Raw genomic sequence first — 144,179 nt, 5'->3', positions numbered from 1 at the left:
CCCTTCTCCAATACTTCCATAGAAGGAGCATGTTATCCACTTACAAATGCAGTGTAATGGCGTAATCTGTGTTGAGAGTATACTGTTACATATTTTCCTAGTGTATTGAACCCTTTGAATTTCTGTGTTTTTCCACGCTCATTAATCTTGAATTGAATAATTATTGCTTAAGTTCATTATTAGGTCCCCCATTCTAGTTTGTTAGCAGTACTGATGTGTGTCATTTCTTTCTATTCAACAGTACCACCATCGATTCCAAAGTGTAAGGTGATTGGAAAACCATACATAGGAAACAATGTTACATTGTCCTGCAGCTCGACAGTGGGTCGCCCTGCACCCCTGTACAAATGGTCAGAGGTCAGTTCTGCCACTGCAACATCTTCACCAAGGATCACAGTAAAAGGTATCCCTGATGGTACTTCTCCTTGAGCATTTATTGAGAATCTCAAAGCCCTTGAAGTTGATCAAGTTGCAAGTGCAGAAGTGCACCTACTAGGTCTGTAGTTCCCTGTGTCTATTATGCAACTCGTTTTGAACTGAGGTAGGCGAGTCACAAGAAACTGCAGATGCTGGGATCTGGAGCAAAAGCAAATGGCTGGAGGAATTCAGTGGGTCGAACATTATATGTGGAGGAAAAGAAAACAACTATTTCTCCCCCACCCCCCCACAGTTGCTGCTTGGCCCATTGAGTTCCTCCAGTAGTTTGTTTGGAACTTAGACATACTAGTCTATTCAGCAATATCTAATGAATTTCTCATAATAGCTGTAGGTGCCTATCTTCCAGTGACTCTGACCAAATGGCTGTTTTTTCCTGTTCATAAATTTGTTCCGTTCCCTTTCACGATTAGTATAATTTGGCTTGTTGGGCACATCTAATACCATTTGCTACATTAACTAATTTAGTCTCACCTGACTAGAGATACTCCTTTTCAACATCTATCCTCCACCAACTTCCCTTGCTATTAAAATTTAACTTGCTTTTTTCTCTTTCCCTGAAATGCTGACTGTTTTTCCTTCTACAAATGCTACCTGACCTGCTGAGAGTTTCTAGAACTTTCTGCTTTTATTTCAGATATGCTGCATCTAAGTTTCTTTGACTTTTGCACAAATGGATAAATATATTGTTCAAAGAGAAAATAAAAACCCTGCTTGCCTTGGCTGGCACAAAACATAGAACCACTGTTGCGATTCACCAGATATCTGGGTTCAACCCTGACCTTGGGCGTTTGTGTGTAGTTTGCACTTCTCCCTGTGACTGGATTACTTCTAGATGCCCTGGTTTCCTTCCACATCCCAAAGACATGAGTGTCAATATGCTAACTGCCCCTAGTATGGGGTAAGTGGTGGAGTCTGTGGAGACCTAATGGAATATAGAGAAAATGGGATTAGCATAGGATTCGTGTAAATGAATGGTTGATTGTCGATGGACTTGGTAGCTGAGTTTTCTGCACTGTATCTCTTTATTAGCCAACTCAAAGGAAGCCCTAACTACTTCTACTGATCTATTGGTCACTTAGCAAGTTCATCCATACTACTTCAGGTAGCTGAGGACAGCATCTCTGGTCACCTGATGCCCAAGGTTAATTTGACTGTGTTGCATAGTCATTGTTTTTATTCACCCTGGATACCGGCTAAAAGGTGACTTATTGGTAGCCCAGACAGTTGATAACGTCGAGTGATATGGTCTTTATAACTTAGGTTGTGAGGTACAGAGGATATTTGCTTGTACTAAGAGGGGAGAAAAATAAATATATAATTCCCTGAAGGAAAAGCCAATAACTGAAAGCTCACTGATGGGCTAGGTTAAAATTACACTACATTACTCTCCCATAAAGTTCCCTGGCTCACCCCATTCCCAATTCCTGCCTGTTCATTTGGATGATATCTGGCTTTTTCTTAAGACATAAAAGCAGAGCTTTACTTGTAAATATAGGATCCAGTCAGTGCAGCACTTTGTAAATACATTATTGTCTGAGTTTTTGATTCTGATAAAGCATTTTATCATATATTTCTTTTTAGTTAGTCATATTTATGAACAGCCAAATGTAAAGCACAAGTGTTATCACTGCACCTGTCACACCCTCCTTCAGTATGCATAGTCATTTGATCACAGCATATGATTCATGTTGAATTAACTGAATATCCTAGTTGGTTTCAGCAACCATTAAGCAAGTAGGCAAGGTATTGTGTACATAGGTTGTTCATAGCCACGATAATAAATAATGGTATCAGAAGTTTGAACAATAGAGCTATAGAACAATTTTGTTTCATTTTTTAGAGAGGGAGAACATGATGCTATGGGTAGCGTAGTGGTTAGTGCAATGCTATTACAGCTTGGGGCGTCGGAGTTTAGAGTTCAATTCCGGCGTCCTCTTTAAGGGGTTTCTACATCCTCCCTGTGGAATACGTGGGTTTTCTCCGGGTGCTCTGGTTTCCTCCCACAGTCCAAAGACACACCAGTTGGTAGGTTAATTGGTCATTGTAAATTATCCCATGATTAGGTTAGGAAGTTGGGGGTTGCTTGGTGATGTGGCTTGAAGTGCCCATTCTGTGCTGTATCTCAACAAATAAATAAAATAAGCAAAAGGAGCTGGTTTGAAGGTTATAACAGACTTTCTTAGCAAAAGTCAAAGGAACTTGTTGGCAAAATTTACTACACACTTTTTTCCAGTGCATGACCCTAGGATAGGAATCAAGTTTACTAACACTGAATTTGTCATATGATTTGTTGATTTGTGGCAGAAATACAGTGTAATACATAAAATAGACTGTAAAATTTAATAAGAAATATGTATAAATAAAGAACTAATAATTAGTGCAAATAATTAGTCCATTGATCTAACATAGGTGTTATTAACCTTCTGGAGAGCAGTGGTGGTACTCTATGCACCACATGGCAAGGTAGCTTAATTATCTGACAAATTATCCATTGATCTAACAACATTCAAAGATAGCCAGAACTAAAAAAGGCAGGCAGTTCAACAGAAATAATTGCATCCAAAGTCACTTAACTGAACTACATCCTAGCAGGGATCAAAGCCTTCAGAAGACAGAGAAACTAGAGTTTTAATGTTTGGTCTCTGGCATGAATGTGAATGCTATTCCTGTTTTCATTGATGCTGCCCGACCTTTTGAGTGCTTCCAGCATCTTGTTTTATTCAGACTTCAAAAACATCAATAGTTTTTGATTTTCATTAATATTACAGTGTTCATCACACCTGCAAGTAAAATGGAGTCACAGGGGTTAATTTACCTATAAACAACAATAATATTTATTTCTTTAACTAATCTTCCCTTCATATTCCAGTCAGACTACAATGCATGCTTGGAGATCATACGATTGATTGTTGAAACTATTGAACTCAATTAACAATGGTTTACTGATTTACTTCATATGATTGCTTCTTGATTGGAAATATCTTAAATTTGATTTCAATCTTCCTTTCTAGCTGTAGATTCCAAAAAGGGCACATTGATTCTGAAGAACCTTACAATGGAGGATTCAGGAGTCTACAAATGTGTGTCATCGAACATCCTTGGAGAACAATCATGCCAGCTGGTACTGTCAGTAACAGGTAACAAGACAAATCTTTTCTCCAGTTTAGACACTTAAACTTTCACTAGAAGCAGACCTTATTATAGATATGAGCAAACACCAACAGAGGGCATTAAGCTATACTTATTTACAACATTATTTTCCTGGTTTGTTTTGAAAAACTTTGCTTCACTGCCCTGTGGCATCTTGTGAATGATGTGTGTGGCATTCAGTAACAATGTAGCAGGATTATAGGAAATTGATTTTAGTAATTAAAATAAATAAATCAACAGAGAATGATCCAGAAATCAAATTGTACTTGCTTTTTTGATTGATAAAACATCATTGTGTTTAACATTAGTGCATCTGAGGTCTCCTCAAAATCTTGCAGCTGGTTTAGCTTTCCTATCTTCATCATCAGTCCCTCAGGATTGAGGATGACTTAGTTCATTTGTGTAGGAATTACAAACTCTTCCACACATTGGGCAAGTGGAACGTGACTGGGTGGTGAAAGGGCAGACTGTGATGTGGTGCACTCTTTCCGCCACGAATACTGAGTTTCTGTGAGCTCCCAATGAATGGATTCAGATTCTCAATGCCATCTACTTGCTGAGGAGACTGATGAGAGGTGGACAATCCACATCTATACTCACGTCATTCTACAGATACACTGTAGAGAGCATCCTAACATGCTGCATCACTCCATGATACGGAAACTGCATTGCAGCTGACAGGAAGCCTTTACAATGGGTAGTCAAAACCACCCAGTGCATCAGTGGCACCAGCCTACCAGCCATCAAGGGCATATATACAGAAAGGTGCCGAAAAAGGCCAGCAATATCATAAAGGATCTTATCCACCCTGATCATGAACTGTTTGTCCCACTCCCATCAGGGAGGCAAACTATGGTTCTGGTGTGTAGCTGCTGTGGATTAAACCATTTCTCAATAGTTCTGACAACTAGCTATTGTGAAAGTGAGGTACGTAATTGTGAAAAAGACCAAGAAAAATGTTGGGCTATGACACAGCCTTAGTTGACACTGATCTTCACAGAGACCAGTTCTGTTATAGACCCACTGATTGCACCATGGACTGCAAATTGCCATGAAATGGATGCAAAGTAGAGATGAATTTAGAGCTGAATTTGAAGAGGATTTTTCAGAGTCTGCCTTGATCAATGATGTCAAAGCTTCAATGAAGTTAAGACTAGAAGAGCTATACATTAAGGTGCTGTCTTAGAAAAGATACCATTGTGAGGTCCTTGAGATCTTCAACATTGATCTTCTTACAGAAATGTGTCTGTTGATGTTGATACCTTGGTCCCATGTTGATGAGATAATAGAGCAGATTGGATGGTAGTTAGTCCACTAGTTAAGGCCTTGCAGTAGGGTAATGCTAGTCAGTTTCTAGAGTAGGTTACATGGTTGGCACAACATTGTGGGCTGAAGGGCCTGTAATGTGCTGTAGATTTCTATGATTCTATGAAGGCATTGCTGGTTTTGGACATCTTTCCCTTGCTTGGCCAATTATAGAGCCAACAGGTACTAGGGTTGACATGAGGTCTTCCAATTGTTGTTCTCATTATCAGGATTTCCCTTATGACAAGTTCTAAGCATTTTGTCAGAAGATCGCTTTGGAGTTAGTTGTTCCTATCTCTTTCCACACCAGTCATGCATTGATGAAGGTCAAAGGCAAGAATGCAGTACCAGAATCTTAATAGGTTACCTATGTGGTTCCTGATGGAACCAGGCTGAACTTTATGCAGTTGCCAATATTTTGCTAGTCTGTTTTAGAGAACAATAGCCCTTGAAGATAGCCAAACAGTGGCATAATCTAATATAGCTGCTAGGGAGGAGAGACGAGCTGCAGAGGAGAGGGAGAGAGATTTAGGACTTACACAAAATACTCATATAAATACCAGGAGGAAGGTCCAGAATTTCTACAAGGCCAACATCAAAATATCCTGGCTGCAGGTAGTGGCTCAAGTTTCCCTCCAAGAGTGGGAAGGCATGCATGAAGGAGCAAAGTAGTTTATGTCATGACACACAGGGTGAGTTATAAGCCACCAGAAATACTACTTTTTATATAGAAATTTTAATTAGGTTGAGGATGACATCAACAAAAATGTGAACAGAAAATTAGAGGGAAAGAAAGTGAGAGAAGGAATGAGAGGATGAGAGAGAGAAAGAGGGGAGAGAAAGTTTGCCTCTACTTGGGGTAAGCCATCAATGATGGCAAATCCTAATGCCTGGGAGACCAACTGAAAGCAGATATAGGATGAAATCATTCCTTCCTGATCAAAGAAACTTGGCCAGAAGCATCAATAGATGTATGTACACAGCTTACACCGTGACAACCACGAAAAGAGTGGTGACGACTGGAGAGTCAGTGACAGCCCGGACAGATGGCACCCGGGGCAGAACGGGCTAGCAACCCAATCTGCGTCCTCTGAGAGGAGAACCCACACAAAAGCTACAAAGAATCTAAGGAAAAGATACCCCCAGGGGTGCCCGAGGGGGGGGGGGGAGGATGAGCACCCCAGTCGGATGGACACAACGACATCAGACCCAGGCAATGAACAAACGACGATGAGGAAGCAGTGTGCATGTGGCAAAATCTGCAAGAACGATCGCGGCTTGAAGATCCACCAAGCGAGGATGAAGTGTTTGGCGGGAGCAGGAGCAGCACAGCGCGCAGGTGTCCAGCCTGGTGAGACGAAGGAGGGGCCAGGCCCGGAGTCACCCCATAGTGCCCGGAACCTCCAAGTGTTGCAAACTAATCCCTCTAACATAAAGTCTAACAGGAGGCGGATCAAATGTCCTGCAGCTAACATGACTTCACTGTGGAAGCAGTTTGATGAAGATGTTAACCAAATTCTGGAGGCAACGGCGAAGGGAGGGGTTGATAAGAAGCTGCAAGCCATGACAACAATTATTGTCAGTATTGCAGCTGAACGGTTCGGAGAAGAGGAGAAGGAAAGCTCCAAAACATCTTACTCGAAGAACCAAAGAGCATCGAGGATCCACAACGTCAGGCAGGAGATGAAAGCGCTGAAGTCCCAATACAAGGAGGCAAGAAAAGAGGAGCGCATTGGCTTGGCCCAGCTGATGTGCATACTACGAAAGAAGATCAGGATCCTCCGCCGGGCAGAGTGGCATCGGAGACGTCATCGTGAAAGGGCCTGAAAACGTGCTGCCTTTATCGCCAACCCCTTCAAGTTCACCAAGGAGTTACTGGGGGAGAAGCGCAGTGGGAAACTGGCCTGTTCGCAGGAAGACATAGACCAACATCTGAAGAAGATATATAATGATCCTGAAAGAGAGCAGGATTTGGGAGAGTGCGACATCCTAATAGACCCACCTGAAACAGATGTGCAGTTCGACATGTCAGAGCTGCAGCTAAAGGAAGTCAGAGAGGTCGTCCACAAAGCAAGGGCAAGCTCGGCTCCAGGACCAAGCAACACCTCGTACAAAGTGTACAAGAACTGCCCCAAACTCCTGTTGCGTCTGTGGAAGATCCTGAGAATCTTCTGGAGAAGGGGGAAAATCCCAGAACAGTGGAGAGTGGCTGAAGGGGTGTGGATCCCGAAGGAGGAAAATGCCACCCAGATAGATCAGTTTTGCATTATCTCCCTGCTGTGTGTCGAGATGAAGATCTTCTTCAGTGCAGTTTCCAACCGGTTGTGCACCTACCTAGCAAAGAACACCTATATTGATACATCAGTCCAGAAGGGTGGCATTTCAACGATGCCGGGCTGTCTGGAGCGCATCGGTGTGGTGACACAGCTCATCAGGGAGGCCAGAGAGAACAAGGGCAACCTGTCAGTGTTGTGGCTCTACCTGGCAAACGCATATGGCTCCATTCCGCACAAGCTGGTCAGGCTCATACTGACCAAATATCACGTCCCCAGCAGAATCAGAGACCTTATTGCTGATTATTACAGCAACTTCAGGATGAGGGTCTCTTCAGGAGCAATTACATCAACCTGGCACAAGGCAGAGATCGGCATCATCACAGGGTGCACTATCTCAGTGACACTGTTCTCCCTAGCCATGAACATGCTCACTCAGTCTGCTGAACCAGAGTACAGAGGGCCCAGAATGAATTCTGCTCAACGGCAACCACCTATCAGGGCATTCATGGATGACCTCACAGTCACCACAGAATCAGTCCCAGGCTGCCGGAAGATTCTGCAAGGGCTCGAAAAGCTGGTGGAGTGGGCCCGGAAGCGTTTCAAACCTGCCAAATCAAGATCGATGGTGCTGAGGAAAGGGAAGGTGGAGAACAAGTTCCGGTTCAGCATCGCAGGCACAGCCATCCCAACCATCACAGAAAAGCCAGTCAAGAGCTTAGGCAAAGTTTTTGACAGCTCTTTGAGGGACACAACATCCATTCAGGCAACCTGCACCGAGTTGGATGGCTGGCTGAAATCTGTGGACAAGTCTGGTCTACCTGGGAAGTTTAAAAGCCTGGGTGTATCAGCATGGCATTCTTCCCAGAATCCTGTGGCCCTTCCTCGTCTATACAGTTCCTATCTTGACAGTCAAAACCTTAGAGAGGAGGGTTAGCAACCACCTCAGGAGATGGCTGGGGCTGCCAAAGAGCCTGAGCAGCATCACACTCTATGGACACCACAACAAACTGCAACTGCCCTTCAAATCCTTGGAGGAAGAATTGAAGGTAACAAGAGCCAGAGAAGTGCTACAGTATAGGGACTCAAGTGACCCGAAGGTGGCTAGAGCAGGGATCCAAGTAAGTACTGGCAGGAAGTGGAGGGCAGAGGAAGCTGTTCAGGAGGCAGAGGCGAGGCTGTGTCACAGGAGGCTGGTGGGAGTGGTCACACGAGGCTGAGCTGGGCTAGGATTGTTTCCAACTCCCCAGATGGACACCAGAGGGGAGGAAAGGCATCATCTAGTTCAGGAGGAGGTGAGAGCAGTAGTGGAGGAGATGAGAGTCTGCAAGGCGGTGGGAATGAAGCAACAGGGAGCTTGGACAAGATGGGAGAATGCGGTTGAGAGGAAAGTGACCTGGGCTGATCTTTGGAAAGCTGAATCACACCGCATCCAATTTCTCATCCTGGCAGTGTACGATGTGCTTCCAAGCCCATCAAACCTGCACACATGGGGCAAGGCAGAGTCATCTGTGTGCCCACTCTGCTCCAAGCGAGGAACCCTGGAGCGCATCCTCAGCGGCTGCGCAAGGGCACTTGGTGAGGTACAGTACAGGTGGAGGCATGATCAGGTCCTGAAGACCATCGCTGAAGCCATCAGCACAGGAGTTGAGTGGGCGAAGCGGTCCCAACCCTCCAAGCAGACCATTGCCTTTGTCAGAGCTGGGGAGCAGCCAATACCTGCCAAAAGAACATCTGCAGGCATTCTGACCTCTGCAAGAGACTGGCAGCTGTTGGTGGACCTTGAAGGGCAGCTGAAGTTCCCCAATCATATCACAGCCACCACCCTGCGACCAGACATTGTCCTAGTGTCTGAATCTACTAAGCCAGTGGTGCTGCTGGAGCTGACAGTCCCATGGGAAGATTGCTTGGAAGAGGCCTTTGAAAGGAAGCTCTCCAAGTACGCAGGACTGGTCAGCAACTGTCAGCAGGCTGGATGGAGAGCAAGGTGTCTCCCAGTGGAGGTTGGTTGTAGGGGATTCATAGCCCATTCTTTAGTTAGAGCCTTCAGCATTTTGGGCATCGAGGGAGAGAGGAAGAGGAGAGCCATCCGCAGTATCACTGATGTGGCAGAGAGGGCCTCAAGATGGCTGTGGCTCAAAAGAGGGGAGCCATGGAGTCATAAGTAGCTAGCCATCTGGACACAAGCTGGGGTCTGATCAGCCCCGGCTGGGTCACCTGGAGGAGGTTGTATGATGTTGAAAGACCCGAAACACCCGATGATTCCAGGAACATCACTGAAGATGTGTCCAGAAGCATCAATAGACGTATGTACACAGGTAACCCTCAGATACTGAGAAAATAGAGCGTAAGTGAGCTTCAACTGCCTGGAGTGATCCAGTGAGCAGGAACGTGATGAAACACTGTGATCTCAACTTCCATGGAGAGGTCAATCCAAGCACGAGAATATGATGGAATTTCTTCTGCACAAAGTCATGTATACTGTGTGATGAGGGACTTGGAAATCTGAGTCTATGAAGGCATTGCTCATCAGTTAGCCCAGGTACAATATAGTGTACGTATATAAAGACCCATTTAGAATAGTTTCATCGGAGACAGGCGTGCCATTGCCCCAAAGTTCTAGACCTTCTTGGGTAGCCTGTTATACCTTCCCCAAAACATTATGTAACAGAGCTCTGAGGCCTATCACACAGAGGCAACAACTGCATGAATTGCCCAGAAGTTAAATACCTGAATGAAATTCTTCCTGTTAGTTGTATTATTCTTTGTGCCTTTGGGAGGTGTTTGAACAGTCCACAGTCAAAGTTAGAAAGTTCAAAGTAAATGTATTATCAAAGTACATATCCAATATGTTATGTCACCATATACAACCCCAAGATACATTTTTTGTGGGCAATTACAGTAAATACAACAATAGAATCAATGAAAGGCCACATCCAACAGGACAAACAACCAATATGCCAAAAAACAACAGACTGTGCAAATACAAAAAGAAAGAAAAAAGAAATAATAATAATAAAAATTGTATTGATAAAAACTGATTCATGTATCTTTCCACAGAGGTTGCCCGAATTTTGAAACTAGCACCATAACTGCTCATAGTCAATAATAGTCCAAGCATTGATGGAACACAGATAACTAAACCTTTCCTGACAATCACACACAAAATGCTGGAGGAACTCAGCAAACCAGGCAGCGTCGGCTGTACTGTTCTCCATTGATGCTGCCTGGTTTGCTGAGCTCCTTCAGCATGTTGTGTGTGTTGCTTGGATTTCCAGCTTCCGCAGATGTTCTCTTGTTTGTTTCTTTCCTGAGAATCTCTTCTATGTCTGAACTACTTCAGAAATACAACAAATAATGCGTCATAAAACTGACTATAATTTTCCAATATTGCTTTACTTGTTTGGCATTGAAGTCCTCTTTTATTACACTCCTCCACATTGCTCTTAGCCTTTGACAATAGCAAGCAAAGTCTTCTGTGAAGCAAAACGGGTTTTAACAGCACATTTCCTCATAATAGTTGGGTGTTTTCAATGCAAAGCTATCAGTAGGCAGAAATTACATAAATTTATAATTTTTATGTTCTTCCTGCTTCTTCCTAAAATCTACTTATTTGACCATTTAACATTTTCAATTAGCATTTATTTTCATCGAATTGCACCTCTTGGGGACATTTTAAAGCAATAAAATGTTATATTGTTCAATTTGGAGAAGAGGCATTTGACAGGTGATTGTGCCCATATATAGTTGACAGAATTTAGGTGAAGAAAAAGCTAATCTAGAAATTCATTATTATTTAATCTACAGGATACAAATTTAAACTAAAGATAGAGAATTTGGGGATTGATATCAGGTGGTACCTTTTCTATCTATGACCAAATGTCTTTAAAAAATATAATTGTAGCTGCCACTACCCCCTTCTTTGCTGCTCATTCCGTATACTCACCAACCTCTGTGTGAAAAACTTGTATCTGAGAACTCCTTTCAATCTTTCCTATCTCACCTTAAATCTATGTGCTCTCATTTTAGAACCCCCCCCACTACCCCATGAAAAAAAGCTTGGATTATCTACCTCATCAATGCTCTTCATAATTTTATGAACTTCTCTAAGGTCACCCCTCATCCTCCTTTGCCTCAGAGAAATCAGTCTCAGCCTGTCCAAACTCCTTATAAATCAAGTGCTCCAGTCCAGGCAACATGCCTGTGAATCTTTTCTGTGCCCTCTCTACCTTAAATACTTCCTTCCTGTGGTGCTGTAACGATTTATATAATTGTGTCAGACCATCCCCTACACTTAATGCTACGGCTGAGTGCATATCATTCACCATTCTGTCTACCCGTGTTGCTACTTTCAAAGAACCATGTACTTGAAGTCCAAATTTCCATTGTTCAATAAAACCTGACATCCTTGCCATTCACTGTATATACTACACTGGTTTAACTTCCCAAAATGCATCACTTTGCACTTGCCCGAGTTAAATTCCATCAACCATCCTCTTGCCATCCTATTTGATCTAGATCTGGTTGTAACTTTGTACAACCTTTACTGAATGACATCACCAATTTTGGTGTCACCTGTAAACGTACAAATCATGCTAACTACTTTTCATCCTCCTGCACCCTTGATCATATCCTCATTAGGACAAGCTGATATGGTTAATGTTTCTCAGTCTCCATTCATGAATGCTTCCATCATTAGCCCTCTGTAAATATCCCGCATGTTTCATCCATATCTTGTAAACTTTTAATCGGCTCCAGACTTTCCACTCTAAAGTTAGTTCTGGAATGTATTGAAGCCTCCCAAATTTCAGAGCTCCTTAGTCAATGCCCTCCATTTAAGTTTACACTCCAGTCACATTGACAGAAGAAGAGCTTTTACAAATGGCAGATTATGTGGCTATGATAAAGGTGAACTATCCCCTTTACTTCTACATCCATCATCAGCTTCTGTCTTTAATTAATAACACCATCCTGCTCCAGCCTTCTCCCATCATTATCCCGCTACACAAGTGGAATTCCAAGGTCAATTTCAGGACACACTTTGAATCTTGTCTCCGGTGCCCCCCAGTGGTTAATTTTTCTACTGCAGGTCAGTGGGACTAGGCAGAAAATGGTTCAGCACAGCCAAGAAGGGCCAAAAGGCCTGATTCTGTGCTGTAGTTTTTCTATGGTTTCTATGGTTTCTAAGCAACTGATCAGTAACAGCATTGAAATCTACAGTATCAGTCTCCACAAGATTTATTCAAAGTCAAAGTAAATTTATTATCAAAGTACATATATGTTACCATATACTACCCTGAGATTCATTTTCTTGCAGGCATTTACAGGAAAATTTAGAATTTTTGAAAACTACGCATAAGCAAAGACTGACAAACAACCAATGGGTAAAAGTAGGCAAATTGTGTAAATAAATAAATAATGCTGAGAACATGAGCTGTAGGGTCCTTCATAGTGAGTCTGTAAGTTGAAGTGAGTTCAGTGTTGAGGTGAGTGACAGTATCCACGCTGGTTCAGGAGACTGATGGTTGTAGGGTAATAACTATTCCTGAACCTGGTGGTGTGTGGCCTAAGGCTCCTGTACCTTCTGCCCAATGGTAGTAGCGAGAAGGGAACATGGCCTGGATGGTGGGGGTCCTTAACGATGGATGCTGCTTTCTTGTGGCAACGTTCCTTGTAAGTGTGCTGTATAATGGGAAGGGCTTTGCCTGTGATGGGCTGTATCTACCACTTTCTTCAATTGTTGACATGTTGCTTAATGCCACCCCCTCCCCCTCAACCCCACCACTCCACTCCGGATAGGCAGAGTCTTTAAACAATGAAACAGCCTGTACTGGATGAGGAGATATTTGCTGCTAAATAGTGGGAGGGTCAGCCTTGGTGTCAGGTCCAAGGCTCTAATTGTTGACTAGACATATATTACTGTCAACTACAAAGAGTGAACAATATTCAAATTGTCATATCCAACTCTGAACACATGCATGTGCCATCACTCCGGACCTGTTCCCAACTGTGTAACTTTTATCCTAATCTGCTGTATCTCTGTCTCTACTCACATGCACCTGAAACCTGTCTTCGTTACTTCCCTTGTTCTACTCCCCACTGCCCACATCTTGTCAGACAATACAACATAGAACATAGAACACAACAGATGATATTGCACCAGCCTTTTAACCTACTCCAAGATCTTTCTAATGTTTCCATCCTACATAGCCCTCAATTTTTCTTTCATCTATGTCCCTATCTAAGAGTCTTTTAAATCTCCCTAATGTATTTGTCTCTGCCTGGTAGTATGTTCCACACACTCACCAGTCTCTGTAAAAAAAAAACCTCCCTCTACATCCCTCCTATATTTTTCCCTAATCACTTAAAATTATGCTCCTCTCACATTAGCCATTTCCACCCTGGGAAAAAGGCACTGGCTGTCCACTCAGTCTAACAGTCTAAGCCTCCTATCATCTTATACACCTCTATCAAATCACCTCTCATCCTCCTTCGTTTGAAAGCAAAAAGCCCTAGCCTTTCCCTTAATCCAGGCAAATTCCCAATAAATCTCCTCTGCACCCTCTCTAAAGCTTCTACATCCTTCCGATGATGAGGTGACAAGAACTGCACACAATACTCCAATTATGGTCTAACCAGAGTTTTATGTATCTGCAACATTACCTTGAACACAATCCACCAACTAATGAAGGCCAACACATCATATGCCTTCTTGACCACGCTATCAACTTGCTAGGCAACTTTGACAGGTCTACTTACATGGATCCCAAGATCTCTCTGTTCCTCCATGCTGCTCTGCAGAATCCTGTTATTAACCCTGTTCTCTGCTTTCAAGTCCTGCTCGCCATCATCATGCATTTACTGAAGCAATAAAACAGTCCTATTTTCAAAACACTTCATGACCTTAACTCCACCCAGCTTTGACACGTTTTTAGCCCCTTAACCCTTTGAGATGCCTGTGCACATTCAATTTTGGCCTCTTGACTATCAGTGAATTTAATCCTCCACCATTTGTCCAAGCCTTTAGCTGTGAAGGGCTGAAGACCTAGAGTTTCTTCCCCAATCACCTCTGCTCATCTTCCTTTCTTTCCTTCTTTAAATTACCTCTTGCAGATGGCATATTTGAACAAATTTGTGATTATATACTCCAAAATCTCCCAATCTGATTTGTTGCCAGTCTTTGATATTGCTCTTCTGAACTTCCTTTGGTTTTTCTGACACATGAGGGATAGTAGAACAATGCATATTGTTGTTGAAACTCTGATATACAGCATTACGTGAGGGTTGATCTGGGTGGCTGCATTAAAGTGGCTGAATGATTGCCTTCTGCTGTAAGTAGATTGTGATCTTTTGAGAAGCTGAAAATGAACTATCCCACCAGCTGTGAGAAAAGAGACTGGGATCTGATCAAACAGAGATGAACCTGAACCATATATGTTGTTGTGGGTAACATGCCATCTGATCTACCTCACTGAGCAATGATTACTTTTCCTTACAGTGAACAATGAGGTTGGAGTGATTGTTGGAGCCCTGTTTGGTACTCTTATGGCTCTCATTCTGATTGCCATCGTTGCATACCACTTACTTCGTCGTCGGAAGAAGTCCAAGGAGTTACACGTTGGACACGAGTTGAGGTTTGGATATGTATGTTTGGTCTCAGTAGTTCTGGCTAAGGAAGGGGAGAGGAGCCACTCTGCTCTTGGCCAAAATGGGTATTGCTGCAGCAAGGCATCTTGTGACGTACTCCTTAAAAATAAGTTGGCCATTCATTCCCCTTGAGTCTGTTCTACCATTGAATAAAACCAAGACAGATCTTCCACTCCAGTATCACTTATCTGCACCAACTTCAATTCCCTTAATATCTAAACATGCATTGATCTATCTCTTGAATGCACTCCATGACTGAGAATCCTCTCATAGAAACTTTGAAGTATTCACCAATTATTTGGGTGAAGAAACTTTTTACTTTTGCTCTGAATGGCTGATTCCTATTTTGAGACAGTGACCTCTGGTTCTAGATAACATAGCCAGGAGAAACATCATCTCCACATCTAGTCCATCAGTCTAGGACCTTAGAGAGTTACAGAACTAAAAGTCTTATGCATAAAAAAGAAGCAGGCTGAATTAAATTCAAGTTAGATTCAAAAGAAGATATACAAAAAGTGAAAGAATGAAAGGATAAGGAACTAAAAAGTGGAAGAAAGGAAATTAAATAGTAACATTAAAAATATGTTATGTCTAGAAATGCAGCTGTGTAGTTTAAATTATTTTCTTTATAGCTTTCTGATGTTCTAAATTTTATATTGTTCAGTTCTCACTTTATTTAGCATCAGCCCTAAATCTCTGCAGGAAGTTTACCTTGTGCTTTTTGGTGCAAAGCCAGCAACTTCTTCAAACGCACTAGGAAACCTTGTGTTGTGAGGATAACAGCAAGGTGCCACCAATCATTGTATAAATTGTACTGACGCACAACTCACAGACTTACTCTTGCCTGCCAGACACTTTACACAGCACCATTTTAACTCAGTGTTATTGTGCCAGCAAATTTGGCCCACTGAAAGATTTACATTAATTCTTTTCTGGAGTAATTTACACAACCACTCATTTGATATGGAGTAAAGCAGGTGAATTGTTTGAAACTGACAGAGACTTTAAAATGATACTTGATGGATTTATGTTGAATGAAAATTAAGTGTTTTTATTGATATCCAGAACAAGTTTGGGGAACTAATTTGAACAATAATGATCACTCTTTATGCTCACTATCTCAACCAACATGAAGAAGACCAAATTCAATGAAATATCAAGAGTTGTAGTTTTTTTTTGATTTCTTATATTAAAAAATAAAGGTTTTGATATAATTATGAAAAAAAACATCGGTGGAATCAGTAGAAGTGCTAGTAACTAGAGGGTCCAGATACAAAATATTATTTTAAAGATGCTGAGTTATTTTTAATGTTATGAGCTGAGTGACGTATTGACAGTTAGCAGAACTGCTGCCTCATGGACCAGTGAGATGAGCTCTATCCTAATCTCTGGTGTTTTCTTTGTAGAATTTGCACAAACTCCCTTTGGGCACATAGATTTCTTCCAGGTGCACTGGTTTCCTCCCATTTGCCAATGTTAATCGGTCACAGTATATTACCCTGGAGTGAAGGTGAATGGTAACATCTGAGGAGAAATGATGGGAATGTGGAGAGAATAAAATCGATCAGAATAGGCTTGGGGTAAGGATCAGTGCTTGATGATTGGTGCACACTCATCTGGAAGAAGGTCCTGTTTCTGTCCTGTATCTCCCTACACTCTGAGCTGTTGCGATCTGAAATGCAATGTCTGAAAAACAGATTTAATCCCAGCCTTCAAAAGATAACTGACACTGTCATGCGAACATAGAGAAAACAGAGGTATGAGACTAACTGCATGGCTGCTGGAAGGGATTGGCCAAGGTATAACGATATACATGAACTTCTACTGTGAAGTGTGATATTCCATCATAAATGCCATATGTTAATACTAATACAAAAAATGCTGGTGAACGCAGCAGGCCAGGCAGCATCTCTAGGAAGAGGTACAGTTGACGTTTCGGGCTGAGACCCTTTGTCAGGACTAACTGAAAGAAGAGATAGTAAGAGATTTGAAAGTGGGAGGGGGAAGGGGAGATCCAAAATGATAGGAGAAGACAGGAGGGGGAGGGATGGAGCCAAGAGCTGGAAAGTTGATTGGCACAAGGGATCCATTTCCGGTCAATTTCCAACACCCTCCCTCCCCTTTCTTGATCTTTCTGTCTTTATCTCTGGAGACATCTACTGATGTCTACTATAAGCCTATGGACTCTCACAGCTACCTGGACTATCCCTCTTCCCACCCTGTCTCTTGCAAAAATGCCACCCCCTTCTCGCAATTCCTCCGTCTCCGCCGCATCTACTCTTAGGATGAAGCTTTTCATTCCAGGATGAAGGAGATGGCTTCCTTTTTTAAAGAAAGGGGCTTCCCTTCCTCCACCATCAACACTGCTCTCAAACACATCTCTCCCATTTCACGCACATCTGCTCTCACCCCATCCTCTCACCACCCCACTAGGAATAGGGTTCCCCTTGTCCTCACCTACCACCCCACCAGCCTCCGGGTCCAATATATAATTCTCTGTAACTTCTGACACCTCCAACGGGATCCCACCACTAAGCACATCTTTCTCTACCCCGCTCTTTCTGTTTTCCGCAGGGATCGCTCCCTACGCAACTCCCTTGTCTATTCGTTCCCCCCATCCCTCCGCACTGATCTCCCTCCTGGCACTTATCCTTGTAAGCAGAACAAGTGCTACACATGCCCTTACACTTCCTCCCTCACCACCATTCAGGGCCCCAAACAGTCCTTCCAGGTGAGGCGACACTTCACCTGTGAGTCGGCTGGGGTGAAATACTGCGTACGGTGCTCCCGATGTGCCCTTCTATATATTGGCGAGACCCGACGCAGGCTGGGAGATCGTTTCGCTGAACACTTACACTCTGTCCGCCAGAGAAAGCAGGATCTCCTAGTGGCCACACATTTTAATTCCACGTCCCATTCGCATTCTGATATGTCTATCCACGGCCTCCTCTACTGTCAAGATGAAGCCACACTCAGGTTGGAGGAACAACACCTTATATTCCGTCTGGGTAGCCTCCAACCAGATGGCATGAACATTGATTTCTCTAACTTCCGTTAATGCCCCACCTCCCCTTCGTACCCCATCCCTTATTTATTTATTTATTTACTCCTTTTTTTCTCCCTCTGTCCCTCTCACTATAACTCCTTGCCCATCCTCTGGGCTCCCCTCCCCCTTTCTTTCTCCCTAGGTTTCCCGTCGCATGATCCTCTCCCTTTTCCAGCCTCATATACTTTACTTTACTTCATACGTTATTGTTGCCAAACAGTTGGTACTAGAACGTACAATCATCTCAGCGATATTTGATTCTGCGCTCCTCACTCCCTGGATTACAAATATTAAATATTAAAAATATAAAAACAGTTAAAATTAGTAAATATTAAAAATTTAAATTATAAATCATAAATAGAAAATAGAAAAATGGAAAGTAAGGTAGTGCAAAAAACCGTGAGGCAGGTCCAGATATTTGGAGGGTACGGCCCAGATCCGGGTCAGGATCCGTTCAGCAGTCTTATCACAGTTGGAAAGAAGCTGTTCCCAAATCTGGCCGTACGAGTCTTCAAGCTCCTGAACCTTCTCCCAGTGGGAAGAGGGACGAAAAGTGTGTTGGCTGGGTGGGTCGTGTCCTTGATTATCCTGGCAGCACTGCTCCGACAGCGTGCGGTGTAAAGTGAGTCCAAGGACGGAAGATTGGTTTGTGTGATGTGCTGCGCCCTGTTCACGATTTTCTGCAGCTTCTTCCGGTCTTGGACAGGACAACTTCCATACCAGGTTGTGATGCACCCTAGAAGAATGCTTTCTACGGTGCATCTATAAAAATTAGTGAGGGTTTTAGGGGACAGGCCAAATTTCTTTAGTTTTCTCAGGAAGTAAAGGTGCTGGTGGGCCTTCTTGGCAGTGAACTCTGCTTGGTTGGACCAAGTCAGGTCATTTTTGGTGTTGATGCCGAGGAACTTAAAGCTTTTGACCTGTTCCACTTGTGCACCACCGATGTAAATTGGGTCGTGCGGTCCGCTACTCCTTCTGAAGTCAACAACCAATTCCTTCGTCCTGCTGATGTTGAGGGATAGGTTATTGTCTTCGCACCATGCCACCAGGTTCTTAATTTCCTCTCTGTACTCAAACTCATCATTACCCGAGATACGGCCTACAATTGTTGTGTAATCAGCAAACTTATATATTGAGTTTGATGGAAACTTTGCTACACAATATCCCTTTTGCCAATCCTTTCCAGTTCTTAGCTCCATCCCTCCCCCTCCTGTCTTCTCCTACCATTTCGGATCTCCCCTCCCCCTCCCACTTTCAAATCTCTTATTAGCTCTTCTTTCAGTTAGTCCTGACGAAGGGTCTCGGCCCGAAACGTCGACTGTACCTCTTCCTAGAGATGCTGCCTGGCCTGTTGCATCCACCAGCATTTTTTGTTTGTATTGCTTGAATTTCCATCATCTGCAGATTTCCTTGTGTTTGTGTTAATACTAATACTTTATTTGTGGACAAGGCAGTGCAAAGGTTGGTTGTCAAAGCAACACAGCTTTAGGCCTCTGCCAATGGATTCATTTATTTTATTTAACTGATGGCAGACAGCTTAGCTGTATGGCAATAAAATCTATAAACTATTCTTGTATGACTGAACCCAGTAAATGAAACTGTTTCAGCAGAAACAAACCTTAGCATCACTCTAAAACATTTACATTACAATATAAATTACACCATTTAATGAATTATACAAGAAAGAACACAATTATATATAAAACACACAAAGCCCTTGTAGTACAAAGTGTTTTTTACTGAGGCAGTGATTAGGGTTGTGCATGTTGGCTCAAGAACTGAATGGCAGAAAGGAAGTAACTGCTCTTGAACCTGGTGGTGTGGAATTTCAGGCCTCTGTTCTTCCTGCCGATGATAGCTGTGAGAAACAGCACACACAAATTGCTGGAGGAACTCAGCAGGCCAGGTGGTGTCTATGGGAAAAAGTAAACAGTTGACGTTTTGGGGCCGAGACCGTTTATCAGGACTGGAAAGAAAGAGGGGAAGTCAGAATAAGAAGGTGGGGGGGGGGGGGTGGGAGGGGAGGAAGTAATACAAGGTGATAGTTGAAACTGGTAGAGGGGGAGGAGTGAAGTAAAGAGCTGGGAAATTGATTAATGAAAGAGATAAAGGACTGGAAAAGGGGGAATCTGATAGGAGGGGACAGAAGGCCATGGAAGAAAGGGATGGAGAGGAACGCTAGTGGGAAGTGATGAGCAGGTAACGAGATACGTGTGAGGGGGAAACAGGAATGGGGCATGGTGAAGGAGAGGATGGAGGGGCAATTATCAGAAGTTAGAGGAACCGATGTTCATGCCATCAGGTTGGAGGCTACCCAGACGGAATATAAGGTGTTGCTCCTCCAACCTGAGTATGGCCTCATCGCAGCAGTAGAGGAGGCCGTGGTCTGACATGTGAGAAATAGAATTGTAGAATGGGAAATAGAATTGAAATGGTGGCCACTGGGAGATCCCGCTTTTTCTGGCAGATGAAGCATAAGTGCTTGGATAAGTGGTCTCCCAATCTACGTCAGGTCTCGCTGATATACAGGAGGCCACACTGGGAGCACTGGATACAGTAGATGACCCCAACATTCTTGCTGTGAGAATAGGTGTGAGAAGATGCCAGAGCCTGGGTGGTGGGAATCTTTGATGGAGGATCTTGCCTTTTTGGGGAGTGCCTCATGTAAATACTGCTGATGGTGGAGAGGTCCACCACTCTCTATACAGTTTCTTGTCTTCCTGTGCGTTCAAAGAGCCATAGCAGACCATGATGCAACCAGGCAGGATATGTTTAATAGTACACCTGTGGAAGTTAGTGCAAAATAACAGGGGAAACCTCCTTAACCTTGTAAGAAGGTAAAGACTCTCCTTGTGATTTCATCTTTGTGTAGTGCCCAGGACAAAACATCCACGTAACAACTTGCTTTAGACTACTGAATCTTGAGTTTTTTTTGAGGTTTGAATGCATTGAGCATTATCGTGAATTAGTTTGGTCCTGTAACAATCATTGCAGCAACTTGTTGCAGAATGTTTAGTGTCTGTTTGGGAACAATACCAGACAGAAAAAAAAGGGAATGGCACATTATGTAAAGAATAGGGTCAGGCATTTCCTGAACTTGACACTTTTGATGGCTGTACAAATTTTCATTTGTGTTGTGTATTTATAATAAATTTTAGGTACGCATAGAAACAACCCACACTGTGCACTGTTGTTCCTTAACAGAAGCACAACTGAAGAGCTGACAGTTTCCCAGAAGGAGTATCATTCACCAGAAGCGTAACTGAGGAGCTGACAGCAGACATCAGTATATCAAACTATATGCCTTTCTTTCTAACAGCTGGAAGATGAGGCAGTTCAGCACATTAAGTGCCTTGAGCTATGCTTGCTATCTTCCAGTCACCACCATATTCTTCCATCAAATGGAAGAATTTTAAAAGTTATGGTCTAATAAACAATGGGAAGAAACTATTCATCCTTTAAGTCCTCTCTCTCCAAGAGAAAGGAATCTAATACGAGAGGAGAGTGGGCCATGGGAGAAAGGGAAGGATGAGGGGACCCAGGGGGAGGTGATAGGCAGGTGAGAAGAGGTAAGGGGCTCAAGTGGGGAATAGAAGAAGAGGGGAGGGGGAGGGAATTTTTTTAACTGGAAGGAGAAATCGATATTCATGCCATCAGGTTGGAATTTGCATTCAAAGTTGATTATTCTGTGGATATTTGTTCATACTCCTCCTTAAGCCATGCTTCCTAATAAACAGTACTCTTTCCCATCTCAGATCCTTTTTGTTCAAACTTTGCAAATGACAAAACACTCGGTAATGTATTTAAAAATGAGGGTAATGGAATGGTGAAATAATAAGGTGAAATGCAATGCAGAGAAATGAAAGACCATAACACATAGGAATAGAATTAGGCCATTCAGCCTGTCGAGTCCTCTCCACCATTCCATCATGGCTGATTTATTTTCCCTCTCAACCCCATTCTCCTGCCTCCCTGTAACCTTATACACCATTACTAACCAAGAACCTAAAAACCTCTGCTTTAAATATACCCAGTGACTTGGACCCCACAGCCATCCATGACAATGAATTCCACACATTCACCATCCTTTGGCTAAAGAAATTGCTCTTCATCTCTGTTCCAAAGGGAGATCCTTGTATTCTGAGGCTGTGCCCCCCACCTAATCTTTGACTGCCCAACTATTGGAAATATCCTCTCCACGTTCATTCTATCTAGGCATTTCAATATCCTATAGGTTTCAATGAGATTCCCCCCCCCCGCCTTTTATCTAAACTCCAGCAGGTATAGGTCCAGAGCTATCAATCGATCCTCATATGTTAACCCTTCCATTTCCAGGATCATTCTCATGAACCTCCTCTGGACCCTCTCCAATACCAATACAGGTAATATATTTAGGTAGCAGAATGAGCAGAACCTATCTGAACAATGGTACATTCTAAAGGTATACAGGAACAGATAGACATGCACACAAGTGTTTGAAGGTAGCAGAAAGCTGGAGCAGTAAATGGAATCTATGGCTTTGTTGACAGAGTATAGATTATAAAAGCAGGAAGCTCTGTGGAATCATTACAGAAAATAATCAACAAACATCATTTGGAATGTTACATTCAATTCACCTTACTAAGAATGTCATTGTCTTCACAAGATATTGGTAGGCATGCACAAGGGCTCTATCAAAATGAGGGGCTTCACCTCAGTGACTGAAGGACTGCATTTGCTGCATAGACCAAAGAATGTTAGAGGGATTTCATTCAAAATTAATAATGGTTCTGATAAGAGTCAATAAGAGAGGTCAAATTGAAAACAAGATTTAAAGGATAGCCAAAAGAAATAGAGGATTTTAGATTTAATCAGCAAATCTTCAGCATATTTATTACTTTTATTTTTGACTAATGCAACAAATTCCTAGTTGGATTCTCTTTTCTTACCCGATTAGTCTCATTCCCATTTTACGTCTTTATAAACCTTTCCCCCTCACATGCCCAACAGCTCCACTTGGATTCATTAACCACCCCCTAAACTAGGGGCAATTTGCAGTAACCTGTTAACTAACAGCTTTGGGAGGAAACAGAGAGAACATGCAAACCACACACAGACAACACCAGGACTCTAGTGTGAGTGTGGCCGGCAGCAAACCTTCTTCAAAATTGTGAAATATTCGTACTTGTTGTAAGTATGTGGTCCTTGCACCTTCTTTCAGTAGTTGAATCTTTTGTTGTTTTCAGAGAGGATGCGGTGGCTCCAGGTAAAGAAACAAACACCCATTTACTGGCATCGTCTGCACCAAATGAAGGAACCGGGCCAAACAGCATGAACTCAAAGTACAATATTGTTGTATGACTTCTCTCAGAATTCCAGCACCGTACTTCACAAAACTGAGAAATGAAGGTGCTGAAATTTTTAAGAATATCTTATTGCCTTTTTATATTTGTTTTTGCACCACAAAATGTCTTCATATACATAGGTGCTCTTGTTATAAAACTGATTTTTGACTCCAATTTTAACAATTGTTCAATTATTTAAATATACGTTGCTTAAGGAATGAAGGCCAGAAATCACCTATCTGTGAAGTCATCCTTTGTTTTGCCTCCTACTGCACAAATCTGCATGTGTTCAGCTTTAGTAAACATCATTCTCTTCAGGTCATGAAGGTAAATCTCAGCTCATTATTGTTATACAGGATGGAGCATTTTGAAGGAGGTTAGAGTTAGCAAATATTTTATTTAATTAGTCTACTTCTGTAATAAAATATAACCTACCAAAACTTCTGGAAATGAAGTTTATGGTGAGGTTTTGGAGATAGCATTCATCTCTGAGCCCTAACTCTACCTGTGTAGGAATATATTCACTAATCAATAATCAATACCATTGAATAATCAATTCCATTCACTTCAGTCAATGGCACTGAGTGTGAAAGGGAAGACATGGGTGGACAACACTCCAGCTCATAGCTCCCGTTCTATAGGACAAACTGATAGCAACATCTGCATTTCTTTGCTTTCTTCCTGCATTTCATCTCTCTTGGCCTTCTGTTGGCTAAACATTCCTTGAGAAGAGGGAAAATGTCCCGACAATTGCAAAAAAGGGAAAAGGAACAGCATCCTTCAAGGATTGTGGGAAAGGAAAGATAAGTACAATACTTCATCCTGTCATGCTTACCTGTACAAAACAACAACTAATCCCTATCATGCTTCAGATCTTTCGTCTCTGTAACACCATTAGATCCTCCAGCCACGCTCATCACTATACTGCCCCTGGTGCTTCTCTCAGGAACTCCATCAGCCTGCTCTGTGATCTTCACCTCTCTGCTCTCCTTAGTCCAAGCAAGTGGATTAGAAATATCAGGGCAAAACTTCCTGCCTTATTGCACAGCCATTTTAATGAGAAAGCTTTGTCATCCATAGGGCCCTTTTGCTTTGTCCACAAATGGTTCAGTAGTTTCCGTGTGTGCCTGCATTAGTTTAGGAGGTATGATTCATGAAATGATTTATGAAGCCTGCGGTTTCAATTAATAAATCTTCCTTGTTTATAAACACACACTCTTCACAGTACTGACTAGAGTTCATTGAAATAGCATTAACCGATGTGCTCTTGGAACTTTGTATGTTTTAATATCTCAATAAACCACATTTTTATGTTGCACTTGTGCATTTTATTTTAACTCTGATATAAAGATATTATGAAAATGCACCAGGCTGGAAGAAGAGATGAGAGCAGTGATTCCACACCTTTCTGGGTGAAAGCCTCAGTTTTCAGACCTAGTAATATACCCAACCCATTTCCACATAAGTGTCTGATGACATCATGGGTTGCTTCTTTCGAAGAGTGGTTGTCCTGGGGGTACTAAGGGACTGATCAGGTCCACTTTTGGGAGTTAGTATTTAGATATAGTCCTTCTGTGAATGTTAGAACTAAATTACCACAAAATCAGAAAACCATTAGCCATCAGGTACCTGTCTGTACTAATTCCATTTTCCAACAGTGGGCTGGCGCCTTTTATTCCATGGTTTTCCTGCTGCATAATTTTGTATACTTCAGTCATGTCTTCCCTCCACCTTCTTTTCTCCAAGAAAAGAAACAAAACTAGCCCATCCATTCCCTCTTCATATCAGAAGTGTTCCATCTCAGCCAACATCCTTGTGAATCTCCTCTGCAATTTCTCCAGTTAATCAGATCTTTCCCATAATGTGGTGATCAGAATGTCACACAGTTCTCCCATCTCTTTTATTTTATATCCTGGCCTCTGAGCAGAAGTATATTGCATACATTCTGAAGCAGCTTCTCTATTTTGCTGGTTGGTTCTAATTGAAAACCATAAATAAGAAAAGGGAGATAGAAAATTGTAGCTGTAACTCACTACTCCATACTCCCTGAAGTTTTCCCCTGTGTTTACATTCGAAATTGATCTTAAACATGACCAAGTTATGACTATATCAGTCATTTAATATACACCACATGTTGTAAATGTGCTGTTCACCTGGGCACAGTAAGAAGTGACCATTCATTTGTTTAAAAGCAGAGCCTTGTGTTCATTGTAGGCGATGTGGGTGGGAGAGATATTTTACCACAGACTGAGCTACACATATTTTTGACTTTGACGCATCATTGCTGTAGCACCAGGAACCAATTTAGAGATCTTCAGTAATAGAACGATGGGGAAATGTATATGGACTCCAAAGGGAATAAAGACCAGTTTTGCTGTCAACGCACCTACTGAGAAAGAAGAGATTAAAAAAGAAAATGCTCTTGAATCATCTGCCTTCAGCTATTTCATGAATGGGCGTCATCCTTTTATATGGTGAGAGGAAGGTCAATAGCTGATAGTTTCAGAGCTCTCAGCTCCATTCTTGACTCATAAAATAATGGAACACACTATCAGTTGACAAGCCAGTCTATGCATAGATTGACAAGTGGTTTATATAATTTGTCCCAGGTAACTACAGGTTAATCAACGGTTCAAATACTAAGAAGTACAGGTACTTACACTTCCTTTCAGTGGTACTGCTATTGTACTGAACCTGCCATCAAGATCCTGATTCTGCCCTGGCTGGCAGATATCAGCCTCAAACAAAGTTTGGACAGGTGAAGTCTTCTGCTTTTGTCAATTGTCAACAACTACTGAGAGATGGAACACATATTTTATGCACAAAGTAGAGTAATATAGCATGTGGAAGTTAATAACAAATTGATCACAAGGGCCAAAAGGGAACTGGATGCCTGCCTATCAAAGAGTGACAAAGAATAAAATCATTCGCTCAAACAAGATAAAGATATGCCTGTTGCTTGTCTGTGAGATGTTTTGACCACTACTGTATTTACGTGCATTTCTTTCACCTAAATATTTCCTTTTATTGTTTAGCTGGGCCTAAAATGAGAATAAATAATTAACTCTATCACTGTGTCATTAATGCCAACATGAAGTACAGCAAGACAGTATACATTATAATGTAGTAAAATGAAAATGTGAGAGTGGCTGGGAAAAGTTCAGCAAATTAAGACAGTGAACGTCCTTAAGTTATGACAAGGAAGAGAAATGGACCAGTCTATTCTGAGCTAATGCTTATCTTTATTTATCCTTTTGTCTCTAAAAGGAACACTATAAGCTTGAGAAAATTATATAATTTCATGAATGACAAGAAAAAAAACTATATAAAACATCCACAAAAGTGCATTGTGCAATATTTCCTATATTTAATTTCTTTTAATGCTTGTGTGCTTGCATCTTGTGGTGGTGGCATCCGCTAGTCTCGCGAGACCATGCATCTGCACCTGGAAAGTCTTGCTTCAACCAGCAGACTGCTGCTTTCTGTGTTGTGCAGTCGCAGTGGGGCGACGCTGGAGCGTCCTCTCCAGGGCGCAGGCCTGGGCAAGGTTGTATGGAAGACCAGCAGTTGCCCATGCAGCAAGTCTCCCCTCTCCATGACACCGATGTTGTCCAAGGGAAGGACAAGGGCCGATACAGCTTGGCACCAGTGTCATCGCAGGAGTTGCCAGAACGCGTTTGAAGGCAACGTCAGACTGCCTTAGGGACTCCAGCTCTGGATTTGTCCTCAGGGTTTACTCCCGAAGCCTCTCCCAGGAGTGGGTATGGCCGCAAGGCAGCGGAGGTTTGAAATCAGAGTTTTCCCTCTCTTAGATGGACTGCCTTCCCAGGCTGACAAGCTCCATCTACCTGAAGCACTGGTTTTAAGGCGCCAGGACCCGCCTTCGCCCCTTTTCCTGTCAGTAGAAACAGTTTTTTAAAATTTCAAAATATACTTCATTCAAAAATAAAATTATATATGTACAATAATCCACTCAATAACTTTCCATCCTTTCCATACACTTCCATTATGGTCTGTACATATCCATACTTATGGCCACCCACGTGGCACTCCAGTTGTTCACCTTACCACACCATTGTTGAGGGGTATACTCCCCGCCCCCCGACCCCTCCCACTCCCACGGGTGGAGAAACCTATACTGTGGTCCTTCCCCACCGGGCCCTTGCGATGGCTGCACCGAGTCTCAGTGCGTCCCTCAGCACGTACTCCTGCAGCCGAGAATGTGCCAGTCAGCAGAATTCTCCCACAGACATCTCCATGTGCTGGTAGATCATCAAGTTTCGGGCCGACCAAAGAGCGTCTTTGGTCTGCCAGCAGCACCGGATGTTGGTCTCCGTGTGCGTCCCCGGGAACAGCCCGTAGATCAGAGAGTCCTCTGTTACGCAGCTGCTGGGGATGAAACGTGTTAGTAGGGAAGTGGTGTTAGGTAAATTGAAGGGATTGAAGGCAGATAAATCCCCAGGGCCAGATGGTCTGCATCCCAGAGTGCTTAAGGAAGTAGCCCAAGAAATAATGGATGCATTAGTGATAATTTTTCAAAACGCTTTAGATTCTGGATTAGTTCCTGAGGATTGGAGGGTGGCTAATGTAACCGTGCTTTTTAAAAAAGGTGGGAGAGAGAAACTGGGGGATTATAGACCGGTTAGCCTGACATCGGTGGTGGGGAAAATGCTAGAGTCAGTTATCAAGGATGTGATAACAGCACATTTGGAAAGCGGTGAAATCATCGGACAAAGTCAGCATGGATTTGTGAAAGGAAAATCGTGTCTGACGAATCTCATAGAATTTTTTGAGGATGTAACTGGTAGTGTGGATAGGGGAGAACCAGTGGATGTGGTATATTTGGATTTTCAAAAGGCTTTTGACAAGGTCCCACACAGGAGATTAGTATGCAAACTTAAAGCACATGGTATTGGGGGTAAGGTATTGATGTGGATAGAGAATTGGTTGGCAGACAGGAAGCAAAGAGTGGGAATAAACAGGACCTTTTCAGAATGGCAGGCAGTGACTAATGGGGTACTGCAAGGCTCAGTGCTGGGACCCCAGTTTACAATATATATTAATGACTTAGAGGAGGGAATTAAATGCAGCATCTCCAAGTTTGCGGATGACACGAAGCTGGGTGGCAGTGTTAGCAGTGAGGAGGATGCTAAGAGGATGCAGGGTGACTTGGATAGGTTAGGGGAGTGGGCAAGTTCATGGCAGATGCAATTTAATGTGGATAAATGTGAGGTTATCCACTTTGGTGGCAAGATCAAGAAAACAGATTATTATCTGAATGGTGGCCAATCAGGAAAAGGGGAGGTGCAACGAGACCTGGGTGTCATTGTACACCAGTCATTGAAAGTTGGCATGCAGGTACGGCAGGTGGTGAAAAAGGCGAATGGTTTGCTGGCATTCATAGCAAGTGGATTCGAGTACAGGAGCAGGGAGGTACTACTGCAGTTGTACAAGACCTTGGTGAGACCACACCTGGAGTATTGTGTGCAGTTTTGGTCCCCTAATCTGAAGAAAGACATTCTTACCATAGAGGGAGTACAAAGAAGGTTCACCAGATTGATTCCTGGGATGGCAGGACATTCATATGATGAAAGACTGGATCGACTAGGCTTATACTCTCTGGAATTTAGAAGATTGAGGGGGGATCTGATTGAAATGTGTAAAATTCTAAAGGGATTGGACAGGCTAGATGCAGGAAGATTGTTCCCGATGTTGGGGAAGTCCAGAACAAGGGGTCACAGTTTGAAGATAAAGGGGAAGCCTTTTAGGACCGAGATGAGGAAAAACTTCTTCACACAGAGAGTGGTGAATTTGTGGAATTCTCTGCCACAGGAAACAGTTGAGGCCAGTTCATTGGCTATATTTAAGAGGGAGTTAGATATGGCCCTTGTGGCTAAAGGGATCAGGGGGTATGGAGAGAAGGCAGGTACAGTATAGGGTTCTGAGTTGGATGATCAGCCATGATCGAAATGAATGGCAGTGCAGGCTTGAAGGGCCAAAACGCCTACTCCTGAACCTATTTTCTATGTTTCTATGTTTCTATGTGACACTAGCCCGTCCATCCTCCTCCACACCCTCTCTGTGAACTGACAGTGTGCAAAGAGGTGGATCACAGACTCCTCCTCACTGCAGTCCTCCTGTGAGCAGTGGGGTGTGGAGACGACGTTCCGGGCATACAGGAGGGATCTGACTGGGAGGGCCCCTCTCACTGCCAGCCAAGTGAGGTCTTGGTGCCTGTTGGTGAGATCTGGCGATGAGGCATTTTGCCAGATGAACTGGACGGTCTGCTCAGTGAACCACCCCACTGTGTCCATCACGTCCTTCTCCTGCAGTGCCTGCAGGATGTTACGTGCCGACCACTGTCTAATGGCCCTGTGGTCAAAGGCGTTCTCCTGGAAGAACTTTTCTATGAAGGACAGGTATGGCGGCAACGACCAGCTGACTGGGGCATTGCGCAGGAGTGGGGCCAGACCCATCCTTCGTAGCCAGGGCGGCAGGTAGAACCTGGGCACATAGTGGTACTTGGTGCCCACATACCTGGGCTCTACACACAACCTGGTGCAGCCACACACGAAGCTGGTCATCAGGGTGAGGGCGATATTGGGGACGTTCTTGCCCCCATTGTCCAGGGACTTGTGCATGATGGTCCGTCTGACCCGCTCCATCTTGGATCCCCAGATGAATCTGAAGACAGCTTGGGTGATTTCCGAGCTGCAGGAGCGGGGGACGGGCCACACCTGCGCCAAGTACAGCAGCCCTGAGAGCACCTCACACCGGATGACCAGGTTTTTGCCGGTTATCGACAGGGAGCGCCCTCCCCACAGTCCCAGTTTCTGTTTCACCTTGGCAGTCCGCTCCTGCCAGTTCTTGTTGCACGCCTCGGCCCCTCCGAACCAGATCCTCCGTAGAAACAGTTCCGCTGGGCATAGAGGCTAAGCCACGCAAGAAGGCCAGGAGTTGGACTTGGTTGTCAGAGGTTATTTGAGGCGCATGCCGTGAGGAGCACTTTTAGGTAGTGGGAGCTTGTCCCCACTACCACTCCTTGGCTGATTTGCTTCCATGTACATTGTCCACACACAAAGAGCTGAGTAACAAAGTAATTGATTCAATCAAAATAGATGCCTGTTCCCTTGGCAGAAGGCTAGTGTTTATTTTTTTTAATGGACTCACATGTTTATCTTTTCCCAAAACATCTGTTTTGTTTTATTTTTCAGCTAGTTCTAAATGAAGAAGATATAATATATTATTAAAGACAGTTGCATCATGAATGCCGACATGAAGCATGAAAGAGCAGCGTATATCATAAGCTAGTGATATTGGAGGTCACATAGCCTGTTGAGCCCACTTTGGCTTTCAATAAGTTGATGACTTGCTGGCCGGTGGTGTAGTGGCACCCACAACAGATTTCGAGGCAAGTGGTCTCGGGTTCGAATCCGGCCGGCTCCTTAAACGTTTTCCATCCGGACTGGGTTGAGCATCGAGCTAGCAACTCGGCCTCATAAAAAAACACAGACAAAAAGTACTAAAGAAATGGCCACCTGAAAGGAACAACAATAAGATGATGACTGAACTTCTATACCATTCACTTTGATGGTCAAATCCATAACCTTTGATTCTCATAGGTATTCAAATGAAATAACGATGAGGTAGGTTCAGAGGACAGAGGAGCTGCTGTCTCAAAGCTCCAGGGACTCCAGTTCAACTCTAACTTTGGGAGCCATCTGTATGCAATTTGCATGTTCTCTCTATGACTGTGTTCATTTCCTCTCGGTCGTTCGTTACGTGCTGCATCGCATGACGTAGACGATCATGGTCTTTCCATGACCATAATTGTCCTTAGCAAATTTTTCAGACCAAACCACAGAAGTGGTTTGCTATTGCCTTCTTCTGGGCAGCGTCTTTACAAGATGGGTGACCCAAGCCATTATCAATTATGTGTCAGTGGTTGCATAACCAGGACTTGTGATATGCACCATTTGCTCATGCTGGTCCCATGGCTTTGCGTGACCCTAATCAGGGGGCTAAGCAGGTGCCACACCTTGCCCAAGAGTGACCTGCAGGTTAGCAGAGGGAAGGAGCTAAACACCTTCTTTGGTAGATACGTATCTCCACCCTGCCACCCTGTTCATTTTCTCTAGGTCCTCTTATTTCCTCCCATATCCCCAATCCCTTTAGACTAACTGGCTACTGTAAAATTACCTGTAGATTACCCCCAGTGTATGTGGGTGATAACTGGGGAGAGGAAGAGTTGATGGGCATATGAGAGAGAGCAGGTCACTGGAAAAGAGGAATTGATTGGATTGCTCTGACTGTTGGATAGATTTGATGGTCTAACTGTTACCTTTCTTAGAAGTGAGGAAAATGTGAAAGCTCTTGATGATGACACAGGGTGGTGATCAAGCTAACAAAAGCAAATGTGCAACAGGAAGGAACAAACATGCAAACGTCAACATGTACCTAAAGGGAATAAACTGCACAAGGCCAAATTTTAAGGGATTATTATCTGATTGCATGGAACTTTCATAATGAGGCAAATGAATTAATGCCACAAATGGAAGTAAATTGGTATGGGGTCTTCGGGCATTTACAGAAAAGTGAGGGAAGGTGACCAAGACTAGGAACTGCATATTCTTGTCGATATATTTTTTAGATTATGAAGACACGCAGTCATCTTTTATTGTCATTTAGTAATGCATGCATTAAGAAATAATACATTATTTCCTCCGGTGTGATATCACAAAACACAGGACAGACCAAGACTGAAAAAACTGACAAAACCACATAATTATAACATATAGTTACAGCAGTGCAACAATACCATAACTTGATGAAGAAGTCCATGAGCACAGTAAAGTTCAAAGTTTCTCAAATGTCCCACATCTCACGCAGACGGGAGAAGGAAGAAAAACTCTCCCTGTGCCATGCCAAACACAATCCGACTCTGAGTCATCCGAAAACTTCGAGCTCTGATCAGCTCTCTGACACCGAGTACTGAGCGCCATCTCTGTCCGAACGATTTGACCTCCTTCTCAGTCGCCAAAAGCAGGCAAGGCCAGGGATTTTGAGGCCTACCCTCTGAAAGATTCCCAACCACACAGTAACGACAGCAGCGAACGGGCATTTTCAGAAATTTCTTTAGATTTTCCTCTGTACTTTCACGTCCATTCTCCATCAAATCAGAATTGTCCACGGCCCCTATTTAACAAATACGATATTATTTTTCACTGGAGGGCTGCGCACACGCAGGCGCGTCGCCATCTTCTCCTCCCGCCTCTCCTTTCAGAAGAAGAGACAGAATGTAAAAGTATGTGTTACTAAAGAATAAATTCAGTACAGTGGTGAGAAATGATCTCGGCTTGAAAGATCAGATGCAGCATCAAATTCGCTATGAAGCACAAATAGAACGGGAAAGAATTCACTGATGGGGACACAAAAGAGTGCAGATGTTGAAGCCTGAAGAGAAAAACAAGCTTATGGAAGAACTCAGTGGGTCAAACAGCATCTGTGAAGGGAAATGGACAGCGGACATTTCAGGGCAAGACTGTTCATTTAGACTGAAAGAATAGCGGTTGATAGCCAGTATAAAGAGGTGAAGGCAAGCAACATGTGGAGTCAGGTGAGGACAGATGACTGGTAGATGGACTCAGGTGGAGAGAGCGAAAGAGACTGGGGTGGTGATAGGTGGAGATAACTAAGGGATGCAGATGAGGAAGGCTGATAAGAAAGAAAGGTGAAGAGTGGAACTAAATAAAGGAAGGATGGTGGGTAGGTGGGATGAGTGGAGATGGGAGGAAGGGGAGAAGGGGCCTAGAGGGAGAAATATGTAGGTGATAGGCAGAGGGAGTAGGTGGAAGAGGGGAAAGAGACTGACTGATGGGGGCAGGGCTATAATCACTGGTGGGAACTATCTTTAGACCTCTCAACAATAGTTAATTTGTAGGGCACAGAATAAAGCAAGTAATAATGAGAGCTTGTAAGAAAAGTCTCGTACTGCAAAATTATTGGGTGATTTTAGTTTCTGTGTAGATTTGCAAATTTGATATGCCTAAAGTAATCTTAAAGACATTGTTACAAAGTCAATCCTGGAGAGTTTCTTGGAACTATACATTTGTAATCAGTCATGGAACAGAATATTTTAGATCAGGTCATATGTAATGAGAGAGGATTTTTAAAATGATCTTCCAGTAACGGATCCTCTGGAGAAGAGTGATAGAAATTCAAATTCAGCTCGAGCATGTGAAGCTTTGACTGAGAACCACTATTTTAAGCTCAAAGGCATTCTGTGGGGATGAGTGGTGGGCAGCGGCCTGATCAGCACTGGAGAATTAAGTTTTATTCTCCATCCCAATTTCCCTCAAGAAGTGATGGTGAGCTAGCTACCTGAGCTGCTGTATTTCTTCAAAGGATACTCCCACAGTGCTGCTGGGAAGGTGGTGTCCACCCAATAACACTGAAGGAATGACAGTATACATCCAAGTCAGGATGGTGTGCAATGTGAATTCGGTGGTGCTCCCATGAAGCCAGAGTTGGCTAGAGTGGACTGAGGAAACAAGGTTAATAGGGAAGTCAGTAGGTATGCAGTGGCAGAGATGTAAGGTATCATTTTGGCAAAAAAATAATTTAGAATCAGAAAAAAAATCAGATTTATTATCACTGATATATGTCTTGAAATTTATTACTTTGAGGTAGCAGTGCAGTGCAAGGCACTAAAAATTAGGAAAGGTGTTCTATCTCCTGAGATCTTGAAGACAGTGACGCAGGGATAGTGAGTGCATTGGGTGTGATCTTCCTAAATTCCTGAGAGCCCCAGTCCCAGTGACGTGGAAAACTCAAAGATCCTACTCAAGAAGGGAGGAACACAGAACACAGGAAATGATAGACCAAGCAGTCTAATATTTGTTATTGACAATACTAGTTATTGGCAATCTTGCTATATTGGTTATTGGTATGTTGGAATCCATTATTGAGAAAAAGCAGTTGCAGGAAACTTAAAACATAATACAATAAAGCCAATCAATTTGAAGATATAACAGGAGGGTCGGAAAACATGGTTTAACTTCCCACTCTACCCTGTTTGTTCCCTCATTTGAATAGCCTGTGCACACCAAGGTGGCAAAGTGAATTTGCCTGGCCTCCCAGCAGCTGTGGTTTGTAGCCACTCTGGTATCAGCATCCTATACCAGATGGGCAATTATCTACCACTGCATCTCTTGTCCCCTTCCCAAACTGAGAATTAGTCACGTCCCTGGACCTGACCATGAACCAAGTCAAGACCACTACCGAACCTAAGAATTACAGTTACTGTAAAATGTCCAGGTAACTCTCCTCATTCCTGATGCACTGGCACATGCATCTCAGGCAATGCAGCACAACAACTTTGAACAGCTCTGTCATTGTCACTCTGCCAACATAGGTTAAGTGATAAATTGCAAAATCTTTGTTCAATGATTTAAGCCTAAATGTTCAGCCAATTTCTTCGTGAATGAAAAAAGCAGAAAGTAGCAGTGACACTCAGAAGGTCAGGAAGCTTCTGTAGAGAGAGAACAATATATTCAATATTTCAGTTAATGACTCTTTATATATCATATCGATGAGTTATCCTGAATAAAACAGAGGTCAGCTCGGAGTCTTTTGAGGAAAGACTGACTTTTACTTCATAGTCAAAGTAAATTATAATGAGATGAGCCATCTTGAAAGTAGCCATGTGAGTTGAACCTTTTGACAAATTCAAAATTGTAGCCTATTCATTTGACTGCAGGATGCAGCTGAAAACTGTTTGAGGGTAATAGAAGCACATGCAAATTGCTTTAAACAAATTTCGCCATTTCTGGTAAATGAGTAGACTATGCAAATTTATGTGAAAATCCCAAAGCAGATAAAACAGGATTGTATATTATGTATGTTAATGAGGCAGATAGATTAATAATGTATGTAATCTTTATGAAAATTTCAACTCACAAGAAAATATGACCAATGACTTCCTGTTCCTAAATTAGAGATAGAAAATTGCTATTTATGTAACTTTCTTTTATCAAGTTTTGATGACATCCCACACTATTTCTCACCCAGTTAATTAGTTTTGAAGTGTTATGCAGCCAACGCGCATGTAACTCTAAGACTGAGATGAGCAACACTAATCCAACACTCAAAGATTCACATCCCTAGGTATATATGATGCCATTTCTGTATTCAAAACTCAGAGACATGGACATAGACACGTTATCGTAATGCTTTACAGTGCCAGTGACACAGGTTCAATTCTCACCTGCCTGTAAGGAGCTTGTATGTTGTCCCTATGACCACGTGGGTTTCCTCCACGTGCTCCATTTTCCTCCCATATTCTAAAGTCAAATGGGTTAATAGGTTAATTAGTCACATTGGTGTAATTGGGTAGTGCAGACTCGCTGGGCCAGAAGGGCCTGTTACCATGCTGTATCTCTAAATGAAAATAAATAAATTTCCACAGAGCCGTCTTATGTTGCTTGGTCACCCTGCAGTAATGCAGCTCCACCACATTTACACCATGTGTCTCAGAGGCCGAAGTTACACCCACTGGAAATTGTAGGTATTTTGGCCTGTGGACCCATGACTATATCGACAGCTGTGCCTGGACTGGGACATCTTGGGATGAAACATTGAGCCCAGTTAGTTGACTGCTGAGCAATGTCGAGTGAGGCACCAAAAAGTCTTTCTGATGTTGCTGGGACCTGAGGACCTGAGTTGTAGGGAGAGGTTGAATAGGTTAAAACTTTACTCCCTGGAGCAGAGGAGAAAGAAGGGAGATTTGATAGAACTACCCAAAATTATGAGAGATATTGTTAGGGGTAATTTAGACAGGCTTTTCCTATGGAAGTTGGGTGAGGCTAGAAATAGAGGTCATAGATTAAGGGTGAAAGGTCAAATATTTGAGGGGAACCTGAGAGAAACTTCTTCAGAGGGTGGTGAGAGTGTAGAACATGACACCAGTGGCAGTGGTGGATACAAGTTTAATTTCAACACTTAAGAAAAGTTTGGCTATGTACAAGGATACGAGGGGTATAGAAGACTATGGTCCAGGTGTGGGTTGATGGGATTAGGTGGAAAAACAGTTGGTTAGGTAGACCAGATGGGTGGAAGTGCCTTTTTCTCTGCTATAGTGCTCTATGACTCTATAACTCATGAAATGCCTTTAACTTGAAACGTTAATCATAAGCACAAGAGATTCTGTAGATGCTGGAAATCTTGGACAACACACACAAAATGCTGAAGGAACTCAGCAAGTTGGGCAGAATCTATAGAGAGGAATAAAGGGTCGCCATTTTGGACTGAGACTTCATCCAGACTGGAAAGGAAAGGGGATGAATTTAGAATAAGAAGCTGGGGAGGGGATGGATTACAAGTTGGCAGGTGATAGTTAAAGCCGGGTGAGGGCAAGATGGGTGGATGAGGAGAAGAGGGGTGAACTAAAAATCTGGGAGATGATAGGTGGAGAAGGCAAAAGGTCAAAGAAGAAGGAATCTGATAGGAGAGAACAGAGGACCATACAAGGAAAGGAAAGAGGTTGGCGCCGGAGGGAGGTGAAGGACAGGTGAGGAGAAGAGTAGGGGTGAGAGGGGAACCAGAATTGGGAATGGAAAAAGGGGAAAAGAGGAAGAAATTACTAGAAGTTAGCGAAATCAATATTCATGCCATTAGGTTGGAGACTACCCAAATGGAATATGAGGTGCTGCTTCTCCAACCCAAGTATTGCCTCATCATGGCAGTAGAGGAGGCCATGGGAAAGGGAAGTTGAATTGAAATGTGTGGTGACCTGGAAATTCCACCTTTTGTGGCAGGTGTCATTCTTGGATTATGTAAATTGTGATTCACATTCAGTCTCAGATTACACTGGACAACAAAGATGTTATGTAGCTCTAAGACTGAGATGAGCAACACTAAGTCCAACACTTAAAGATTCACATCCCTAGGTATATATGATGCCATTTCTGTATTCCTAAATACCTTTGGGTGTATCATATGGATTTTGGGCTGCTGATTATGAAAATCAACATGAAATTTCTCTATCACATACTATTTAAAAAAAAACTGTATTTGTTATTTTGATTCATAATTCAAGTCAGAATAACTGATGCCAAGATTAAGGAAGGCATTTTTGTTGGTGCACAAATCAAACAGGTTATCAATGACAGGCAATTCGAAGAACTACTTTTGGGACCAGAGAAGATCGTTTGGCGGGCATTCAAGGATGTTATTGAATCAGGATTCAAATCTGGGATTTTAGATTAGGTGGTTAAATCCTGAAGTTTAATTTGGCTTAAATTGAAAAGACTCTGACTGTGGAGAGAGTGAGACTAAACTGACATATTTCTCTTAATTCATCTTAGACTCAGGTGGAAGTGGATTTGGCCTGTTGGATACATCTGCATGTGTTGTTTATTGCATGCAGCAAAGAGATTTCTAAATAATATACTTAGATTGCTATTGTAATAATAACTTTTTGCTCAATAGAATTGCTTGACGGTTGCATTACTGAGTGTTAAAGAGATAATGACATCCTTATTCCCTGGGTCATCCTTGAAGCAATTCTTGTTTTTGGTTGATGTGAGAAACAAAAAAAAAATGGTAGCAATGTAAAGCAAATTAGGTTCCATTGAAGGGAGCGTCCCATATGTAAGAAATCGAAGCTCGAGTGCAGAGAGCAACCACCAGGATATCCACTGGACAGCATTAATTAAGGGCAGTGAGTAGATTGGCTTCGTTTTTTTCCCCAAGTGTGAAGGAGGCCGAGGGTTGATCTGAGAGAGATATCTAAGATTACAAGGGGCAGAGATAGGGTAGATAGTCAATAGTTTCTTCTCATGGTAGGGCAATCAAAAACAAGAGGACATGACTTTAAATTGAAAGGAAAGAGAAACAAAGGAGATCTTAGGGGTTCCTAAGGTTGTCATAGCTGGGTTGGTAGTGGGGATAAGCACCCACGACCGATAAAGTGCTCCAAATGGCGTGCATCACTAACAGCCTCTGACAACCAAGTACAACTCTTGGCCTTCACGTGAGGCTTAGCTACTAAGCCCATCAGAACTGTTTCTACTGACAAGAGAAGGGGCAAAGGCAGACCACTGGTGCCTCAAGACCAGTTGCTTTGGGCAGGTGGGGCTTGTTAGCCTTGGACGGCAGCCCGCCTAGGAGAAGGAAAACTCTGATTTTAAACCTTCACTGCATTGCGGCCATACCCACCCATGGGAAAGGCTTCGGGAGTAAACCCTGAGGAAGAAATTTGGAGCTGGGGTCCCTAAGGCAATTTGATGTTGTTTACAACTTCACTCTGGCAACCTCTGTGATGACACTGGTGCCAAGCCGTATTGGTGCTTGTCATTCCCTTGGACTTCATCACTGACGTGGAGAGGGGGAGCCCGCTGCATGGGCAACAGCCAGTTCTTCAAATCTTCCCTGGAGAGGACACAGCCCACCAGAGGCGCAAACCCATGATCTCCTGGGATCGACGGCTGCCTACTATAGGAATCAGCATTTTACACAGTGAACTTTTGCCATGTGGGGGTTGGTTTACTTGTCGGTCAAAAACTGCTTCTACCATGCCAGTCATTGATTGGCCCATTTGAAGCATGCAGCAAATCTTGTGCCTTGTGTACTACGACACAAGTCAGGTCACTCGTCTGAGTGCTACTGGTACCATGTAACCCAGTACTACCTGTCACATGGTCGGGTGGTCGGCGACTAAACCGGCTCCCCCACCAGGCTTGCCTGCTGACGAGGGTGGCTAGACACCCTGCAGGATGAAAAACAAGACCTGTCAAAGGTCGGATGAACCCTCTCGTAGGGTCAACGGCCATCTAGAAAACACATGCTGTGAAGCTCGGAAAGGGCACCCCTTGCGTTGAAGCTTGGTCTGGCCATTCACTGCAACAGAACTTCCCTCAGCTATCTTGGACCCCACCATGCCGCTGGATCTGGGAGGGGATGTCGAGAGGGTGAGTCTGGACCTGTGCAACCCCCTACTCACCTAAAATCCACTCACGCACACGCTGTTCCTTTCTGAGGAGTGGGGTACCACCCCACTAATTGACTGAAAGGAACCATCATCATCCTATGGGATGGATAACCAGAAAGAGAGAGAGATGACACGTGTCCGGTTTCAGGCACTTCAGGGATATAAGAATAGAACTTGCAGGAGGCTTGCCTTTCTTTTCTTTCATCTACATCTGAGGTCACGACCAGTGCTGAAGAACTATTGGGAATGTATGCTCCAGACTCGCACTCTTACCCAACTATCTGTTTATTAAATATCTAGTTTATAGCTTGTGTAACTGGGGTGACTTAGCTGTTTGGTCGAATATTTCCCTGTTTGTAAATGAATAATTAATGTACTTATTCAAAGGCAGTGTCTTCTGTCTCACTCACCAAACCTGGGAATCTGCTTCCATGTTACATTTGGCACTGCAAACAGGTTTGAGTTGATTGTGCAGAAGATGAACATCTTTGGAAGGTTAATTAAGAGAGGGAACTCCCCGCACCACCTGTAAGAGTAATACCGAGTTCTGGGGTGAACCAATAACAATGAGGGATTTGGGAGTCTCGGCAATCTACTGATGGGTTATGAGACGCACATAGATTGGACAGAGCAATTAGATTTCATGAGGCAAAGGCGTCCAGTTTCTAATTCTTTGACCCTGATTGATTGGTCAGGACAAAATTGAAATGGTTAAAGAAAAGAGTCCACCTGGCCTGCCTGGAATTCAGTCTTTTGGCCTCCTGAATATAAGCTGGGATCTTGTGGTCTGTCCATGCAATAAGAGGGTTATTGGCCCCCTCAAGCCTGTGATGCCATTCCTCCAAAGCCAACTTGACTGTGAGCAGCTCTCTCTTTCTGAATTTGTAGTCCACTTCTGCCAGGGATAGTCGCGTGGAGAAGAATGCACACGGGTGTAGTTTATTGTCCGAAGGTGTCCGTTGAGACAACATTGTACCCCTCCGATGTCTGAGGCGTCTACCTCCACGATGAAGGGAAGGTCCAGGTTAGGTGAAATCACAATGGGAGTTTTCATGAACCACTGTTTGAGCTCTGCAAAAACAATTTCTGCTTCAGTATCCCAAGCAAAAGAGCCCATGGATCTCTTAGTTAGTGATGTCAGCAGAGCTGCCACTGAGCTGAAGTTCCTTATAAACTTTCTGTAAAAGTTGGCAAATCCCAGGAATCGCTGAACTTATTTCATATTGGATGGTTCTGGCCGATCTCTGACCGCCTGAGTCTTAGTAGTGTCCATCTTGAGATTACCATTAGAGATAAAACCCAAAAATGAAACAGTGGTTACATGAAATACAGATTTCTCCAGCTTGACATAAGGAGGCTTCTAGATCACGACTTTAAGATACCCCTGATGTGAGTGATGCACTCCTCCATGATTTTGAGAAGATTAAGATATCATCCAGGTAGACAAAGGCATATTTATGGAGAGCAGCCTGAAGCATGTTGTTTATAAAGGCCTAGAAAACTGCTGGCATGCTCGCGATGCCAAAAGGTATGAGCCAGTACTCATAGTGCCCTATCGATGTGTTGAATGCAGTCTTCCACTCGTCACTCTCCTTTATGCAGACCAGATTGTATGCACTCCGAACCAAATACTCTTGCCTCTTGGAGAAACTCGATGGCAGTGTTCATGAATTGAAGGGGGTAATGATTTTTGGCCGTTATGTGATTCAGTCCTCTCTAATCAAGGTATTCACACCAGTTAGCAATATTCCAGAGAGTTAGAACATCTAAACTCTGGCAGTTGCCATGGTCAGGTGCATATCGTAACAGTGTTAATGTGTCAGACACAGTTATTTTTCCTTTCCCTTTCCCTGTGGGAATCAACTGATTGTTCTAAGTTTTGCAGTTACTTGTGAAGGTTCTGAAGGAAAAGAAGTAGAAACCTAGATTTTTGTTTGTCCTGTCTATGTTTTTAGTCTGTTACTTACTTGTTTCCCATGCAATTGTTTTTAAAGAGAAGCCCAAATTCCACATTGACTATGTGAAATCTGGGTTAGTGAGGTAGAAATCTGAGCATCTATATTTTGGATATGAGATGCCCACATTTCAGAGGGAAATAGGCACTCGGGGAGCAATCCTAGAAGTTGATGGTTTTGTGTTTTTTGTGTGTCTAAATACCCAGAAAGTAATCAGGAGTGAGTTTTTATCTCCCTGCATTACAGAACTGACTTGTGATAGGAAGATTCTATGAATGTATTGTGGCGTTTGAGTTTGCACACCAGACCAATGCGTCATGTTGCTGGATTTGTATGAATTCTCCTAACTGCACTGCAAAAGGGATGCCATTAATACCAATCCCTTTTGATGACAAGGAAAAAAGACAAGAAAATTTCTAGACAGAGCCTGGGGATACTTGAACTTCAGGTCAGCATGTGCCAACTATTGCAAGAAGGAAGCTAGAATCGCTTGGGTGAGGCTGTCGGTTGCTCTGCAGTCTTTTCTCCAGTCCTGCCGAAGGTTTTTGGACTGAAATATCGACTGTACTTTTTTCCATAGATGCTACCTGGCCTGCTGAGTTCCTCCAGCATTTTGTGTGTGTTGCTCAGATTTCCAGCATCAGCAGATTTTCTCTTGTTTGGGGGAAATTATCCAGCTTCTTGGGTTTTGGCATTCTGTTTAGGGAGGAGCCAGAAGGGAGAAGCCTATTCCAGCCAACCTCGACCCAGAGTATGGTAACAGCCTTAAGGGACTTGAGCCTGAGTAAACCCTGGTGGAATAAGTGCTTCAAAGGCTGGTATTTCCCTATGTATCATTTGTTTACCTGAAAGGTCCTGACTCTTAAAGTGATTCCCCAAAGGAATCACTTTAAGGAATGTTGGTGTAGGTGCTATGATAAGCCCAGGTACAAGTCCGTGGGATACAGCGAGTGTGAGTAGGAACAGTATACTGGGATGACTATGTCTATTCCAAATGGTGCTGTGAAGGGGGGAACTCCCTGGACACTGAAAGGCTCTTACTGGATTCAGCTCCTAGGCCTACCCGTGGCTCCCCACAGGGTGGTGCAGTTACTGCTGTCTGGGATATGTGGTGCTGTACATGCACCATCTCAGTGCCCTGGATGAGCAATTTGCCTATGCTGGTCAGCATAGTAAGAGGGCTAACACAGAGGAAGGAAGATTTTAGATGATCGCTTTTCCCAGCTTGGTATGGCCAGACTGTCCCAAGAACTGATTCCAATGGCCTTAGATTACCTGCTCGCAAAGAAAGGTGGCACTTGTGTTGCTGTTGGCCAAGACTGCGGCACCTCCATTCCTGATGAGTTGGGGAAAATCACTCACCTGGCTGATGACATCTGAGAGTTGGTGTATAGCATTAAGTGGGGGATCAGCTCATTTGCTATTACATTCTGGGGGAAGGTCAACAGCCTTTTGAGGTACAGGGAGGTTGGTGAACTACTGTGGTAAACTGGGGGTGACTATTGGGTTTACAATATTGGGTGTAGTACTTTTGTGTTTTGTACATGTAGTTCTGTATGGCATTCACGAGGGTCATACTAGTTTGAGGATCAAATTGTCATGATGACTTATCTTTCAAGGGGTGGTTTACTTGTCGATCGAAAGCTGCTTCTACCGTGCTGGTCATCGACTGGTCCATTTGAAGTATGCAGCAGCTCTTTCCCATTGGTTGCCTTGTGTGCCACGGCACCAGAGTCCGGTTTCATGCAACCTCAGGGGTATAAGAATAGTACTTACGCGAGGCTTGGCCTCTCTTTCCTTTTGTCTCCAGGGGCTCCTCTTCACACTGTGGTCACGACCAGAGCTGAAGAACTATTGGGAAAGTACGCTCCAGACTTACACTCCCAGCTAGGTATTTGTTTGTTGAATATGTAGCTTTGTCAATGTGTAACTTGGGAGGACTTAGATATTTGTTCAAATCTTTTACTATTTGTAAATAAGTGATTTACATGCTTATTCGTAATCAATGTCTTCTGTCTCACTCATCAAACCTGCAAACTTGTTTCCATGTTACTGCCTTGGATATCTGAAACACAGTGACAGAGGATGTGCTAGAATCATATTTGCATAAGACTCAGATACAATCCTGGGCCTCTGCTGTAGTTCATGAGGAGGCAACACATTCTCACTGTGACCCTGTGGATTGTCATGTTTTGTAACTCCAAAACTAATTGGAAGGAAAACAGAGCTGGGATTAATGTGTCTGTATTTCATTTTTACTTCAGTGGGATGTGCACTTATGACATAGTGGTGTAATGACACATATAACATGCTGGCGTAATGATGTATGCCGTTCCCGTACTTTTATAAATAACCAATAATGAATTAGGTAAACAAAAAAGAATGCTTAATTAAGCAATGTATTTACAATATCAATCAAACTTTACTGAAATATTAATACAACACTCCTCCCTGATTGACAGAGAGGTCTTGAGTTTGGTTTGTGGTGTAAAATGATTCAATCAGTACTTGCCCTCATTACTGATCATCAACCAGTTGTGTCTATTTTCAACCCACAGAAGGGTGTTCCACTAACAGCAGCAGCACAAATGCAGAGATAGGCTCTGTTTATTGGAGGACACAACTACAAGGTTGAATTCAAGAGGACAACTAATCATGGAAATGCTGATGGATTGTCCTGTTTACCTTTAGAAAAGGGTCAGTCAGTGGATGCCGTCCCGAATCCGGGGTTGGTGGCTATGCACCTCCATCTTCTTCGATCTTGTGACAGCACCGAGTACAGCCTCTCCTCCAGTTTGTTCTCGCTGGCTGCCTTGGCACCGCTCGCCGCTGCCCCCGCCGAACTCGAGCCTGAGGCCGTGTCAGCCTCCAGTCGTGGCCGCTTCTTCGAGCTCGGCCCTTCCTTAGGCGGAGGCCTTGGGCAGGTCCAGGCACACGGTGCAGCGCCCAAGTTCATCATGTCTCTTCTAACTAGGGGCATAGCATACGATTCGTAGATACGTGGTGAGGCTTTAATCTCTTCCACGGAAGATGGCCATTGGCTCACAAGGAGCTCATCCACCCCTTGTCAGGTCTTGTTTTTTTTTTCATTCAAGTCCTGCTGGGTGTCCTCACACCCTCCTCACCAGACTAAGTCCGTTGGGGGGGGGGCCGGCCAAGTCGCCGACCACTCGACTACGGCTCCCAGCCGAGCACTGGGCGCCCGCCCCCCCCCACCAAATCTCACCGAGTGCCTGGCACCCGACTGAAAACCATGGTTGAGCAGCCAGCGACCAAACCGCCAACCTTCTAAAAATTTACCAAAAAAGGACACTCCTCTTGCTGTATTCTCCCTAATGCAAATCAGAATTCTCAACATTGTGGCTGAGATGATTCAATGGAAACCAGAAAAGACCCCACACTGTCTCAGGTCTACATGCCTCTCCAAAATGTCTGGAATGTGCAGCAGACTCCAGTTTCCCAATTTTTACCAGCATTGACATGAACTTGCCCTTGATGGGAGTTGCCTTATTTGAGGATTGAGAGTTGTACTGTCCAAGCTGAGAGCTGAAGTGTTGGAGGAGCTACATGCTGGTCATCTAGGTGTGGTCAAAATGAAACCATTAGCTTGAAGCTTTATTTGGTGGGCTGGGATAGATTAGCAGATGGAGTTCACCGTGCACTATTGGGGATGCCAACACATCCAGAAGATGCCAACAGCAGCAACTCTCCATCCCTGGGAATGGCCTGCATTGCCCTGGTAGAGGATTCATGTGGATCATGCCACCTATTCATGGGCACAAATTTCTTGATAGTAGTAGATGCAGCTACAAAGTGGCCAGAAGTGGTTCCAGCAGCTTCCATTACAACCCCGCATACTGTTAGTGTGTTGAGAAGTCTCTTCTCAAGGACTGATGTTCCAGAACGCTTCGTCAGTGACAACCATCCACAGTTTGTTGTAGAACAGTTTCAGTCATTCCTAAAATTGAATGGAATAGGACATACTGTATTACATCTGCACCATACCACCCATCTACAAATGGCTTGGCAGAAAAGTTAGTCCAGATTCTAAAGAAAGCACTGCGAGCAAAGTCAGCAGAACACTGAAACAGAAGCTCGCCAATTTCCTCCTTGTATATTGCAGTGTAGCAGTTACTCACAGCCAACAACTCACCAGCTATGCTGCTCCCAGGTCACCCCTTGCATTCACACTTGGATCTCTTCAGACCCAATCTCAGAGGAAATATAAAGGATAAACATCTGAGACAAATTGAAGGCTCCCCAAACAAGGAGACTCGATGTTTCGCTCCTGTCAAGCAATCCTGTGATCAAAAGTGGGTACTTGGGAAAATTAAGGATAGAACTGGACGACTGTCCTACACAGTGGAGATTGCGTTTGATGTCATCTGGAGACCAGTTGAGGGGAGCAGTGGCAATTGTTAGAGAAGGAAGATGGCCAGAGCTGTTTGAACCACTTCCTGCAGTCCCAGGGTCAACTCCTACCACCACTATGTAGGAAGTCTCAGAACAATCCATGTTCCAAACCTATTCTGGTATCTGTCCCCCACTTCTCCTTCGCTACATCGACGACTGCATTGGCGCTGCTTCCTGCACGCATACTGAGCTCGTTGACTTCATTAACTTTGCCTCCAACTTTCACCCTGCCCTCAAGTTTACCTGGTCCATTTCCGACACCTCCCTCCCCTTTCTAGATCTTTGTCTCTATCTCTGGAGACAGCTCATCTACTGATGCCTACTATAAGCCTACTGACTCTCACAGCTATCTGGACTATTCCTCTTCTCACCCTGTCTCTTGCAAAAATGCCATCCCCTTCTCACAATTCCTCCGTCTCCACCGCATCTGCTCTCAGGATGAGGCTTTTCATTCCAGGACAACGGAGATGTCCTCCTTTTTTAAAGAAAGGGGCTTCCCTTCCTCCACCATCAACTCTGCTCTCAAACGCATCTCCCCCATTTCACGCACATCTGCTCTCACTCCATCCTCCCGCCACCCCACTAGGAATAGGGTTCCCCTTGTCCTCACCTACCACCCCACCAGCCTCCAGGTCTAACATATTGTTCTCTGTAACTTCCGCCACCTCCAACGGGATCCCACCACTAAGCACATCTTTCCCTCCACCACCCCCCCCGCTTTCCACAGGGATCGCTCCCTGTGCAACTCCCTTGTCCATTCATTTCCCCCCCCCATCCTCCCCCACTGATCTCCCTCCTGGCACTTATCCTTGTAAGCGGAACAAGTGCTACACATGCCCTTACACTTCCTCCCTTACCACCATTCAGGGCCCCAGACAGTCCTTCCAGGTGAGGCAACACTTCACCTGTGAGTCGGCTGGGATGATATACTGCGTCCGGTTCTCCCGATGTGGCCTTCTATATATTGGCGAGACCCGACGCAGACTGGGAGATCATTTCGCTGAACACCTATGCTCTGTCTGCCAGAAAAAGCAGGATCTCCCAGTGGCCACACATTTTAATTCCACGTTCCATTCCCATTCTGATATGTCTATCCACGGCCTCCTCTACTTTAAAGACGAAGCCACCCTCAGGTTGGAGGAACAACACCTTATATTCCATTTGGGTAGCCTCCAACCTGATGGCATGAACAATGACTTCTCAAACTTCTGCTAATGCCCCACCTCCCGCTCATACTCCATCCGTTATTTATATACACACATTCTTTCTCTCTCTCCTTTTTCTCCCTCTGACTATACACCTTGCCCATCCTCTGGTTTTCCCCCCTCCCCCTTTTCTTTCTCTCTGGGCCTCCTGTCCCATGATCCTCTCATATCCCTTTTGCCAATCACCTGTCCAGCTCTTGGCTCCATCCCTCCCCCTCCTGTCTTCTCCTATCATTTCGGATCTCCCCCTCCCCCTTTTAAATCTCTTACTAGCTCTTCCTTCAGTTAGTCCTGACGAAGGGTCTCGGCCTGAAACACCGACTGTACCTCTTCCTAGAGATGCTGCCTGGCCTGCTGCGTTCACCAGCAACTTTGATGACTGAGCCTTAGATTGTTTCATAGCCACAAGTCTCACCTGCCATGCAGAGTGACCCCCCCCCCCGGGGTCAGGAAAGATATTGTTATGTTTTTTAATTCCAAAACATAAAAGCAGTTTAAAGAAAAAATGGAGAATTTGAAATGTGAGTCTAACTTAGTTCTTTACTTTAAATGAGGGAAGCATGTATGACGTGGTGGCATTAAGATGTATGCCATTTACGTACTTTTACATATAACCTGTAATAAATTATGTAAACAATGAAGAATACTTAATCAAACAATATTTACATATTACCCAAATATTACCGAAATGTTAAATACACAACTGACATTATTCCACAAGAGCTGCGTTCTATTTGAGTGGGAGTTTATAGCTAAGCAGGGACAAGTACAAACATGAGAAAATCTGCAGATGCTGGAAATCAAAACACAAAATGCTGGAGGAACTCAGGAGGCCAGGCAGCATCTATGGAAAAGAGTAAACAGTTGACATTTCAGGCCAAGACCCTTCATCAGGACTGGAAAAAAAAAAGGAGAAATCAGTGCAAGAAGGTGGGGGAGGAGAGGAGGAGGGGAGGAAGAAGTACAAGGTGGTAGGTGAAACTGGGAGATGGAGAGTGGTGTAATAAAGAGTTGGGAAGTTGATTGGTGAAAGAGATAAAGGCCTGGAGAGAAAGGAAAGGGGGAGGAGCACAGAGGGAGGTGATGGGCAGGTCAGGAGATAAGGTGAGAGGTGGAAAACGGGAATGGAAAAATGGTGAAGGGGGGGGGGGCGCAGTTACCAGAAGTTCGAGAAATCAATGCTCATGCCATCAGGTTGGAGGCTACCCAGAAAGAATATAAGGTGTTGCTCCTCTAACCCGAGTGTGGCTTCATACTGGCAGTAGAGGAAGCCATGGACTGACATGTTGGAATGGGAATGGGAAGTAGAACTGAAATGGGTAGCCACCTGGAGATCCCATATTTATTAGTGGATGGCACATAGGTTCTTGGAGAAGCGGTCTCCCAATCTACATCCTTCCTTCCTCTCACAGCTTTTAACCCCAAAGCTTTCTCACATTGCTTACTATCCTCACAAAACACTCAATGCCCCAGCACTTAAAGAATTTGGACTCGCAATCTCTCCTAATGCTTTTTTTTCAAATCTTGGGTTAGTCTAATTGAATTTTATCAGAAACAGGTCCACATTCAAAACAACATAACCTTAAACTCTTACTTGCTTTGTTGATTTCGATTCTGTCTACTGTCTTCATCACTGGACAATAAGTGACTACTTATTTTTCGCTGCTTATTTTTCTGTTTCCTAGAAACCTGCCATTCGCTTTTCTCCAAACAACACCTATCACCCAATCCCACTGACTGTTCATTACCTCTGTCTTCTCTCTCACTTCCTGTCATCTCTTTTTTTTTAATATAATTTTTATTGAGTTTTCAAAAAGAATACATGAAAAGATAGTATCTACCCCCCCTCCCCTTAACCCTCCCCCCCTATATAAAGTCCTACCTAAAAAAGAAAAGAAGAAAAAAAAGAACCGCCTGGGTATTGGAAGGTTTCCACATGCTCCATGGAATTCAAAATAAATTTGGTATACTTATTCGTTACTTTCCCCAAGGGACCAAGATCTTTATCGGAGCACTTAAATATGCCATCCTATCTTTTGTAAATAAGGGCGCCAAATATTCAAAAATGTTACATATTTATCTCTTAAATTATAAGTAATTTTCGAGTGGAATAGAACTAGCCATTTCATTATTCCAACGATTCATACCTAAATACGGATCAGATTTCCAAGTAACTGCTATAGTCTTCTTAGCTACTGCCAATGCAATTTTTATAAATTCTTTCTGATATTTATGCAATTTTTATAAATTCTTTGATATTTATTCAATTTAAGTTTCGGCTTTATCCCTTCAATATCACCTAATAGAAATAATACAGGGTTATGTGGAAGTTGAGTTCCAGTAATTTGTTCCAATAAGACTTAAATTTATCCAAAAGGGTTGAATTTTAAAACAAGACCAAGTAGAATGTAAAAGACCAAGTAGAATGTAAAAGACCAAGTAGAATGTAAGACCAAGTAGAATGTAAGACCAGACCAAGTAGAATGTAAGACCAGACCAAGTAGAATGTAAGAAAGACCAAGTAGAATGTAAGAAACTTCTTGTCATCTCTACACCCACTTCCTGCCTGACAGCAGCTCACAATAGCAGGCTCAGTTCTTTGCTCCAACCAGCTCTGCCAGATCCTGGCTATGCATACAGCCTTGAGACCTGCTCTGTTCCTCAACTCAAGCTTCCACTGTTCGGTCCACCAACTGAAACTCTTGACCATGCCTGCATGCTTTTATGCATTGAGCTTCTGCTACATGATTGGCTGATTAGATGTCTGCATTAAAAAGCAGGTGTACAGGTGTACCTAATAAAGTGGCCGCTAGGTGTATTTCTTCATATATTATTGAACTGAGGTGCAGCTGTCAACCACAAAATCTGTGACTTTTTCATCCACTTCAGTGTCTATCCTTCTGCATTTGGGCCATAGATACACACTTCTGTCACCAGCAGTTTAGTTGACCGTTGCTATCTTCAATAAAGGCTATTCTATCGTCAACCCAATTATTTGTTGATTGAGAAACAACCGAAATGTCCCCTGTTTTTGGCCAGGGTTTGTAACTGAAATATCTCAATCATTTTCCATTGAAGAGGAGGTAAACAACATTGGTCAAATATACAAGAAGGACTCTCCAATTTTGGGAAGATTGATTTTTTTTTGAATCTCTGAAAGAGATGAATGGGTACAGTTCCCTCTGTACTTGTAAGCTATATGGTCTTGAAAGGATCATTGGCTTTGGTGTAGAAGCTACTCTATAGCATTCATTTCAAGAGAATGAGAACATAAAAGCAAGGATGTAATGCTGAGGCTTTATAAGGCTCTGGTGAAGCCTCACTTGGAGTATTGTGAGCAGTTTTGGGCCCCTTATCAAAGAAAGAATATGTTGACATTGGAGAGGGTTTGAAGGAGGTTCACAAAAATGATTTCAGGAATGAAAGGCTTATCATATGAGAAGCGTTTGATGGCTTTGGGCCTGTACTCACCTGAAGTTAGAAGAAATGGCCGGGGGCGGGGGGTGGGGGGGAGATCTCATTAAAACCTATTGAATGTTGAAAACCTTGATAGAATGGATGTGAAGAGGATGTTTCCTACTGTGGGGCAGTTTAGGACCAGAGGGCAATACCTCAGAATAGAGGGATGTCCATTTAGAACAGAAGAGAGGAATTTCTTTTAGAATTTGTTGCCACAGGGAGCTGTGGAGGCCAGGTCATTGGGTATATTTAAGGCAGAGCTTGATATTCTTGATAAGTTGGGGGGAGAATGCAGGAGAATGGGGTTGTGAAGGTAATGGATCAGCCATAATCAAATTGCAGAGCAGACTTGATGGGCTGAATGACGTAATTCTGCTCATGTCTTGTGGTCTAATGGTCCTACTCACACTTCTCAGTCAGACCATCGGTTACGTGAGTTTATGAGCTGCCAATTTGCAGAGCAGGGTTAAGGACTTGGCTCCAATGAGAGGTAACATGAGAAATTTATAGCTTAACGGTGACAGTGCAGTGGATACAGACAGCTCACTCCACATGGACATTTACTGTTACTGACCTACAATGCACTGGCACTAAGAAAGAGTTTAGCAACAGTTCATTCAATAGAGTGTGAAGTCTGAGCTGAAAGAAAACCCTAGCGATTAAGTGCAGAATCCTCCTGAGAAGAAATAACATAATAGCTTGGCTGAAGCGAGCGGGTGTTGAATTCTGAAGAAAGGTCATGTAGCATTGAGCCAAGAGAAATAGTGAAACAGCATTGCAGTGAGTATGGGTGAGGGGCTCCAATGAGAGGGGATAATATTAATGAAAGTTATTCCTTCAGAGACATAAGTCACATACTTAAGGTACTCTTCCACTGTGATGGAATTGTAAAAATTTAACTTTCTCTTACCTGTTTTATCCAATAATATGATACACAATCCCTTCTAAAAGCCGTTTGTTTGAGTAGTAGACAATAAAGACTATATTTATCTTCCGTGTCTCTTTCATGGCTAGTTGACATGTGAAGTTAGTTTTGTGTCATGAAGACAGTGAAAGTCTTGGGTAGAAATTTTGATTCCAGAAAATATTTCTAGAAATATGTGAGAGGAAAGGGAAAAAAAACAAACAAGGTAATAAGCTTGTCAAAGGATTGGAACAAGGTGATGCATCTTACAGGAAAACTGCTCAGTGTCCCCAGCCATTGAAGGAAAATACATTATGAAAGTCCAGATCAAAGGCATCATTTCAACAATAGCTTGGCAATTTAGAATAATGGGCAATTCACAATCTTGAAGGAAGGCAGTTCACAGGAGGAGGCTATAATCTGTTTGAACACCATGAGGTTACTTTACAGCATTCTTAAAACATTTAAAACTCACAGCAGATTTCTATGTTATAAAAGATTTCCAAATTACAAACCATTTCTAAAACAACAGATTTCCAAAGCACAGATACAACTTTTATAAGTTAAAAAGGCATACCGACAATGCAGACGAATCAGTTGTCTGCTGCAGAAATCGAAGGCAGAGGAATGGATTCCAATTCACCCCATGTTTCTGTCATGCTTCTTGATGTTTCTGGATCATTCCAAATAATCCTGGACTGCTCTCTACATTTATATTATTTTATACTATTTGCCACCTGGGTGACTTCAAACACATGTCAAAGTTGCTGGTGAACACAGCAGGCCAGGCAGCATCTCCAGGAAGAGGCACAGTCGATGTTTCAGGCCGAGACCCTTCATCAGGACTAACTGAAGGAAGAGTTAGTATGTAAAGGGGATCATGGGACAGGAGGCCCAGGGAGAAAGACAAGGTGGGGGGAGGGGAACCCAGAGGATGGGCAAGGGGTATAGTCAGAGGGACAGTGGGAGAAAAAGGAGAGTGAGAGAAAGAATGTGTGTATATAAATAAATAACGGATGGGTTACGAGGGGGAGGTGGAGCATTAGCGGAAGTTAGAGAAGTCAGTGTTCATGCCAACAGGTTGGAGGCTACCCAGACGGAATACAAGGTGTTGTTCCTCCAACCTGAGTGTGGCTTCATCTTTACAGTAGAGGAGGCTGTGGATAGACATGTCAGAATGGGAATGGGATGTGGAATTAAAATGTGTGGCCACTGGGAGATCCTGCTTTCTCTGGCGGACAGAGCGTAGGTATTCAGCAAAACGATCTCCCAGTCTGCGTCAGGTCTCGCCAATATGGAGAAGGTCACATCGGGAGCACCGGACGCAGTACATCACCCCAGCTGACTCACAGGTGAAGTGTCGCCTCACCTGGAAGGACTGTCTGGGGCCCTGAATGGTGGTAAGGGAGGCAGTGTAAGGGCATGTGTAGCACTTGTTCCGCTTACAAGGATAAGTGCCAGGAGGGAGATCAGTGGGGAAGGATGGGGGGGATATGAATGGACAAGGGAGTAGCATAGGGAGCGATCCCTGCGGAAAGCGGGGGGGGGCGTTGGGCGAGGGAAAGATGTGCTTAGTGGTGGGATCCCGTTGGAGGTGGCGGAAGTTATGGAGAATATGTTGGATCCGGAGGCTGGTCGGGTGGTAGGTGAGGACAAGGGGAACCCTATTCCTAGTGGGGTGGCGGGAGGATGGAGTGAGAGCAGATGTGCGTGAAATGGGGGAGATGCAGAGTTGATGGTGGAGGAAGGGAAGCCCCTTTCTTTAAAAAAGGAGGACATCTCCCTCATCCTGGAATGAAAAGCCTCATCCTGAGAGCAGATGCGACAGAGATGGAGGAATTGCGAGAAGGGGATGGCATTTTTGCAAGAGACGGGGTGAGAAGAGGAATAGTCCAGATAGCTGTGAGAGTCAGTAGGCTTATAGTAGACATCAGTGGATAAGCTGTCTCCAGAGATAGAGACAGAAAGATCTAGAAAGGGGAGGGAGGTGTCGGAAATGGACCAGGTAAACTTGAGGGCAGGGTGAAAGTTGGAGGCAAAGTTAATAAAGTCAATGAGCTCAGCATGCGTGCAGGAAGCAGCGCCAATGCAGTCGTTGATGTAGCGAAGGAAAAGTGGGGGACAGATACTAGAATAGGTACGGAACATAGATTGTTCCACAAAGCCAACAAAAAGGCAGGCACAGCTAGGACCCATACGGGTGCCCATAGCTACACCTTTAGTTTGGAGGAAGTGGGAGGAGCCAAAGGAGAAATTATGAAGAGTAAGGACTAATTCCGCTAGACGGAGCAGAGTGGTGGTAGACGGGAACTGATTAGGTCTGGAATCCAAAAAGAAGCGGAGAGCTTTGAGACCTTCCTGATGGGGGATGGAAGTATATAGGGACTGGACATCCATGGTGAAAATAAAGCGGTGGGGGCCAGGGAACTTAAAATCATCAAAAAGTTTAAGAGTGTGAGAAGTGTCACGAACATAGGTCGGAAGGGATTGAACAAGGGGTGATAAAACAGTGTCGAGGTATGCAGAAATGAGTTCGGTGGGGCAGAAGCAAGCTGAGACAATAGGTCGGCCAGGACAGGCAGGTTTGTGGATCTTGGGTAGGAGGTAGAAACGGGAAGTGCGGGGTGTGGGAACTATAAGGTTGGTAGCAGTGGATAGGAGATCCCCTGAGCGGATAAGGTCGGTGATGGTGTGGGAGACAATGGCCTGGTACTCTTTAGTGGGGTAACGATCGAGGGGTAAATAAGAGGAAGTATCCGCGAGTTGTTGCTGTGCCTCGGCAAGGTAGAGGTCAGTACGCCAGACTACAACAGCACCCCCCTTATCGGCGGGTTTAATAATAAGGTTAGGATTAGTGCGGAGGGAGTGGAGAGCAGAGCGTTCTGAAGGAGTGAGGTTGGAATGGGAACAAGGTGCGGTGAAGTCGAGACGATTGATGTCCCGTCGGCAGTTAGTGATAAAGAGATCCAGAGCAGGCAGAAGACCAGAGCGGGGTGTCCATGAAGAAGAGGAGGGTTGAAGACGGGAGAAGGGGTCATCGGTGGGGGTGGAAGAGTCCTTGCCGAAGAAGTAGGCTCGAAGACAGAGACGGCGGAAGAAGAGTTCCGCATCATGGCGAACACGGAACTCGCTGATGTGTGGGCGAAGGGGACAAAGGTGAGGCCCTTACTGAGGATAGAGCGTTCTGCCTCCGACAGTTGAAGGTCGGAGGGGATGGTAAAGACCCGGCACGGATGAGAGCTGGGATCAGAGGGGGGAGGGGGGAGGGGGGAGGCTGGGGGGTCAGTGGAGAGGGGAGGGTTGGGGTGAGAGGAAGATGGAGCCTCTGAGTACCCAAGAGCTGACGGTGGGATCTGAAGGAGATGGGATTGCAGAGTATTGGTGGGGGAAGGGGAGACGGGAGTCACAATAGCAGCATAAAGACCCGGCCTGGAGTTCAAGGCTGGAGTGGCAGTTGGTGGTTGCGCAATCGCTGTGAAGGTGTCCATGGTCGTTGCTGGAGTCCGGGTTTTGAATATGCCCTGAGGTGTTGGAGCTGGCGAGATCAATGGCAGAGGCCGCAATCTGAAGTTCATGCCCGCTAGTTTCAGGGCCAGCAGGCTCTGGCGTCCGCAGATGAAGGATCTTGCGATCTTTGTCTAACATGACAAAGTCAAAAAAACGGCGATTGCAGGCGTGAATCCGACGGAGGATGAAATAACGGGTAGGACCATTACAGACAGCGAAGAAAGTGTCCCGAAGGTGTGGAAGGGTCTGGGATAGGGACACCAAGTACCTCCTCATGGCGGAGGGAGTCGCCTTCAGAGCTTGACGGGAGAAGCGGCGAGAGGCAGAGTCAATAAAATGTGAGTACCTGGGATCCTCAGAAGGTCCAAATTGAGAGGCTCGGAAATGAATCCTAAAGCCAACTGGAGTAAGTTGGCGACGGAGGCACATTCCAAGAAAGGATATATGGCTGTGATAGCGAGTCTGAGGTGTAGCTATGGGCACCCATATGGGTCCTAGCTATGCTTGCCTTTTTGTTGGCTTTGTGGAACAATCTATGCTCTGTACCTATTCTGGTATCTGTCCCCCACTTTTCCTTCGCTACATCGACGACTGCATTGGCGCTGCTTCCTGCACGCATGCTGAGCTCGTTGACTTTATTAACTTTGCCTCCAACTTTCATCCTGCCCTCAAGTTTACCTGGTCCATTTCTGACAGCTCCCTCCCCTTTCTAGTTCTTTCTGTCTGTCTCTGTCTCTGGAGACAGCTTATCCACTGATGTCTACTATAAGCCTACTGACTCTCACAGCTATCTGGACTATTCCTCTTCTCACCGTCTCTTGCAAAAATGCCATCCTCTTCTCACAATTCCTCCGTCTCCGCCGCATCTGCTCTCAGGATGAGGCTTTGCATTCCAGGACAACGGGGATGTCCTCCTTTTTTAAAGAAAGGGGCTTCCCTTCCTCCACCATCAACTCTGCTCTCAAACACATCTCCCCCATTTCACGCACATCTGCTCTCACTCCATCCTCCTGTCACCCGACTAGGAATAGGGTTTCCCTGGTCCTCACCTACCACCCCACCAGCCTCCAGGTCCAACATATTATTCTCTGTAACTTCCGCCACCTCCAACGGGATCCCACCACTAAGCACATCTTTCCCTCCCTCCTCTCTCTGCTTTCCGTAGGGATCGCTCCCTACGCGACTCCCTTGTCCATTCGTCCCCCCCATCCCTCCCCACTGATCTCCCTCCTGGCGCTTTCCTTGTAAGCGGAACAAGTGCTACACATGCCCTTACACTTCCTCCCTTACCACCATTCAGGGCCCCAGACAGTCCTTCCAGGTGAGGCGATACTTCATCTGTGAGTCAGCTGGGGTGATATACTGCGTCCGGTGCTCCCGATATGGCCTTCTATATATTGATGAGACCCGACGCAGACTGGGAGATTGTTTCACTGAACACCTACGCTCTGTCCGCCAGAGAAAGCAGGATCTCCCAGTGGCCACACATTTTAATTCCACATCCCATTCCCATTCTGACATGTCTATCCACGGCCTCCTCTACTGTAAAGATGAAGCCAGACTCAGGTTGGAGGAACAACACCTTATATTCCGTCTGGGTAGCCTCCAACCTGATGGCATGAACATTGACTTCTCTAACTTCCGCTAATGCCCCACCTCCCCCTTGTACCCCATCCGTTATTTATTTATATACACACATTCTTTCTCTCACTCTCCTTTTTCTCCCTCTGTCCCTCTAACTATGCCCCTTGCCCATCCTCTGGGTTCCCCCCCTCCTTGTCTTTCTCCCCGGACCTCCTGTCCAATGATCCTCTCATATCCCCTTTGCCAATCACCTGTCCAGCTCTGGGCTCCATCCCTTCCCCTCCTGTCTTCTCCTATCATTTTGGATCTCCCCTTCCCACTTTCAAATCTCTTACTATCTCTTCCTTCAGTTAGCCCTGACGAAGGGTCTCGGCCCGAAACGTCGACTGTACCTCTTCATAGAGATGCTGCCTGGCCTGCTGCGTTCACCAGCAACTTTGATGTGTGTTGCTTGAGTTTTAAATAATGGCATTCCATTTAAGCTATTACCTATTTCTTCTTTCATCTCATGTAAGTTAGAAAAAAAGTATTTACAGCACAGGTTACAATGCCTTCAAACAACACTTTATATAATTACTTTCCAGCACACAACAGAGGTGTGTTGCTTGAATTTCCAGCATCTGCAGAATTCCTTGTGTTTGCATAATTACTTCCCACATGTGCCAAGTTTACATGTCGGCTTAGTCTAGAGCTCTAGTTGCCTACCTAACTAAAGAAATTCTATTGATTACAAATCTATGCTTAAATTGCACGGTTATGTTGATAACATTTAAGAACCTCTTGTATTTAATGTGACGATCGCGGTAACCTTCCAACAGGAATCGATAAGTTTCGGCGTAACTGTGGTAGAGACCTGTGTTGTGTCCTTATTACCACGTTTCTTCTATTTCGACCTTGCGCTTTCCGTAGGTTAGTTTGTTTACGAAGGTGTGTTTCCCGGCAACAGTTTAGTAATTTGGTAACTGAGCAACCTAGCCGAGAAACGGGTGGATTTGCAGGGATCCCGCACTGGGATTGAGCGGAGGAAGAGGGAGAGACTGGGATCGAGAGAGAAGTGGGGTAGGGAGAAATCTGAGACGAGGTTAATAACTTTGAGATACAGTGGAGAAACCAAGGACAGGGAAAAGAAAACTGGAAGTGCGAGTGGAGATTCGTACGACGAGAAGCGGGAGAACCTGAGGTGGGGAGAGGAGACATTTGAGCCTGAGGGAGAAGACTTGGGATAGAGAGGGGAAGGCTTGGGAGAGGGAGAAGGGGAGAGAGAGAAAATAAATAAAGAAAGAAAGACCGGGTGTATCAGGGGGGTTTACATACCTGGAACAGGGGGAGGAACCTGTGAATGGAATAACGATCAAACACATTGAAAGAGATAACAGAAAAGGCCGGACGGATTTGTGTGGGATAAGGAACACAGGAAAGAGAGAGTCAAAGTTCCTAATTAGCAGAAGGTGGGAAATCATATATTAATCTCAGGAGGTTGTACCGGCATGTCAGTGCCATTTTCCAACACCACCCTCCGAATTCCCCGTGGCTTTGGGACTTTGTTGGAGGGGCTGTCCAGAGAAGTGCTGAGAGAACAGCCACAAGACATCATAGAGTTTGCTGCCGGATACTTTGAGGATCTGCTGAAATCCAGGACGGGTAACTCCATTTATTGCCATACTTAAACTGTCTACCGTACATTGTCCTCAATCTCTTAATGCCTCCAATTCAAACATCTTTGCCTTTGCATTATGATACCACGATGTCTCTAGCCCTGCTGTCTGCTCCAAATTCAGCCTCTTGTATATTCTTTACTGCTGCTGACTTCAACTATTCTCACCCCTAAATTCTGGGATTTGCTCCTTCTCAACCTTTAAAAATGAATCTGAGACGCCTACCTACCTGTTGAAGTGCAGCGAGAGGTTCGAGTTAAAAACAAGGCAGCGAAGCACGTATCTCTTTGGAAGGGAGAAGAGAGCAGATAGTTAAATTAAAAATAGGCAAAGAGTTGAATGTTCTGGACTGAATGTTAACTTTAATATGGCTGGTTGCATTAATGCTTTCTAAGCTCTTTAAATTAGTGTCTGGAATTTATGTTGATAAGGCGAAACAATAAATAAAATGTGTTTCATGCCTTTCGCATAAAGTCTCATAGCACGTCAAGAAAGACTCCCTTGGCTGATGAATCATAAGATATAGGAGGAGAATTCGGCTATTTGCTGAGAATTAGCTGAGTCTGCTCCACCATTCAATCATGGCTGAATGGATGCCTTCCCATGTTGAAAAACACGTTCAAGAGGATTGAGGGTGGAAAGACCATAGCCGATGTTCTGGATGACAGACCTTAAGTGTGTACAGCAAAGACTGACACCAACACCGATCAGTTTATTGAGCCTCATACATAACCATCAGACTGGGTGTGTGGCAAGTGGTGAATGCAATAAACTCAATTGACCTAATCCTCATCAGTCTTATCTGTTGCAGATACATCTTCCCTGACAGTGTTAGTGGATGTTCCTACAGAGTCATTTTCCATTGCAAGTTCACAGAATATGAACCTCACCAACAGTTCGTTGTACATTCCTACTTGTCTATGACCCGAATCAACCACATTATTGAATCTGGAGGCACACATAGGTCAGATTAGGTAAAGATGGCAGATTTCTTAGTGAATCAGAGGGAATTTTTTTTTATGACAGCCTATTAATTTCCTGTTCCCCATTTCCCCCAAGTGTTTCAGATCAATGCTATCTTATCCCATTACATCCATTTGTGAATCCCTGACTGAATGAACTGTTCTTGGATAAATGTGCAAGAACAAGGCTTTGACTTGGAGATGGAGGGAGAAGTTCCAAAAATAGCCCATCTCCATCAGACAACATACCTGTCACAATTCCAAAGGCATACCACAGAATTAACAGTGCCTTTAACTAATCTACTGTATACTAGTACGGTGTAGCAGTGCTGGCATCTACCCAACAAATGCAGTCGTTAGTCACAACATGCAACTTGCATATCACAACATGATACATAAATATTCATATATACATTGTAAAGGTTAACTAAATATTAATCTTACAACATTTGCAATTATACACTTCGTACTAAAACTTGTGAAATGAAAAGGTTGTATGATTAAAAAGTAAAATTTTTGTCAGCACCAAAAATACTGAAAAGGTTAAATTTGTCACAGTAGTTTCAAATGAATTCACTGCATAACACTTATTTCCATATTTATTATTGGAACATATTTCTATTTTCTCTCCTCTCCCTACTACCTGCTGTTCAATTCAGTCTCTGGTATAGACCCTGCAGATTGGGCAGCACGACTAGAGGATCGATTCTACAACAACTATGCGTTCAAGGTATGTGTTTGCAGTTAGTGACAATTTATTCCTTAAGTTCCCAAATATGTGAAATTCAATTTAAGATATTAGAAATTAATATATGATGCACTTACTCTTAAAGTGGTTTAGTAACTCCTGCCAGACAGTTGAATGTTTTGGGGAAATGGACACACAATGTTATGTTGGAACGTTATAGTGAGTAAGGCATTGGTGAGGCTGAATCTGGAGTACTGTGTTCAGTTTTGGTCACCAAATTACAGGAAGGATATAAATAAGGTTGAAAGAGTGCAGAGAAGGTTTACAAGAATGTTGCCGGGACTTGAGAAACTCAGTTACAGAGAAAGGTTGAATAGGTTAGGACTTTATTCCCTGGAGCGTAGAAGAATGAGGGGAAATTTAATAGAGGTATATAAAATTATGATGGGTATAGATAGAGAGAATGCAAGCAGGCTTTTTTCACTGAGGCTAGTGGAGAAAAAAAAAACAGAGAACATGGGTTAAGGATGAAGGGGGAAAAGTTTAAAAGGAACATTAGGGGGCCTTCTTCACACAGAGAGTGGTGGGAGTGTGGAATGAGCTGCCAGATGAAGAGGTAAATGCGGGCTCACTTTTAACATTTAAGAAAAACTTGGACAGGTACTTGGATGAGAGGTGTATGGAAGGATATGATCCAGGTGCAGGTCAGTGGGACTAAGCAGAAAAATGGTTTGGCACAGCCAAGAAGGGCCAAAAGGCCTGTTTCTGTGCTGTAATGTTCTATGGTTCTAATGCTTCAGAATCAGAATCAGGTTTATTATCACCGGCATGTGACGTGAAATTTGTTAACTTAGCAGCAGAAATTCAATGCAATACATAATATAGAGAAAAAAAAAATTATAATAATAAATAAATAAATCTATTACGGTATACGTATATTGAATAGATGAAAAATCGTGCAAGAACAGAAATAAAGTGAGGTAGTGTTCACGGGTTCAATGTCCATTTAGGAATTGGATGGCAGGAGGGAAGAAGCTGTTCCAAATTGCTGAGTGTGTGTCTTCAAGCTTCTGTACCTCCTACCTGATGGTAACAGTGAGAAAAGGGCATGCCCTGGGTGCTGGAGGTCCTTAATAATGGACGCTGCCTTTCTGCGACACCATTCCCTGAAGGTGCCCTGGGTAATTTGTAGGCTAGTACTCAAGATGGAGCTGACTAGATTTACAACCCTCTGCAGCTTCTTTTGGTCCTGTGCAGTAGCTCCCCCATACCAGTCAGCGATGCAGCCTGTCAGAATGCCCTCCATGGTACACCTATATAAGTTTTTGAGTGTATTTGTTGACATGCCAAATCTCTTCAAGCTCCTAATAAAGTATAGCTGCTGTCTTGCCTTCTTTATAACTGCATCGATATGTTGGGACCAGGTTAGATCCTCAGACACCCAGGGACTTGAAACTGCTCACTCTCTCCACTTCTGATCCCTTTATGAGGATTGGTATGTGTTCCTTTGTCTTACCCTTCCTGTAGTCCACAATCAGCTCTTTCGTCTTACTGACATTGAGTGAAAGGTTGTTGCTACGACACCATTCCACTAATCGGCATATCTCACTCCTGTACACCCTCTCATCACCACCTGAGATTCTACCAACAATGGTTGCATCGTCAGCAAATTTATAGATGGTATTTGAACTATGCCTAGCCACACAGTCATGTGTATATAGGGAGTAGAGCAGTGGGCTAAGCACACATTCCTGAGGTGCACTAGTGTTGATTCTCAGCGAGGAGGATATGTTATCACCAACCTGCACAGATTGTGGTCTTCTTGTTAGGAAGGCGACGATCCAATTGCAGAGGGAGGTACAGAGGCCCAGGTTCTGCAACTTCTCAATCAGGATTGTGGGAATGACGGTATTAAATGCTGAGCTATAGTTGATGAACCATCAAGCCAACAATAAGAAGTTCATCGAAGAAATCCAACTCCATGCTGCTCGCTTTGTGTTAAACGATTACAGCAGGAAATCCAGTGTCACCAACATGCTCTCTGACCTTCAATGGGAACCACTTGAAAACCGACGTATTAAACTACGGTTAATTTTCATTTTCAAAGACGTTCATAACATTACTCCATCAAACATCCAAATTCATCACAGGGTCAATTCAACGCAACAGCAATCTGGACCTCACATATTGGAGACTCCTTCATTCAATAAGATTTGCTACCAGTACTCCCTCTACCCAAGATCAACAAGAGAGTGGAATCTTCTGCCGCCAGACCTGCACAGTATTTCTGACATTAATATTTTTAAAGATAGATTCAATCAAATCGATTTATGGGATCTAGTCAAAAAAGCTCACTTTACAATTTAACCCTCACGCCGTTCACACCGACTGTGCGTTATAACAGCCGTCCGGCAGTGCTTGTGCAGTACCAAGCAGAAGCAGAAGCAGAACAGCATCCTGACATAGGTGTTTGTGTTGTCCAGGTGGTTGAAAGCCTTGTGGAGAGCCATTGAGATTACATCTGCCGTTGACCTATGGTGGTGATAGGCAAATTGCAATGAATCCAGGTCCTTGCTGAGACAGGAGTTCAGTCTAGTCATGACCAATCTCTCAAAGCATTTCATCACTGTAGATGTGAGTGCTACTGGATGATAGTCATTAAGGCAGCTCACATTAGTCTTCTTAGACACTGGTATAATTGTTGCCTTTTTGAAGCAAGTGGGAACTTCTACCTGTAGCAGTGAGAGGTTGAAAATGCCCATGAATACTCCCGCTAGTTGGTTGGCACTGGTTTTCAGAGCCTTACCAGGTACTCCACCGGGACCTTCTGCCTTGTGAGGGTTCACTCTCTTTAAAGGCAGCCTAACATCAGCCTTTGAGACAGAGATCAGAGGGTCATCGGGTGCAGCAGGGATCTTAACAGCTGTAGTTGTGTTCTCCCTTTCAAAGCAGACATAGAAGGGACTGAGTTCATCTGGTAGTGAAGCATCGCTGCCATTCATACTGTTGGGTTTCGCTTTGTAGGAAGTAATGTCTTACAAGCCCTGCCAGAGATGCTGTGGATCCGATGTCGCCTCCAACCTCGTTCAAAATTGTCTCTTTGCCCTTGAAATAGCCCTCCGCAAAGCATACCTGGTTTTCTGGTACAGGCTTGGGTCACCAGACTTGAATGCCACAGATCTAGCCTTCAGCAGACGACGTACCTCCTGATTCATCCACAGCTTTTGGTTTGGGAATGTGCAGTAAGTCTTTGTAGGCACACACTCATCCACACAGGTTTTAATGAAGTCGGTAACAACTGCAGCATACTTATTCAGATTTGAAGATGAATCCCTGAATACAGTCCAGTCCACCGATTCAAAGCAGTCCTGTAGGCGCTCCTGTGCTTTCCTTGTCCATACTTTCTTGGTCCTCGCTACTGGTCTCTGTCTCTTCAGTCTCTGCCTATACTCAGGGAGTAGAAGTACAGTCAGGTGATCAGACTTCCCGAAGTGAGGACATGGAATAACATGGTAGGCATTCTTGATGGTGGTGGTCCACTGTGTTGTTTCCTCTAGTATTGCAAGTGATCTGTTGATAGTAGTTGCTTAGTAATTTTTTCAGACTGGCCTGGTTCAATTCAAAGTCTTAATCATTGTCTGTAAGATTATTGTGGGCTTGAGCATCAAAACAGAAAATACCTTTCTTGCAGGAGAATCAAAGACTGTCTTCAAAGGCCTTTTTAGAGCCCTTACTATATTTTTTTGTCTGCTAGTTTACTCAAAACCACCTGCAAATTTATTTAATTAACTAATAACAGTTCTAATACCACAAATATTATATCCATGTATTCATATATGTTGGGCTACATGGTTGTGAGTCAGACTGAAGTGGATAATCAGGTAATTGATTAGACTATCTGGTTCCTGAGCTGACAAACTATCAACTTTGTTGTAGCCTTTCTTATTCCACATTTTGGGATGGCAGCCTGCTTAAACAGTTCCAGAAAGTTGACCCACCACAACAGTCCTCCATGACTGTCCAGTTGACCTTGTATCATATTGAGCATCTGCTTGTTTTCAAGGTTTGTTTTCAGTTTCCCATATTATCCTCATATACTTTCTTATGATAGAGGATCCTTTGAGCCTGTCCCATCAATGCCATTTTCTCTCCTCATTTCTTTGTCACCTATTCTTTCTCACATACCCAGTACCATTCACACCATTGAGTGGCACAGTGCTGCTATAGCTGGTGCAGATGACTCACAGCTCTAGTGGCCTAGGTCTGACCCTGCCTGTGCCTTAAATATGGAGTTTGCATAAGCACCCTGTGACTGTGTGGATTTTCTCTTAAAGCCCAGAATCTTGCCATGTCCTGCTCTACTGCTAGTCTCAAGTTTCAATTTCGTAGAAGGTCGGATTCACCTCCTCCTTACTTCCTGATTATTTCAAACTTCCAAGTGTGGGCATGCATGCAGTGAAGTCCAAGAGGAGCTAAGCTTGAGAGGCTGACAGACATCTGAACATAGCCCAGTGCTTATTTATGTGCCGATGTAAGGACTATAGGCAGCAATACTATTTGAAGGAGCAGCTCTTCCTATATCAGCTCAGTGAGCCTCATCACTTCTGTGACCCAGTGTTCCATTCTGACCTCTGGTGCTGTCTAAGTGGAGATTATTCAGATATTGCTTCATTTAGATGTGGGCATCTTCATTATCTGAAGAGTTATGAATAGTGATGAGCATTGTGCAATCATCTATGCACACCCCTGCTTTTGACCATGTGCCTGTAGGGAGATCATTGATGAAGCAGCCAAAGATGGTTGGGCCTAGCACAGTGCCCTTCAGAGTTGTTCTTTTGGCTAAGATGACTGAGTTCCAACCATTACAACCAACTTACTTTGTACAAGGTATAAATGCATACAGCAGAGGATTTTCCCCCTGATTCTAATTGACTCCAATTTAGCCAGGGCTCCTTGATGCCATACTCAATCAAATGCTGCCTTGACATCAAGGATCGTTTCTCTCACTTCACCTCCGGAATTCAGCTCTTTTGTCTATGTTTGTACTAAGGATGTAATGAGGTGAGCAGTTGGCTGATTTTGGCAGAACCCAAACTGAGCTTCAGTGAGTAGATTACTGCTAAGTAAGTGCAGCTTGATAGCAGTATCAATTATCTCCTCCATCATTTTGATGATAATCGAGAGTAGACTCATTGGCAGGGTTGGATTTGAACTAACAACACACATCAAAGTTGCTGGTGAACGCAGCAGGCCAGGCAGCATCTCTAGGAAGAGGTACAGTCGACGTTTCGGGCCGAGACCCTTCGTCAGGACTAACTGAAGGAAGAGTTAGTAAGAGATTTGAAAGTGGGAGGGGAGGGGAGATCCAAAATGATAGGAGAAGACAGGAGGGGGAGGGATGGAGCCAAGAGCTGGACAGGTGATTGGCAAAGGGGATATGAGAGGATCATGGGACAGGAGGTCTGGGGAGAAAGACAAGGGGGGGGGAACCCAGAGGATGGGCAAGGGGTATAGTCAGAGGGACAGAGGGAGAAAAAGGAGAGTGAGAGAAAGAATGTGTGCATAAAAATAAATAATAGATGGGGTATGAGGGGGAGGTGGGGCATTAGCGGAAGTTAGAGAAGTCGATGTTCATGCCATCAGGTTGGAGGCTACCCAGACGGAATATAAGGTGTTGTTCCTCCAACCTGAGTGTGGCTTCATCTTTACAGTAGGGAGGCCGTGGATAGACATATCAGAATGGGAATGGGATGTGGAATTAAAATGTGTGGCCACTGGGAGATCCTGCTTTCTCTGGCAGACAGAGCGTAGGTGTTCAGCGAAGCGGTCTCCCAGTCTGTGTCGGGTCTCGCCAATATACAGAAGGCCACATCGGGAGCACCGGACGCAGTATATCACCGCAGCAACTGCTTGTTTTGGATAGGATGTACCTGGGCAGTTTCCCAAGTTTTTGGGCAGATATCAGTGTACTGCAATACCTTGGCCAAGGGTGCAGCAAGTTCTGGGCTCAAGTCTTCAGCCCATTGCCTGAATGTTATTGGGGTTGGAGCCTTTGCTGTATCCAACACCCTTAGCTGTTTCTTTTTTTCGGGGGGGGGTGGTTTACATGGTGTGAAACAAATTAGCTGAAGTTGAGCATCTGTAATGCTGCTGACCACTGGAGGAGAAACTCTTCCTACTCCAACTCTGCATTGGGATGGAGTGTTTTAGTCCATAGGTCAATGCAAGGGTACTGAATGTGCCCGTGTGATGATGCGTTGAATGTTAATTTAGTTGAGACAGCATCCAATTTAAAAGAAATGTGCTAATGGCAGCAAATCATAAGCACAAAAGCTTCTGCATATGCTGGAAATCCAGATTAGCACACACAAAACGCTGAAGGAACTCAGCAGTTCAGGCAGGATCCATGGAAAGAAAGCATCTATGAAAAGGCAGAAAGAGTCGATGTCTCAGCACAAACTGTCAACTCTTTATTCCTTTGCATAGGTGCTACCTGACCTGCTGAGTTCCTCCAGTATTTTGTGTGTGCTAATACCAGACAAGGAGATAAATGATTTTGAGTTAAAAATAGCTTGTGGTATTAAAGGTATTTGTATTTGAGAATGTCATTAACACCTTGTTGTTTCCACCCAATTCTCCATTGATAATTTTCTTGAATTTATCTCTTGGTTTTATTAGTCTATTTTATGTAAACCATTGATGGTAACTTAACAATCTAAAACTATATTTGTTATTTTTTTATTTTGTTGCTATTACTTCTCCACTGCATGTTTCATAATTTTTGTAAGATTTGGTACAAAAAACTTCCCATTTTTGAATGCATTGCCAAGGATTCAGACCACACACGTATCTTGCCTGAATTGCTTGCTTTACATCAATGCCTGTGCAATGCAGGAAATTTCAAGAGCTGCCATATGACATAAACAGAAGTAAAGGAAATAGAAGATTCTTTTTCTGTCAAATGGAAGGGATCAAACTGGCACAAGGGAACATTGCTTGGATTATCCTTGATGTTACATGCAATGAGACAAAAGAGACACTCAGGAGTATTCCAAATACCCTCTACCGCCCAAAGGAAGAGCTATCTACAGTGACTATTTTCTGTGAAACTAAAGGAGCTCCATTCAAATGTGACTAGAAATAGAAGGCGTGCCAAATTAGAATAAAGCAGTGCTTTCTAGCATTTTCCCAAAGGTTTTCGTCCAAATACACACACCAAAAGTATATTCAAAGTTCTTGAAATGCTTACATTTACCCTGCCTCATAGAGACTGCACTATATGAGGGGTGATTGATAAGTTCGTGGCCTAATGTAGACGGACTCAATTTTGGAAAACCTAGCACATTTATTTTTCAACATAGTCCCCTCCTACATTTATACGCTTAGTCCAGTCGTCATGGAGCATACGGATCTTGGACCTCCAGAAAGTGTCCACAGATGGGTGATTGATAAGTTCGTGGCCTAAGGTAGAAGGAGATGAGTTATCAAGCTCTCTTTACATACACATACAGTTCAACTCTTTGAGTGATTATGCAGAAAGTTTGAAGTTAATAACTCATCAGTTAATAACTCATCAAGGGTGATTGATAAGTTTGTGGCCTAAGGTAGAAGGAAATGAGTTATTAACTTCAAACTTTCTGCATAATCACCAGGAGTTGAACTGCATGTGCATGTAACGAGAGCTGTATAACTCGTCTCCTTCTACCTTAGGCCATGAACTTATCAATCACCCATCTGTGGGCACTTTCTGGAGGTCCAAGATCCGTATGCTCCATGACTGCTGGACTAAGTGTGCAAATGTAGGAGGGGACTATGTTGAAAAATAAATGTGCTAGGTTTCCTAAAATTGACTCCTTCTACCTTAGGCCACAAACTTATTAATCACCCCTCGTAGAATGGGATTTGAACCTTTAATCTGACTTAATTTGTAACATCCTCTTATCTGCAATGAGACATATTTCTGTAATGAGACCCATAATTGTCTGTTGGTACATATCATCAATTATGATCAATTCACATGTGACTCGATTCCTTGCAAAATAAGATGACTTGTCACAGAAAGAAATGCCAGACTGGAGGAAGGGTCCAAAATAAGAACCAATTCATTCTTTTGAGGCAAATATTAACATCCTCACCCATGAGAACATCAGAGAGACTGGGGAGAATAAAACCATAAGCTTCCTCGATCTCCCTTTTTTGTTGCCTTTTCCTGTTACCATACAGTATTGTGCAGGTGCACATATACTTGTAATTACTTCACAAATTATGATACAACACAGTCAAAATTAGAAGGTGTCTATGAGATTCCAAATTACAACATGTTTCTTTTTAAGCCTAGAAGAGCATCTTGATAGTATTTCCTAAGTAAGTCAGCATCACACCACTCTGTCTTGTACTTAACCAATGTACAGCACTGTGCAAACATCTTAGGAACATGTAAAAAATTCTGTAAAGCAAAGATGCTTTCAAAATTAATGAAATGAAAAGTTTCTAAATATCAGAAAACACGATAGAGAACAGTAAATAATTAAAAAATCTAAATCAAGTCAATATTTGGTGTGACCACCCTTTGCCTTTAATTCTCTTAGGTACGCTGTCATGCAGTTTAATAAGAAAATTGGCTGGTAGGTTGTTCCAAGCATCTTCAAGAACTAGCCACGGTTCGTCCACAGACTTTGGCTGTCGTGCTTCCTTCTGTCTCTCCAAGTAATCCCAGACAGCCTTGATGATGTTGAGGTCAGGGCTCTGTAGAGGTCATACCATCCATTGCAGAACTCCTTGTTCTTCTTTTTACCAAAGATAGTTCTTTATGACTGTAGAGGATTTTGGCCAATTGGGGTCGGGTAAATACTCTTGCGAGACTTTAGAATTGTGTGTCTGTATTGCTTAATGCCTGGATCAGCAGAAAATCCTTGTGTTGCCCTGTAGCCTACTGCTGTTGACATAAAACTACGTGATGTTGCCCCTAGCCTACAACTGTACACTATGAGGTGATGTTTTTCCCTCTAGCTTCCTTAGAACAATACCAAATATGGAAATGTTGAACAATCCATACCCATTAGACTTGGCCATAAAGGGGCTGCACGTACTGATTGTAAATTGAGTAATTGCTCTCCAGACGGACAGCTCCCCATGTCATGTAAATAAGGAGTCTCCTAATGAAAAGCTTGGTCTGAGTCTTGTGTGGAAACGGAAATTCCCCAGCAATGACCTTAGCTGTGTGTTTGGGGTCATTGTCCTGCTACAGAATGAAATTGGGACATATCAGATGTCTCCCTGATGGTATTGCATGATGGATGAGAATCAGCATTGAGGATTCCATTAACTCTGACCAGATCAACTCCATTTGCAGAAATGCAGCCCCAAACCTGCAGGGAATCTCCACCATGCTTCACTGTTGGCTGCAGACATTCATCCACGTAGCACTCTCCAGCTCTTCTCCGAACAAACTGCCTCCTGCTTGAGCCAAAAATTTCAAATTTTGACTTGTCAGCCCAGGGCACTTGTTGCCATCGTTCAGCACCCCAGTCCTTGTGTTTTTATGCGTGTGTGAGTCTCTTGGCTTTGTTTCCACTTCAGAGGAATGGCTTTTTGGCAGCAACTCTTCCATGAAGATCGGACTTCTCCAGGCAGTAGAGGGGTGTACTTGGGTTCCAGTGGTTTCTGTGAGTTCAGAGCTGGTAGCAATGCTCGACTTTGAAGGGATGTCAATTTGATGCATCTCTCATCTGCTACACTCAGTTTCTGTGGTCAGCCATTGTGTTTCTGGTCCTCAACCTTGCCTGTTTCTTTGTGTTTCTTCAGAAGAGCTTGGACAGCACATCTTGAAACTCATCTGCTGGAAAATTTCTGCTTGGAAAACCTTGCTGATGCAGGATGACCACGTTGTGACTTGTTGCTGTGCTCATTTTTGCAATGGTGTAAGAATAGATGATTTGAAGCTCAAACTGTCACATCTGCCACACCCTCACCTTTTAGCTTGGTTGTCCTTCACCCAGTTTGATTCCTTCTACACACGTTTCTGTTTCAGTTAATCAGTTTAGTTCATTCAAATCATTATGTCATTGATCATTAGCATCCTGTTTGTTATATACCTAGAAAGAAATCAAGTTTTAATTTGGAAAGCATATTACTTGATATGCTACTTCCTTTAACAAAATAAAAAAAATTCTCTGCAACATTTGTTTTTGGAAAATGAATGTTTGGAAATTTAAAATTTGCTCTTTTCTACTGACACACTAATGCAGAAGACAAAAAGAAACACATAAATAAAAATTTATGTAAAGATCTAGGGTGCCTAAGACTTTTGCACAGTACTGTATATAATCACTAATACAATATGTGCACACTGAACAATCCAGTTGGTAATATTGCATTGTACTACAGCTCCCTGAAAAGGACCAGTGAATGGTAGTACCTGAGAACGAACAGCAAATTGCTTCCTGAATGTCCAACTGAGGATAATCAATACCAAATCTGTCATCTTCAACAAAGTGTTGAAATAGGACAGCCATGAGTTGTCACTATAATTTAATAGAGTAGTGGATGAGTTTTTTCAATAGTACATCAGTTAACTGACATTGGCTAGAACATTGCTCAGTATTATAGATGATTCCTATCTTATTCTTGATAGGGATGGATGTGTACACCATTGACCTACCATTAACAGTGCCAACGCCATTGCAAGATTTAGCCAAAAGTCCTTGCAAAAAGTGACACAGTTTCCAAAATCTGTAAAGGCAGTGTCCTACCATCATTTCCAGCTAGCTGTGCCTGGATCTACAATGAAAGTCAGTGACTTTACAATAGTTCAGGGTACTGAGCACAGACGCTACCTTTCATTGAGGCATCCTGCCCAGCTATACAAACTTCAAAAAAAAAGCTGAACCAAAATGACTGCAGGTGGAAATGGTCAGTTTTAAAACAAACAGAAAAAATGTGTGATTGATCTCAAACATGAGAAAATTTGCAAACCCTGGAAATTCAAGCAAAGCAACACAAAATGCTGGAGGAACTCAGCAGGCCAGGCAACATCTAAGGAAAAGAGTGGAGTTGACATTTCAGACTGAGAACCTACATCAGGATCTGACAAAGGGTCTTGGTCCGAAAAGTCAAATGTACTCTTTTCCGTCGATCAGAATCAGAATCAGGTTTATTATCACCAGCATGTGTTGTGAAATTTGTTAACTCAGTAGCAGCAGTTCAATGCAATACATAATATAGAAGAGGATAAAATAAAATAATAATAATAATAAATATATAAGTAAATCAATTACAGTATACGTATATTGAATAGATTAAAAATCATGCAAAAAACCCAGAAATAATATATATTAAAAAAGTGAGGGAGTGTTCATGGGTTCAATGTCCATTTAGGAATCAGATGGCAGAGGGGAAGAAGCTGTTCCTGAATCGCTGAGTGTGTGCCTTCAGGCTTCTGTACCTCCTACCTGATGGTAACAGTGAGAAAAGGACATGCCCTGGGTGGTGGAGGTCCTTAATAATGGACGCTGCCTTTCTGAGACACTGCTCCTTGAGAATGTCCTGGGTACTTTGTAGGCTAGTACTCAAGATGGAGCCGACTAAGTTTACAACCCTCTGCAGCTTCTTTGGGTCTTGTGCAGTAGCTCCCCCCCCCACGCCCACCCCACATACCAGACTGTAATGCAGCCTGTCAGAATGCTCTCCATGGCACATCTATAGATGTTTTTGAGTGTACTTGTTGACATACCAAATCTCTTCAAACTCCTAATGAAGTATAGTCGCTGTCTTGCCTTCTTTATAACTGGGTCAATATTTTGGGACCAGGTTAGGTCCTCAGAGGTCTTGACACCTGGGAACTTGAAACTGCTCACTCTCTCCACTTCTGATCCCTCTATGAGGATTGGTATGTGTTCCTTCATTTTATCCTTCCTGAAGTCCACAATCAGCTCTTTCGTCTTACTGACGTTGATTGCAAGGTTGTTGCTATGACACCACTCCACTAGTTGGCATATCTCACTCCTGTACGCCCTCTCATCTCCATCTGAGATTCTACCAACGATGGTTGTATCATCAGCAAATTTATAGATGGTATTTGAGTTATGCCTAGCCACACAGTCATGTGTATAGAGAGAGTAGAGCAGTGGGCTAAGCACACATCCCTGAGGTGCACTAGTGTTGATCATTAGCGAGGAGAATATATTATCAACATGTGAAGAGCCATTGAAATTGCATCTGCTGTTGACCTGTTGTGGCGATAGGCAAATTGCAATGGGTCCAGGTCTTTGCTGGGGCAGGAGATCAGTCTAGTCATGACCAGCCTCTCGAAGCATTTCATCACTGTAGATGTGAGTGCTACAGAATGATAGTCATTAAGGCATGCTACCTGACCTGCTGAGTTTCTCCAGCATATTGTTTGTGATGATTGATTTCAAGTTGGAAATTTGATATTAAGACTTGCTGAGTGCAATGAGCCCTCAGGTGGAAGATGAGATGCTGTTCCTCAGGCCCTCATTGTAACAGTACAAGGGGTCATAGGGAGAATGGGCGGGGTTCTTCCAGGTGAAGCAGCAATTCACTTGCACTTCTTTCATTCAGTGTTCACAATGGCCTCCTCTACACTGAAGAAACATGCTTTGGGCAGTTGCTTTATGGAGTGACCACTGGTGATTATACCCTGAGCTTTTGCAGCCTGTCACTCTAATTCATCACTTCACTCCCAATTAGACATTCCAAGCATGTTCTGCAATCTAGCTACTATATCATATTTCACAGATAAAGGAGGTTAGTTTGACCTAACTGCCCCTGAATTACCACACTCACCTGTCAGAGATATTTGCTTTATTCCACCTGTCCACTCCCCACCTACTCTGTCTAAAAGTAACTTGTTTTCTCTCTTTCCCAGTCCCAATGTACTGCCCTGGACCTGAAACATTAACTGATCTTCTTTCCACAGATGCTGCCTGATCTGCTGAGAGTTTACCATATTTTCTTTCAGGTTTCTAGCATCTTTTAAAATTTTCATTTAGGTAAGATTTTGCATTTGAGATTAGTTCACCTATACTTTTCCACATGATAATAGCCAGCCAAAGGTACAACCAGTGATCAGTATATGTATTTAAGAGCATCCAAGTTAAGTAGTAGGAAACAGTTGATGCATGCTTGTAATCAGTAGGTGTAGTGCCTTATGTCAGGTGCACCATGTAACTCCTATCTCGAGTTTTGGCAATTAACAATTTTTCCTCACTATGTAACTTTAAGCAATCCTGTGGCATTGTCTGGAAATCTTAGTGCTTCTTAATGCCCACAAAATTTGAGCATAACTTTACAGGAATGAGATGTAAAAGTATGCCTAGAGTGCTCAGTTATTATGTCCTTATTAATCTTGAAATAGCATTGAAGCATTATGATCAAGGAAGAATTTCTGTAGTGTAAAATCAAAGGCCTTAAATGTGAATAAAATTAGCATCAGTCTATGGTAGGACTATTGTTCAGAGCAGGGTGTCTTTCACAGAACATTTTCTCCATTGTAATATGGAATATTAAACTGCATTTCCAGTCAAACAATACAGTGGCATTCTGCTGCTTAAGGGACCTGTTTGGTTTGTAGCTCGTAATTCCTATTTGCTTTGGTTGAAATGGTTTTTAATGATCGTTCGTTCTCCACCATTTGTAGGAAGTTCCTTATTATGTTTTCAATTTGATTACAAGGTCTGGATACTGAGTGCCACTTATAAACTATAAATCTGTTTGATTGAAATTAGGTTCTTGGAACTGTCAGATTTGAATCTCAATTCATTTTTCTCATCTGATCCCCCCAATCCAGATTATACAGTACTCCTGCACAGAGTAAGGCAAGCAGAAATGTCACAAAACATAAAAATTCTGAAATTGAAAAGGTTTTTCAGACTTCCCTCTGCAATGCGAATCTCACCATGTGCAGAATAATTGGCGTAAACTGCATCCTAACACTCTGTGTGCCAACGTAGGGTACGTTGGGTAATTCTACCAGCCTGGTCTATGCACACCTGATACAGCACTAGAATAAAATAATAACTATCATTTAATTTCAGCGAATTTGATTCGCAGTTGATTTAATTAATTTGTAATATGAAGCTCCAATGATTTTCATTCCAAACTTGTTTAGGAAGATAAACTTAAAATGACTGCAATTGGGTAGATGAAATCATGAAATGCAAAATAGACTTAGATACATTACCTAACTCTGAAGTGTAAAAATAATCAAGTTACACATTTCATGGCAAAGCATTATAATCTATTGATCTAATTGTGTAGCAAATGCAATTCCACGAAGGAATCATATAATTCCATTTGGGAATACTAAAACAGAGAGAGACCTGGCAAAATAAATTTGGCAGGATCAGTTTGGAAGGTGATTGAGCAACTATAAGGGACATTTGGCTTTTGAATAAGAGCATTGATTACTGAACTGATAAACTTCTAAAAACTTCTAGCCTGTTTAGATCTCAGGTGACGTGTTGCACACAAGTTAAATGTAATGAATGATTCAAGACCTTGAAGGTACAGAAGGTTTAGCAAAGTAATAGCTGCCGGGGAGAGGGGCATTATTTATGTGGAGAAATTAAAAAAGGTGGTATTGTTCACCTTCAGGCAAAATAATTTGGGGAAAACTATATAGAATTAGTGAAAATTATGTAGGCATTTGTTAGACAATAGAGAATACTGTTTTCTCTGGCATGTAAACTAGTAATGCAACTAAACAAAAAAAAAATTAAAGAAAAAATGAGAAATTTCTTCACAAGGAAGATATTGCATTGTGGAATATAGTACCTGAAAACATGTTGGAATCTTGTCTATGAGAACTTACCATAGTAGTTGGACTTAATTGAAGAAAACTATTTGTTGTAAAGTCCTTGACAGCTAACTGGAAGATGTGACAGAATGCAGAGATTTTTGATATGCGTCAGGAGAAGCTAGTGGGGTATGAGTAGAGAGTCCTTTACCAGAGCAGTCTGAAAACGGTCCTGAAGCAGCAATGTGCAGAGGCAGCATTTGATTTGAATATGAAGAGTCAATCATAAGGCCATTTGTGCAGTGCCGCAAGAAATTGAATATCCTTATATATGCACTTATAGTCAATGAATGCACCCTGATCACTTGACAGTAACTTCTTTAAGTTAAATCAGGGTTGAAATCTGACTTAGAAATGATCACACACACTCACACACACACACAAACACACACACACACACACACACACACACAGAAAACCCTCAAAGTCTCACCTTCCCTTCTCACTGTTTGCACACATTGCCACCAAGTCAAGCATGGTCTAAATGACCTAAATATTTAGCAAGATGTTCTCTAACATAGTTCCCTTCCTCTTGCAGGAGAATCTGTCACACATTTTTCACCATGAGCACAGAATTAACTAGAGACAAGAATGACCCAGGTACTAAAACCCCTGGAGAACAGGGTTCTAGGCAATACTGCAGCAGCTTTCAGAGAGTTTGTGGGAGTAATGACACTAGCACTATTGAAGATGAAGGCATGTTTGTGCATAATCCTCAAGAACACATTTCCCATTATTGTATGCTCTCTTTCAATTTCCAAGCTGTATTTGGAATAAGCTTTCCATCTTGTTTACCTCCTTTCCTCTGACCCAATGATACTCCTGTGCTTTCCTGTTTTTTTTTTGACACCCAGAAATCTGCTGTCTGACCAGTAGGTGGTTGTAGAACAGAAAATGAGTAGAATCAGGTGTGGGAGGAACTGAGAAATGGGCTCAGTCCTGGAAGTGGGGTTGAGTAAGTGGAGGATCTGATGTCTGAACCATGTCACCAACAGAGGGAAGCTTTTTGATCCAGGAGAAACAAAAGAAAATCTGCAGATGCTGGAAATCCAAGCAAAGCACACAAAATGATGGAGGAACTCAGCAAGCCAGGCAGCATTTATGGAAAAAAGTATAGTCAATGTTTCGGGCCAAGACCCTTCATCAGGACATGGTCTCGGTCCAAAACGTCGACTGTACTCTTTTCCATAGATGCTGCCTGGCCTGCTGAGTCCCTCCATCACTTTGTGTGTGTTGATCCTGGAGAAGCCTTTTTTTGAGATCTTATGGTGGGAGATAATGGAAAATTATGTAAAGTAGTCCCAGTCATGTTACCTCACAAATAATGGTGTCATGACAAGTAACTTACCAACTGTTGGGTTTGCTGAGGCTTAAGAAACCCAGCCTCTGAGGAAGGGTCCCTGAGCTGAATATTAATCAGTTTAGCTTTTCACAGATGTTGCTTGACTGATGAATTTTATTTTTGAATAGATTTGTTCTTGTTTCAGACTCTAACATCAGCACTTTTATTTACAGTATTTTCCTGAAATCCAATCTTTCTTGGTGAGAAAGTTAATTGAATTGGTTCCATCCCGATTAGAATGGTTAAACTGCAAGGCCATCTCCTGGGTTTGGGTTACCTTATCCTCCCCCTGTATTGTCCACAAAAACTCAGAATTAGCAGGCTGCTTTCACAGTTTGCTCAGAATTAATCTCGTTTGCCCACATCTAATCCCACGCATTTATCCATATTAAAATTCTCCATCTCAGAATATAGTTTGCGTTTTAGAATTTTCAAACAACTCATTCAGGAATTTGTCCTATTAAGTTCAAGCTAGGAGTAGAAATCAAGGTAATGCAGTATAAATAAGGAAAGAGAAGCCAGTGGGTATGCAGTGTACAACAGATCTTCTCACAAAGCAAATGAGATTATTGTAGTAGCTAAAATGTTAAATGTTAGTCTTTCCAAGAAAGGATAATACATCTTTTACACAGCTGATTAAGTTTCAGGCCCATTGGAGCACCTAAATTAGCCACTGCAATACTTATGTATAGTTGGAGGTACCATCCTATGGATAAATAATGCAGTGTTAGATTCTCCCTCAAGTGCATCCATAGATTTGGAGAAAATAAAAGGTTTATGAACTCTTAAAGCTAACCTTCTATCCTTTATTAAATATCATAATATGTTTTGAGGTATTTCTGAACAATGAGTCTGTACAACGACATAGCAATTTATTCTTATTTTCTTAAGGCTGTAAGTAATAATTAACATTCACTTAATCAGACAGATTGTAATGAATTGTTCTTCAGAAAACATAACTAATTTGTAAGCTATATAATCAGAATAATTATCCACTTTCTTTTTGCAGAAAAAACAAACACCCATACCTGTAAATGAACCAAAATCTGCTCCTGTGACAATTGATACAGCACAACAGGAGAAAGGCGTTTCGGTAGGTGACCCAGGTTCAATTATCTGTATTCATAAGAGAACATTTCTTACTTCTATTTTCAGATTGTAGGAAAAAGGTAAATAAAATCCAATGGAAAGCAAAAAAAGGCTATAGATGCTGGGAATTGTAAATAAAAAATATGCTGGAAATACTGAGCAGGTCAGGCAGCATCTGTGGAAAGAAAAGCAAAGTTTTTCATCTTTTCATTAGAATGCTTCTAACCTGTTGAGTGTGTCCAGCATTTACTGTTTCTATGTGAAAGCCATTATTAACTTAGTTTTGACTAAGGTTGATAGATGTTGACAAAATCTAAATTGCAGTCTTTCAGTTCACAGTATCAGAAGTGAAAGATCACAGTGTGGATCTCAGCCCACAATGAGCTGACTATTGACCACAGGAGAAGGAAGCCGGAGGTCCGTGAGTCAGTCCTCATCAGGGGACCAAGGTGGAGAGTGTTATCATTAAATTCCTCACCATTATCATTTTAGAGGATCTTTTCTGGGTCCAGCATGTAAGTGTCACCACAAAAAAGGCACGGCAGCACCTCTACTTTCTTGGAAGTTTGCAAAGATTCAGCGTGACATCTAAAACTTTGACAAACTTCAATAGACGCACGGTGGAGAGTATATTGTCTTGATTACTTCATGGCCTGGTATGGAAACACCAATGCCCTTGAATGAAAAAGTAGTGGATATTGTCCAGTCCATCACAGGTAAAACTCTCACCAGCACTGAGCGTATCTTTAAAGAGCACAGCATAGGAAAGCAGCATCAATCGTCACAGACCCCCACCATGCTCTCTTCTCGCTGCTGCAATCAGGAAGGAGGTACAGGACACTCAATTCCCATGCCACCTGTTTCAGGAATAGTTATTACCCTTCAACCATCAGGCTCCTGAACCAGAGTGGATAACTTCACTCACCCCAGCAAAGAACTCATTCCACAGCCTATGGGCTTACTTTCAAGGACTCTACAACTTGCGTTCTCAATATTTATTATTATTTCATTTTTTTTTTCTTTTCTGTATTTGCACAATTTGTTTTCTTTTGCACATTGATTGTTTGTCTATCTTTGTGTGCGGTTTTTCATTGATTCCATTGTGTTTCTTTGTATTTACTGTGAATCTCAGGGTAGTATATAGTGACTTGTATGTAGTTTGATAATAACTTTACTTTGAACTGGGGAACAGTAAAGAGGTAGACATTAGATAATGCCAAATTTGAGGATATGCAAACTTGGAGTCTAAAGAAGAAATCTGAGTGATATATTGGGTGTTGGAGTTTGAATAATAATGATGCAAGGAGGTAGTGATGATAGGAAGCACAAGGGATAGGCATTCAGAAGAGGAGATGATTAATGAATGATGTAGTTGGATGTTGAGACTGATCAATAGTATACTGCAGGTACCAGTGTTAGGAGCTCTGTTGTTCATAATATAAATTAATAACTTGGATGAAACTGTAGATGAGTAAGTTAGTAAGTTTGCAGATGATGCAAAGTTTTAAATATACACTAAAAATGAACCTGTGATCTCTCAATCTTTGTACCTCATCATGACCTGTGCACTTTATTTATCGAGCAGTGCTGCAGTTTCTGTGTAACTGTATACTATATTCTGCCTTCGATTTTGTTATCCTTTTGTACTACCTTGATGTTCTTACTGTATGTATTGAATGATCTGTCTGGTTGGCATGCAAAACAGAAGCATTTCATCATATCTTATTGCGTGACAATGATAAACCAATTACCAATTAGGCTACATGAAAGATGGTTTATATATGCAACTTTTTGTTATTATATTACTAATTATTACCCTCTTGTTTTATACAGGGCCAGGCACGGGGTTTCGAGAAAGTACGAAAAATATGCGTAACGAAACCATCTATTTCCAAAGAAACTGTTCCTGTGATGCAACAGGTAAAGGACAAAGTTTACAAAGCAAGAAGAACATATACTGCTCTTTCAATGAACTTTAATGAAAAATAATATTAGACTTGTCTATACTAGTATTGATCAGATGTTATTGGGGTGATCATTTGCAAATCTACAGCAGGTAAGTCCTTAATTGAGTTATTGAATGGAAACCATAGTGCGAGCCCAGTCTCAGCAGAGTGCTGGACTGTGACTCTATGAAGTACAACAGGGCAAAGCAAACCCAAATGCTCTCAGATTGGGAAATCTACTACTCCACCTCTCTCAAGTTAACAAGATAGATCTAAAACAGAATCAATGAATGAGAGAAATCAACGGCTAGGTGAAGGTTAAGTCATGCTTTCTCCTAGGTGTGTTTGTGTTTGTGTACATATGGGTGCCTGTTTAGACAGCTAACTTTTAAAATTCTTCTAATTATTTTATATAGAGACACAGAGCACTACAGCACAGAAACAGGTCCTTTGGCCCATCCAGCACGTACCAGCCTGATCCTCTGTCCAGTCACGTCTACCTGCATCCTAAACATAGCCCTCTATGCCCCTCTCATCCATGTACCTATCCAAATTTCTCTTAAATGTCACAATTTACTTCATATCTACTACTTTCAATGATGGCTTGTTCCACATTTGCACCACTCCCTGAGTGAAGAAGACCCCCTCAGATTCCTCTTAAATATTTCACATTTTGCTTTAGAACTATAACCTCTCGTTCTCATCGCAATCATCCTGAGGGGGAAAAGGCCTGCAAGTCTTCTATAACCCTCATAATTTTGTATACCTCTATGAGATCTCCCCTCATTCTCCTCCACTCCAGATGTTTAGCATTCTTTAAAAAAAAACACCTCCTGAGTGATTTTGAATGTATGAATGTCAAAGGTTCATGATGGTGACAGCTTTGTTGATGAGAAGAATGGGAGTAAGGCCTTGCTTGCTGTCAAAGTCACTGTGTTTGCATAGCCATCCAATAGTGCTGTGAGGGGACCTGGGCTTCCCTGGGTCATGTTTTAAGAATAGGAACTACAGAGGAATGAAGAGATGTGGGAATTCAAGAACATAATGCAATGAAAGTTCTGACCTGAAAAATGGATTTTTTTTTATCAGAAATGCTGCTTGGCTGGCTGAATTCATCCAGCATTTCTCTTTCTGTTATGTAAATTATCTACTAGTAAACTGGTAGTAAAAACAACTAGAAAGCAAATGGAATGTCAGTCTTTATTTTAAAGAAGTCAGCTTGTAAAAGGGAAGATGTGGGCTTCAGTTGTGCAGAGCCCCTATTGAGCTGCAGCTGGAATATTGTCTTTTGGCCACAGCACCTCAGGCCTTAGAATGGCACATATTCATCAGAATGAAATTAGCCCTTAGAGGTTAATATAGTTCAGTGCTAAAGCAGGTAAATAGAGTTGGAAGTGCAGTGCAGACCATAATCTAATTGAACTGTGGATTTGGCATGAGCAGGATAATGGTAATTTCCTTTCCCTGTGCTAATAGAAACAAAACAAAGAGTAGTGTGTGTCATGTTCTGTAACTTCAAAACATTAAACTAATTCAAATGAAGATATGGGAGTCTGAACTGTGAGTAACTTCATATGTACTTTAAGTGAGGTGCACGCACATCATGTGATAGTATGCAATTCACAAATGAATTTTTAAATATTTAAATGAAGAATGCTTAATCAAATATACACGCATGCACACACACACACACACACACACACACACACACACACACTTACAGAGTAATACTGAAAATAATAAACATTCCTCCCTGCTTAGCTATGAGCTCCAACTCAATAGAGAATGCATCTCAACTATATACACAGTATATTATGTAATACAACTACCATATACAAACATCCACAGCATAGTAAATTTTAAATTGTCCCATTCAAATCTAAACATTTAATCGCTGTGGGAGTTTTCTTACTCTTGTGGGGTAGTGTCTTTCCTGACAAGGGGGATTCCTCTGCTTGACAGGTGAGACTTGTGGTTGTGAAACAATATCAGGTTCTGGGGCCTCCTTCATCATGGTTGTAGGAGTTGGCTCTGAGACTGCAAGAAGTGGTTCTGATAGCTCTGGGCACCTTTCTTTCCTTCCTTTTTCTTCTAGCTTGTGCATCTTGATCTTGGGAAGGTCCATTTAGTTCATTGGAGTATTCTCTCATTCTCATCGATGCAGTTATAAAGAAGGCAAGACAGAGACTATACTTCGTTAGGAGTTTGAAGAGATGTGGTATGTCAACAAATACACTCAAAAACTTCTATAGATGTACCGTGGACAGCATTCTGACAGGCTGCATCACTGTCTGGTATGAGGGGGGTTGCTACTGCACAGGACCGAAAGAAGCTGCAGAGGGTTGTAAATTTAGTTGGCTCCATCTTGGGTACTAGCCTACAAAGTACCCAGGACATCTTCAGGGAGCGGTGTCTCAGAAAGGCAGCTTCCATTATTAAGGACCTCCAGCACCCAGGGCATGTCCTTTTCTCACTGTTACCGTCAGGTAGGAGGTACAGAAGCCTGAAGGCACAGACTCAGCGATTCAGGAACAGCTTCTTCTCCTCTGCCATCTGATTCCTAAATGGACATTGAATCCTTGAACACCACCTCACTTTTTTAATATATATAATTTCTGTTTTTTGCACAAATTTTAATCTATTCAATATACGTATACTGTAATTGATTTACTTATTATTATTTTTATTTTATTTTCTTTCTTCTATATTATGTATTGACTTGAACTGCTGCTGCTAAGTTAACAAATTTCATGATACGTGCCGGTGATAATAAACCTGATTCAGATTAATCTGTCTATTGCTCCCTTTACGATCTGATCTCTCTCCTTGGTTTCCACATCCACAACATCATCTGATGAATCCTCTGCTTTCATACCTCCATTGACTCCTTTCTTTTTGGCCTTACATTCCTGCAGCTGGGCTTTGGTCTTTGCATCTACTTTTACAGGCAGCTTTTTGTCTTCCACTTGAAATTCATGTGATAGCCTTCATACACGCAGTGGAGGTCCTGGTTCTTTATATTCACAAAAGCCGAATACTTGTAACTTTCCTGAAGCTCCTTGAACTCTTTTGTAATTTAAAACCAAGCCACATTTCACAAGTAACTGCCTAATTAACATATCAGAAGCTCTTTCGGATATACTGCCTACAAATACTTTTGTAGTTGGACTATTAATTTCGTCACTTTCAATATCCCTCTGAGCAGCATGAATCTTCCTCAGAGATAAATCTCCTATCAAGTTGTAGTTGTCTCAGCCAATCATGGAGTCACAATGCTGGTCCTTCTATTTTAACCACATGCAACCTCAATGTGGCTTGTTGGTTGTTGCATTTTACTGTTACAAATTTCATTCCCACTGGAGTTATCTTTTCTCCAGTACAAGTTCTTAGTTGGATATCTGAAGGCTTCAGTTTAGTATCTTTGAAATGCCGCTCAAACTCATTTTTGTGGAATGACTGAAACTGTTAAACCAGTGTCCAAATCCATTTTAATTAATATGCTATTCACTCACTGCATAAGCCATATTGCTGGTCTATTGTTAAATTTCATACTGTAAATCTCAAGGCTACATAGTCCTGTGTCACCTTCATCATTATCAGATTTTTCATCAGCAGTGTGCAGGTTAGTACTCTTTTTGAAACTGCAATTTGACTTTTTAACTTTTTCTCTTCCTTGTGTAGTCCATTTATTTTTGTCTTTTTGACATGCTGTCAACATGCAAACATCTTTTGTTCCCTATTTTGTTGCATTTTCTGCAAGTTTTGCCTTTAAATCTGCAATTATCTGATGTATGTGATCCCCTGTCACAATGGTAGCACAATTTGTTTGGCCAGGTGGGCCTCATCTATACGCTGCAATTTTATTCACACTCACTTTCATTCTTGACTGCATCTCAATTTCATCTCTGTCTGCTGTTTCCAATGAAACAGTGATTTCAACTGTCTTTTAAATTTAAGTTGTGCTTCAGTTAGGAGCCATTTTTGAATGCTCTCTTGTGAGATTCCACAAACCGAACGATCTCTCAGTACATCATTAAGCCTATCATTGAACTGACAGTCCCTTCAATTCAGCCATATACACCGAAATGGACTCCCCTTCTTTTTGATTCTGCTTATGAAACCTAAATTGTTCTGTAATTAACAATAGCTTTGGTTCTCAATGTTCCTGCATCAGTTTGATAATATTAGCAAAGCTGATTTCGGATGGTTTGGTTAGAGCAGTTCAACTTTGAAGCAAACTGTATGCCTTCAAACCCAATGCACTCAGCAAAATTGGTACTCATTTCTCATTGGCTATTTCATTTGCTTCAAAATATTGTTCAATTAGCTCAGTATGCATGAGCCTGTTCCCTGTTGTGTAATCAAATCATCAATCTTCCTGATGTTGCCAGCCACTTCTGATTTTGTTTTATGATTATTCACACTTGGTACTCACACTACATGAACCAGAGGATTCTTCCGTTTTCTGTCTTTTTTAAAAAAGCATGATTATGAACACATGTGGCGCTGCTTTTTAAAAAAATCCGAAAGTCTCTGCAGGTGCTGCACTGTTTTTTTCACTCAAGGTTCCTCATTGCAATTAAACAGGTTGGTAGTCGTATCAGGTTTGTTTTAAAAATACCTCGTCACCAATGTTATGTTTTGTAACTTCAAAACATTAAATTAACTCAAAGGATGACATGGGAGTCCAAATGTAAGTTTAACTTTGTGTTTACTGTAAGGGAGGCATGCGCTTCTCATGTGGCTGTGTGATGACGTATGCACTTTATTATTTATACATATATCTGCAGTGAATTATTTAAATAAACACAAATGCTGAATCGAACTATGAGGGGTGATTGATAAGTTCATGGCCTAAGGTAGAAGGAGTCAATTTTAGAAAACCTAGCACATTTATTTTTCAACATACTCCCCTCCTACATTTCCACATTTAGTCCAGCGGTCGTGGAGCATATGGATCTTGGACTTCCAGAAAGTGTCCACAGATGGGTGATTGATAAGTTTGTGGCCTAAGATAGAAGGAGATGAGTTATACAGCTCTCGTTACATGCATGTGTAGGTCAACTCTTTGAGTGATTGTGCAGAAAGTTTGAAGTTAATAACTCATCAGGGGTGATTGATAAGTTCGTGGCCTAAGGTAGAAGGAGATGAGTTATATATATAAAATACACACACACACACGCACACACACACACACACACACACACACACACACACACACACACACACACACACACACATGTTTACTCAAATATTACTGAAAGCAATAAATACACAACAGTGTGTGCCTCTAATTTGCTGCCAGGATGGTGGTGGAATCAGTGGAGGTGGTTGTGAGGCTCTTAGGTAGCCAAACTAATATACTGAGAATGGATGGTATAGACCATGTGCAGGCAGAAAGGATTAATCTCATCAGCTTAACTAGATTAACATAATATCGTGGGCTGAATACTCAGTTCTTGTGATGTATTTTCTATGTCCCATGTTCTATGTACAGTAAATGTTAGGAGTAAGGTTTCTAATTTTATTTCCCATTGCAAATAATTAATTATTTTTCCCACTGAAGCTATAGTTGTTGATAAACTCAGACTAACAGAAGTCCAAATAATATTGTTGCTAAGAGCTGGAGTTGATCTGATAGCTAAGTAAATTTTACAATGAAAATAAATTGTACAAGACTGGAAGTAATAAATGACTTGTTTTTGTAGGATGAGGAATGGCTCTCAAAGCAGCCAGGAGTAAGTGGATTGACTGATGAAACAATTTCAAGACTTACAGAACCCAAGAAAGATCAATTGGAAGAGAAATCCCAAGTGTTCAGAGAGGCAGCTCCAGAACAAGGTCCTTTGGATGACACAGACTCGAAAGCACCAGTGGAAGCCATAATGGAAGATAGCACTTCGCAGATAACAGGAGCAGATACAGGAGAAGATTTGTTAGAAGGTGCTCATACTCAGGTGACTGGCGGTTCTCCAACAGCAAGTTCTTTGGAGATGACTGACATTCAAGAAATCTCAGCAACATCAGAACAAAGACAAGTGGAAGGCACTGCATCTGGAGTTATTGCAGCAACACCAGGCAAAATTCTCTTGGAAAAACCTGCCTACTTAATGGTGGTAACACCATCCGAAAAAGCGTCTGAGGAAGATACAGCTCCTCAAATGATTACAACAGCATCAGCAGATGACCAAGAAGAGAAAATTCAGTCCATCGATGAGCTACCTACGGTAAGTAACAGTTTAGTTTGCCATTCAAGCAATGATAATATTCCTTTACAAGCATTCTTTCAACTTTTTAAGATTCTGAGCTAGAAAAAACATGATTTTTAAACATGTTTTTTTAAAAAACATGATCATGTCTTTCCTTCAGAAGAACACGTGTGGCACTGCTTTTTTAAAAAATCCGACAGTCTCTGCAGGTGCTGCACTGTTTTTTTCACTCAAGGTTCCTCATTGCAATTAAACAGGTTGGTAGTCGTATCGGGTTTGTTTTAAAAATACCTCGTCACCAATGTTATGTTTTGTAACTTCAAAACATTAAATTAACTCAAAGGATGACATGGGAGTCCAAATGTAAGTTTAACTTTGTGTTTACTGTAAGGGAGGCATGCGCTTCTCATGTGGCTGTGTGATGACATATGCACTTTATGTATTTATACATATATCTGCAGTGAATTATTTAAATAAACACAAATGCTTAATCGAACTATGAGGGGTGATTGATAAGTTCATGGCCTAAGGTAGAAGGAGTCAATTTTAGAAAACCTAGCACATTTATTTTTCAACGTAGTCCCCTCCTACATTTCCACATTTAGTCCAGCGGTCGTGGAGCATACGGATCTTGGACCTCTAGAAAGTGTCCACAACAGGGGTGATTGATAAGTTCAATAAGTTCGTAGCCTAAGGTAGAAGGAGATGAGTTATACAGCTCTTGTTACATGCACATGCAGTTCAACTCTTTGAGTGATTGTGCAGAAAGTTTGAAGTTAATAACTCATCAGGGGTGATTGATAAGTTCGTGGCCTAAGGTAGAAGGAGATGAGTTATATATATAATACACACACACACACACACACACACACACATGTTTACTCAAATATTACTGAAAGCAATAAATATACAACAGTGTGTGCCTCTAATTTGCTGCCAGGATGGTGGTGGAATCAGTGGAGGCGGTTGTGAGGCTCTTAGGTAGCCAAACTAATATGCTGAGAATGGAGGGTATAGACCATATGCAGGCAGAAAGGATTAATCTCATCAGTTTAACTAGTTTAACATAATACAGGTTTCCCCCACCATCCGAAGGGAGAGCGTTCCTATGAAATGGTTCGTAAGCCGAAATGTCATAAAGCGAAGAAGCAATTACCATTTATTTATATGGGAAAATTTTGTGAGCGTTCGCAGACCCAAAAATAACCTACCAAATCATGCCAAACAACACGTAAAACCTAAAATAACGGTAACACATAGTAAAAGCAGGAATGATATGATAAATACACTGCCTATATAAAGTAGAAATACTTTTCCACAATCATTGCCTGAACTGTTCTCCGTAGCGAAAATCTCACGCAAGCGCAGTCGGCAGAAAATCTCACACAAGTGCTCTCGGCAAAAACACGCGCAAGTGCTCTCCAGTAACCTTTAAGCTATGAAGCTGCCAAATCATACCAAATATCACGTAAAAATACACAGCCTATATAAAGTAGAAATAATGTACGTACAGTGTAGTATCACTTACGGGAATCGGGAAGACAGCGCCAAGCACACGATGGTGTGTTAGACTGAGTCGTCGGAGTTTGGGTGGTGCAGTGGCCCCCCACCCTCCGGGCTGCTGAGCGATACATTGCCGCGAAGAACGCAGGGGTCCAGCGGTAGCAGGGAGGTACACAGCACATCTTTAAGAAAAAAGCCGAAACAAGCATGCTAATTAATTAGGTGCAGCCCGTAATTGTCGGCCCAGATCAGTGCGATTTCCGATTGCATCGTCTCTGATCTGGGCCAATAATTACATGTCAGCGGCACCTAATTAATTAGCATTTTTATTTCAGCTTTTTTCTTAAAGATGTGCTGTGTGCCCCCCGGCTAGCTTTGCATTCTCCGCGAATCGGTATCTGTCCGTGGCCTGGGGGTTGGGGTGGTGGGACACTGGGGTGTCATCTTGTCGCCTATTTCCATTAGAGCAGGCAGCTCATCTTCTCCTATCTCTGCCCGCCTCGATGTTGAAGGTTGAGGTTCATCGTCTGCTGTGGCTGATGTGGAAGGCTTGCTTGACTGCTGAGCCTTGCACATTTTTCTATCATACAGTTCTTTGTAAGCACTCAAACCATCCTGCAAATATCCCCTAAACCAACGTATCCTTTCAAAATTAAAGTCGTACTTTATCATTACTCATTCAGTTTCGGTTGTTATCCTTTTTTCTTCCAATTGCATCAGCTCATCATCTGTCAGTTCTTGGTGATGGGATGCCAAAACCTCTTCAACATCATGTTCGTCAGCTTTCACAAGCCAAACTCACGTTGTCCTTACTTCGTTCACCATGATCAAAACGCTTAATTATGTCTAGTTTTACCGTAAGTGTAACACTCTTACGAGCTCTTTCAGGCTTTTCCGATACCATAGAACTCATCTTGCAAACGGCTGCTCACAGGCACGTGTTAAAGCAATGCAGTTCCGAATCCGGGGGAGAGCAGCTGCTCGGGGCGCGCTGCCTTTTATCGCGCGCTGAATTTTTTTTTCGTAACAGTGAAAACACCTTCTGAAAGCGAAAACAGGGTACTAATGTAGGTCTTTCGTAACAGTGAGGTTTCGTAAAGTGAACGTTCGAAAAGCGGGGGACACCTGTATTGTGGGCTGAATGCTCAGTTCTTGTGATGTATTTTTCTATGTCCCATGTTCTATGTACAGTAAATGTTAGGAGTAAGGTTTCTGATTTTATTTCCCATTGCAAATAATTAATTATTTTTCCCACTGAAGCTATAGTTGTTTATAAACTCAGACTAACAGAAGTCGAAATAAGTGTCATTATTGTTGCTAAGAGCTGGAGTTGATCTGATAGCTAAGTAAATTTTACAATGAAAATAAATTGTACAAGACTGGAAGTAATAAATGACTTGTTTTTGCAGGATGAGGAATGGCTCTCAAAGCAGCCAGGAGGAAGTGGATTAACTGATGAAACAACTTCAAGACTTACAGAACCCAAGAAAGATCAATTGGAAGAGGAATACCAAGTGTTCAGAGAGGCAGCTCCAGAACAAGGTCCTTTAGATGACACAGACTCGAAAGCACCAGTGGAAGCCATAGTGGAAGATACTACTTGGCAGAAAACAGGAGCAGATACAGGAGAAGGTTTGTTAGAAGGTGCTCATACGCAGGTGACTGGTGGTACTCCAACAGCAAGTTCTTTGGAGATGACTGACATTCAAGAAATCTCAGCAACATTAGAACAAGGACAAATGGAAGGCACTGCATCTGGAGTTATTGCAGCAACATCAGAGAAAATTCTCTTGGAAAAACCTGCCTACTTAATGGTGATAACACCATCCGAAAAAGCGTCTGAGGAAGATACAGCTCCTCAAATGATTACAACAGCATCAGCAGATGACCAAGAAGAGAAAATTCAGTCCATCGAGGAGCTACCTATGGTAAGTAACAGTTTAGTTTATCATTCAAGCAATGATAATATTCTTTTACAAGCATTCTTTCAATTTTTAAGATTCTGAGCTAGAAATTTCTTGAGGCAACATATAATTATGATGGAATTGAAAATTACATTAATTTGGAACAGAGCCATTTTGTACATTTCTGAGAACATTGTTAGTCCTTGGGAAATTTGTCTCTTTTTTTAGACCATAAGAGCATGAGATATAGGAGCAGTATTATGCCTTTCGTATCCCTCTCAAGCCTATTCTCTTGTCTTGTCCCCATAACCACTGATACCCTTACTACTCAAGAATCTATCAACCTCTGCTTTCAATATACTCAATGTCTTGGTTTCCACAGCTGTCTGTGACAAGGAATTCCACAGATTCACCACCCTCTATATTAAATTCCTCCATATACCTGTCTAGTAGTCTCTTAAATTTCACTAGTGTATCTGCTTCCACCACTGACTCAGGCAGTGCATTCCACGCACCAACCACTCTCTAAGTAAAAAATTTTCCTCTAATATCCCCCTTGAACTTCCCATCCCTTACCTTAAAGCCATGTCCCCTTGTATTGAGCAGTGGCACCCTGGGGAAGAGGCGCTGGCTGTCCACTCTATCTATTCCTCTTAATATCTTGTATACCTCTATCATGTCTCCTCTCATCCTCCTTCTCTCCAAAGAGTAAAACCCTAGCTCCCTTATCTGATAGCTAAGTAAATTTTACAATGAAAATAAATTGTACAAGACTGGAAGTAATAAATGACTTGTTTTTGTAGGATGAGGAATGGCTCTCAAAGCAGCCAGGAGTAAGTGGATTGACTGATGAAACAATTTCAAGACTTATAGAACCCAAGGAAGATCAATTGGAAGAGAAATACCAAGTGTTGACTGGAGCAGCTCCTGAGCAAGGTCCTTTGGATGACACAGTCTCAAAGGCACCAGGGGATGTTCTAATGGAAGATACTACTTTGCAGATAACAGGAGCAGGTACAGAAGGAGGCACTAATTCTGAGGTGATTATAGTCGCTCAAACAGCAAGTTCCTTGGAGGTGACTGACACTCAAATATTCTCAACAACATCAGAACAAGGACAATTGGAAGACACTGCATCTGGAGTCATTCCGGCAACACCAGAAGCAACTATTTTCAAAAATTCTGCCTCTTCAGTGATGTCAGCACCATCAGAAGCAGTGTCCAAGGAAGATACAGCTTCTCATATAATTACAACAGCATCAGTGGATGGCCAAGAAGAGAAAAGTCAGTCCACTGAGGAACTACCTACGGTAAGTAACAGTTTAGCTTACTATTCAAACAATGATTATATTATTTTGCAGACATTCTTTTAGTTTTAAAGATTCTGAGCTAGAAATTTATCGAGGTGATGCACGCAAGTACAGGCCCAGAGCCATCAAACGCTCTTCATGCGTTAAAAACTTTCACTCTTGAGATCAGAGGAGGATGTCACCTCCTCTGGACCCTCTTCAGGAGATTTCTTCTGTACATTTTTTCTGGCATAAAACTTCCAGGTGACATCAATGTAGCAAAGTCAATCTGCAATAAGATTCTCAACCTCAACCATTTAGAGTGACAGTTCTTAGTTATTCATAGAATAGCCAGCTTCTCTTAATACTGTTTTCCTGAACTTGTACTGTATAAAGGGCACTCAAGTTGCATTCTTTGTCTGGAATGAGTCTGCAGTCTTTTACAAACTTGTATAAGACTTGTTTCAGCGCCTTGGCATCTTTATCCATGAAGATCTAGATCACAGTCACTCGTAGCTTCCTAGCCTCTGTATCATTCCTGATGTCAGTGGTCTTTGCCACATGTAGTTTTGCTGCTCATTGTTGCATTTTGTAAGTAATGGTTTATTATTATCGCATATACCAAGATTTTGTTTAACATGCCGTTCAGACAGATCATGCCATAAATACTTGCACTGAGGTAGCAGAAAGAGAACAGATCCCAGAATGTAATTCTGCAGTTACAGAGAAAGTGCAATGCAGGTAGACAAATAAAATGCAAAGGTTATGACAGGGTTTACTACCATCAAGGAGGTGGTACAGGAGCCTGAATACACACATGCAACATTTTAGCAATAGCTTCTTCCCCTCCGCCAACAGGCCATGGACCCATGAACACTACCTCAATTTTTGCTCTCTTGTTGCATTACTTATATTTTTTTCTATTTCTTATTGTAACTTATAGTATTTTTTATGTATTGCACTCTACTGCTGCTGTAAAACAACAAATTTCATGGCCTATGTCAGTGATGACAAACCTGATTCTGATTCTGAGGTAGATTGGAAGAAAAAACATTCAAGAGTTCCTCTTCTAGCATATGAGAGGTCCGTTCAAGAGTTTGATGACAGTGCAATAGCAACTGTCCTTGAGTCTGGTGGTATGTGCTCTTAAGCTTTTCCGTCTTCTCCCTGCTGGGAGAGGGAAGAAGAGAGAATGACCAGGTGGGAGGGGTCCCTGATTGAGAGCCTCTGTTAGTCGAGGTTAACCATGGTTGCTGCGTCCTAGCTGCCTACATGATACACAGGCCAGGGCCATACGATGTGGAGAGCAAGCTGTTGTCCATGCTGCAGGCTCCTCCTCCACGCAGCTGATAAATCTAAAGGACGGCTGAGACCGATACAGTTTGGCACCAGGGGTGTCACAGGAGTTGCCAGTTAGTGTTGAACTCAATGAAGTCCTTAGGGACTCCAACAGATGTCGGGCCTCCAACTTTGGACTTCACTCCTGGACACTGATCATGGGTTTGACCTTCGGGCCTTGACAACTGGATTTAGAACAGGACTTGACTGTTCCAGTTGCAATATATTGTAGCATATTTAGTTGTTCACTGTTCTTCTACAAGATAGAAGGGCTTGTGCTGTTTTGAACGACTTACCTTACGCCACTTGATGGGCACCATTTCGATGATGTCTGTAAGGGCAGTGTTTGCAGACATGTGCACTCAGTAGGCTTGAAGGGAATAAATAACTTCCAAAAGGATAAAACTCTGCCTACAACAGGAATTCTGCAGATGCTGGAAATTCAAGCAACACACATCAAAGTTGCTGGTGAACGCAGCAGGCCAGGCAACGTCTCTAGGAAGAGGTGCAGTCGACGTTTCAGGCCGAGACCTTTCGTCAGGACTCTGCCTACACATCTTTTCACATGTTAGCATCAAGTAAAATTATTCCTGAGTTCAGATATGAGTGACAAGAAAGACATGGGGGGCAGAGAATGAAAATGTGATTTAAATAATGAATAAGGGAGATGGTCATAACGTAGGCCTGATTGCAAAATTAGTCTCTCATCTGAGGTAAGATTTGAAATTTCAAAGTCGATTTATTATCAAAATATGAATACCATATAGAACCTTGAGATTCACCTATTTGCAGGCAGCCATAAAACAAAGAAATACAATAGAATCCACGAGAAAGACCCCACATAACAAAGACGGACAAACATCCAATGTGCGAGAAAAGAACAAATAGTGCAAACAATGCACAGAAGATGAACTGCAGTGTTCCCAAAGGTGAGTCCACGGCCACGGAACCAGTTCAGTGCTGCACCCAGTCCAGGAGCCTGATGGCTGCAGGCCACAGGCACGGCTTTTATGATAATGTTGCATTACTTTGCTGTAAACAATGTTGATAATGAAAATAAACAGAGATCTGAATTGAATTGAATTGACTTTATTACTTACATCTTTCATATACATGAGGAGTAAAAAGCTTTATGTTACTCTCCGTCTACAGGACAGCCAATATAACCTAGAAATACAATTGTATCAGCATGAATTAATCAGTCTGATGGCCTGGTGGAAGAAGCTGCCCCGGAGCCTGTTGGTCCTGGCTTTCATGCTGTGGTACTGTTTCCTGGATGATAGCAGCTGGAGCACTTTGTGGTTGATCCTTCAGGCCCTTTTTAAACACCTGTCTTTGTAAATGTCCTGAATAGGCGGAAGTTCACATCTACAGATGCGCTGGGCTGTCCGCACCACTCTTTGCAGAATCCTATGATTGTGCGAAGTACAGTTCCCATACCAGGCAGTGATGCGGCCAGTCAGGATGCTCTCAATTGTGCCCCTGTAGAAAGTTCTTAGGATTTGGGGACCCATACCAAACTTCTTCAACCGTCTGAGGTGAAGGAGGCTCCGTTGTGCCTTTTTTACCACACAGCCGGTATGTACAGACCACGTGAGATCCTCGGTGATATGTATGCCGAGGAATTTAAAGCTGTTCACCCTCTCAACCCCAGATCCATTGCTATCAATAGGGGTTTGCTCTCTCCATTCCTCCTGTAGTCCACAACCAGCTCCTTTGTTTTTGCGACATTGAGGGAGAGGTTGTTTTCTTGACACCACTGTGTCAGAGTGATGACTCCTTCTCTGTACGCTGCCTCATTATTATTTGAGATTAGGCCAATCAGTGTAGTGTTGTCAGCAAATTTAATTAGCAGATTGGAGCAGTGGGTGGCAACACAGTCATTAGTATACAGAGAGTAAAGGACACAGCCCTGAGGGGCTCCTGTATTGAGGGTCAGAGGGGCAGAGGTGAGAGAGCCCCCTCTTACCACCTGCTGGTAATCTGACAGGAAATCCAGGATCCAGCTAAACAAGGCAGGGTGCAGCCGAGGTCTGTGAGCTTTTTGTCGAGTCTGGAGGGAATTATGGTGTTGAGTACTGAACTGTAGTCCAAGAACAGCATTCTCACATAAGCATCCTTCTTCTCCAGATGTGTAAGGACAGTGTGTAGAGCTGTGGCTTTTGTGTCATCTGTTGATCGGTTGTGTCAGTAGGTGAATTGTAGGGGGTCCAATGTCAGGGGTAGCATGCTGCAGATGTAGTCCTTGACCAGCCTCTCAAAGCATCTGCTTATTGTTGAGGTGAGTGCGACAGGCGCCAGTCCCTTAGGTACAGGAACAATGGCAGATGTTTTGAAGCAGGAGGGCACTCTACACTGGGAGAGGGAGAGATGAATAATGTCTGTAAGCACACCTCCAAATGTGCCACGCACACTCTGAGTACCCGCTCTGGGGTGTTGTCTGGTCCCGCAGCCTTGCGACTGTCCACTCATTGGAAGCACCTTTGTACTTCATCCTCAGAGATGACCAAGCTGCAGGTCTCTTCGGTGGGTCTCCACAGGGGCTCAGTGTTGGCAACATTGAATCAAGCGTAAAAAAGGTCTGGGAGAGAGGCAGCGATGTTGGAAACTCCACCTCATTTAGCTTTGAAGTCTGCGATGGTGTGCAGACCTTGCCATAAACTGCATGTGTTGTTGGTGGAGAGTTGTGTTTGGATTTTGTCCCTGTATTGTCGTTTCGTTGCCTTGATGATTTTGCACAGATCATAGCTGCATTTCTTGAGTTCCTGTTGGTCACCAGCAACGAAAGCTCTGTCTCGCGCGGTAAGTGCTGCTTGCACGGAACTGTTGACCCAAATTTTCTGGTTTGGATAGACCCTGACCGATTTCTGGGGTACAATGTCCTCAATACGCTTCCAGATGAAATTCGAGACCCCTTCTGTGAACTTGGAGACACCGTCATCATGGAAGACATTCCAGTTGACGTCATCAAAGCAGCCCTGTAGCATGGAGACGGATTAGTCAGACCAACAGTGGACAGTTTTAACTATGGCCGCCTCTGTTTCAGCTTCTGCCTATACCTCGGCAGCAGCAAAATGTAGGAGTGATCCTATTTTCTATACACAGTACTATGGTGGGAGCCTGATTTCAGTGAGAAATCTGCTGAAGCTGGAGTAAAATAAAGAATAGAGAATTGGTTGATTTGTTGAAAAATCACTTTAACTCAAAGCTAGGTGCAAGTGCATAAAGGTATAAGTTTGATTGATGGTTGAGAAAACCAATGAAACAGTTCTTGAGTTTGCAACTAAATTGGGAGAGTCATAACCGGGCTATGGTAACACACCATCTCAGATGCTAAGATATAACATCAAATTGTATGAACAATTGATCACTGAATTGACAGGTGGTTGTTATCTGACATGAATCTGAGCTTGGACAGCACACTGGAAATTACCCAAGCAATGGAAATGGAAAGTAGAAACATCTAGGATTTGCAAATGGTTCTGATTGTCCAAACAAACAGCCAGCAAGGTGAATAATTTCCAAAATAGACACTTCCAAAGCAAATTGACTATCATTTCAAAGGTAATCACAGGTTATTATGACTATGATGGAAATACCTCTTCTGTGAATGCTGGTTAGAAAAATGAACATAGAACTTAGAACATTACAGGCCCTTTGCCCCACAATGTTGTGCTGACCATATAACCTACTCCAGAAATATCCCAGAATTTCCCTAGCACATAATCCTCTATTTTTCTAAGCTCCATGTACCCATCTAAGAGACTCTTAAAAGACCCTATTGTATCCGCTTCCACCATTGCCACCGGCAGTGCATTCCATGCACTCACCACTCTCTGTGTGAAAAGCTTACCCCTGACATCCCCTTGGTACCTATTTCCAAGCACCTTAAAACTATGCCCCTCGTGTTAGCCATTGCAGCCCTAGGAAAAAAGCCTCTGGCTATCCACACGATTAATGCCCCTCATCATCTTATACACCTCTATCAGGTCACCTGTCATCCTCTGTCACTCCAAGGAGAAAAGATCAAGTTCATCCAACCTATTCTCATAAGGTACACCCTCCAATCCAGGCAATGTCCTTGTAAATCTTCTCTGCATTCTCTCTATAGTATCCACATCCTTCCTCTAGTGAGGTGACCAGAACTAAACACAGTACTCCAAGTGGGGTCTAACCAAGGTCTTATATACCCTTGCCTCACGGATAACATTACCTCATGGCACTTGAACTCAATCCCACGGCTGATGAAGGCCAACACACCATATGCCTTCTCAACAACACTGTCAACCTGCGCAGCAGCTTTGAGTGTCCTATGGACACGGACCCCAAGATCTCTGAGATCCTCCGCACCACCAAGAGTCTTACCATTAATATTATATTCTGTCTTCAAATTTGACCCACCAAAGTGAGCCATTTCACACTTATCTGGGTTGAAGTCCATCTGTCACTTCTCAGCCCAGTTCTGCATCCTATCGGTGTCCCGTTGTAACCTCTGACAACCCTCCAGACTATCCACAACACCCCCAACCTTTGTGTCATCAGCAAACTTACTAACCCACTCTTCTAATTCTTCATCCAGGTCATTTATAGAAATCACAAAGAGGAGGGGTCCCAGAACAGATCCCTGTGGAACACCACTGGTCTACGACCTCCATGTAGAATATGAACTATCTACAGCCACCCTTTTCCTTCTGTGGGAAAGCCAGTTCTGGATTCACAAAGCAAGGTCTCCTTGGATCCCATGCCTCCTTACTTTCTGAATAGGGAACCTTATCAAATGGCTTACTGAAATTCATATACACTACATCCACTGCTCTACCTTCATCAATCTGTTTTGTTACATCCTCAAGGAAGTCAGTCAGGCTCGTAAGGCATGACCTACCCTTGAAAAAGCCATGCTGACTATCCCTAACCAGATTATGTCTCTCCAAATTGTCATAAATCCTGCCTCTCAGCATCTTCTCCACCAACCTGCCCACCACTGAAGTCAGACACACTGATTTATAACCTCCTGGATTATCTCTACTCCCTTTCTTGAACAAGGGAACAACATTTGCAACCCTCCAATCCTCCGGTACTTCTCCCGTCTCTGTTGACGATGCAAAGATCACCGCAAGAGGCTCAGCAATCTTCTCCCTCGCTTCCCACAGTAGCCTGGGGTATATCTCATCCGGTCCCTGTGATTTATCTAACGTAATGCTTTTCAAAAGCTCCAGCACATCCTCTTTCTGAATGTCTATATCCTCAAGCGTTTCAGTCCGCTGTAAGTCATTCCCACAATTGTCAAGGTCTTTTTCCCTGGTGAATAGTGAAGCAAAATATTCATTAAGTACCTCCGCTACCTCCCCTGACTCCATGCACAGGTATACATTATCGCACCTGATTGGTCCTATTCTCACATGGCTCATCCTCTTGCTCTTCATATATTTGTAGAATGCCTTGAGGTTTTGCTTAATCCTGCTCACCAAGGTCTTCTCATAGCCCCTTCTGGCTCTCCTAATTCCATTCTTAAGCTCCTTCCTCGCAACCTTGTAATCTTCTTGAGCTCTAACAGTCCCTAGTTTCTTGAACCTTTTGTAAGCTTTTCTTTTCTTCTTAACTAGATTTTCTACATCCTTTGTACACCATGGTTCTTTAACCCTACCATCCTTTCCCTGCCTCAGTGGAACATACCTATGCAGAACTCCATGCAAATGTTCCCTGAACATTTGCCACATTTCTGCTGTGCATTTCTCTGAGAACATCTGCTCCCAATTTATGCTCCCAAGTTCCTGACTAATACCATCATATTTCCCCTTACCCTAATTAAATGTTTCCCAAATTGTCTGCTCCTTTCCTTCTCCAGCGCTATGGTGAAGGAAATGGAGTTTTGGTCACTACCTCCAAAATGCTCTCCCACCGAGAGATCTGTCATCTGACCAGGTTCATTTCCCAATACCAGATCAAGTACAGCCTCTCCTCTAGTTGGCTTATCTATATATTGTGTCAGGAAACCTTCCTGAACACACCTAACAAACACCACCCTATCTAAACCCCTTGCGCTAAGGAGATGCCAATCAAAATTAGGAAAGTTAAAATCTCCCATCACAACAACCTTATTATTATTTTTCTGTTCCAGAATCTGCCTCCCTATCTGCTCCTCAATATCCCTGTTACTATTGGGGGGGGGGGGTCTATAAAAACACCCAGTAGAGTTATTGCCCTTTTCCTGTTTCTGACTTCCATCCACACTGATTCAGTAGACCATCCCTCCATGACGTCCTCCTTTTCTGCAGCGGTGACACTATCCCTAATTAGCAATGCCATACCTCCACCTCTTTTGCCTCCCTCTCTGTTCTTTTTGAAACATCTAAAGCCTTGCACACTCAGCAGCCATTCCTGCTCCTGGGACATCCTAGTCTCTGTAATGGCCACAATGTCACAATTCTATGCATTCATCCATGCTCTCAGTTCATCTGCCTATTGATCCAGGCTCTAAATTTATCCGCCCATGGGAAACAATCCATCTGTTGTGCTGGAGGAATAAGAAGAAAGTAAAGTTGAACAAAATGAAAGTAGGAAATTAAAGAAAAGTGCGCAGAATTTCCACCAGTCTCACCATACAAAGGAAATAAGCCGAAATTATAATGCAGAGGAAATGTTCACAAAGTTTGCTGACATTAAAGGTTGACTCAATAAAAGGAACACTATTGAGTGTGAACATGAATGACAGAGGCATGGCACTTGAACTTGGCACTGGTTTTAGCAGTATATTAATGAATCGGATTGAAAATACAGCCAGAAAACACTGCACCTGAACTTAAAAAGGCATTGACTAAATCTGAAAACCCATATAAGTGAATGCATTGAAATAGTTGAAATTTCTGATAAAATGGGTTGAAAGCTTTTGTAGCTGTTGTAAACTCCAGACAAAGCCTGTTGGAAAGGGAATAGCTGAAAAAATTCTCCTGGATTAGAGGAAGATTAATAATATTAAGATGATTGAAACTGAAGCATTACTAAACAGATGCTCGAGGAGCCATAAAGGGGTTTCCAAAGTTGTTCTGGGCACATTGAAGGACAGGCAAGACAATATTCATGTTGATCCCGGCACTCAAAGACAGAAATTGACAGGGATCTCAGAAAGAAAATAATTGCACCTGTAAAGTGTTCTAAATGACAGCACTCATTATGTCCATGCTAAAGCATAATAGAGCCGTTAGCATTTATGGAGATCACCTGCTAACTGTAAATTGTGTATAATTCCTGGATGAGAAACTCTTTCCTAAAACAAAAGATTTAGTTGCAGTTTTGTCTGGAAGGCAGCAGTTCACACAAGTTGAATACAAATCAAGCATATCAAAAGACAATATTAGAAGATCAGTCTAAAAATGTTTTCACTGTCAAGGTACATCAGGCTTTTTTGTATACAGTGGATTCCGGTTAATTAGGCCATCGATTAATCGGGTAAGCCGATTATTTTGGACAACTCTTAAAGAACAAAAGCTAATCGATAAAATAGTCAGGATTCCCTTTGTTTATTTAGGAAACTATGTTGCTTAATTGCCGGACAGGAGTCTATTGCTGAACAGTTTCTAACTAGCATCAGTCGCACGCATTTGTGTGGCTATTAGACACTGCACCGTGACTAGTGTGAACAGTTTTTAAATAGTGTCAGTTACATGTGTTTGCGTTCAGAAAGTAGTGAATTTCGTCTCTGATAGCTGGTGAGAAATAAGGATTAAGACAAATAAGAACTGTTTAGCTTACTGAGGTTTCAAGCTTTCAGGCTTGGAGGTGCCAGAAAATGAAACAATTTAATTACTTCAACAAGTTTGGCACTACGAAGAATTTGAAGGTATCAACGGTCATCTTGAATGTTCCAATGAAAATGAAGTTTTTGGAGGATGCAGTTGTCAAAGGTTGTATGAAGGCAGTTGATTACCTGTAGTAGGTGTCTCTGCTGATTTTGTTCATTTATAGTCAATCAAAAGAACATGGCAGGGTAATTCCTCTGTTGATAACTATTAGGAACTGATGCATAGTTTTATAGTACTATAGTATAAGAACATAAGAAATAAGAGTCGGAGTAGACCACCTGGCCCTTCGAGCCTGCTCTGCTATTCAATAAGATCATGGCTGATCTGACCATGGAATCATCTCCACCTACTTGCCTTTCCCCCATAATCCTTAATTACTCTGCTCTGCAAAAGGCTATCCAACCTTTTCCTAAATATATTTCTTGAGGCAGCCTCCACCGCTTCATTGGGCAGAGAATTCTCCAGATTCATCACTCTTTGAGAAAAACAGTTACTCCTCATCTCCGTCCTAAACTTATTCCCCCAAACCTTGAGGCTATGTCCCCTAATTCTAGTCTCACCTACCAGTGGAAACAACTTTCCTGCCTCTATCTTATCTATCCATTTCATAATTTTATATGTTTCTATAATTTTATATGTTTCAATGTTTCTCATTCTTCTGAATTCTAGTGAGTACAGTCCCAGACGCCTCAATCTCTTTTCATAGTCTAACCCCTCATCTCTGGAATCAACCTGGTGAACCTCCTCTGCACCGCCTCCAAGCCAGTATATCCCTCCTCAAGTAAGGAGACCAGAAATGCATGCAGTATTCCAGATGTGGCCTCACTGGTACCCTATACAGTTGCAGCATAACCTCCCTGCTCTTAAATTCATTCTCTCTAGCAATGAAGGCCAACATTCCATTTGCCTTCCTGATAGCCTGCTGCACCTGCAAACCAACATTTTGTGATTCATTTAAGGCACTCCCAAGTCCTTCTGCACAGCAGCATGCTGCAATATTTTACCATTCAAATAGTAATCTGCTCTTCCATTTTTCCTTCCAAGTGGATGACCTCGCATTTACCAACATTGTACTCCATCTGCCAGACCCTTTCCCACTCACTTAACCTATCTATATCTCTCTGCAGACTCTCCATATCCTCTGCACAATTTGTTTTTCCTCTCAATTTAGTGTCATCAGCAAACTTAGATACACCACACTCGGTCCCCTCTTCCAGATTGTCAATGTATATTGTGAACGGTTGAAGGCCCTGTGGCACACTGCTCACCACTGATTGCCAACCAGAGAAACACCCATGTATCCCAACTCTCTTCTTTCTATTGGTTAATCAATCCTATATCCATGCTAATACATCACCCCCAACTCTATGCATCCTCATCTTGTGGATAAGTCTTTTATGTGGCACCTTATCGAATGCCTTCTGGAAATCCTAGTAAATAATGTCCATCTGTTCCCCTCTATTTACTGCGCTCATTATATCCTTAATGAACTTCAGTAAGTTTGTCAAGCAGGATCTTCCTTTGCTGAATCCATGCTGTGTCTGCATGACGGATCCACTTCTTTTCTGATGCCTCGCTATTTCTTCTTTCACGTTAGCTTCAAGCATTTTCCCAACTACAGGTGTTAAACTAACTGGCCTATAGTTATCTGCCTTTTGCCTACATCCTTCTTTTGAACAGTGGCGCGACATTCACCTTCTTCCAATCCACTGGGACCTGCCAGAGTCCAGAGAATTTTTGTAAATTATCACCAAAGCCTGTACTATAACCTCTACCAATTTTTTCAGTACCCTGGGATGCATTCCATCAGGATCCAGGGACTTGTATATCTTTAAGCCCACAAGTTTGCTCAACACTACCTCTTTAGTGATAGTTATTGTATTGAGGTCTTCAGTCCCAATGCATCCATATCATCTTTCTTCGGCATGTTAGACCTCTCCTCCACCATGAAGACCGACACAACGTAGTCATTCAACGCCTCGGCCATTTCCTCATTACCCAATATCAATTCTCCCTTCTCGTCCTTCAAGGGACCTACATTCACTTTAGTCACCCTTTTCCACTTTATATACTTGCAAAAGCTTTTACTACCTGTTTTTATATCTTGTGCTTGTTTATTTTGATAATCTATCTTCCCTTTTTTATTGCTTGCTTAGTGGTTCTTTGTTGCTTTTTAAAGTTTTCCCAATCTTCCAGTTTCCCACTACTCTTGGTGACTTTGTACGCATGAGCTTTTAGTTTGATGCCTTCCTTTATTTCCTTAGTTATCCATGGCTGACTCTCCCTACCCTTACTGTTCTTGCTTTTAACTGGAATATACTTTTGTTGAGCACGGTGAAAAATCTTTTTGAAAGTCTTCCACAGTTCCTCAACTGTCCCGCCTGTGTTCCGAGTCTACCCTATCCAATTCTTCCCTCATCCCATTGTAGTCTCCCTTGTTTAGGCATAATGCACTGGTTTTAGTTCAAACTATTGCACCCTCCATTTGTATGAGAAACTCAATCACACTGTGATCACTCTTTCCAAGAGGATCCCCAACTACAAGATTGCTAATTTTATCTGTCTCATTGCATAGGACCAGATCCAAGATAGCATGTTCCCTTGTAGGTTCTGTAACATGCTGTTCAAGAAAGCTAACACATATGCATTCTCTGAAGTCCTCCTCAAGACTGCCTCGACCAACTTGATTCACCTAATCTATGTGCAAGTTAAAGTCCCCCACCCACGATAACTACTGTTTCATTCTTACATGCCTCAGATATTTCTTTTTAAACACAAAATTAGATACATTATTCTGGACTCCCTTGTTTTTATTTAGATTAGTGTTTTATGTTTTGGAGTTACGAGACATAACAGACTGAAGTTTAAGCAACAGATTGTATAAAGAAGGTTCAGCCACCTTATTAAGAGTGCAGTTGGTCCATTAATGAATATGACTTTGCTATTGGCACAGATCATAAATCCCAATTTTTCTATTCCCAACATGAAACCAGTGTCTCAGATAATGTTCCCCACAAAATCAAGATGATTTTGACACAGAGAGCACATGAATATGCTATTGTTTTTAAATATGGAAAATACCATGGAAATACAGATGTTCTGAGTTGTTTTCCAGTGCCAGGGAAATTAACTGCTCATGAGCAAATTCAGGATTAAGTGTTGATGATGAATCATCTGAAACTTTACCTGTGAGGACCATGCAAGTCAGACGACAAATCAGGAAACAACTACAAATCCTGGACTGCCTCAAGCAGAGGTCAAGTAGTTTATCCAAGAGTAGAGATCTCCAGCATATTTGGAAGATTTTGTTAAAATATCATGAATTATCCTTGGGGTCAGAGTGGGTGATCAGAGAATTTCATTATATATATCTTGATTTCCTCCAAGCCAGCCAAGCATTGTGTTTTTGTCAGTACTATTTGTCTCACTATTTTATCGTTGGGCAGATAACATTTTGGATGATTTGTGTAAGGGCTGTAGTCAGAGACATGTCCACCCACTAGGTTTCAAGAAATCAAATAAACTTCTTCATAGAAGAAATTCAGCCTTCATCTTTTGTAGCAAGTTAAGATATGACATAGAAAAACTGTAATGAATTAAAATGGTATAATAAAGGAGAATTTTACTCCAAAACCTGATATTGCTTTTCTGTAAAGCTCACATTTGAACTTCTCACACCTTACATGACTTTTACAACAATGTTAGAATTGGCTTATAACACTGTTGTAGTGCAGGGTAAAGAAAATCAATTAATCAATATATAATTTGTACACTTTTTAATTTCAGAACACAAGTAAAAATGAAGATCATGCTGCTGTCATCATACAGTCAGTATATAGAGGTTACAGTACAAGGAAGAAGCTGAACGAAAATGCATCAAGTCATCCAGAGTGAGTTCTGTAATACTCTAGCTCAGTAGAGAAACAAAGAAGTTCATATAATTTCATGTTTCTATTGCTGGAGCCTGCAGTATTTTGATATCACTGCCATTATCGAGAAAGCACTCCTTATTTAGTGTTGTGCCAATATTTCAAACACTGCATCAGAGCTACTTAAAATATCTACTTTTGCTTTGTTTTGTTATGGTTTTATTTTGCAGGTGGAGCAAAGATATTTAAAAATTTTTTTAAAGTACTTTGTCAATTAAATGTACTTTTATTTAAAATAATAAAATAAAACTTTTTGCATCTCGTTAGCAAATATTCTTCTAACAAAACATTCTGTTTACATTGAATTAACTGAATGTAGAAAAAGGCCTTTGGAATTTAAAGGATGAATTTAAACACACAAGTATGGAGCTATCAGGGTAATAACCAGTTATATTAATTTCTCAGAAAATCAGGGAGTTTTATTTTTAATTCTCTGCATGATCCCACATGCTGGGACAAACCAGCTGTATGGTACAAAATTCCTTTCAAGATGTTTTTTCATATATATTGTTCACATATAGTTCGTATTAGGAGATTGTAACCCCTATACCATGACTTGGTAACTACTCATTTCATTGAAATTCCCAATATACTGGGGAAAAAAACCTTTCATAATAATGTCAGCAAGTGGGGGATTGTCACTGAAGATTACATAGTATTCAATTCCTTCTGCATCTCCTCAGCAAATGTAACAGATCATGTCTCATGCAACACAACCTAGACAACAATTTGACGTGGGTTAATGAGGGCCAATTCATAGTCATAGTCATATTTTATTGATCCCGGGGGAAATTGGTTTTCTTTATAGTTGCACCATAAATAATTAAATAGTAATAAAACCATAAATAATTAAATGGTAATATGTAAATTATGCCAGGAAATAAGTCCAGGACTAGTCTATTGGCTCAGGGTGTCTGACCCTCCAAGGGAGGAGTTGTAAAATTTGATGGCCACAGGCAGGAATGACTTCCTATGACGCTCTGTGTTGCATCTCGGTGGAATGAGTCTCTGGCTGAATGTACTCCTGTGCCCAACCAGTACATTATGTAGTGGATGGGAGACATTGTCCAAGATGACATGCAACTTAGACAGCATCCTCTTTTCAGACACCACCGTCAGAGAGTCCAGTTCCATCCCCACAACATCACTGGCCTTACGAATGAGTTTGATGATTCTATTGGTGTCTGCTACCCTCAGCCTGCTGCCCCAGCACACAATGGCAAACATGATCGCACTGGTCACCACAGACTCGTAGAACATCCTCAGCATCGTCCGGCATATGTTAAAGGACCTCAGTCTCCTCAGGAGGTAGAGACGGCTCTGACCCTTCTTGTAGACAGCCTCAGTGTTCTTTGCCCAGTCCGGTTTATTGTCAATTCATATCCCCAGGTATTTATAATCCTCCACCATGTCCACACTGACCCCCTGGATGGAAACAGGGGTCACCGGTGCCTTAGCTCTCCTCAGGTCTACCACCAGCTCCTTAGTCTTTTTCACATTAAGCTGCAGATAATTCTGCTCACACCATGTGACAAAGTTTCCTACCGTAGCCCCTGTTACGTACCCCGTAACTGGGTTGCCAAACCAGCAGAAATGGACCACTTAGTTGGAGTCTGGATTACTGGAACTAAGAAAGTTTTTATTAAAGAAATAAGTAACACAGTATTCTAATAGTAAGGATATAAATGCAACAGGTTAGCAATGATAAAACACGCATGTACACAGAACTAGGATAATAGGAATCAATCAAGCTCTATCGCAGTCTAGGGGTAAATGATCAGTCTCAAGTGACGCAGAGTTCAGTTCAGCTGAATACAGTTCGCAGTAATCGCTGTTGTGCCGTTGGGGGGAGAGAAAGAGAGAGAGAGAGAGAGAGCACGAATGATGATATTCAAATCGGATTCAAACAGACCTTTGATATTCCTCGCAATTAGCTTTTGGGCGAGCCCTTTGTAATGTCTTCTGAGGTCACCGACTGTGACCCCTCCATTCCGGATACAATCATTCTTCTGCGGTGAACCCGGCACCCAGGCAAGGGCGGACACACACACCAGATTCCCGCCGATCGTACCTTCTCACCCTGTGCGTCTATGGTTGGTCCCGCGATCAGACCTCCAAAAACTCCCACCAACTCGTGGGGGGGGGGGCACACCGCACTTCCAGGGTCTCGTTACCGCGTGATCTCGTGGTGGGTCTTGCCTTAGCGAACCTGTTCCTTTTATCCCCCTGCTGGGGTATTGCCTGTCCATCAAACTTCAAACAGTTCAGGTTCAAAGCAACCAGTCTGACAATACTCGGAACTGTGTCTCTTTTCGTTAATCTCTCTCCTCTCTCATTAACATTTCTGAATGTTTCCCCATTGTCTCTCTTATCTCTCTCATCGGCATCAATCTTCTGATAACTTAGTCTTTTGTCACACCCCGTACTCAGCCTCATCTCCCTTGCTGATGCATCCAACTATGGCAGAGTCATCAGAGAACTTCTGAAGATGACAAGATTCTGTGCAGTAGTTGAAGTCCGAGATGTAAATGGTGAAGAGAAAGGGAGACAAGACAATCCCCTGTGGAGCCCCAGTGCTGCTGATCACTCTGTCGGACACACAGTGTTGCAAACACACGTACTGTGGTCTGCCAGTCAGGTAATCAAGAATCCATGACACCAGGAAAACATCCACCTGCATCGCTGTCAGCTTCTCCCCCAGCAGGGCAAGGCGGATGGTGTTGAATGCACTAGAGAAGTCAAAAAACTTGACCCTCACAGTGTTCACTGGCTTGTCCAGGTGGGCGTAGACACAGTTCAGCAGGTAGACGATGGCATCCTCAACTCCTAGTCAGGGCTGGTAGGCGAACTGGAGGGGATCTAAGTGTGGCCTCACCATAGGCTGGAGCAGCTCCAGAACAAGTCTCTCCAGGGGCTTCATGATGTGGGAGGTCAATGCCACCGGTCTGTAGTCATTGAGGCCGCTGGGGCGTGGCGTCTTCAGCACAGGGACGAGGCAGGACGTCTTCCACCGCACAGCATAGGAACCCTGCGGAACCTCAGGCTCAGGTTGAAGACGTGGAATTAGGATTTGCACCACCGAATTATCAAGCAGTGCCCACATCCAACAGTGTTATAAGCCAATTCTAACTTTGTCTTGAATGTCTTGACATTCAAAGGCACACTAACATTGGCAAGTCCCCATCATTAACACATGGTGTTACTTCCCAACACCCAAAAGTTTCCACCATCTCCAAGACCCAAGTCAGGATGGTTAACTTTGAAGAAACTCAACACCATCCAGGACAAAGCAGGTGATTGATTGGAACTCCATCCACCACCCAAAACTTTTAGCCATTAGCTATCAACATGCTATGGCTACCCCAGCAGCTTCTCAAACCTGTGACTACTGCCTGCAAGGAGGATGAGCTCAACAGGTAAATAAGAACACCATCTGATATAGATTACCCTCTAAGTCACATATTATCATGGTCCAGAAACACATTGCCATCCTTTATTAAGAATGGTCTAAATCGTGAAACTTCCTCCCCAGGAAAGACACAGAGACTGCAGCAGTTTTACAAAGTAGCTCACCAGTACCTTCTCAAGGACAGTTGGGGTTAGGTAATAAATGCTAACTTTACCAGCAATGCCCCGATCCCGAAAAGCAAATAGCAAAAAGACAATTCGAGCTGAATGAATCTCCTCTTTCTCAACGCAAATATTTGTTTAGTCAAGCGTAAGTTGAGCAAAATAAGATACAGCAGGTTTTAAGCTTCATACGTTTAGTATTCTTTCTGTGTGAAATGGGTTCCTGAAAGACTTGGCTTTGCATTCAGTCTGGATATGGAACATACACTGTTTTCCAGTTTGTTCTGTGCCAATATTACCAGTTATTATCACTGTATTAATTATTACCAGTTTCAATTTCTGGAAGAAAAAGTGGTATGCAGTATCTGTCTCAGCTGATGAGGTAAATTTTTTAGCTAAGGAATTTGAGAGGGTCCCCCATATCCACAGTAAAAACCTAATAATCTAACTTGGGCCTTTAGTGGTGCTCAACTAACAGATTTTGCAGGCATATGAATATCATTCCTATTCATAGCCTAACAATTTTAAATTGATTATTTTTAGATGTTACTCAACATTATAATAACTAATGTTCAGCGGGTAAGTTCAGGTGCAGTGTCGGAACCAGGGCCCTGGTGATTGGAAAGAAGGTGTGTGAACAAAGAAGTGGTGAGTGAAAATGGAGGTACTTAACTGGAACTCCCGTGAATGGGATGAGAGCTTAGGAACCAGGGCTCTGATGAGTTAGATGGCAGTGTGACATACTTTGGCCAGTGACCCTGATGCTGAACCATTGGGCTTTTCAAATCATTACATAGTGAATTATGAGAGTTTTACTGTCTGTGCAGAACTGACGCAAACTGTTTTTCTCATCAGTCCTCTTAGTGTATGATAACCCGCTGTCTTGCTTTACAGAATCAGAATCAGAATTAGGTTTAATATCACTGGCATATGTTATGAAGTTTGCAGCAGTACATTGCAATTACTAATAAGAAAAAACTATAAATTATAATAAAAATATATATATAAAAATTAAATAAGTAGTACAAAAAGAGAGGAAAAATTTAGTGGGGCAGTGTTCATGAATTCATTGTCCATTCAGAAATCTAATGGCAGAGGGGAAGAAGCTGTTCCTGATTGTGTCTTTTTAGGCTCCTGTACCTCCTCCTTGGTGGTAACAATGAGAAGAGTGTATGTCCTGGGTGATGAGGGTCCTTAATGATGGACGTCATCTTTTGAAGGTGTCCTTGATGCTGGGGAGGCTAGTGCCCATGATGGAGCTGACTGAGTTTACAATTTCCTGCAGCCTTTTCCGATCCTGTGCAGTGGCTCCTCCATACCAGAGTGTGATGCAGCCAGTCAGAATGCTCTCCACGGTACATCTGTGGAAATTTATGAGTGTCTTTGGTGACACACCAAGCCTCCTCAAGCTCCGAATGAAATATAACCACTGTTGTGCCTCCTTTGTAATTGCATCAATATGTTGGGCTCAGGATAGATCTTCAGAGATGTTGACACCCAGGAACTTGAAACTGCTCACCCCTTCCACTGCTGACCCCTTGATGAGAACTTGTGTGTGCTGCCTTGACCTTCCTTTCCTGAAGTCCATAATCAACTCCTTGTTCTTACTGATGTTGAGAACAAAGTTGTTGTTGCGACACCAGTCAACCACCTAATCTATCTTTCTCCTGTCGGCTTCCTCATCACCATCTGATATTCTGCCAACAATAGTTGTGTCATCAGCAAATTTATAGGTGGCATTTGAGCTGTCATGGGAGTATAGAGAGTAGAGCAGTAGGCTAAACATGCATCCTTGAAGTGTGCCAGTGTTGACTGTCAGTGAGGAGGAGATGTTATTTCCAATCCGCACAGACTGTGGTCTCCCGGTGAGGAAGTCAAGGATTCAGTTGCAGAGGGTGGTACAAAGGCCCAGGTTTTGGAGCTTGTTGATTAGACTGAGGGTATGATTGTGTTAAATGCTAAACTGTAGTCAATAAACAGCAGCCTGATGTAGTTATTACTATTGCCCAGGTGAACCAAGGCCGACTGGAGAGCCAGTGAGATTGCATCTGCTGTAGACCTATTGTGGTGGTAGGCAATATGTAGCGCGTTCAGGTCCTTGCTGAGGCAGGAGTTGGTTCTAGCCACAACCAACTCTCAAGGCACTTCATCACAGTAGATATGAGTGCCATTTGATGATAGTTGTTGAGGCAGCTCACTCTGTTCTTCTTAGGCATTAGTAAGATTGTCACCCTTTTGAAGTAGGTATGAACCTCCAACTGCAGGAGTAAGAGACTGAAGATATCCTTGAACACTCTTGCAAATTGGTTGGCACAGGTTTTCAGAGCCCAGCCTGTCCACTCTAAATTACTGGCCTGGTGTCAATGACATAAAATATATCACACAGTATGGCAGCGAGATTGGAGCGAGAGTTTAACCAATGAGATATTAAAGTTAATGGTCATGAGTTGCATCATATTCATAATTTTTAAATATTAATTTTTACTGTAGCTTATGTGATAAGGTCTTTAGGGAGTGAAGTTACAGACCAATTTTACTCTGGAGGCCACAGGTGAGAACTGCAAAGAACTATCGTCACAATAGATGAAGGCTGATGAAGCGTGCATGTTGTGAGCTTGGGGTACGGTCCTGTTTATCTAAAAATTTGTGTGCAGTATCTGGGAAGAATGTAAACCCAACCTTGCACATGCTGTGAGTGGTACTCTTATAGCCATTCCCATGTCAATGTTTATGTAACAAATATAAAAGACCACAAACGCTGGAATCTGGAGCAAAAAACAAATTGCTGAAGGAAATTAGCGGGCCGAACAGCATCAGTGGCGATAAAGGAAATGTCACCAGGTCCTTTCCTGCTACACTTGCTGCTCAACCTACTGGGTTCTTTCTGCAGTTATTTTTTTTATTAATAAACCTCAAGGTTCAATTTCCATTGCAGCACAGGCACAAATTTCCTAATGCATAAATGCTGACCTGAAATTTCTGACTTTCTTGGGCCAGATCACACCGTGAAGACCCTATGATACTCTGCTGAGGACAGAAGTGGTAATCTTTTTCACCTTAAGTTTAAGGTTACTTACTGACCACACATATGCCACATGGAATACTTATTTACTTACTGAAGTTTTTTTTTCTCACTTTGAAATGTTGCTATAGATACCCAAGTCTAGGCCCTTGACAAACTTTTGCTAAGAACAGTGACTTACTAAGGTCACTGCTAAGAACACTGTCTCCTGAAGGGCATAACTACTTACTCTCCATCCAGAATGAAAAGAAACCACTTACCAGCACTTTATTCCTCTGGCCCTTGTTTATAGCTATGATACTTTGCATGAGGTTTATCTTGCTAGCAAGTCTATTATGCGACATTGTATCAAATACAGTTTGCAAATCCACATATGTACAGTGTCACCTGCATAACGCTCTCTCCAGTGCTTTATCAAAGAACTCGATCAGGCCTCCTGCATGGAGCCACAAGTGGGGTCGTTTGATAACAATAATCCTTGCATTCGTAATGGCTTATTCTATTAAAATAACTAGCAACATTTCCATTGATTAATTATTATTAAATTGACTGGTATGGAGAAAAGAGGAAACACAACTTGGTGCAGTCACACAACCTATTTTGTTTAACAAGAGGAATGTTAGTATTGTATGTTTAAGAAAAAAAGAAATGCTTGTAATTTAAAAAAAACTAGTATGATATAGTCCATGAGCCAGAACCCCAAATTTGGGCCACCGGTGCCATCTGGGGGGGGGGGGGGAATAATTCTTATAGTGATTTTGGCGAGGTATACACCCCTAGTGCTAGAAAATAATATGATAACATTGCAGCGGTGGTAGCTTGCACGGTAACCTCCATGCTATAAGAACCATGATCCCATGATGCTTTGCCTATGATAAGATGAATTACGCCAGGTACCTGTCCCCTTACTTTGCTCAGATGATGAACCTCCCAGAGAAGAATCCTTCTGTATATGAGGCCTTCAAGACAGGCCAATGCTCAGTGCAGCTGTCAAGTAACAGCCCCTTTGGGCAGATCCCTGTGGACCAGGCTATTGAAGCCACAGTGAACAAAGACACACAGACTCCTGGAGGCACATCATGGTTCAGCCTGAATGCTGGAGCTATCAAGTGTTACTACATAACAGCTGAGCACTGCAGTGCATTCCTGGGACAGTTAAGGGAGATGGTGCAAAACAACAAATCAGAGCTTTGTCATGCGGAGCTACAGCGGCCAAGAATCCAGAAAGATGAGGAAGCAGTTTAGGTAGTGGTTAGCCTCATACATGAATGGGTTAACCCACTTGCAGAGAAGCGAGACCTCATTGCATCTCTACAGCAAAGGCAGCCCCCAAGGGCATTGCCTCCGACCTGATGAAGGCATATGAGATTGGTGAGCAATGCTATGCAACCTTCAAGGATGAGAGACTAGAGGAAGACCTACCAGCAAAGAAATTCCATTACCCAATGGAAACCAACAAGCTGAAAACATTCAGTGATATGTGTAAGAAGAGAGAAGTGAAATCAAATGGGAGGGCGATCATCTTGAAAGCAGACAGGTCTTTGTTTGGATGCATCATAGTGATGGCACAAGGGTGCAGTCTAAGTATGGAGGATATCCTTTCTCATCCCCTTAGACCATTGCCCTGGGCCCTGTCCATACCAGAAGGACTGCTGAGAAAGACAAATAAAGCTACTTTAGCCACAACCTTGCAGAAAAATGTAGCAGTAGAAGAGCAACTCCCAGGAAACTCTGCTACAGTAGTTGATGGAATGAGCAAAAGGTGATCAAGTTACTTTCAGAGATGTTGCCACAACAATTCTGGGTGTGGCTCTGAGGGAAGGCAGTCAGAGTAGCAGAATAGATGTTGTGTTCGACACATACAAGGAGAACTCTATCAAGAATAGTGAAAGATCTCTATGGGGTGAAGAGACTAGTCATGAGTTGCAAGGTATCACAGGCACACAGATGGTGAGGCAGTGGAGGAGCTTCCTGACCAAAGTCAGTAACAAAAATAGTCTCATTAGCTTCATAGTCCATGAATAGAGGAAGGCGGAGTACAGAGCAAAGTTACAAGAGAAGATTCTGTATGCAACTGTGAATGACAAATGTTACAGAATCACATCTCAAGACAGTGAGGAGGTGTCAGCTCTTCAGTGTCAACAAGAAGAAGCAGATGGCCACCTACTTTTCCATGCTGCCAATGCCACAAGAGAGGGATACCAATCTGTAGTGATCTACTCAGAAGACACAGATGTCTTTATCATGTCTTTAGCATTTTGTGACAAGATTGAGGCCCCATTGTTCCAGAAGTGTGGCACTAGAACCCGTACAAGGCTTGTAGACATCAGGAAGGTTGCTGCCAGTGTTGGCATAGAGGTTTGTAGGGCTCTCATCGGGTTTCATGCATATACAGGATGTGACACTAAGCGCTTTTGCAGGCAAAGGGAAGACAAGTGCCCTAAAACTTCTGACCAGCAACAGGGAAACTCAGGACACATTCTTAGAGTTGGGTCAGGAATGGGACCTCTCCCCAGAACTGATGGACAAACTGGAGGCATTTACATGTCTCCTGTATGCCCCAAAAGCATCGACCACCAAGGTCAATGGGCTCAGGCATCACCTTTTCTGTGACAAAAAGGGTGAAATCGAAAATCATCAACTCCCACCATGCAAGGACTGCTTAACAAATCATGCACAGCAAGCCAACTACTAGACTGGTATATGGAGAAGATGTTTGGAGAAGGACCCACAAGTGCCAAGCCCTGTTGGCAAAGGATGGAAGACGGAGATGGAAGAGGAAGCTGAACAGTTGGTGGTGCACTGGATGGAAGGCCAGTAACTGTCCAAAAAAATGTTCACTCCCAAGATGTATGTGTGTTGCAAATGTCCTCAGGTGTACTGACATGTGTAGACTGGCAGACTGTGAAAACCAGGCATCCACCTCAGAGAGTGTGGAAAGTTCAGGTGAAGGTGTGGAAGACGTGGAAGACTTGGAAAATTATTATGATTATTAATAAGTTATGAAAATATGGAAAACAAAGTATGGAAAGCAGTCTTTGATTAAATATATTCATTTTACAACCAAATGAGGCCTAGGTTATGACCGTGTGGAACCCCACGTTTGAATTATTGTACTGTAATTCTACATGCCATGACAAAAGCTTAAGATTGTTTTGATTTGATACAACAGTATGGAAAATTTCATGACGTTGATAAAACTCCAGTAATCTCTCCAAATGAGGTTTTTTACCTTTTGGGGGTGGGGTAACATTTTCTGCTGTATTGATGTTAATATGGAATAGGTACAAAAAGTGATTACTTATTTGAAGGAATAAAGCTACCATTGGTGCAATGCTATCACATATTTTCTAACTCTAGAGATGTGTACCTTGCCAAAAATCACTATGAGCATAATTCCCCTCAGATGGTACCGATCAACCCTACTGGCTCACGGACTATTAACAACAGTATGTCGCTGCAATATTATTTTCTGGCAGGCTGATGAAAATATGCACATTAGTTAACAGAAATTGAAATAGAAAGCTATGCAAGTAAGCATGCATTAAAACTTAGATTTAAAAATACATCCAAAGTGATGTAGAAAAGAAATCAATCTTTTAAATTCACGATTTTTTTATCTAGACCACAGATTTTTGCATAAACCCATTTCTCTCAAAAGTCAGTTTATTCCATTGGGTAGAGGAAAGAACTGCATTCGTAATAAATTCCAAATGTTCTGTGTCTTTTACTGGTCCCAATGAAATCTCTTTGAACTGCACTTAAAGGCCATCATTGGTTTCCAAAGTGTTCCTTCTTCTTTCCTTGCATTGAGGCTCATGAGCACATTCCCAAACATTCTGGTTTGTAGTTAATTTCTCCCAAAATAATGAGGGATGCACATGCTTTTGAATTATGTCCAAGAGGACAACCATTCAGTGAGGGAGGTCACTATCTTGATATTTATATGGGGTGCATTTGTTTCTCTCCAGAAAGTAAGTTTACTACCTTGTGGGTACGTATTCCAAATAAGAAAATGTATAGTTTTTCAATTTAAAAGGAAATTATTATGTTTAATTCCTTACATGTGCATATTTAAATACAAAGATCAATAGATTCTTACAAATTTGTGTTTATTTATTTTGTAGGATTTTTCAAACAGACATTGTTACGTTGTCGTTAGACTAAGACTTTAGTTTGAATTAACAGTCCTATTCAAAAAAAAAGAACCAGACATCGTTATTTTGAACCTCATAGTGCCAACTATTTGTGAAAGAAGCAGTACAATCTTAATGAAAGATGAAATTTTAGAGAAAATCAGGGAATAAATTTTAGAGAAAATTCGTTCAATTACACGAAGTTCATAGTTTTTATTTTGGGTCATCAGTATAATTGATGCACAACCCATAGACAACCCTGGACATATCCAGTGGCACTCACCACATGTAACACATGCCTAAATGCCATTTATTTAGTTTGCAGTTGCCAATGTGTGACTGGTGCTGTTTATAAGCACACTTTCACAGTTAACTCTCTCTTTCTGAATTCCCACCTTTTTAACTTCTTTTTAGAATAATGCCTTCAAGCTTGTGAACCCTCTGCAACTCATACACCTCCCCAACTCACTTCTCTACAGCCACAACCACTGCATCATGAACACTCCATAAGTCTTCTCAGTCCACTAATACCATCCTTTGGGTGCTCAGCTTACCCTCAACTAACAAGCCTATCTAACTTCCCCACCTCTGCCCAGCTTACCCTCAAAAACATCTCTTAGCTGAACCCCATTGATAAGCACAATTCTTAATACACACACACTCACACACATTCACACTCACATACCTCTCACCTTTTACCACACCTCTGATGAACACCCAACACCTGGGGCCACCTTCCATACAACCTCTGCTTATTCTATCTCAGGAAAGAAACTGATTGTGCAATGTCTTTTCAGAGATCATCTGAAGATCTGTTGTCAAATGCTATGTCAACATTTTATTATAGACTGCTGTTAAAATGCTTCATTGTTGAGCAGCATTTCAATAAATCTCATAACAAACAACAAATAACTCAGAGTGGATCAATCAATAGCACATTTATTTTACTTGCTGCAAGGGAAGACCATCACCGCACAAGAGCTGGTGATAGCTTCAAAAAAACAGACAGCATAGTTACTGCTTTATACACAAGTGCGGTTAGCTGTGCATCAATTCAAAGACAGTGCATTCTGTTTGTCTGTTTAATTAGTGCATTTTGGTATTCTTCCAGGAACACATCTATTGGTCTGCAGTTTGCAAAGGTCTCAGGTTCCATTGGCATAATGTTGCACGAATGCTATTAGCAAAGCACCCTGGTACAATGCGGGTTCCATTTTATTACAGACAAAAATGCCATTTTGTTGCTACAAATAAAGTACATTTCCGGAACATCCATTTTTGGTTCCTTCCTCTGGAGAGTTGAAAGCTAAGGAAAAGGTCAATGGATTAATAGCTTAAATAGGTTATTCAGCGTAGCTCTGACTTTCACTTTAGAAGCCTGTCAGTTGTGAAGTGATGAGATAGAAATATAAAAATTAAAATTGTACTCAAACATTTCATTATTTAAATTTGATTAATTAAAGAGTATTGATAACTAAGTAAGTAATGAGATGTTTAGATCAGATTTTAAGCTGAAGGCCTGTGCAGTGAATCCCTGCAAACTTTGCAAAGGGTGTTGGATGATCACATCTTTCATGGCATCTATAACCAGGTAAAATAACAGCAATTTGTTATGATCAACATACTAATTTCCCATTACCTTATTCAATAGAAGAGACTTTCTTTTTTTCTAAATTTGCATTGGCATTTTTCACTCCTTTTTGATTCTCCTAAGAGATTATATTTATTTGTTGGCTAGCAACTATTTTTCTACAAGGTCATAACTCTATAAATACACTGGACACACATTATATGTGATGAGAGTTCTGCCACTACAATCCTTTTCAGCAGGGAGAAACTCAAGTTTAGACCACACCTCCCATACTGTTGGTTGAAAGGCAATGCCATTGTTCCAATAGATTCTTTGTCAATCTTTATTGAAAATATTTTCTTTAATTGCTAATCCTGAGTTTTATAATCTGATTGCACCACAGGCCATTTTACATTTAGCAGAAGTTTACTATTAGGGTAAACCTCTGAAGTAGGAGCACATATCATATACTTGATTTGTTATTTGCGACTCAGAACATCTTATATTTATGTTAATCCAAAACCATCATTCATTCTGTAAATATGTGTGGGCTCAATAGCTAATGCTTCAGGAATATATGAGCCCTTTTGACTTCAATATTGTTGTCATCATTTGCCGTTATTGCAAAGGATGCTGCAATTTTGGGTGGTATGAGTGATGCACAAAACCAATGAAAAAGGATTTGCTAATCATTTTCAGCCTAGAAATTGAAAACATATCTGCCCTATCCCATGTTATTGAAAACCTCATTTTTGTGGAGATTTGATAATACTAAAAAATAATTATTTTTTGGGCAGTTTCAGCAGATTATTACACATCATAGTGTTCCAGACATTTTGATAAATAGTCACATTCCTCTTTGTTTTTTGAAGCAAATCCTGTTTTTTATATTTTTCTTCTACATATTACGGAATTCCATAATCGAGAACACAAATTAGAGGGCTATGACTGGCAGGTTACATCTGTGAGCTTCAGTTTACACACAACACAAAAATTCAAAGAAAATTGGTATATGTGGAAATAAACTGTTAAAACATGGAACACACACAAAATACTGGTGAATGCAGCAGGCCAGACAGCATCCATAGGAAGAAGCACAGTCGACGTTTCGGGTCGAGACCCCTTGTCAGGACTAAGACATGGAAGATATTTGCAAGAAAAGTGCATTCTATTTTACTAAAATCTGCTAATTGTAACTTGTGCTGAATTTTAGTTAACACTCCATGCTGTAGCATAGATGATGATTAAACACGTCATTTAGGCCCTTGGTAAGAGCAGCAAGAGAAGGCAATGAAGAAGGATGAACACTGGAATCACTGCTCAGCCCAGAGACTTATTCACAGCATAGACCAAGAAATGAGTATTCATGTTTAGGATGTTGTAAAATGCAGTGAGCGGAGAGCAGCTCATGGCAGAGCCCTAGAACCAGACAGCAAGTTGTTTCTTCGTTCCTCTATTATTGAGCATGCAATACAAATAGGCAAGGTTCTATTACATTTCATAGCATTTAGCTTAGTAACTATTTTCTAGTATAAATGTTGTTTCTTTGGCTAAAACCTTCTATTTCACAGAATTATGATGGGCAAATAATTATATGTTTATAACATCAATTTTGCCACTTCAGGAATCCCAGACTTAGCCAGAGAACTGGGGATGTGCTGAGATCTGACTTGGGCAGATCCTGTAGTCATCAGGGTAATACAGAAAATCTCAGTAGAGACGGATCATTGAGTGCGGGGATGAGGAGGGAAGGAGTCTCCCTGTCAGTGTAATAGTTCAGAGATCCCACCAGCCCCAATGGTGCAGCAAGGAACTCACTTTCTTGGGGAGCAGACAGTTGGTAGGAGGTTGGCTCAGTGACTGTGTGTCACCCTGTTAATAGAGTCACTTTCCCACTGGAAATAAAGATTAATACTGGATGGAAAGGTTTATCACATGAGGAGAGTTTGATGGCTCTGGGACTGTACTCACTGGAATTCAGAAGATCTGGTGGGGGGGATCTTACTGAAAGCTGTCAATTGTTGAAAGGCCTTAATAGAGTGGATGTTTCCAATAGTGGGGTGTCTAAGACCGGAGGACACAGCCTCAGAATAGAAGGATATCCATTTAAAACAAAGACAAGGAACTTCTTTACTCAGAGAGTGGTGAATCTGTGGAATTCTTTGCCACAGGAGGCTGTGGGGGCCAGGTCATTGGGTATATTTAAGGCAGAGGATGATAGATTTTTGATTAGTCAGGACATGAAGGGTTATGGGGACAAGGCAGGAGACGAGGGCTGAGAGGGAAATAGATCAGTCATGATGAAATGACAAAGCAGACTCGATGGGCCAAATGGCAGCATTCTGCTCCTATATCTTGTAGTCTGATAGTCTAATACTGGCTATTACTCCCACTTGAAGGTCACTGTATAGACAGTTAATGTTCACTGAAACAATTGTGTGCAGATTCCATGGCTGGCAAGTTCCAATGTTATCTCTGCCATTTTGTCATATTTGCCAAACTGCAGATTTGCAATTTGTATAATTATGATTCCAGATTTCACAAATTAAATTACAAAATATTTTAATCAAATTAAGTTATCTCTATCTTATCAAATTAGCCACGTAAGTTACATCTTAATGTCAATACATAGAACTGATGTGAAGATATTTTTCTATAGCTTGATTTTATTTAAGCAACTGGAGCACAATAGTAAGATTGTCTCTATAGAAAAACTATAAAAGCAATGAAGGTAAGCAAAAGGGCCCATTCCATTATGAGTTTTCCTATTGGTTCTTCATTATGACTCAATCTTATATGCAACCCAAGCAATGGAGAAAAATGCTTCAGAGTAAATCATTTCACTCTGCTTTCCTTCTGAGTCACATGGGCCTTTGACACCCAAAGTACAGCTCAGCTGTCTCTTTATTTTGAGTAGGTTACTGTTTCTTTACCTGATTATTCATATTTTATCTATCAAGAAAATCTCTTTCACTCTTGGAATTACTATATTGTAGAAATTTTCGAGAACTGCAGTCATGTCATTACTTTTAAAGAGATGAACATGTGTCTAAGTTGATTTGAGTTTACATAGGTACAAGGTTTATACTGAGGTGTATGCTATCAGTTTTGTAAATTGATTACAATAAATCACTGTAGTAAATGGTTTTCTAATCACTATGCTTTCCTTTTGCCAATGCAGTTACTAAATTGTTCAGATTCAACAATTCTTAATATTAATATTAAAAATAGGTTATTGATTTTAATGTTTTCAATTACCCAATTGCCTTAGACTTTACTACTCCCCTTCACTGTTACTAAGCATTAAGACCATCAAGCTAAATTAATTTTGATTCACTTTGCTAAATTGTACTTTCCTTCATTGTGTTTGAGATCATTTGTATGAATTGCAGGTTCGCTTGTTTTGATTATTATCAAGTCATAGAGTCATAAAAAGTACAGCACAGAAACAGGTTCTTCAGCCCATCTAGTCTGTGCCAAATGATTTAAGCTGCCTACTCCCATCAAACTGCACCCAACCATCGCCCTTCATACCCCTGTCATCCATGTACCTATCTAAGCTTCTCTTAAATGTTGAAATTGAGGTTGCATGCACAACTTGCACTGGCAGCTCATTCCACACTCTTACAACCTTCTGAGTGAAGAAGTTTCCCCTCATGTTCTCCTTAAACTTTTCACATTTCATCTTTAACCCATGACCTCCAGTTGTAGTCCCACCCAACCTCAGTGCAAAAAGCCTGCTTGCATTTACCCTATCTATACCCCTCATAGTTTTGTATACCTCCATCAAATCTTCTCTCAATCTTCTATGTTGCAAGGAATAAGATCCCAACCTATTCAATCTTTCCTTATAACTCAGGTCCTCCAGTCCCAGCAACATTCTTGTAAATTTTCTCTGCACTCTTTCAACCTTATTTATGTTTTCCCTGTAGGCAAGTGACCAAAACCGCACACAATACTCACATTAGGCTTCAACATAACATCCCGTCTCCTGTACTCAATACTTTGATTTATGCTACATTTTGGTATGATGAAACTTAATTTAGTTAATACAGTAGTTTTTTGAAATTTAGCTTTGTCAAAGTAAGAAGTATATCATAAAGGAAACACATTCCATTTGGTACTTCACTATCTTGGACCCATGTACAGGTTGACTTGGTTTAGTTTAAATTCTTTCCACTCTTCTGTCAGTGTTGCAGAACCAAGCTCAAATACTATATTTTTTACTTTCCATTTTTGCCATATTATGGTCTGTCTAACTGAGATCAATTAGGGGTTATTTTATCATCCATCTCAATGAAAAAAACAGACAAACTGTCTGAGTAAGATAGATTAGGGGCTATTTTTCATTTATTTCAATAAAGAATGAGACAAACCGTACAAATCAATTCAAAAGGGTCTCTATAAATGAGCTAAAGGTGACTTTTGATGTAACTAAAATTGAGTGATTTTGAATATAAAGCCATACTCTTAAAACAAAAATGGATGGAATAGGATGTTAGAGTGAGCTTAAAGATTTCTTTCTTTTTCAGAACTGATGATGGCTTATTTACAGAAGCGTGTCCAAGTCCATGTGGAATAAGAAACAGCTCAGGAGAGGAGCTGGCATTTTCTGAAGGGGAAAATATAAATTTTGAAAAAGCTTTGGGGATGACTGGTGAGAAAAGAAAGAGCAGAATGGGAGTCGATGGTCTCCACGCAACAGCTAAGGATGGCACTGCAGAGATTAACATTTGTGCTGCAGAGCTTGGCTCCCCATTGGTGAAAGAAAACATTAATACTGATGCAGACATCTGTGGGGCAGAACTGCAGTCAGTCATGAAAGAAGACAATAAATCTGAGCCAGATATGGCCACTGAGATGGCTGGATACGATATCTGTGGAACTGAGTTGGACCAGAAAGATTTCTCTGAGGCTCCAGCTAGTAGCACTGTGAATGTTGACATCTGTGGCACTGAACTGGGTTTTGTAATAGGAAAGGATGCTGGCCGAGAAGATAATAAGAGCAATCAGACTGATATTAAACCCTAGGATGAACCTGCTGTTAAAGTTACAGAAGAAGCACCACATCAGCAGGAAGTCAGTGGAGTGCTGAATGATAGGGAAAATTAGGTAGGTGTCAATCAGGAACATAGTTTTCAGAGACTTGATGCAAAGGTTAATAACAATCCATCCACAGAAGAAAATCAGAGTGCTGAGGGAGGTAGTAACATGGTAAAATAGCTATTCAAACTCCATAATCCATTTGTGAAGGCAGGTACAACTTAGAAATATATGGGCTATCTTTAAGAAAAACACAAAATAGTTGATAAATACAATTAAAATCTGCAGATGGCATGATGGTGCAGTAGGTGGTGCTGCTGCTACATTGCTCTAGGAGCCCAGGTTTGCCTCCAATGTTTGAATTTGCTTGCAGAGAGTTTCCATGTTCCATGTTCTCCCTGTTTGGACTGGGCTTCCTAAGGCGTGTTCTGGTTTTCTCCCACAACCAACGATGGTGGTGGTAAGTTGCAAATTATACCTAGTGCAGACAAAATACCTTGCTCTTGCAAATCTTTGCACGAACTTCTATCTCATCTCTCTAATCATTACCACAAGCCTTTTTACTACAAGCCCAATTGTTGCCTTTGACTGATTATGACCTCCTCCAACTCCCTACCCATCCCTCAAGATCCCGATTCCTCCGAATCCCCCCCCAACCTCTTATACCTTGCTGATTCTTGATTCAGCTCTAATCCAACCAAAATCTACAAGTTGATTGAGCTGCCTATCTTTTGCCTTCCCGCACATACTCCACTATGATACATAACTAGATCCTTATTGGACTGGAGCAGGTACTAATCGAAAATGAGTCATGACCACGAACGCTTCTATAATTCAAAACCGGCTTGATCTATTCCTTTCTTGTTTCTCTGTTTGTGTAACTTGTTGGTGTGAAGTTATAGCATAGGCTGCCTGTGTAGCTCAAAGATTATTGGAAATAATTTGAAAGATATGTAGCTCAGATGGTTGATGACGGCTCGACTGCTCCAAGAACGTAGAATTTCAGTTGCACACTAGCCAATGGCAATTTTGGGGAGCGTACTTTGCAGACCAAAAGAATGGACCAAGCTAATTGACGAGAGCAATGTGGTCTACAAAATTCAATGCAGGGACTGCAGCAAATATTATGTCAGCTAAACTGGAAGAAAACTATCCACAAGAATCCATGAACATCAACCAGCTATAAAACAGCATGATCAATTCTCCCTAGTCTCTACCCATGAAGATCGAGAGGGATTCAAATTTGACTGGGCATCAGTGAAAGACATGGCGCAAACAAACACACAGCATGCAAAGGAGTTCCAGAAGTGTGGTTTTCCACGAACAATTCTGTAAACAAGCATGTAGATCTCGATCCTATTTATGAGCTGATGCAGGCAGAATTCCAGACCACAATGCACTAAGTTTGCCACACAACCAATCAGCGACAACATTTCCTCCCCACATCACAATTGAGTTTCCGAAATGGCGACCAATCATCTGGTTGATAAGTATATAAAGGCCAAGCATTCGGAAGACACGCCACAATCGATAGCACAATGATAATGTCTCTTCATATGGTGATAAAATGTTTGCAAGTAAATTGCCAAGATCCGAGAACAACTCAATCATCATCAATTTATTATTCGACTGATGGCAGTTACCTTGCATATTCACAGGCAATATATAATAAAGATGTAACACATCCTTGTGTTATATTGTTGAGTTTACAGTGTTCCCAAAATTTGCTTTACAGTTCTGATTTCAGAGTCAGTCAATATCCTATTCACTGATTGAAACATTCGGTAATCCTACACTGGTGAAAGGTGGGTACAAATAAAGAAGAATAAGTATTTGATGTAGAGAATCATAAACAGTGCAGAACAAACTAGAGATGAGTCTGTACATATTTTGTGAGGATGGAGAGCGTGAAGTAGAGTGTATACTAAGAATTTGGGACAATCCCAGTCTCCACCACCACGACCAGAATAGCCTTTGTGTCAATTTTGCCGGAGGTAAAAATTTAGTCTAGTGATTATGGGAACAGGGAGGCAAGGTCTAGGCTGATTGTCTAAGGCTGATCGTCAAGCACCCACTTACTCAAATTATACGTTGTTCCTACGTTCTTCTTCCCATTGTTAATAATCAACTATTACTACGTTCAACTACTCATGCACTAGAGACAATTTACAGTGGCTAATTAAGTTAGCAACTTTGGATGTCAGAGGGAACTGGAGCACCCATGGAGTCACAGAAGGAATGTGCAAACAACACACAGAGGAACAGAGGTCAGAACTGAACCTGGGTTGCTGGAGAGGTGAACACCTATCTGTGCTACTGAGTCATGCCAGTTCAATCCCAAATGATTATAAACTGCACATATTAAATTATGTGCAGATAATGCAAAATTTATAGGAAACAGAAGGAAACACGTCTAATCTTCAGACCTGCTGTGTGATTTCATGCACTCGTTAAAATCCCAAAGTGAGATGTTTATTTAGATGACAGCAGCTCATTTTGCACCAAACATGCTCAATCCTTGCATGGCAGCTTTAATTCTGCTTCTCAATGTAACAAGAGTTAGGGATATTTCCTTTTAATTCAACCGTTTTAATTGCTTCAATGTACACATCTTGTATGTATCACTAAAATAGGCTGAAATCTGCAGGCTACTTGATTGGAAAAGAGCCCCAAGCAGGTAGCTAATCATGATGATCCTTGTGAAATGTTAGTCCTTGCTTTGTTCTCTCAAACCTTTTGCAGATAGCAAACAAAACTACAAACCATTCTAATAAAATTATACTTCTTCTGGACTGCAATCATTTCAATTGGCAATCTGACATTTCCCTTTGGGGGTTGTGCCTTTGAACCGTCTGTATGACCTGGCGCTTTTGCCGTATCCTGAATGACTCAGTGAACTTGACTGTTGTGAATGCAGGTATGGTGTGATGGCCATTGCTGGAGCAGACTTGGGGCTGGATTGAAACTTTGGGCCAGATTGAATTGGGAGGGCCCAGGCCTGAGAGTGGAAAACAAATCTATGTTTAGCCAATTTAAGTGACAAACCAGATTAAAAAGATCTAGACATCGAGGCTAAGGGCAAAAGACAAATCAGTGTTTAGATCATTACTCTGAGAGGCTTTATTTGCCTCAGCGCTAAACTGGTTCCCTGGCTGTGGCCTGCAGCCATCAGGCTCCTGGACTGGCTACAGTACTGAACTGGCTCCGTGGCTGTGGACTCACTTTTGGGGACTCTGCGGTTCATGAGTTTATTTGTTTTATACAGTAAGAAATAAAAAAAAGTAATGAGGTGGTGTTCATGGGTTCACTGTCCATTCCGAAATTGGATGGTGGAGGGAAAGAAACTGTTTCTGAATCGTTGAATTTAGCCTTTAGACTTCCGTACCTTCTTCCTGATAGCAGTAATGAGAACAAGGCATGTCCTGCCTGAAGGGGGTCCTTAATGATGGACACCGCCTTTTTGAGGCATCACTCTTTGAAGTTGTCTTGGATACTACAGAGGCTAGTGCCCATGATGGAGCTAACTAGTTTTACAATTCTCTGCAGTCTACTTTGATCCTGTGCAGAAGCACAACCCCTTCCCCGCCCCCATACCAGACAGTGACACAGCCAGCTGGAACGCTCTCCATCTGTAGAAATTAGTGAATGTTTTTGGTGACATACCAAATCTCCTCAAACTTCTAATGAAATAAGGTGGGCATTGGACAGTACAGATGCTCTTGTAGGTGGGTAAATATTTGATTAACCAGAATAGTTAGGGTTTGGAGTGTCCAGGGCTTAAAGTTATCAGAAGTCTACAAAAAATGAAGAATAATTTATGCATAAATTTTTGTTGTGTTCTATTGATTTAGTTTGCAATTAATTTGCTGATATTGTGGTTACTTCTCTGTTTCTTGCTGAATATGTAATAAACCATTTTATATATTGATTAAAAATCAAATGGTGGAAGTTGTCTAAGTAATTTACATTTTCTCTGTTTTCCCTTTATGTGTCTTCACTGTTCGTGCACCTGCTTGCTGTAAGTGAGAACCAATTTTTAACTTAGTTGAGCCCTATTTTAATTTGTGTCATAAGGCCAGCTGTGAAAAAAACTAATTCAAATTCAAAACTTCACAGGATAGAACTGCCTTGGATGAGTTTTGTGAAGTGACACCATAAACAAAACTTAACATAACTGAGACAGGAAGCCATGTGGAGCAGTGAGCCATCCAAACATTCCGTTCATGTAAAGAAGGGATGTGCAAGATTTATATACATCTTTGAAAAAGAGAAGCCGATGCTCTCATGGGTGATGGAATATTTCATTAGCTAGAATGGTATTGGAATTAGCTTTTCCTGGTGGTTCACTATGTGTATGATTCAGAGGTTTGCATAACAGCAAAGGACATGCAGAAGTTGATGACCTCTGCAGGTGGTTTAAAAACACAATATTTTTGGCTCAGTGCCCTGGGCTGGTGAGCAATGGTCGGGCATTTGTTACAATTACAGTCTGCACACTAAAGTGAATGAGAATGGTGCAGATGTATTGGACTACTAATTGCTTTGGTTTTGGGAAACCAGTTGCAAACAAGGCTCACTGCTGTTGAATGTGGTCCTTAGGGTGGAATATGGTTGGGTGGATGGGTTGAGAACATTTGTAGGACCCAGTTAATCGGCATTAAGAGTGACAACAAGCCAGTTGTTGTGGGTCTGGGATTGGAAGTACAGAACGTAGAACATTACAGCACAGTACAGGCCCTTTGGTCTCAATGTTATGCTGACCTTTTAACCATTCCATCCTACATAGCTTTCCATTTTTCTATCATCCATGTTCCTATCTAAGAGTTTCTTAAATGCTCCTAATATATCTGCCTCTGCCACCACCCTTGGCAGGGTGTTATGCATCCTCACAACTCTGTGCAAAAGAACCTTTCTCTGATATCCCCCCAGTATTTTCCTCCAATCACTGTAAAATTATGCCACCTTGTATTAACCACTTCGGCGCTCTGTGAAAAAATCGCTGGCTACCCACACGACCTATGCCTCTTGTCATCTTGTACATATCTAATCAAGTCACCTCTCATCCTCCTTCATTTCAAAGAGGAAAGCCCTAGGAAGCAGAGGGTGAAAACTTATCGGGCTGGAAAGTGGAAGAGATCTGAGATCATGAGATTGTTTGGGGAGTAGTCATGGGGGGGGAAATTGTGGAAGATAAGTTGGGTATTGGGGGGATGGTTTGGTTTAAATGATCAAGGACTCAAAGGTGAATTGAAATAATTATATATTTCTGTGCTTGCTGCTGCAGTTTTAAGACCATGTTATCTCAGGACTGTCAAGCCACAAGCATGCTGAGGACAAAATAGTCCAAATTACCCACCAAGAGAAGGTTTCCCTGAGAAATGATGCCATCTAAGCAGATCATCTCAGGATCACAGGGGTGAATTGCACCTGTTCAAATTTTCTGAGTGACGCAAGTTTGAACTTCTTGAATAACGGAGTTTGAACTGTGGTCAATCAGTGAATGGGAGTGTGAGAAGAAGAGGTGACTTCTCACAGGTCCGTGATGGAAGATTAAAAAAGCAGCACTCTGCAGCAGTTTTTGGAGTTTGAACTGTGGCCAATCAGCAAACGGCAAGCGGAGCAGCCATTGTTGGAGTAGACCAGTGTTAGACTGAGGAGGTTTTGGCTTTGTCTCATCTAGCTTAGGCAAGATTAGGCTTGGGCGAGATAAGTATCTGGGAAGTTTCTTCTTTATTATTCTTAATTCCTTGTCTGTTAGGGCATAGTTAGAGGAGTGACAATGTTCTTTGTGTAAGATGTGGGAATTCTGGGAGACCTACACCCTCCAGATAACCACATCTGCAGATCCTCAGGGGACATCTTAATGAACTGGAGCTGCAGCTCGATGATATTCAGCTCATACAAGAGACTGAGGAAATGATAGCTAGGAATTACAGGGAGGTAGTCACCCCTAGGTTGCAGGAGGCAGAAAACTGGGTGACTGTCAGGAGGAGGAAGGGCAATGGGCAGCCAGTGCAGAGTACCCTTGTTCTCTTCAATAATAAGGATACCACTTTGGATACTGTTGAGGGTTGGTCAACATACCAGGGGAGAGCTGCAGCGACTGGGTCTCTGACATTGAGTCTGGCGCTGTGGCTCAGAAGAGAAAAGAGGTGAAGAGGACTGCAGTAGTGATCGGAAATTACATATTTAGAGAAATAGAGACGGGATTCCTTGGATGTGATGGAGACATCAGGATGATAGGTTGCCTCCCAAGCGCCAGTGTCAGGGATGTCTTGGATTGGATCCATGGCATTCTTAGGGAGAAGGGTGAGCAGCCAGAAGTCTTGGTACATATTGGCACCAATGACCATAGGTAGGAAAGGTGAGGAGGTCCTGAAGAGAGATTGAGGGAGCTAGATAGAAAGATGAAAAGCTGGACCACCAGGGTAGTAATCTTTGGATTGCTGCCTGTGCCATATGTCAGTGAGGGTAAGAATAGGAGCATTTAGCAGATAAATGCATGGCTGAGGAACTGGTGCAGGGGACAGGGATTCAGATCTCTGTATCATTGGGATCCCTTCTGGGGAAGATGGGACCTGTATAAAAGGGATAGGTTACACCAGAACCCAAAGGTGCCCAATATTCTTGCGGGCAGGTTTGCTAGAGCTGTTCGGGAAGTTTTAAACAAATTTGGCTGGATGATGGGAACCGGGGTGGTAGGGCTGAGGATGGGGCAGTTGCTTTACAAATGGTGGCAGTGTGTAGTGAGACCTCCAGCAAGGTCAGGCTGATGATAGGGCAAAATTGCAGTCAGCAGGATGAGTTGCAATGTAAAAGGGGGACAAAATTGAAAAGGGTGATGAAAACAGGACTGAAGGTCATATTTGAATGCACACAGTATACAGAATAAGGTAAATGAACTCATAGCACAGTCAAAGGTTGGCAGGTATGATGTTGTGGTTATCACTGAGCCATGGCTATGGGGAGATTATAGCTGAGAACTTTACATCCAAGGATACACATTGCATCAAAAGGACAGGCAGGTAGTCAGAGAGGTGTGAGGGGGTGGTGGTGGTAGCTCTGTTGGTAAAAAATGAAATCAAATCCTTAAATAGAGGTGATACAGTATCAGAAGGCATAGAATCCTTGTGGGTAGAGCTAAGAAAATAGAAGGGTAAAAAGAGCCTGATGGGATTACATACAGGCCTCCAAACAGTAGCCGGGATGTGGGCTTCAAGTTATAACGTTATAAGACACAAAATACTCTGCAGATGCTGGGGTCAAAGCAACACTCACAATACGCTGGAGGAACTCAGCAGCATCCGTGGAAATGATCAGTCAACGTTCCTCCAGCGTATTGTGAGTATAATATTATAAGAGATAGAAAAGTCCCGTCAAAAGGGCAATGTTATGATAGTCATGAGGGATTTCAATATGCCGGTAAATTGGGAAAATTAGGTTGGTGCTGAATCCCTGGAGAGGAATTTTGTAGAATGCCTACAAGATGGCTTTATACAGCAGCTTGTGGTTGAGCCTACTAGGGGATCAGCTGTTTTTGATTGAGTGTTGTGCAATGAACCGGAATTGATAAGCTTAATGTAAAGGAACCCTGAGGAGGCAGTGATCATAATATGATAGAATTCACCATCCATTTTGAGAGGGAGAAGCTAAAGTCAGATGTATCATTATTACAGTGGAGTAAGGGGAATTACAGAGGCACGAGAGGGGAGTTGGCCAAAGTTGATTGAAAGGGAACACTAGCAGGGATTAGATTAGATTAGATTAGATTCAACTTTATTGTCGTTGTGCCAAGTACAGATGCAAAGCCAATGAAATGCAATTAGCATCTAACCAGAAGTGCAAAAAAATTGTATTATTTACAAAATAACTGCGAATAAAAAGTAAGTGCTACAGTATCCAAATATAAAAGTACTGAGACAGTCCAATATGGGTGCAATACTGCTTAGCGCTGTGATGTGAGGTTCAGCAGGGTCACAGCCTCAGGGAAGAAGCTCTTCCTGAGCCTGCTGGTGCGGGAGCGGAGGATCCTGTAGTGCCTACCAGATGGGAGAAGAGTAAAAAGGCAAAGCAGCAAGGGCTGGAATTTCTGGGAGCAATTTAGAAGGTGCAGGATAGATACATCGCAAAGAAGAAGAAGAAGTATTCTAAAAGCAGGATGACGCAACAGTGGCTAACAAGGGAAGACAAAGGCACCATAAAAGCCAAAGAGAAGACATATACTGTATAACAGTGTAAAAATTAGTGAGAAGTTAGAGGATTGGGAAGCTTTTAAAAGCCACCAGAAGGCAATTTAAAAAGTAATAAAGAGGGAAAAGATGGAGTACGAAGGTAAGCCAGCCAATAATATTAATGAAGATTCCAAAAGTTTTTTTCAGATAAATAAAAAGTAAGAGAGAGGCAAGAATATGCTGGAAAATGATGCTGGAGAGGTAGTAATGAGGGACAAGGAAATGACTGATGAAGGGAGGGAGGGAACGTCGACTCAGACCATGAGAGGCCTGCGTCGGGCATTTTCATGAAGGGAGGGAGGGAACGTCGACTCAGACCATGAGAGGCCTGTGTCGGGCATTTCTATGCCTTACGAGGCGCAGATTGGAAGTCTGTGTGGGGCGCCACTCCTCGCACAGACACTAGAGCAATGTGTGGTTAAGTGCCTTGCTCAAGGACACAAACATGCTGCCACAGCTGAGGCTTGAACTATCAACCTTCAGATCAATAGACGAACACCTTAACCACTTGTCCACGTGCCCAAAGTGATGAACTGAATAAGTATTTTATACCAATCTTCACTGTGGAAGACACTAGCAGTATGCCAGGAGTTCAAGAATGTCAGGGAACAGAAGTGTGTGAAGTTGCCATTACTAGGGAGAAGGTGCTTGGGAAACTAAAAAGTCTGAAGGTAGATAAATCACCTGGACCAGATGGTCTACACCCCAGGGTCCTGAAAGAGGTGCTGAAGAGATTATGGAGGCATTAGTATCTTTCAAGAATCAATGGATTCTGGCATAGTTCCAGAGGACTGGAAAATTACAAATGTCACTCCACTCTTCAAGAAGGGAGAGAGGTAGAAGAATGGAAAATATAAGCCTGTTAGTCTGACCTCAGTGGTTGGGAAGATGTTGGCGTTGGTTGCTAAGGATACGGTTTTGGGGTACTTGAAGTCACATGATAAAATAGGCCGTAGTCAGCATGGTTTCCTGAAGGGAAAATCTTGCCTGACAAATCTGTTGGAATTAATTGAAGAAATAACAAACTGGATAGACAAAGGAGAATCAGTGGATGTTGTTACTTAAATTTTCAGAAGGCCTTTGACAAGGCGCCACATATGAGGCTGCTTGACAAGGAAAGACTCCATTGTATTACAGGAAAGATACAAGCATGGATAGAGCTTTAGCTGATTGGCAGGAGGCAAAGAGTGCGAATAAAGGGAGTCTTTTCTGGTTGGTTGCTGGTGCCTTGTGGTTTTCCGCAGTGGTCAGTGTTAGGACTGATTTATTTTACATTATATGTCAGTGATTTGGATGATGGTATTGATGGCTTTGTTGCCAGGTTTACAGACAATATGAAGAAAAGTGGAGGGGCAAGTAATGTTGAGGAAGCAATGAGGCTGCAGAAGGACTTAGACAGATTAGGAGAATGAGCAAAGATGTGGCAGATGGAATAGATGCAGTGTATGGTCATGCATTTCGGTAGAAGAAATAAAAGTGTAAACTATGCTCTAAATGGAGAGAAAATACAAAAAAACTGAAGTACAAAGGGACTTGGGAGTCCTCATGCAAGATTCCTTAAAGGTTAATTTTCAGGTTGAGTCGGTGGTGAGGAAGGCAAATGCAATGTTAGCATTAATTTTGAGAGGACCAGAATATAAAAGGAATGTTGCGACGTTGTGGCTTTATAAGACACTGGTAAGGCCTCACTTGGAGTATTGTGAGCAGGTTTGGGCCCCCTGTCGAGGAAAGAATGTGCTGACATTGGAGAGAGTTCAGAGGAGGTTCACAAGAACGATTTCAGGAATAAAAGAGTTACCATATGAGGACCAATTGATGGCTCTGAGCCTGTACTCACTGGAATTCAGATGAATGGGGGGGGGGGAATTTCATTGAAACCTATTGAAAGTTGAAAGGCCTCAATAGAGTGAATGTGGAGAGGATGTTTCCTGTAGTGGGAGGGTCTATGACCAAAGAGCACAGCCTCAGAATAGAGGGGGCATCCTATTAGAATAGAAATGAGGAGGAATTTCTTTAGCCAGGGAGTGGTGAATCTGTGGAATTCATTGCCACAGGCAGCTGTGGAGGCCAAGTCATTTGGTATATTTAAGGCAGAGGGTGATAGGTTCTTGATTAGTCAGGGCATGAAGGGTTACGGGGAGAAGGCAGGAGTTTGGGGCTGAGAGAGAAATGGATCATCCATGATTGAATAGTGGAGCAGACTCGATGGGACAAATGGCCTAATTCTGCTCCTTTATCTTATGGTTTTATGATTATAAGAATGGTCAGGTAATAGTTATTGTTCTGTTGTACTGCATAATTATTGTACCGTTGTTCTATTGTTGGGCACGTGGCCAAGTGGTTAAGGCGTTCGCCTAGTCATCTGAAGGTCCCTAGTTCAAGCCTCAGCTGTGGCAGCGTGTTTGTGTCCTTGAGCAAGGCACTAAACCACACATTGCTCTAGTGTCTGTGCGAGGAGTGGTGCCCCACACAGACTTCCAATCTGTGCCTTGTAAGGCATGCGAATGCCCGATGCGGGCCTCTTGTGGTCTGAGTCGATGGTCCCTCCTTCCCTCCCTATACTCCAAACTAAAAAATCAGATGATGCAGGTTTTGCTCAGCTGTGATGGTCACTTGGCCTGAATGGGCTGAAGACTGTCTTTGTCCAGAAACAAATGTAAGTCAGTGCTGCCAGCTGGCACATCCCGTGCTGAGGGATATGATTGAGCTTGGTGCACCAATACGAATATTTTGCAGAAAATCTGCTGCTGGACATAAAGGGGCAGAGCCTGGTGGGGAAGCTCCTCAAGCAATGAAAGGGTGGGTTGTCCCAGGAGGTCACAGGAGTGGCAGTGGTGCTATGACTAAAAAATACTAACCCTACTGAATGTATTGACCAAATGACACTAAGAATGTAAGACATTTAGCACTGTTATTCTTCTGAATAAAGTTATTTTTGAAATCATAAAGAATGCATGGAGAAAAGCCAATTAGGTAAGTTTCTCATTGCTGCTGGAGTTCACCAAGTTAATGTCATCAGGAGATAATGGCCGGAAAATAAATGTATTAATTATGCTTTACATTCATGGTAATTATTCCTCATTTTTTTACATGTGCCCCCAAGATGTCAGAAGTGAGAGAAAATAAAAAAGAAGTAGACTCTGAAAATATCCTTTATAACTCTAGTAAGTGCAGCTGCGTTGCAAATGATTAGAAGATTGCTGAAGTTATTCCGAATTTCATTGTTATATTGAATTCTAAATAGGGGCACATTTAGCCTTAAATCCTTGACTCACTATGCTGAAATTGGGTTAGAAAATTAAGACACCTACTCTCAGCAGTCCATAATCTCCCCCTGAGAATGAGAAAAATTACATAGCATCTTCTGTGAATCATATGCGAAGAGAATACTGACTATGACTAATTTTGATTCCTGTGCAGACAAATTAGTGGCTTGCCTAATTTATAGAGAATTGTATCCTATCAATACCAATCCAAAATTTCTGTACATAGACCTGGAGATACAGTTACAGCACAAAAAAGAGAAAATAAAAGCCAAATTTAGAGCCCTTCCTCCCAAGACACCATGCCTCAACTGTGGGGATTTTTAACTGGGGGAAGCAAGCAGACCCAGTGTTGTAACGGAAATGAGGCAGAAAGTTGTGTCTTCCATATATTCAGTGGTAATTTTGGAAATAATACCATGCATTTACAGTTTCCATCATTTTTAATGTAGAAAAATATTCCAAGCCACTTAGCAGTAACACCTCCCAGGGAGTTCCCAAATTCAGTAAATAAACTGAAATATGATTTACTTGCCAAGATCAAACTCCTGTGTGCCATGTGGTCAAAAAGAAGAATCTGGTTGGATCTGCCTTCAGTTGCTTTCTTAATGTGTCAGAATCCTTGTGATGGAGGAACATTGGAAGTATTTTCATGTGCTCACAAGTTATGTCAAGGCCAACCAAAAATATTGCTTTGTTGCCTAACCGCATATACACATTCACGCAAAGTGTTATTCAATTCACTCCTGCATCACCCAACACTTTCACCTGACTATTGATGTTCTAACCCTATGCCTCTAACACAGTGGTTACATTTCCAAATAAAAATAATGAAAATGTTCTTCATCACCTCCACACGAGTCAAAAGTAGGAGGCCACCTTGCACAGTTGGGTGGAGAGGAAACCCTTTTGATATAGTTCCTCCAAGATTGGAGGAAGCCAGATACACAGGACTGCAGCTACTCAAATCTGGAGCAACAAACAATCACTGTAATAACTCAACAGGTTGAGCAGCATTTGTGGAAGGAAGGAAATTGTAGATGTTTCAACTTTCAGGACTGAGTGGAGAGGCAAGGTGGCCAGTTACAAAGAGGGGAATGGAGTGGTGAGGCAGGAGTTCAAAGTGATTGGTGGACTGTGGAGGGGTGTAAGGTGACAGGCAGGTTGTGCTAGGTATGAGAGGAGAGGAGGGGTGGGGTTGGGAGACAGAGGCAGGTTGATGATAGATAGAGGCAGACAAAAAAAGAGAAAAAAATGGAAATATTGATGGAGCAAGATGGGCTACGTGAGTGTAAAGACTGGAGACAGCTGCTGGAAGGTGATAAGCAGGAATGCAAAGAGTTACCAGTGCTGGACTCTGGTAAGTAGAGGAGGTGACGATGGGAATCGTTAGGGGAGAGGTGAATGGAAGATAAAACCAAAACTACATAGGAAAGAGATTGGGCTTAAATCCTGTGGGTGAGCTGTGCATGTGTGTTTTGAGTGTTGGGAATCAGATGTGGGATGATTGGATGTAATCTATGTATTTGGACTACTTCAAGGAACTCAGATGAGAACTACATGGGGCCGTTTCCATGTCTACACTGAAGTGAATGCACAGCACAATGATTGAATATTGCTGGAGCTGCCTGATTAAATGCAGGGGATGACAATTATAGAGGAATCCATCTCTGCTCTTGCAAGTGGTTATGAGGTACTTGTACACTATACCTCTGCTCTGTAGGCCATGTGCACATTTTCTTTCAAAGGCTCACTGACGATGTCTTTAGGCAGTCTCTTGGGATGGATTATGACATCCGCTCCACTTTTGTAGTGTGTGAGATGGCTGATGATGCCAATGTAGGTAACACAGACACTTTCACACATGAGGAAGTGAAGGTTAATGGACAAGTGACAGCTGGTTTGAGAGGGAATCCACACCTTCTACCATTTTCACATAGCCCCTGTGTGCTTCTAGTGCAGGATCTTGAGGTTCTTAATTATTCTGAATGTTCCTTCTCAACTTTGAGTAGTCTTTGGGCCAGACGTTCTGAGAAATTGATGGAGATGTTCTATTTCTTCAAGGGGCTTTGAGTAGATCCTTGAATCTATCGCTTTCTTTGTCAGGTGAATCCTTCCCATGCCAAGAGTTGGGAACTGAATATCATTTCAGGAGTCCAGTGTTGGGTATGTGAACATTATGGCCAGCCTAACATAGCCAACAGAGTCTGGAGTGCTTATTATTACAGCAGGCATCTCAAGTCACTGGAAAAAAGATATTGCACACGCAGTTTAGGTGACTTCTGCTAAGGAAATAGAGGTCACACGATGTCTTTCATCTTCTATTGATGTTGAGCTCTCTTCTCCGATAGGGGAACCATTTGAAGACCCCCTCTGTACCTAAAAACAGTGTGTGTGTGGGAGGGGGCATGACAAGTTGCTCCATTTTACTCCTCCAACTCAGTCTGTTACATGGAACTGCCGAAATTTTGAGAGTGCAGCCATTGGGATGAGGATTGAAGACAACAGAGTCTCATCTTGAAGAGGCTCGCAGCATTTACCACCAGTATTCCAAGTTCTTATACCTCCACTCTGCTGCTATGGTTAGAGTGCAAACTGGCATGAGCAGCCATGAAAACAGAGGGTTGACTTTGTAGCAAAGAATCCATCCATTATAGTAATGCTGGCTACTGCAAATATTTAACACTGAACTTCTTCAGGAAGAAAGAATCTTGGGAGCTGCAGTCAACACTGTTAATCAGGGCAGAGGCAAATACTTTACAGAGTTAACAGTAGCTTGTAGTATAGACACGATGGTCTTCCTAGCGTAATATGATTGAAATTCGTTTGTAACTTACTGAGAGCCATGCAGAAAAGAATCAGTCTAATTTTTCCCAATTGGAATAATAGCATCTCCAGCCTAATTAAAAAACAATTTTCAATGCTTGTGAATGTTTCTATTGTCAGTGAAGAAGGTTCACTTGGGACAGGGTAGAAAGCAGCGAGGTGGAAAATTAAGACAATATAAACAAACATAATTATAATTTTTAAATCATCTCAGGAAGCATGGCTTCCTCCAACTGGAAATTCTTCTCATGATCTATGAGCAGCTGGATGTTTAGGAAGTGAAAATCCCTTTGGTTCAGAAAAAGATCATACTAGATCATGTGATACAGAAATGGTAAGTAGGGAGTTTGTGATCTCTCTGATGTTGTGATGAACAGTAAATGGAGACATTTGACCTCGATCTGCTGTTATCAGTCTGGAATGGCTTCTTAGCCAGAAAGTTGACCTTGAGCACAGTCCAGACACTAAAGCAGGGCAGAAGGCTGACCCAAAGAATTTTGCATAACTCACTGATCACTGACTTTGATTAGCCAAGCCTGTTCGTTGGATGGACAATGTGGTATCTTGGAAGACACTTTGGGAGGGGGTTCATACAATATGCATGTCTGTCTGCTGCTCTGAGGTTCTCAACCTTCTCTGCCCACGTCGAAGCCATCAGCAGTGCTCTCACTGACCTAAATACTGCAAAAGGCACCTCTTGCAACTTGTGAGCACAAATTGTGGCCCTTAGATGATGCTTGAGGAATCTGCAGCCATTTCTAGAGCTGCACTGTGAAGTCCCCCAATGTTTGCAGAATTTCCCTTTAAATCACAGTATAGCAGGAACATAGCATGCTATATTCTCCATTCTGTCTGGACTGTTCTGTGACAGTCATTAGGTGTAGTTTTGAGCTTCAGTAACATGCAGAATGGCAGCCATAGATTGAGGCCAAATCTTTTTACTCACTGCAGCATCTGAGAGGTCACCAAGACTCTGTCCTGACAAAAAAAAACAGTTTCATCCTCTTTTTATCTCAGTAATGAGGAAGTGGTATGCCTGACACTGGGATTTGCTAGCTCAGGTGGCTTCTCATGACTTTTGGGCAACCATTGACTGCTCTCATTGTCTGATGATTGGTTTCATTAGGTACAAGTCTAACACTTGGAAAAAGTCAGAAAAATAGGTGAATGGAAATACCTGGTTCAATTTTATGATTGATACTATTTCAACAGGAAAGGTTGTTAACGAAGTTTCCTTTGGGTAACATCAAAACTGGGTCATTGCTAGGTAATCCAACTTCAGGGCCCTAATGGTTGTTTTACAAATGTTGAAGTGAATAAATATTGACTAAGATTCTAGATATAACTCCCTTGCCTTTCTTCAAGGTCATAGGGTCTTATAGATTGAATTGTGACAGCAGTTAGTTTTCTATCTCAAACACGACATCTCTAATAGTGCAGCATTGGAATAGTGCTGCTCATGCTGTCAACCAAAATTCTTTAGCTGACTTCTTAAGAGAGTGACATAAATCTGGAGCTTGTTGACATACAAGCAAAGAATATTGAGTCACAGCAGAACTATGGAAGTTGTTAATAACTTTGCACCATGGTTTCTGCATCAGACAAGATCCTGAAGTGTTTGATGGCAAGACAAAGAATAATTTTGTTCTCTAGGGTGGCAAATGGTTTGCAAGGCCAGTGCTGACATTACAGGAGGCAGCCAGAAGGTGGAGTCTTGGAGCAGCTTCAATTAGTTTAATGAAACTTCCTGAAATCTTTATTGCTTAATTGTAGAGTTGATAATAATGTGTCAAAAATACACAGAGATCCATATATTCGCATTCGTTAATTTTGAAATGGTTGGAACAAAAAGACTTTCAACTGGTATCAGTTAATTGAATTGGTTTTAATTTCTATGGGTTTACTGTTTTCAGTGTGGGTTGGGCTATAATATAAATGGGCCAGTATAAATGCTAAATTTTATTGACCAGCCGTATCTACAGACAACATTATGACTGATAACAACTTTCAGTGGTTATCTTTTTATGTAATTAATTAATGATGAATATTGAGCAGGATGCCAGACAACTCCCCAGTGTTGTCAAAATTATATTTTGGGATCTTAAGACTAGCAGTTGTGACAATATAACACTGTTTGTTAGTAGTTTGTTAAGCTGTGTTGCTTGCTCAAGTTTAATGCAAAAATGTAACATGCAACCTCTATCAGTTGAACCAAGTTGCTGTAATCTTCTGGGTTTATTCATCGTCAATGCCTCAGATAACTCTGGTTTGCTTGCTATGCCACTTTGAAAGTAGAACAAGCTAACTGTCCCACTTTCCAAGCCGTTATCTAGGGCAGTCACATGTAATCATTCATGGAGACCTGAAGTGTACTGGTTTATAGCAAATAGAATACAATGTTTTAGTTTAGGGATGCATTGTAGCATTGTTGCAAATATGTTTATTGCAGTTCACTCATTATCAGGGAATGCATATTGATTTTATATTCATGTATTCAGACCTACCTTAGGTGCTTGCCAAAAGAAGAAGCCAAAAATAACATCATCAATTAACTCCCAAACCTAATGGCACAAGGCAGAGACAGATACATCACAGGGTTAACAGCAGCTTGTTATATAAACATGAAAGCCAGTCTTGCTGGTGTAATGTGGTTGAAATTAGTGTGCTGCTGACTTGTGAAACAGGTGGAGAAGAACCCACTTGCAATACCACATCTCAAATAACAACATCTCCATCCTAATTACAGAACAATTTTCAGTGCTTGGCTATAATTATTGCCAGTGATGAAGATGCACTTAGGGCAAGGTGGAAAGTAAAGAATTGGAAAATTAAGTCAGTATAAATAAACATCAGAATCAGAATCAGGTTTAATATCACCAGCATATGTCATGAAATTTGTTGACTGTTAACTTTGCGGCAGCAGTACAATGCAATATATGATAATATGATATATACAAAATACTGCAAATTACAATAAATATATGTATATTAAATAGTTAAATTAAATAAGTAATTCAAAAACAGAAATAAAAAGTAGTGAAGTAGCTTTCATGAGTTCAATATCCATCCAGAAGTCAAATGGAGGAGAGGAAGAAGCTGTTCCTGAATCGCTGAGTGTGTGCCTTCAGGCTCCTGTACCTCATTCCTGATGGTAACATGAAGAGGGCATGTCCTGGGTGGTGAGGGTCTTTAATGATGGACACCACTGTTTTGAGACATCGCTTCTTGAAGATGTCTTGGATATTATAGAAGTAAGTACCCATGATGGAGCTGACTAATTTCACAACTCTCTGCAACTTACTTCAATACTGTGCAGTAACCCCCCCCCCCCCACCCCCATACCAGACAGTGATTGCAGCCAGCCAGGATGCTCTCCTTAGTACTTCTGTAGAAATTTTCGAGTGTTTTAGGTGACATACTTAATTTACCTAACATAATTATAATTGTAAAAGATATTGTATATCACTTTAAGACTCGTATTTGCTGTAGTGTTGATTAGTAGGTCACAGCTGGTAGACAAAGTTTCTCAATTGTCCTCATAAAATGGAAGAAGTGAAGGTTAGTCAGATCATTGTGTCCTCTAGATGTTTGCTGTAGGAATCCAAAAGTAACACCCACTAAACTGATCTCTCTCCACAGTCCTGTTTCTATTTCAAATATTTACGTAAATCTCTTAAAAGATTTGTCCTCAGCCATCACTGAGGTGAAGGTATTTCAAACTCCAAACGCTCTCTCGAGCAAAGAGATTTCTAATGAAGCAGACAGATTTGGAGCAATCTTGTCAATGTTTGGGATGTAGGAGATAAAATTTAAAGTAAAAGTGATGGTAATGAGATGCGGTATTGCAAATGGATACATTGTCTTCAGATTTAAACTATATACTGCATGTTAACAAACCAGGTGACAAAATAACAAGAATTCTACTTGAAGGCTTGTTTATTTTATTTATTTATTTACAGATCCAGCATGGAACAGTGCCTTTCAACCCAACAAACTGCAGCGCTCAGGAACCCACCTATTTAACACCAGCCTAATCATAGGACAATTTACAATGACCCATTAACCTACTAACTGGTACACCTTTGGACTATAGGAGGAAACCAGAGCACTCAGAGGAAACCTATGCGATTAAGGGGAGAAAATATAAACTTCTTACAGACAGTGCCGGAATTGAATTCCGAACTATAGAATGTGTCGAGCTGTAATAGTGTCCCGTTAACAGCTATGCTACCACATGTTGTGTTTTCATAAAGCTGACTGGTAAGCAAACCACTTTGAATGGCCATTAAGAGTCAACAGTAACGCTGCAGATCTGGAATCAAATATATGCCTAACTAGATAATGGCTCCGGATTTCATTTTTTTAAGGAGATAGTGAACCAGATGGATTCCGGTAGTTTCAAAATTGCCTTTACTTTCTGATAGCTATGAAAAGCATTTAATTGATTGAATTTTAAATTCTCTAGCCATTGCAGTGAGATGATGCCAGAAGTTGCACCAACTCATAAGCACAAGATATTCTGCATATTCTGGAGATCTTGACCAAGACCTTGATCTTGACACACGAGATGCTGGGGGCTCTCATCAGGTCAGGCAGCACCTATGGAATGAAACACACAGTCAACATTTCGGGCCAAGTTCCGGAAGTTGCATCAAGTTCTGTTCCATTCAGAGCTCTTCAGAAAATGACTTAGTGCATGCCTGAATAAATGCCTTAGGTAACTCAGTGGCAAGTAATATTCATGTTAAACAACTGCCAGGAAATGGCCATTAACAACAAGTCCAACTAGCTGCCATTTACTTCCAATCAACTTATAGGAAGTAAATGGCATGGGTCGGCATGGTAGCAAATTGTTAGTGTATTGTTTTACAGTACCAGCTTTCACCAATCAGAGTTCAGTCCTATGGTTACCTGTAAGAAGTTCGTATGTTCTCCCTGTGACTGTGTGGGTTTCCTCCAGGTGTTCCAGTTTCCACCCACATTTTAAAGACATACGGTTAGGGTTATAGAGTTTTGACAATGCTATATTGGTGTCAGAAGCATGGTGACACTTGCAGTATATCCTCACTGATTTGGTTTGATGCAAATGATGCATTTCACTAACGATAGAGAATCTGCAGATGCTAAAAATCCAAGCAAAACACACAAAATACCGGAGGAACTCAGCAACCCAGGCAGTATCGATGGGAAAAAGTACAGTTGACGTTTCGGGCTAAGACCCTCCGGCAGGACTGGAGAAAAAAAGCTGAGGGGTAGATTTAAAAAGTGGGGGAAGGGAGAAAGAAACACCAGGTGACAGGTGAAACCGAGAGAAGGAGGGATGAAGTAAAGAGCTGGGAAGTTGACTGGTGAAGGAGGTACAGGGCTGGAGAAGGGGGAGTCTGATAGGAGAGGACAGAAGGCCATGGAAGAAAGAAAAGGGGGTGGAGTACCAGAGGGAGGCAATGGGCAGGCAAGGAGATGAGGTGAGAGAGGGAAAAGGGGATGGGAAATGGTGAGGGAAGGAGGGGGGGTTTCATTACCGGAAGTTTGAGAAATCGATGTTCATGCTATCAGGTTGGTGGCTACCCAACTGGAATATAAGGTGTTGTTCCTCCAACCTAAGTGTGGCTTCATCGCGACAGTAGAGGAGGCCATGGATAGACATATTGGAATAGAAATGGGAAGTGGAATTGAAATGGATGGTCACTGGGAGATCCTGCTTTTTCTGGCGGTCAGGGCATAGGTGCTTGGCAAAGCAGTCTCCCAATCTAGGTCAGGCCTCACTGATATACAGGAGGCCATTTCACTGTATGCTTTGATGCACATGGGACAAATAAAGCTAATCTTTATTTTTTAATAATCACTGGTGAGAATCTCAACTGGACCAACCAGATAAATAGTCTACAAGATCAGGTTAGAGGAAGATATCCTATGGTGAATCTCTCACCTCGACACCCCAAAACCTTTTCACCTGAGCCCAGATTTGAGGAGTGATAGAATTCTCTACATTAGCTAGATGAATAAGCATTCAGTAACACTCAGGAAGTTTGATGCTATCCCAAATGAAGCAAATCACTTGATTGGTGCATGATTTATTGCCCTAAACATTAATTTCCTCTACCATTGGCAGACTGGTATCTGTAAATAACCCAAAAATGTAATCCCATTGATCACACATTATGTCATCTTGGAAATATATCATCATCCTTTCATCACTCGTGGATTACCCTGCCCACTAACACTGTGAGAGCACCTTCATCTAACTTGCTAATTGTGTGATAAAAATGTGGATTTCATTAGCCTCACCTTTAATTTGGAGAGAGTCGAGTTAAAGAAAAAATTGTTAACTGCAAAGACAAGTTAGTCATGCAAAGGAGAAAGTGCAGTGGGACAATTCAAACCTCCATATCTTATTCATTTATTACAACTTGTCCTATCTGCTCATCTGTTTTCTTACAAATGCATTTTGCAACTCGATATTGAGTTTTTAACTTTCTCTACTTTGATCTTAGTTGTCATTCCATCTTAACCCCATTGCCACACTGCATTATCACCTTGCCCTATCTTCTTACTTTTTCAGATATCACATTCTATGAACCCTCCCTTGTTACTTCGTTCCATCTTCTATTTACTTCCATAGGTATTCAGTTCACATCAGAATACTGGTCCCAACACAATTCAGATGAAACTCATCCGATTGGAACATCTCTCTCTTTCCCCAGTGTTTAGCTGGTGAGCATGAATTGAAAGCTTTTTCTCCCACATAACTCATTGAAACACATCTTTGGTCTGATTGATCTTCTGCCAATTTTCATGTGGCTCACAACATAAACTGCAGATAATTACATTTGCAGTTCTGCTTGATAATTGAAACTAACACTTCCTCTGTACAATTTCTTTCTGAGTTGATTCTCATGAGGATGATGACTACCCCTTTCCCATCAAATTATTTTCCCTGCAATGCTATATTTTCCTTGACAGTTGTGCTGTGATTGACTGGGAACCAATTTATTGACCTTGACATTTACAAAGGCCGTTGAGACAGCAAAGCACCATGTATTTAGAAGATTTAGTGAAACTAGGTCGAGTAGCTCTATATTCACAGAGAACTGAGTGAACCATTTGCACAAATGATCTATTAATCACATCAAAATGTATTGGCCTAACTAACCAAGGAACTAATCACAATATGTTCCACTGGGATTAGGCATTCTTCAAATAACAGTTACTGGTAGAAAGATAGTTCTTTTTGTCACCTGTTGGATGATCTCTTCTCCTTGTACTGACCTCAACTGTTAAATATCAACATCATTAAGTTGAATCAGAACACAGAATCCTCAGGAGTGTAGATATGGTAGGTAATATTAGACTGCCATATTCCCGTCTTTGAACTCACTTCCTGCATGAGCAGGGCAGGTATCCCAATGTACTGTCCAATATGCATTCTTATGTCAACAGCGCAAAAATTAGACTTGCCTAAAATCTATACTGCTTCAATTCTGATGAGAGGTCATCAAACTGAATCAACAATTCAGCTCAGCAGATACCAGGAAGCCGAGAAGCAGAATCATTTTCTGAGGCAATTTAAATTGACAACAGGAAAGAGAGCTTCTCTGTCTGGAAATTCACTAGGCAATGAAGCAATGGAGTTGTACAGAATGCATACCATAAATTATAACATCAGCCAAAAGGTAGATCAACAGCCAGAATATTAGCATGTGATTTGATACTTCCAAGACTTTGTCAGTCTTTGTGTGCATTTTTTCATTGATTCTATTGTATTTGTTTGTTTTATTGTGAACGCCTTCAAGAAAATGATTCTTTGTACAGTATATGGTGACTTATACATAATCTGATAGTACATTTACTTTGAAACTTTGAACCTTTGAACCCACAAGTCCAAACTCTTTAGCAAATTCAGTCAGATGCCATTGACAAAAATTACCAATAACCTGGAATCTTATTGTCATTCAGGGCAAACAAAGTGAATGGTACAACACAATGGATAGTGAGTACAACTTTTTATCATTGTACTAGGTTATGATGACAACTTTAATGGGAAGGGTCCTGCTGAGACAACTCAATCTATACTCGAAGGATGTGTTCAGCATTGCTTCTTCAAAGTTGCACCTTGACACATTGCTGGCAGGGTATGATATGCTCCAAAGCAGGTATAATGTACAACAGTACATCAGATCAGACTAATTCTGTATGTTCTAAAGTCAGGTTGAGCAGAAACAAAAGACTGGAACAAGATGATATGTTCTTCGAAACCAACCAAAGTGAGTGGAGAATAGCCATAGTGTGGGTGTGAGACTATGTGAAGAGTGCAAATTCACACTAGGTCAACAAATGGCAAACAACCTCTATGATCAATCTTGTAATAAATATATGCCAAGTTAGCTGAGTTAGTGTACAACTGAATACCAACATGTTCGACCATCAAAATGCACAAATGCACTTATGTCTTAGTAAACCACTTCAGCCTGTTCTTGTCCACAAAATGTATTACTTCCTTCCTTAACTCTGTTCTCTCTCTCCTCATCCAGTCTTTTCTCAGTTGCATTTGTGAGGCCTCTGGTGCCCTTCACTACTTTGACCATTTTCTGATCTAGTCATGCTCATTTGCATTGGAGAAATCCAATCCCATTCTGCATCTATCCTTCAATTTGCTCAACACAGAGCCCCTTCACTTGCCTGACTGAACACGTTTTCATATTGAAAAAACACCTTCAACTCCATTGACTTCCTTTGAGCAATGAGAACGTATATCAGTCCAAGTTTCCTTTGTGAGATATTTGGAACAGACCTTGTTTCAGTTCCGCCTATGCCCCTCTCTCCCCTTTACTTCTGATGTATTGATGATTGAATTGATGCTGTTTCCTCCTCTCACGGAGAATTCAAAAGTTTCAGTGTCTGACTACAAATTTTCACCCTATTCATGATATATCTTTATGGTTCCTTGCTCTTTCTTGGCATCTCTAAGTCCATCGCAGAACACCAATGCAACCCTATAGATTCACACAATTGTTCAACTCCATCTCCTCCCAACTGTGTCTTCCATTCTATTCTCTTAGTTTCTGTGGCTCTGCTATGTCTATATTGGTAGTGACTCCATCCACATCAATGTTATTGATGAGTGTTCTTTCTTTTTAACCTTGGTTCCCCTTTATCATGATTGACAAGGCTCTCTACTGCATTTGTTTGGCTTCCTGTTTTTCATCACTCGCTGTCTCTCTTCCCTCCCAGAACAAGGTTTAGCTTTCTTTTCTGTTATTCTATTACACCCATCTTCAGTATTCAGTGTGGGCCTGTTCTTTGAATTTTGCCACATTCAAGAAGGTACAACAATTGGACATGTCTCCCCCTCTTTCCCCTTTTGACATCTCAAAGGAACCACTTCCATTACAGTACAATGCTTTGGTTCCCTCTTCTGCCTCAGTCAACACCCGCTCCTCTCCTCACAGCTCATTCTTGTGTAAACAGAAAAGATTCAACGTTTGCTCTTTTAACTCTTCATTTCAAACCATCCAGGGACACACTTTTTCCAGGTAAAAAAACAATTCACTTTTATATCTTATACTTATGTTTCTAGACCTTATGTACTCAATGCTCATAATATGGTCACTTGAATAATGGAAAACTCAAATAGTTTGGTTAACTGTTTTGTAGAATAACACTGTTAAATTTACAAGAGTGACCTTGAGCATCCAGTTGCTTCACACTTTAATTCTCCATTCTCCCCGTCTCTGAATCCTCGATCTTCAACTTCCCACACTATTCCAAAGAAGTTCAACAAATAGTAATCTCTAAATGCCACATTACAGCCCTCAAGATGTAACAATAGGATCAATAATATCAGAAAACCAA

General features: G+C 42.1%; 2 protein-coding genes across 2 annotated transcripts in view; both read left to right on the top strand.

Moving 5' to 3' along the window:
• The window catches only part of LOC140185524 (V-set and immunoglobulin domain-containing protein 2-like), a gene marked incomplete at its 3' end in the record, with an annotated part of 21,648 nt that extends 6,907 nt beyond the window's left edge, over positions 1-14,741 (top strand). The window contains exons 4-6 of the mRNA XM_072238856.1: positions 242-403; positions 3,450-3,575; positions 14,665-14,741. Of these exons, the coding sequence (XP_072094957.1) occupies positions 242-403; positions 3,450-3,575; positions 14,665-14,741 (365 nt within the window). The remainder of the gene's footprint in view (positions 1-241; positions 404-3,449; positions 3,576-14,664) is intronic.
• Positions 14,742-57,177: 42,436 nt separating this feature from the next.
• Positions 57,178-123,910, top strand: nrgnb (neurogranin (protein kinase C substrate, RC3) b). The gene is made up of 9 exons (XM_072238358.1): positions 57,178-57,839; positions 59,475-59,545; positions 76,670-76,753; positions 78,583-78,669; positions 84,404-84,922; positions 87,817-88,335; positions 89,115-89,621; positions 102,524-102,627; positions 119,497-123,910. Exons 1-9 carry the CDS (start codon positions 57,686-57,688, stop codon positions 119,993-119,995), a joined length of 2,544 nt encoding a protein of 847 aa, XP_072094459.1. The 5' UTR covers positions 57,178-57,685; the 3' UTR covers positions 119,996-123,910.
• The last annotated feature ends 20,269 nt before the right edge of the window (positions 123,911-144,179 follow it).

Source organism: Mobula birostris, chromosome 20 (assembly GCF_030028105.1).
Source record: "Mobula birostris isolate sMobBir1 chromosome 20, sMobBir1.hap1, whole genome shotgun sequence".
NCBI lineage: Eukaryota > Metazoa > Chordata > Chondrichthyes > Myliobatiformes > Myliobatidae > Mobula > Mobula birostris.
This window is presented reverse-complemented; position numbering and strand designations above follow the sequence as displayed.

Coding starts and splice junctions, on each gene's coding strand:
- nrgnb (XM_072238358.1), top strand. CDS start 57,686: ATGTCAGTGCCATTTTCCAACACCACCCTCCGAATTCCCCGTGGCTTT. Junction 78,670..84,403: donor CTGTTCCTGTGATGCAACAG/GTAAAGGACAAA, acceptor TTGTTTTTGTAG/GATGAGGAATGGCTCTCAAA. Junction 102,628..119,496: donor AATGCATCAAGTCATCCAGA/GTGAGTTCTGTA, acceptor TTTCTTTTTCAG/AACTGATGATGGCTTATTTA.